Source organism: Scyliorhinus torazame, chromosome 3 (genome assembly GCF_047496885.1).
Source record: "Scyliorhinus torazame isolate Kashiwa2021f chromosome 3, sScyTor2.1, whole genome shotgun sequence".
Classification (NCBI taxonomy): Eukaryota; Metazoa; Chordata; class Chondrichthyes; order Carcharhiniformes; family Scyliorhinidae; genus Scyliorhinus; species Scyliorhinus torazame.
In genome coordinates, this window is record NC_092709.1 from 46824265 (window position 1) to 46968443 (window position 144179).

Below are 144179 nucleotides of genomic sequence, written 5' to 3' on the forward strand. Positions count from 1 at the left end.
TCCACACAGTCACCTGAGGCCGGAATTGAACCCATGTCCCTGGTGCTGTGTGGCAGCAGTGCTAACCACTGTGCCACCCTTAAGTGCTCAGAAGGTTCACCAGACTGATTTCTGGCATAATGGGATTGTCCTAGGAGGAAAAATTGTGCAGACTGGACCTACTTCTCTAGAGTTTAGAAGAATGAGCGGTAATCTCACTGAAACATACAAAGTTCTTACAGGGCTCACTATGATAGATGCGGGAAGGATGGTCCCTGGAACCAGGGGAGACAGTATCAGAAAAAAGGTAGGCCATTTACAACGGAGATGAAGAATTTCTTCACTCAAGAGGGTAGTGCATCTTTGGAATTCTCTACCCCAGCGGGCTCTGTAGGCTCAGTCCTCAAGTATGCTCAAGACAGAGATTGATAGATTTCTAGATAGTAAAGATATCAAGGGAAATGGGGATAGTGCTTAAAAATGGTATTGAGGAAGATCATCAGCCATGGTCTAAATTAAATAGCGGTGTGGACTTGAGGGGCCGAATGGCCTACTCCTATTTTTGTATCCGTGTGTCATCAGATGGACCACAGTGCTCACTGAATTGCTCCAAAAATATAGAAACACTTAATTTCAATAGAGTGGATGATTGTATGTAGTTTGTCCCATTGTGTGTAATTCTCTCTCGGCCTATATGTTCCACATTTATGGACTGCCCTTCTCTCTGACCAGTGGTTTCCCCCTCTTTGTTCCAGGGCAAACTTGTGGTTCCCCCCTCTTTGTTCCAGGATGTATCGATGGTTTACACATTCCATCTAAAATTCTTTGTTTGTAACTTGTTTCTTGGTTTATAGACAAAGAATTACAGGTGGAAAGATGAAACCATCGCTATATGCCATACAATCATCCACTCTATTGAAAGAAAACGCATATTTAAAATGAAGAGTCAAACAAATATGCTCTTTACAATTAAAACCCAATTGCTTTTAGGCATCTGATGAAAACAAAGCATCAACAAATTAACCAGCCCTACACAGTACTTTTAACCGCTGTTTTAATTTTTCTGTACATCGTTCCTTTCATTTTGAAGGTCAAGCCAATATCCCTATGAATCCTTTCAAAAAAAAGGGAAAATATCCAATTTAAAACAGCAACTTCGGTTTGAAAACAAAGATTTTAGAAGTTGCATTTGTACTGTCTCTAGTATAAAAATGAAATTTCCAGGAATGGTTTCAGTAACAAAGATACACTGGTTAACATATAAAGTTACAAGGAATTACTAGTTACAAACAATTAATAAACAAACATAATTGAACTGGTTTATAAAGCAGCATGGAATCAAAGTGCAGATGCTCCAGTTTTCTAGCGAGTATGTTTTAAATTAAATCTTAAATTCAATAATACACAATGAAACATGGGGCGAGGAGGGGGTAATTCACCTAAATATTCATTATAATTTACAATACAAGGAGATACAGTACATTGGACAATTCTTCTGAAACTACTGTACACTCAGTTGACTAAATGTTATATTTGTCTATATGGTAGGTTTATGGGAGATTACTTCATGTAATCTGTCGACGAAACAGCAGCAACTTCCTCATCCTGAGATTGTACAGATCTCATAGTCATTTGCTGAGGTGATTGGCTTTCCCATCATTCTAATATTCTTGGCATTTGTAATCCTGGGCATCACTACCCCAGTTTTCTCAAAGTATCTCACCAAAGCATTCTCAGTTAGAAAGGAGGCTAAAAACTGCTCAAAGGTGATAGCCCAATCTTTGTCAGTGCTGCTACTCCTGGGAAGAGGGGTCTCATTGTTGTTACGCACAAGCACTGTGTCTTCGGTGATGTCCTCACACTGCAGCTTATCATCGTCATTAGAGCCAGCACTCAGAACAGAGTACGAGGACATTGAAGTATCATCTTTAGTTTCATCATCTGAAATCAACATTGCTGAAGACACCGCATTGTCTTTTGGCGAACTGTCATCCAGTTTAATATCTTGTAGCTCACTGGAAGCTAGTTTCTCATCCTCCATTCCATTGGGGATCGAACAGAAAGAATCCCCCTGTCCGTAATGCAATGGTTGGTTCTCCTTTTTTGGATGCACACTGTTGTTATGGTCATGACTTCCACCTGGTTCCTGTACTGCCTGACTAATGAATTGCTTTCCTACTTCACCAATTTCCAAAAGTAAACTGGTTACAGCTGCAGTGGAATGGTACAATTCTTGCTCATTTGCATCTTCACTGAACATGTTGTACAGGGTTCTGCACAGTTCAATAAATTGTTCCTGCAAAGGATTTGGAATAAAGATGCATTTTTCATCAGTAATTTTGAAAATATTGACATGTAGGTACTAGTTTTGATATCAAAGGACTGATACCTACTTGATTCAGTTTGGGCAGATCTTTTATACTCTCTAACTTAGACTCCCTTTCTTGTGCCCACATCCTGATGTAATGTCGATAATCATGTGGGTTTGGTCGCTTCTCAACTGCAACAAGTCAAATCCAAAGTCAACAAAACATATGGCTAGAAAATTATGATTAAAAAAATGTTCACAACAATAATTTAGCAATTAAAATCAATATCCTTGTGCAAATTATAAGTATATTAATGACTCAATATTATTTCATGATGTGGAGATGCCGGCGTTGGACTGGGGTGAGCACAGTACGAAGTTTTACAACACGAGGTTAAAGTCCAACAGGTTTGTTTCGATGTCACTAGCTTTCGGAGCGCTGCTCCTTCCTCAGGTGAATGAAGAGGTCTGTTCCAGAAACACACATATGAACATCTTGCCAAGGTCATCCCCACACCCCCACTACTTGCCTTCAAACAACCGCGCAACCTCAAACGAACCATTGTTTGCAGCAAACTACCCAGTCTTCAGAACAGTGACCTCGACACCACACAACCCTGTCATGGCAATCTCTGCAAGACGTGCCAGATCATCGACATGGATACCACTATTACACGTGAGAACACCACCCACGAGGTACGCGGTACATACTCGTGCGACTCGGCCAACGTTGTCTACCTCATACGCTGCAGGAAAGGATGTCCCGAAGCATGGTACATTGGCGATACCATGCAGACGCTGCGACAACGAATGAACGGACATCGCACAACAATCACCAGGCAGGAATGTTCCCTTCCAGTCGGGGAACACTTCAGCAGTCAAGGGCATTCAGCCTCTGATCTCCGGGTAAGCGTTCTCCAAGGCGGCCTTCAGGACCCGCGACAACGCAGAATCGCCGAGCAGAAACTTATAGCCAAGTTCCGCACACGAGTGCGGCCTCAACCGGGACCTGGGATTCATGTCGCATTACATTCATCCCCCACCATCTGGCCTGCGAAATCCTACCAACTGTCCTGGCTTGGTACAATTCACACCTCTTTAACCTGGGGTTACCCCATCTCTGGATCTGTAAAGATTTAATCACCTGCTAATGCTCGCATTCCAAGCATTGTTTGGCATCTTTGAATTTGTCTATATATGTGTCTCTGGAACAGACCTCTTCATTCACCTGAGGAAGGAGCAGCGCTCCGAAAGCTAGTGACATCGAAACAAACCTGTTGGACTTTAACCTAGTGTTGTAAGACTTCAATATTATTTCAACTATTTAAAATCAGCTTGTGAAGCATGAAGTTATATAATCTGTCTACCTTTTTCATTCCGCAGGTTTACAGTGACAAAGCCATCTTCAGTTTCATGTTTTGCCCTTGAGTCGACATCTGTAACAACTAAGAATAAGTAATTGTTACCAATTCAGTTAATCAGATATGGTCAAACTGCTATTTAGCTTTTGAAAATCCAAATTTACTTCCCATTCACTCGCGAGTTACATTCTCAGATACAAACTCACACTTATTAAACACGAGTTGCCTTTCATAACACCAGGCTGCCCCTGCTTAATCATATTACAATTTTCTGTGCCCTGTTACCACGCCCTTTAATGGATTTTCCTGCTGACTGATGTTATGTGCCAAATGGCCTCTGGTATTCTGCCTCCCCTCTCCCTACTTTCTTGAATAGTAGAGTTACATTTGCTTTCTTCTAATCCACTGGGACTGTGCTCACTGAGAACATTTCATTGCGAATTTTGGATGATCACAACTTGAGCAACCACGATCACTGTAGCCATCTCTTTTAGAACCTTAGGATACAAGTCATCAAGTCAATGGAACGTCAGTTTTCAATTACATTATTTTCTCCAGTACATTTTATGAGCCAAGATTAATAACTTCAAGTTCGTAATTCCCATTACATTCTTGGTTCCCCTTGTATCTTCGACTGTAAAGACAGACTAAAAATATTTATCATCTCTGCCATTGCCTTAATCTCCATTATAACTACTCCTGGGTCAGTGTGTAAGGGACTCATTTATTTTCATTATGCTCTTCCTTTTTACATTCTAATAGAAGCTTTCACATCCTGTTTTTGTATTTCAGGCTACTTTACTCCCCTACCCTATTTTCTCTCAGCTTTTTAGTCATCACTGCTCGTTTCTAAAACTCTTCCAATCCTCAGACTTACTACTCCTCTTAGCAATATGGGCAGCACGGTAACACAGTGGTTAGCACTGTGGCTTCACAGCGCCAGGGATCCGGGCTCGATTCCCGGCTTGGGTCACTGTCTGTGCGGAGTCTGCACGTTCGCCCTGTGTCTGCGTGGATTTTCTCCAGGTGTTCCGGTTTCCTCCCACAAGTCCCGAAAGACATGCTTGTTAAGCGAATAGGACATTTTGAATTCCCCCTCGTTGTCCCCGAACAGGCGCCGGAGTGTGGCAACTAGGGAATTTTCACAGTAACTTCATTGCAGTGTTAATGTAAGCCTACTTGTGACACTAATAAAGATTGTTATTATTAGAAGCCTCTTAATAATAATCTTTATTAGTGTCACAAGTTTGAAAGATTTGCTAGAACACTGGTCCCAGCCCAGTTTAACTGGAGCGCATCCCAATGGAACGTAGTAGATGCTGGGTCGAAGTTTTCATTGGATGGGGAGTCCAGGACAGAGGTCAGAGTCTCAGAATAAGACACTCATTTAGAACTGAGATGAGAAATTTCTTCACTCAAATCTTGAAATTCTCTTCCTCAGACAGCTAGGATGCTCATTTGATGAGTATATTCATGGCAGAAATCGACAAGATTTTTGAATGCTAAGGGAATCAAGAAATATGGAGTTAATGCAGGTGGGTGGGGCTTTACTGAAAACTCTTGTGTGATATAAAAGAAAAAAAATCCTGCATACTGCTATGCCAATCTGTCAGCTTGATTAGTGCTTTGGCGACAGGTTCCTAAATCGATTACAAACATTGTAAACGCTTGACAGAAAACATATCCATTCAAAACATGTGTCCAGTGTTAATAAAAACTGAAGAGGCTGGAAATGCCCAGATCTAGCAGTATCTGTGAAGAGGGAAACAGAATCAACATTTCAGGTTGGCAACCCTTTATTAGACTGAAGTGTCAACTCCATTTACTTCTCACTTCATAGATGTTGCTAGATCTGAGTATTTCCAATATTTACTGTTTTATTTCAGATTTCCAGCATCGACAACACTTTGCACAAGACCAGAGTTGTTTCAGTGTCAGTAGAAACATAGGAATTAGGAGCAGAAGTAAGCAATTCAACTCTTTGAGCCTGCTCATTCAATCAAATCAAAGCTGATCTCTTCCTGGTCTCAAATCCACTTCCCTACCTGTTGCCCAGATTACTTTAACCTATTTTTAAAATCAAAAATATATCTATCTCTTTCTTGAAACCATTTAATGGCTCAGATTCCACCTCACTGTGGGGAAGCGAGTTCCACAAATTCACCACCCTCTGCGAGAGGTAGTTCCTCCTCATCTCAGTTCAAAATCTACCGCCTCTCGACCTACATCCATGACCACCCGATCTAAATTTCCCCATGAGGGGGGACATTTGATTTACGTTTACTTTATCAATCCCATTTAGTATTTTATATATCTCGATCAGATCTCGTCTCATTTTTCTGAACTCCAGCGAGTGTAAAACCACTCCTCGTACGTCAACCCTTTCCCTCCCCGGAATCAATCTGGTGAACCTCCTCTGAACTGCCTCCAATGCCACCACATCCTTCCTCAAATAAGGAAACCAACACCCTCTACAACTGCTGCAACACTTCTCTACTTTTATACTCCAGTAGGTGATGAGAAAAATTACTTCTCTGCTGCTGCCCCAGAAAATCACCTTGCACCCCAACTATAATCTGCATATAGATTGGGCAAGTCAAATTAGTATAATAGAGGAAGAATTTCTGTGTGTGTATGGGATGGTTTTCTGGATTCAAAGAAGATGCATACAAATTAGCAAGAAAAAGCAATAGACCTTGAGTAGAGATGACCAGGGAGAACCAGTGAATGTGGTTTATTTAGACTTTCAGAAGGCTACCAACAAGATCTCACATAGCAAATTACTCTGTAAAGTTAAAGTGTATGGAATTGCGGGTAGTGTCTTGAGATGGCTAGAAAGCCGGTTAGCAGACAGGAAGCAAAAGGTTGCAATAACTGGGTCTTTTTATAATTGGCAGGCAGTGAATAATGGGATACCACAGGGATCTGTGCAAGGACCCAAACTGTACACATTATATATTAATGATTTAGACGAGGGAGCCAAATGTATTATCTCCAAATTTGCAGATGATACAAAGTTCGGTGGGAGGGTGAGGCTGTGAGGAGGACGCAGAGATGCTTCGGCCGGATTTGGACAGGCTGAATGAGTGGGCATTTGGATGGCAGATGCAGTATAATGTGGATAAATGTGAGGTTATCCACTTCAGTAGCAAAAATAGAAAGACAGATTATTATTTGAATGTGTGTAAATTGTGGAAGGCTGATACTCAGTGCGACCTTGGTGTCTTCATGCATCAGTCACTGAAAGCAAGCATGCAGGTACAGCAGGAAGCAGAGAAGGTAAAGGTATATTGGCCTTCATAGCCAAGAGGAATAGGGATGTTTCACTGCAATTGTATAGGGCATCGGTCAGGCCACATCTGGAGTATGGTGTGCAGTTTTGGTGTCCTTCTCGGAGGAAGGATGTTCTTGCTACGGAGGGAGTGCAGCAAAGGTTTACCAGGCTGATTTCTGGAATGGAGGGACTGTCACATGAGGAGAGACCAAGTTGGTTAGGATTATATTCATTGGAGTTTAGAAGAGTAAGAGGAGTTCTCATAGAAACTTAGAAAATTCTAACAGAATTAGACAGGGTAGATTCAGGAAGAATGTTCCTGATGGTTGGGGAATCCAGAACTAGGGGGTCATATTTGAGGATAAGGGGTAAACCTTTTAGGACTGAGTGAGGAGAAATTTCTTCACCCAGAGGGCGGTGAATCTGTGGAATTCACTATCACAGAAAGTAGTTGAGGCCAAAATGTTGTGTAATTTGGAGTTAGGTATCGCTCTTGGGGCTAAAGGGATCAAGAGAAAGCGGGATCATGGTATTTAATTTGATGATCAGCCATGATCATAATGAATGGCGGAGCAGGTCCAAAGGACTGAATGGCCTCCTACTGCTTATATTTTCTATATTTTATGTTTCTATGGATAATGGTATTACTGATGACAATTGGATGGCATGCTGTTTTGTAATCATAGGAGAATCAAACATTATAAAAAAGTATTATTTTGCTGCTAAAGTGGCACATGTCTAAGACTACAAACTCTAGTTACTGTAAGTCTACACATACCTGAAGTGCATTAGGGTGCAGTTGAAAAAGGGCGCCACACCCAAAACATTACCCTGTCTGTTCTCTTTGCATGTGATGGCTATAATTTGCTTTTACTTTACTTGGTCAACTTCACAATTGTGCTCAACAGAAATGGGATTAAATTAGTACCTGGTATTAGAAAATAGGGTTTGGTTAGATCAGTTACTACTTCAGTTTCTCAGTTTTATAAGCTACAGACTTGAAGCGAGTGGCTTAAAAATATCCCCAAACAACTGCGACAAATGCATTATTCCCTTTGATTCTTGCACATTGTCTTTAGCCCATTCTAGATGGTGAGAATTGACATCCTGTATTGTGAGATTGCACAGTTCTGTTTCAGCAGAAAGGTGTATTCCATAAATCAAATAGAGCCCTCAACTCATCTAATATCCATAACAGTTGTTATGTGGATCTTAATATGTAATCTCTCATCTTGATTTATAAATCTTAGAAATATTTAATTAAAAATGAACACAAAACTTACCCTGTACAGTTTCAGGTGTTATATCTTCAAAAAAGTATTGTGTAGCTTCAAATGCAGAATCAGGGTCCTCTTGTTCATTGAAAAATTGTTCTATGAACATAAATGAATAAACAGAATAATTATTTGCAATTATTCTCAAAAGATTTTTAAAAGGAACCTTTCAGACCTACAAGTTCCCTTTGCAACAAGTAGAATACGGATTGATTCCCTATTTATTGCATGCAGGAATCATAGAACCATAGAATCCCTACAGTGCAGAAGACCATTTGGCCCATCAAATCTGCACAGACTCTCTGAAAGAGCACCCTACCCAGACCCACACCCTCACTCTATCCCTGTAACCCAGTAACGCCACCTAACCTTTTAGAATCTAAGGGGCAATTTAGCATGGCCAATCCACCTAACCTGTACATCTTCGGACTGTAGGAGGAAATTGGAGCACCCGGAGGACACCCATGCAGACACAGGGAGAAAGTGCAGACTCCAGACAGTCACCCGAGGTCGGAATTGGACTAGGGTGCTTGGCGCTGTGAGACAGCAGTGCTAATTACTGTGCCACCGTGTCCCCTCGAAAGGAACTTCCTTTCCTATTTACAAGGGGGCAGGTTGAATGCTAAACCACTTTCTGGCTCTCACCAAGTTCCCAACACGTCCACAGAAATTTCAGGAAGAAGGCCTCAAATTGTCTTGTCGCAGATGGATCTGCATATTTTTCATGTAAATAATTTTGTTTAATTTCTTTCTAATTTACTGATGGCATTTCTGCTTCCACAAGCTTTATGCAAATGTCAATTTTCTCTAAAATATTATTTATTGGGATTAGCGATTGCAAGAAGACTTGTTCACGCTGATCTACTGAGGGGAACAGGACGCATGCCAAGCAAGTGTTCTCCTCCTGGTTACCATACACTGTACCTGCAAGTGGGCAAACATAGCTCACTTTGGTAGGGATGGTAGGGAACCCTCTTCTCATAGGAAGCCATGCCAGTAGATTTCTGATGTGATGACTATGACATATCAATGCCTAGCTAGCCTTTGTACTTGACAGTTTGAGAAGTACCCAAATGGCACCATGTTATGTGCTACGTGGCACTGTGCAAAAGAAGCCATGTCGGGATGATCAACAGTTGGCACTGCATATGACTCTGCCGGTTGAGATGCTCCCAGCATTTCTTGGTGCCTAAGAAACCCACCTATGAATGAATGCAGGAACCTGGGTTAGGTTGATATCAAATTGTCTCGTGCTATAAGGATGCCCGTGCTTACTATGCAGTATACTTATTGCACACGCAAAGACAATAAGGATCAGTAGAAACAACTTACTTTGAGCATGTTGTAGTGCTGACCTATGGAATGATGCTTTGCAATTGCAGAGGCACCTTTATTTACACTTATTTCATGCGGCACCAGCTGATGGGCATCAGCGACCACAGAAGAGGTTGAGTTATCATTTTGCACTGTAACTTTCAAGCCCAAAATTCTCATTCAAAGTGAAAGTGAATTCAGTGATAATGGAAAATAGGAGGTAAAATATAAAATGGCCAAAATATGAATATACACGAGCCCATCATGCAAATTGAAGATTTTTGTTACTGTAATTTGAAATTTTCTTCCTCATTGTTGCATCCTAATTTGATGGTTAGTTTTTTCCTTCTCTGTGCAGACTTTCTATGCTGAAACCGCAAATTCAGGTGACATCAGGTAAAAGACCAGTCAGTAATAACTTCTTTATGGATTAGCATTTTATCGACACAGCAGTAAAACAAGAAAGATTTTAGAACAACTTTATTTACGTCACCAAGGAAAAATTATTGTAATATGAATATGTTGTTAAGAAAATGAATGTGTTCTACTCAAACTGTATTCGAGTAACTACCTCAATGGAACATGATTGCAAAACATAAAATGTGGGACCTTACCAGGAAGTACATGTATTTTATACAGCAGTTTCAATTTTTCTATAAGATCGGCGTGGCACATTGTACCTATGAAAACAAATTACAGAATCTGCTTAAAAGGTCTGAAAAGATTATGTACCTTGGAAAAATACACACTATAATCACTGTCCAGCTCAGTTTTTGGATTTTCCCCATTTGATTTGAGGCCTTTTTGTAGTCATAACCATTACAATAAAATTAAGAAACACTGGTCTTCAATAAAACGCTACAGTTAAATAAAAATATGATAGATGTATTATTAGTACAATCCATGTAAAGTTTTATTATATCAAGAACATAGGTTAATTTTCATAAATCATTGGAAGAAATCACTTTGAATCAAGCACAAGAGTAACAGCAGGTATAATAATTGACCTTGAGAATGTAGGATAAGTCTATTTGGGCAGAACAAGATATAAAAGTTGTAATTAAGTGGTTTGTGTGCATTAAAAAAAAGCTTTAGCGCATTTGAATTGGCGACATGCTATTCCCAGTTCTATGCCGATAGGAGTGCAAGTAAACAAAATTGATAATTATCAGATATGTTCACCATGACAATGTCCATAGCCATTCCTGAACATCAAGCTCATGGGGGCTGACCTCCCTCAAGGTGATGTTCAACTACATTGTACACTGTAGGAGGTTGGCATAACAAACAATGATCAATCATAGGTATAGTTTCATTTATTGATTTGATTTTTTATTTAAATTGTTAATGTGAAAATATCAACAGGATCCTCTATATTTTTCTCATTTTTTTTTGATCTAATAAGTTGAATATTCAACTAGTAGGTACTACATAAATCTTTCCCATTTGCCTATTAAAGATTCAACACAATGTACCAAAGAGGAGCTTTATACAAATTGTGAATAGAAAATGATAATTTTTTACTTACATAATCCTGTAACAAATTCTTTGAAGTTTATTAAAGAATCTCCATTCTCATCTAGTAGTCGGAATAAACGTGCAGCTAATATATCTGAATGTGCACCACATGACCAGGGAAAAAGTAGTGCAAACAATCCTTTGAATTGTTCAAAGTCAATACGATACTGTTCAAGATAAGGCAGACTAGGGTCATGGCGCTCTGTAGCATTACTGTTTCCACCCCAGTAACAACTGGTGAGATGTTCAGCCTAAATATGATAAAATGAAAAAGGTTAGCACATTAACAATTGTCAAGTGGTGAATATAAAAGAAAATGAAACAGTATTTACATTGCATTATGAAAATTATTCAAAATAACTCCAAACAATACGTTTCAAAATAATTTTTTTTGTGGTGAACACAAGAGCAAGTGTCACAGAAAAGGCTGGAAACGTACAGCTGATTTGGCAGAGAGAGCAGAGCTAAAATTTCAGGTCAGTGATCCTTCGTCAGAACTGATGAAATGTTATTAAGCTGAAATTTCAACCCCTTTTCTCTCCCCACAGATGCTGCCAGATCTACCTAATTTTTCCAGCATTGTCTGTTTTTATTTTAAATTTGAGAGGTTGCAAAGGTTATATTTGTCAAAAGATCTGTGGTTAGTTTTAAGAAAGATGCCGAACTGCAAATTTCAGAGTTTACTGTTCAGACATTAGAGAAGCGGCAATGGTAAATGCAGCCATGAACTTTTCGAACGGCGGAGCGGGCGCAGAGACTGAATTGGCCTACATCTGCTTCTATCTCATATATTCTTAAAGTCTGCCATCATCATCCTGGTCCTCAAACAACCCATCTCCAACCTATTTCTTCTCCAAACTGAAATGCTGCATCTCAAATTCATAGAATCTCTACAGTGCAGGAGGCCATTCGGCCATCAAGTCTGCACTGATCCTTCGAATGAGTATCCACCTTGCCCTACCCCCCCGCAATCCCAATACCTAACCTGCACATCCCTGACATTAAAGGGCAATTTAGCATGGACAATCCACCTAACATCTTTGGACTGTGGGAGGAAACCGGAGCACCCAGAGGAAACCCACGCAGACACAGGGAGAATGTACAAACTCCACACAGATGGTCACCTGAAGCCGGAATTGAACCTGGATCCCTGGCGCTGAGAAGCAGCAATGCTAACCACTGTGTGACTGTGCCCCCCAATTTGTGCCCATCTTTTTTGGAACTCAAACGTTTCAATCTGTCCAATCAGGATTCCCTGTTATACTACCAAAAGAGCTCTTATCAACGTCATAAGTGACATCCCATGTGACTGTGACAAAGGAATAAACTCTCTCTTCTCATCGTTTTTGGCCAGAATGCAGCCTTTGACATGGATTATCGCATCAAACCCCTTCCACATCCCTGCACTGTCATCTGATGGAGTGGAACTGCATTTGTAAGGTTCAATTCTCCAAGAGCTCTGAAGAGGAGTCATATGGACTTGAAACATTAACTCTTGTTACTCTCTCCATAGATGCTGCCAGACCTGATGGTTTTTCCAACATTTTGTTTTCATTTCAAATTTCCAGCATCTGCAATATTTTGCTTTTATATTATTGCTTCCATTCTCCAAGACTCTACTGCCTTTGCTTTACACCAAGTCCTATGTCACCCTTTCCCCCAGTCTTGCTCACGGGGTTCCTGTTAAGCAATATCTCAATTATAAATCTCATGCTCATATTCAAACCACACGTGACTCACCCTTCCCTATCTCTGCAAGCCAAGATTTCTGTATTATCTAACCCTGGCCACTTGAGCATTCCTGATTGTAATTGCTCCACCATGGAGTCATAAGAGATTTTACAGCATGGAAAGAGGCCCTTTGCCCCTTCATGTCCACGCCGGCCACCAAGCACTTACCTATGGTGTGAAGAGAAAATAAGCAGTGGTTGCTTAGGTACAGAAGCCTTGTAAGGTAGAGAAGCTTTTAAGTTTTAGTTTAGCTAATTTGATTGAGTTAGGTAGTGAGAGATGGCAGCTCGCATAGTTTAGCCAGAAACAGTTGGTTTTATAAGGCTAAAGAGGGAACATCTCCCTTAGCCTTGCTAGAGGAAAAACCATGCTATAGAGTAATCGTTAAGAAAACAGATGCCAAAATATAAGAGAAGTTTATAAGAATTCTGGAGTTAATGGAACAGAGGAAACTGTGAACCAGAACAGATACTGTTCAGTAAAGTTGCAGTGTTGAAAAGGCATTGGATCGTGTGAGGCCAGAAAGATATCTATAGTAGTGCCAAAGTTTGTGAGAAATTACTGTAGTTTTGGAGACATTATTTGAAATAATTGTGGAATCAGTGGCTAGACCAAAGGAAACCTGAAGGGAGAGGTGTAAAACCTGAAAGCAAAACCTTGATGGAAACTGCACAGGAAAAGCATAATTTAAAAGAATAGTTAACGGTGTGACTTTTGAAAGCATGTGGAAGCCGCAGTTCAGTGAGACAGGTGGCTCGCTGGATAAGAATCACCTGTGAGGATTTGGAGGAGAAATCCACAGACATTCACGTGGGTTCAGAGAGGTGTGTCTTACCACAGTCATCTTGTCCGCTTAAAAAGGACTTTTGACGTGGCAGCAAGGTGGTGCAGTGGTTAGCACTGCCGCATCACAGCACTGAGGACACTGGTTCGATCCCAGTCTGACAGTGTGGAGTTTGCACATTCTCCCTGTTTGCCTGGGTCTGACCCCCACAACCCAAAGATGTGCAGGGTAGGTGGATTGGCCACGCTAAATTGCCCCTTAATTGGGAAAAAGAGTTGGGTATTTTAAATTTATTAAAAACAAAAAAAAAGGACTTGTGTGTTGACACTATTGTAGCCTTAAGATGTACTTTGTAGTCCATATTGATCTTAAAATCTGTGTGTAATTGTTAAGCTCATGGAAGTAAAGGACTATTGCATCATAATCCAATTTCTTTAATCAGTTTTTTTGTTGTTAAAACTAATTAGCGGTCCTGTGACTTTATTCCTCCATGTTTTATAGAAAAAAGTAAACGTTTTTTGAACCAGAGTTCCATTCTGGGATCTTCCTGTCCAATTATAACACCAACTGGGATCATAATTGAAAGCATTTCCATCTGTATATGCTGGTGGTTAAGGAACAATTTCAAGTGAAATTGCTCAAAAATGTTTCCTCAATGTATGGCTGCCCAGGAGGACAATGTATTTCACATCATCTTCTCGTCAATAGAGACATCTGGAAAATATTCCTACCTGACCACATTCCACACAAGGATTACTTGGAGTAGACCAAGAATGGTCTACTCCAAGTACTAGTAGTAACCATTTTAATGACTACGGAAGTTGGTAGTAATTTAATTACTGCTTTTCTTCACCTATTAACAACTGTATATTGGCATCTTGGGGGCACCAACATTTGAACATCACTAAAAGAAACATTTAATGTACCAGGAATTGTAAAAGTACCATGAAATGAATGCAATTGAGTTCATCTATGGACTCTAATTTAACAGCCACCTGATCTGGCTGGGATGCTCCTGTCCAGTTACCTCATTACGAGGAACAGAATACAAAATTTACCGAAATATCAGTGATACCTGGAGTGATGAATGTTGACTATCCCTCCTTCACTAAATTGCTGACAGAAACAGACTCTTGTCAGGCCAGTACATGGTTTTGGGGCCATGAAATGATGCCATTGCTGGAGCATTTTATCAGTTTAGTATTAATTATTAGTTTTGTGTTAAAAATGGGCTGAAATCCTTTTTCGGATCCACTCATTTGCATTCCGGGTATGAAGCAAGGACCCACCCTGTCAACAAAAACCGCTACTAACACCAAACAAACAGACCTTTCCTCACGTGAGTCAAGTAAGGGCGAGGGGATTGGGGAATCTGGCACATAATACTCAGCCAATAAGTGCTGCAGTTCTGGCAGCATCCAAAGCAGCCAATCAAGGAGCAATGGTTGGGATCAGGAATTAGCAGAACACCAAGAGTTGGATTATGTACAATTGAAACCGAAGCAAAGAACTATGTAAAGCGGAAGGCAAAGCTTGAAAAAAACATTTCAAAAAGATGTTACATCTTTGACAAAAGGTGTAAACGTCTCATCCTTGGATGGGCTATCAGAGGAATTCTGGTACCCACACAAAGTCATGAAGTGCAGAACATACGCTCAAGTGAAAACACAATGTAGAAATAGCTAACTCTTTTCCAAAAGAGGATACTTATAAATCTAGTTGGCATTCGCACCAAGGGTTAAAGAGATACTAATAGATTGGGGTGATTAATTGCTGCAGCGTAATGCTTGATGTGCCACTGTGGCAGGGTATTGTCTGTGAATAGCTGCAAGCCAAGGTTGAACACTGAATACGAGGGGCAAATAAGATAAATGTTCTGGAATTCTAAGGGACCTATTATATGGAAATGGAAGTCCAGTAAAATTTTATGTGTGCTGTGAATGGAGCATGTTTGATAGGCACAGCAACAGGAAGCTTGTATTTCGATTGCACCTTTAAAGGTTATAAAATGCTCCAAGGCCCTTCACAGGGTACTTATAAAACAAAATTTGACACCAAGCCACATACAGCGATACAAGGGCGGATGTTGAAAAGGTTTGGTCAAAGAGGTCGGTCTTAAGGAGCATTCTAAAAAGAGGAAAAAGAGGTAGAGGGGGAATTCCTGAGTTTAAAAGGTCTGGGTAGGTAACCATGGTGGAGCAATTAAAATTGGGGCCAACAATAGATCCTTAGAGGACACCAGATTGAGGCCAACAATAGATCCTTTGGGGACACCAGATGTAACAGCATGGGAAGGAAAAGGTAGACCATTACAGGCGGCACTCTGGATACAACTAAATAAGATAGAGAAGAATGGAACGAGAGTCAATGTTGAACTATAAGCAGAGCTGTGCTGTGGATTGGAAAATAAACTGAGACAGGTCATGTTCATTTGAAATCTTTAACCAGTTGCTTCTACTTCTAACTTCTCTGACCTGAATTCAATTTCAGATCCCAGAGATTGGAAAGAATGATTTAAACCGGATCTATGATAACTTTTATATGAAGTGAATGGTACCCATAAAATCAAGAGTAGTTGTAAAATTGCAACGTTGGTACAAGGAAGGGAAGTGAAACAGCTCGATAATATTTGTACATTGGACCATAATAGTTTCTGCAACATGGGGATCCTGCTGGGTGCTCTGAATTTACACTGTTTACATTGCAAGATGGAGTTTGAGCATCAGCAACAGTACCAAATTATCCACACATCTGCAAGACGATGCCTGCAGTTATTCAAAAGACTGTCCAATTATTTCTAGCCAAAGGTTTCATCCTGGCGGAATTCTGCACAACTAAGCAAGTTACTTAAAAAAACATTTTAGTATTGCACAAACGACTTCACAAGATCAGTTTCATGACCTGAATAAAGCAGCAACAGTTATGTGGCTCGTCTCGGAAGGAAGAAAAATGAAGTGAAATCATTCAGGCAATGGTGTTTGTGCCTTTGTAGGTATACACTGCCTCAGGTATACTAAACTAACAGTTATTGTTAAACACTTCCATTTTATGTAAAAGGGTACTAGATGGAGTTCATCTGCACATTTAGTCTTGCACAGAATATTATGAATTATGATAATAGCTCATGGAAAAGCAGTTCACAAGCTAATTTAGCAAAAAAAAGCACCACTGACATCAGAAACTGATTTACCTTAAAAAGGACATATAGTTCTTCCAGTTCATCTATAGTGAATGATGTGTCTGTTACAATAGCTCGAACCTAGATGTTATAAAGAAAATTAAAAATAAAGGATACATTTAGAGTAAAGAGCAAATACATTTTGTACTTGATTTGGAATTTAAATAAGTACTCAAAAAATGTGAAACAATTGCGAACATTTTCATAACTGCACTCACAACATTACGCTTTGTGGTGTCTTCAAGAGTCTGGATCACTCGTAGTCGCTGCTTAAAGCGCATCTGCTCGATCACATCTGCTCTGATACTACCAAATTTCTGAAAAGATTAAACATGCACTGAATATACTGTAGACTATTAATACATCTAAAATAACCCTTTCTAATGGTCTATGGAAACTACGTTTCATCAAAAGAGAAATTAGATCTACTTCCTATACTTTTTAAAGCACAGACAACAGGCCCATTTGCAATCAATCAGTTGTGAGCACCTCACTAACTGTGATGGAACAACAATTTCTATAAAGAATAAAGCAACACATGAGGCTGTATTGATACATAGAAACCTTATTTTGCCTAAATTTCTTTAAACCTACAAAAGGTTAAAACAGTATAACATCTTGCATTTTAAAGAACGTCATTAAGTTTCATGACTTTATGTTGCAAAGCACGGAGATCTTTGGTGGAGATCAGAGGTTATTGGACTTCATCCTTTCCCTTGTGCTGCATGAAATTCGTTTCACCAATTCATGACTCAAGAAAACAAAGCATAATATACCTCTCCACTTTTGGGGAGTTTTCAGTTATTTTCTCTGTCTTTAACTTTGTCATATTATTGCACATATTCTCTGAAGCTCCCCTCCAAGCCTTTCAGCAAAGAAGTGATTTCTGAATCAGTCATCAGTCATCTCTTCACAAAGGTTGTGCACAACAACATAAGGCATAATATTCTTATTCTGCTCACGGTTCACTTTCTCTCCATTTGTTACAGAAGTTTGGTCAACGAATACATTAGAACAGGCTTGCCCAAAGTAAGGCCAGGGCCACATGCAGCCCACAACGCCCCTCTATGCAGCCCCAGACACTAATTTTCAAATTCCTGGTCAAACATGTGAGTTTCAATCGAAGATTATTCTTGGAGCTGCTCCTCCAATTACTGTTCGTTCCTGCTTTTGTTTCTGATAGGTGGACTAGTGAGCCTATCAGCAGCAAGTGAGAGAGTGAACTAGTGCTCGATTGGAGAATCAGCGAACACTGCAGTGGTGAGTGTGATGAGGGCTAAAGCAAAGCAAGGGCTGTAAATTCAAGATTGCTCATATAATTTTCTGCTATTTTCCAAATGTGACACTAGAGTTGAACATTTGTGATTCAACACAAGACTACAGACTACAGCACAAACATACTTTCCATGCATTTCCCTTTCAAATTGTATACATGTTCCTTCAGCCACTAGGACCCTTTTAAAAAAATACCTGATAGATGATATCTAGAATGGTGCAATATGATGCATTTTCATTTTAGAAAGCTTGATGAAATAGCACCAAGTGTGAGACTGGGAAACTGCTTGAACTGAGTCAATAATGCAGTCAAGATGAAATTAAATACAAAATGCTAACAAAATGGTTATACAGTAGGGTATTGGGCAGAGTGGAAAAGTTGTCTCCTTAATGAATGATTTGAAATGTTTTGGGTTGTTTTCCTAGAATTCCCTTTTAAACCATTTTCCACTCTTGCATAAATCTTTTACAGATACATATAAAATACACTCTGCTCAAAGCTGTAATAATAAAATAGAAGTCAAGATAATAAATTAGAGTTAACTTCCTGCTAGGCCAAACAAACAAAATCACTTCCTACTAGACATCACAACAACGATTTGTATTCCAAATCCTCCTCTTTCTATAATTATGCATGTGCATTGTCAGAGATGCTTCACAGTGGAGATCTCCATTTCAGTAAGCACAGGTGGCATAGTGACAAACCTGCCATTTTGCTATGTAGGGCCCAATGATCTTCAGCTGCTTCATCAATAACCTTGCTTCCAGCACAAGGTCAGAATTGGAATGTTCATTGATGATTGCACAATGTTCAGCATCATTTGCGACTCCTTAGATGCTGAAGCAGTCCATGACCAAGTGCAGCAAGACCTGGACAATATCCGGTCTTGGGCTGACATATAGAACATTACAGCGCTGTACAGGCCCTTCGGCCCTCGATTGTGGCAAATAACATTCACATCACATCAGTACCAGGCAGTGACCATCTTTAACAAGAGATAATCTAACCACGGCCCCTTGACAATCAATGGCATTATCATCACTGAATCCTCCACTATCAACACCCTGGGAATTACCATTGACCTGAAACTAAACTGGATTAGCCATATAAATACTGTGGCTACAAGAGCAGCTCACCTCCTGATCCCCCCAACCTGTCTACCATCTACATCACACAAGGGAAGGTAGCGGCATCAGTGGGAGGTGGTGCGTAGAGGTATTACTCGTGATCCAGAGACTCAGGGATCAAGTCCCACCACAGCAGATGGTGAAATTTTAATTCCAATTCAACATCTAAATGATGACCATGAAACCATTGTTGATTGTCATAAAATCCCATACTATGGCCTTTAGGGAAGGAAATCTGCCATTCCTCCCTGGTGTGGCCGATATGTGACTCCAGATCCACAGCAATGTGGTTGACTCTTTAAATACTCTCTGAAATGGTCTAGCAAGCCACTCAGTTCAAGGGCAATTAGGGATGGGCAACAAATGCTGGTCCAGCCGGCGACATCCACATCCCGTGAATGAATTTTTTTAAAAATCAAGAATGTGATGGAATACTCTCCACTTGCCTGGATAAGTACAGCCCCAACAACACTCAAGATGCTTGACACCATCCAGAACAAAACAGCCTGCTTGATTGACACCCTATCCACAAACATTCACTCCCTCTAGATTCTAGAAGGAGCAGACACATGGGAACATAAGCACCTGGAGGTTCCCTTTCAATCCTTTCACCACCCGATTTGGAAATATATTGCTAGGTTATGTTGCTAGGTTGAAGTTCTGGAACCCGGTCCCCAAAACCACTATGGGGGTACCTACACCACATGGACTGCAAGGTCCAAGAAAGCAGCTCACCATCATCTTCTCAGGGACAACTAAGGATGGGTGATAAATGCTGGTCTCGCTGGCAATCCTCACATTCCATTAATTAATTAATTTTGGTTGGACATCATTTGCAGGCATCACTGGCAATGCTGAACAAAGGGATTAACATTTATGGAGGCTTTCTAGATCACAGGGGACATATCCTGAAATACTGCACAAGAAAAATACAATACACAGACAGCCTGTTAATCTTTAAAAATTAATGGATGAAAAGGTTGCATGGGTCGATAACTGGGGCGCATTATCCTCCCTGCTCAATATTTTGATATATACCTCCAGCATTTAATCTTCCGAATGAGGTGAATAAAAATGTAAAATGACATCTTAAGTGTTAAAGGTGCAAGACTACATAAATCCACTGTAGTGGTTACCTAGCTTCAGAAGAGGCATTGCTGTCAGGTCTAGGGAAGCTTAATTTTGAAAATTGAAAGACATGTTGCTCTGCAATATTAAAACCTTGCAGGTTATCAAAAATATTTTGACGATAGATTTTTACAACACACCTTTGAGCATGTTTAGACTTCAGCCAAAGAGATTTTCAATTTAATAAACTAAGGTCAGAATACTGAGGGTACCATGAGCGGCGGCCTCGCCACATGTGGCATTCTCACTACTGGTAAAATACACAAAATGGTGGGAGGAGGCCCATAAGTGTCCATTAATTGGCTACACTGGGCCTCAATTGGCCCAGGAGCTGGTGGGCACCTGATTCCCCTGCGGCAAGTAAAATCCCAGTGGAGCTTGGTAATCAACAGGCATAGTGCCCCAACCATGCCACCCAGTTTTACATCCAAACACCCCAACCTGCTAAGGGTTGGAAGGGGACTAAAATTCTACCCAATACTTCCACAGTATTCTAATATCTTGCACTTTCAACGCAATCTGCTTATTTTAACAATCTTGGACATTGAACATACGATACAAATAAAATGCAGAATATTAGCAGTGGACAAGATAAAATGGCATGCCAAAACTCAATATTTTAGGCCCAGATGACGAAATCTGGGAAATTACATAAAGACATACATGACAACATACAAAACTTAGTTAAACAAAACTACATGACGTGCATTGCATTTTACTTCCAATAGTGACTAACAGATTTGCGCAAGAGAACACTTTGCTAAATTCAAATACTACCAGAATGATTACCTACCATGAAACTGGCTGCAATTTCAGGGTGTCTAAAATGTTTTAATTGCGAATCACTGTAGTCTCCAATAAAAGTCTAGACTTCAGGAATTCTAAGCATACACAAAACAGCATGCCATTCATCCCTCAGCAGCAGCTAGATATAGACTACAGTATCTATTACCACAGCATAATGAGGCATGTACTAAGTCATGTAAAGAGACTGACCTGCCAAAATGGATTCTAAATGTGTATTGATTTTTTGAATATAAATGTTTGATAAATTAACTCTGACCATTCTTGTAATTTTAATCATGGAAAAACGTGAAAAGGTCCCTCAGGGGATCTGGTGTGAATATGGTTATTACATTATTCACTAATTCAAGCGCATCTCACTAACATTTCTCAGTAAAGGAAACCAATGAGGAAGCTAGAACACCAATTATCAAATGTAAGTTTCCTCTGCAGGTTATCAATAATGAGATTGTTAGAAAACCCAGTTTTAAATTTTTAAAAATGACATGATTGGACTGATGCCACAGGATAAGTTTTGAAATGCTGTTTCGGCATACAGTGTGGGCAGCACGATAGCACAGTGGCTAGCACTGTGGCTTCACAGCACCAGGATCCCAGGTTCGATTCCCCGCTGGGTCACTGTCTGTGTGGTCTGCACGTTCTCCCAGTGTCTGCATGTGTTTCCTCCAGGTGCTCTTGGTTTCCTCCCACAGTCCAAAGACGTGCAGGTTAGGTGGGTTGGCCATGCTAAATTGCCCTTAGTGTCCAAAAAGGTTTGGAGGGGTTATTGGGTTAAGGAGATAGGGTGGAAGTGAGGGCTTAAGTGGGTCGATGAAGACTCGATGGGCCAAATGGCCTCTTTCTGCACTGATTTTTAAGTGACTTAAATAGCAGTTCCTAAGATGGCTTTACATCTACAAAACTATTCGTCATTTGCAAAGTTATCACAATGGAGCCAGGCTGCTTAGAAACTTAAACAGGCATTAATGATCCATCTCCTGAACCATTGACAAAACATTCAGACATAACCTGTATACTGACTGGGGTGTGGACCAAGCCATCTGGTGCGATCACTTTGGACAATGGACCTTTGCTGTGAAGGGGACATCCCAGTCAAGTAATCTCATTACTTCAAACACAGATCTGAAACAAGGGCTCCCTAGCTTGCTGTAACTATATTTGAAAACTAGCCAGTTATGAATGGACGTCATGTTATAAGCAGGTGTTTTAAGAAATTGCATTTCCAGGTCAGTGTGCAGATAGACCATGGCTAAAACTTTCCGGCCGTTCACATTGATGGGATCTTATGGCCCCGCTGATGGCGTACTCCCACTGTGGGTTTCACGGCAGCAATGTGATGCATTCAATGCGAATTCCGTTGACAACGGAGGGACCAGAAGATCACTGACGGTCAATGGTGGGCTGCCTCCATCGCCATAAAACAAGTGACGGGTCACGTGGAAAATCCCACCCCATGTGTGGGTAACAGCAAGATGACTTGTGACCCTTTCTCTCTCCAGACATTCTGCAAGTGTGTCCTGTCTGTTTTCTGATAAGTCAAGCATGGCAGGCAGTGTCTTTCACATAAATTCAGCTAACTGTCTCCAGAGGAGGAGACAGAAATCATCCATCAACATTTTAATTGGTCTTAAGGAAGAATCTGGAAAGCTCACAGAACCCAGCCTGAATCTGTGCAAGTCACCTATCTATAGGATCTGTATATTATTGACTTTGATTTGGGACTCTTAAAACATTTACCTACCACCCCTCATTGTAACTTACTTTAGTGTGAGGTGAGAGTGTAAATCTCTTAAATCCATGCATCTGAGCATGTTGAAGCATTTATTATTTTTACATATCGATGTTAACCACAATGAATATACATCTTTTTCTTTTAAAATTTACCAGACAACCAGTCTGTGTGCATCTTTTAGTCACAGCACTTTAACAGTTAAACGCTCACTGAATTTGAAATTCTTTTAAAATACCTGTTGCGGTCAACTGAGTGGTGGAGAGGGGAACAATTGTACCACTTGTCACCTCGCCGTAACAATACTGTCAATAGAAATGATTTAGTGTAACCCATTATTTAGACAAAACTGAAATGGGCATGTTCTCACATAAGAATCCCTTTACTGATGACCTTATTTCAATCAACCTCCCCATTGCTGGTGTGTTGTCAAACTGCACATTCGATATCCAGACCTGAAGGAGCCACAATTCCTTCCAATTAAACATCGGAAATACAAAAGTTATCTTTGGCACTGTCACAGATTAAGTCCCTTGCTCCCAATTATCAAGCCATTGACTCATGCTGAACCACTGTTTGGAACCGTAGGATTTTATTTCTATGACCTCTAATCTGAGCTCAAATACTTTCCATCACGGAGGTGACCTGCCTACTTGTACCTCTATCACTGAAAATCGCTGCCCCTGTCGCGGTTTCTCTGTGATTAAACGCATCTATGCTTTTGCTACCTAATATTCCATTGGATTACTGGTCAGCCTCTTGCTTGCCACCTTCGATGAGTTCATTATAATTTTCCCAAGTTCCATTCATACATCACTGGAGTGCACCTGGACTAGAATCATAGAATCTACAGTGCAGAAGGAGGCCATTCAGCCCATCGAGTCTGCACCGGCTCTTGGAAAGAGCACCCTACCCAAGGTCAACACCTCCACCCTATCCCCATAACCCAGTAACCCCACCCAACACTAAGGGCAATTTTGGACACTAAGGGCAATTTATCATGGCCAATCCATCTAACCTGCACATCTTCTGGACCGTGGGAGGAAACCGGAGCACCCGGAGGAAACCCACGCACACACGGGGAGGACGTGCAGACTCCGCACAGACAGCGACCCAAGCCGGAACCGAACCCGGGACCCTGGAGCTGCGAAGCAACCGCGCTATCCACAATGCTACCGTGCCGCCCCTAAAACCCTTAAAAAAGTTCTAAAACAAAAATTATGAATACAGTATTAATCTTTTTAACTTCACAGAGAACAAAGAGAACAGCTTACAATTACTCCTTAACACTACTACTCAATTCCCCATTAAACAACAAAAGAACCATACAGCTCTGAATCCATCTTCAATGAGAATAGCTTAGATTAATACGTGCTTTATGAAACAAATTTGGGTCTGGTTAGAACCTCTTCAGACTCTGACTACCACGCTTCCACTTTACAATTCTCAGCCTGTTTAACTCACAGCTTGGCCTCACTGGTCATAACTTTAAATCAAGATGGAGGTGGCCCTCGGAAACAAGGTATCCGACCTAGGCCTTTTGTGGGACGCTCTGTTGCATTTTTCAGCCATCCATTAACTAACCCCAAGAGCTACTGGCAGCCCAGCAGTGCCACCGAGCAATAGCCACTGCTGGGATTGTGACTGGAAGCCGAGAATGTTATGGGAGCTGGCTGCCCACTCAACCAGCTATGCTTAGTTTGGGGCTGTTTGGACATTCTCCTGTGGGGGGAGGATGCCTCAAATGAAACTATTGCTGCCAGTGCGCCCCAAGGGCCATAGAATGCCTAATACGAGGGTGCAGCCGCCATGGTTCACAAAGTGGTTTCCCCACATGGTGGAGAGTCCACTCACCACTTGCAAAATCCCAGTAGTAGCCAGATGATCCTTCGCTGGTCAGCTAAAGGATTAGATTGGCCTCCGAACTTCCCCCCCCCCCCCAACGGCCATCCCCTCTGCTGGTAAAATTCCATGGCTGTGGGAAGACGACAGATACTTTGCCCTCATTTTACGCACCCTTCCCTGTCCCCAAGCCTGTCTTAAGGGCAGTCTCCCTCTGCCATACAACTGTCCAAGAACTCTGGCCCCTTGCATGCCCCTCACTTTCTTTCTTCCATCATTGGTGGCCATGCCTTCAGTTATCTGAAGCTCTAGAATTATTTTTAAACCTTTCCACCCCCTCTTCTCCTTTCAGCAGTTCTTTATAAGCAACCTCTTTGATCAAGATTTTAGTTACCTATCCAGTACCTCCTTCTTTGCCGCATGATCAAATCTCTCTGATTTTGTACCCTGGAAACACCCAGGAATATTTTCCAATGTTGTTGCTACTGCTATGATGTGCTATTGGGTATACAAAGTTGAACCACATTCATGTACTACCTTTCATGACCTCAGGACATCCCAAAGTACAACAGTCCATTTGATACAGTAATATTTCACAAAACAATAATGAAAAAATCAGTTAATTTGTTTTGGTGATGCTTATTGAGGGATGAAAATTGGTTGGCACATTGTCTTCATCCAAAAAGTCTGGTCTTGCCCAAAACATTAAGTGTCACTCAATCTTGTACATCCACCATAGGTAGATGCTTTGATTAGCATCTCATTTGAAAGATGGCACTTTCACCATTGCATCAGTCCTTTGGTATTGCAACAGAGTTGATTAAACTCAAGCAGTACTTGGATGCAAACATTGTTCCTTACATCTTAATCTTCCAATCTGTATTAGGTTCTCTGAACTCAGGTTAGCAGTATGTATCCCTGTGGTAAGAGAGAAAGCATTCTGCATCTGGCATATGGGAAATTTTAATTGTGAATTTTCAGAAGTTTGGTTTGGAGATTGTTAAATATGGCTTTCCAAATAGTCAGATATACAGCAATTAAAAATCAAAGATGATAAATCTGGGGTGGCAGGGGCTTAAAATCCCATTTAATGAGGGGGCATGGTGATACAGTGGTTAGCACTGCTGCCTCACAGCTCCAGGGTCCCGTGTTCAATTCCGGCCTCGGGTGACTGTCTGTGTGGAGTTGCCACTTTCTCCCAGTGTCTGCGTGGGTTTCCTCCGGGTGCTCCGGTTTCCTCCCAACAGTCCAAAGATGTGGTTAGGTGGATTGGCCATGCTAAATTGCCCCTTAGTGTCCAAAAAGGTTAGCTGGGGTTACTAGGTTATGGGGATATGGTGGAGGCATGGGCTTAAGTAGGGTGCTCTTTCCAAGGGCCGGTAAGGCTCGATGGGCCAAATGGCCTCCTTCTGCACTGTAAATTCTATGATTCTATGAATGGCCTGATTTATGTTAAACAGAAACCTAGACATTATATCCTCTTAATTAACTGAAATGTTCTTCAACTGTTTGTGCACCACAAAATTAGTGAGAAATGGACATAACAAAAAGTACAGGGGATTAGGCTTTTATATCAGAAGCAATTAATTCTAGTTGGGCAGTTTTTAGTCCTGTGAGCCAGTTCAGCATTCCAGAGCTGTATAGCCGAGATGAGGACGGAATTTATATTAAATTACTTCTATCAATCCTTCATTCCTGGCTCATCAAACTGTCTAAATTATAGATTTATGATTTTCACAAGGAATGGCCAGTGTCTTTTAGGCAAAACACAGATAAATATTTGAAGTTTCAGAACTAGGGAGAAAAATAAGGAAGTGGGATCAGTTTTGGGTTGCCTTAGTAAAAAGATAGAACAGACCAAATGGGCTGAATGGCTTCCTTCTCTGCGATAAATTTCTATGATAAATGTTTACATGTTTTTTTAGTTTCAGTTGTACGTTTCCGGTATGCTGCCATTTAATTTGGTGATTTGTATCATAAGGATGGTAAAGGATTTTACAACACACCCTCAGCTTACTGCTACGTAAAAACACAACCGAGACATAATATTCTCAGTATGTTGCAACAAAGTTTCACTTCACTGTAACAGATATTAATCACATGAATTGTACCCCTTAAATTTTTTATATTATTTTACATTGGCACCAAAAGCAACATAAGGGAACGTTGTGGGCAATTGCCTGTTTTCTATACTTGCTTCCATCCTTAAGTCAACAATGGAGTGAAAGAACTGAACTTAAAAATTTGAGTAAGCTGGGCGATTAAAGAACATGATCAATAGTGGCCAATGAATCATCTAGCCTATCCACAATTCAGTATAAGTGTGATTATAAAACCTTTATAAAGGTTTTAATTATTTTCTCTTTTTTCTGAACTTGGATCATCTTCCTCTCTGAATGTGTTTGAGTGCAATTAGACATCAATAACATTTAAATTCTCAACCACCAGAGACTGATTTACCCAAAGCAGATTTCACATTAGGCACCAGTAAATACACGGTTACTTACATCATATGAGCCCCTGATTAATTTGAAGATATCAACTTCAGGGTAAGGATCTCCATCGTCACTGAGAAGAGAATGAAGATGAGGAATGGGTGGCAATGTGCTGTCCTTGTTCGTCACACTGTCCAAGTATCTAAGTGGGCCAAAAGAGTTCATGCTGTGAAACCTTTAAATTTAATATAATGCGATTATGCCAATCTAAACAGGGGAGATGCATTTCTGTTTCCATGACAATTAACTATCACAGTTTATCTAATAAGGACAGTTTCCTGAAGCTAAAATTTCAATTTCTTGCAACCTTCTCTTATTTAAATACCAATTGATTTTTCTTCTGATGTTTCAGACCTTACAGTGCATGCAGTAATTCATCGTCACATCATGAAAAGCTTAACTGATAATTAGTATACATGCAAGGTTAGTCAATGCATGTCACATGAATATTAATGCAGATTGAAATTACAACAACAGAGCCTAAACAATGTACGACTTCTACCATCATTTGGAATTATTTGGTACAATTCTTTCTTTTGTCAGGTCAAATTGAGCCGCAAGAATTAAAGTGAGTTATTAGACGTGGGGATTAAAGATTATTGAAATATATCCAATTTGCTACCTAACCCACAATAAATGCTGGAATCACATTTTTGAAATGTTATTTACCTACTTTATTGCAGAATTGTTACAAAAACTGATAATAAACAAAAAAGGGCAAATAAAACTAACTCACTTTCCAAGTATAGTCATGGCCTCGCCATCATCCTTACAATTCAACAACTTGTCAATATTAGCATCCAGCACAGCAAGAGCGAGTTGAAAGATCACTTTAATTCCCTCAAAGAAGAAGCAGTCCACGACAACAACGGCACTTTCAAAAGGCATTACACTGAGGAAAAGAGTAAGGAACCAGGAGAGCGAGATGGTGGATATAACGCCCAAATATGGCATACAGTCATAAAGCTGCGGCACATAATCCCTGGTAAGCTCCTCAAATACACCTTGATCCACCAATGCTCCTACAGAAAGTAGCAATAGAACAACATTAAATGTTCAGAATAACTGGTTAGGTTCACACTACAAAGAAAAATAGATAACAGAATACATTTTACAGATTTTTGAATTGATATAACTTTATGGACTATCTCAGGAGATTACATGCTTCAGAGTGGAGAATGAATGTATACATCGCCATGTATAGGGTGTCAAACTTTATTAGACAGGCTAGATAAGCCTTTTCCTGTCCTGATACTTTTCAATGTAAGGAGAAGGATAAACAACAAAAATATATCGAAAAAATAACTATCGTCCTTCTTGAATGTCTAATTCAATTAGTGTATTTGTAAATAGTATGGACATACCAACAAGGAGCAGGAGGAGTAGGCCATTTAGCCCCTCGAGCCTGTTCAGCCATTTAAGGAAAATATACTTTAAAAAAGATGATAAAAGCCACCAAATGAAAATTATGCTCGAACAAAAATTAGAAGTTGGCAAATCTCAGCGATAATTCATTATATATTTAAAAAATATATAAATGGATCAACATTTTATGATGTGCATCTGATAAAAAGACTGCAATCAGGCAATTCTTCAACAGTATGAAGGTGAGTTTTCAACTAACAGCAACCGGTTTTCAATGTGAAATAGAAGTTTACACGTACAAAGCAAAACCATTTTTTTCAGGTAGCGCCTTCCATGTACATACTGCCTATTAGCAACTAGTGGTGAACAGCCGAACAAATGATCTTCAAAATGGACTTCTGAAGGCCACTCTAGAAAACGGCTAGAGATTTTGTAGAGGAATTTTTATGGGTTCAGGATTGCCCCTGCTGCAGCCAGGTGTCAGTGGCTGGGTAGCCCACTAAGCTCAGATTTTAGGGAGGAAAAGTTGAAGAACAAGAAACTTCAGAGAGTCGTGAACACAGCCCAGTCCATCACACAAACCTGCCTCCCATCCATCGAGTCCATCTACACCTCCCGCTGCCTGGGGAAAGCAGGCAGCATTAATCAAAGACCCCTCCCACCCAGTTTACTAATTCTTCCAGCTTCTTCCATCGGGCAGGAGATACAAAAGTCTGAGAACACGGACGAACAGACTCAAAAACCACTTCTTCCCCGCTGTTACCAGACTCCTAAACGATCCACTTATGGATTGATCTCAATAACACTACACCCCTGTATGCTCCAACCGATGCCGGTGTTATGTAGTTACAATGTGTACCTTGTATTGCCCTATTATGTATTTTATTTTATTTCCTTTTCTTTTCATGTACTTAATGATCTGCTGACCTGCAGGCAGAAAAATGCTTTTCACTGTACCTTGGTACACGTGACAATAAACAAATCCAATCCAATCCAAAACCACCTCACTTATAGCAGGTCAACTATGCAAGAACAAAACAAGTGCTTGTTGAGGTTGCTATAAAGTTGCATTCACAACTTTCCAATTCCTGCCCAGTGTTAGGGGAACATTTTCAAGGGCAATAATGTAAAAATCTCATGGCATAACCATACACTCACTGCAGATTAGATTAGGGATGCAATCTAATAGCCGTGTTGCACCCAAACGGGAGTGCAACGCAGCCGTTAGATGCCTCCTGCAATCTTCCCGACAGCAAGGCATCGCGATCAGGTTTAAAACCCATTTAGGCGTGCTGACCCAGGATCTATCGAGCTCCCAACATCTAACGGCCTCCCCAGGTAGACTCCAACTGGGCGCCATTCAGTACTAATCCACATAAACATGGGCCAAGCGGAACGGCACCCCGGGGGGCGGGGGGTCTCCCGGCCGATTAGAGGCCCATAGGTGGTCAGGAACAGGGCAGGGGTCCCCTGGCCCTCCCCCTTGAACTTGGCACCACCAGGCTGACACCTTGACATCCCAGGTGGCACTGCCAAACTGGCAGGAGCATGCAGTGCCAGGATGCCCAGGCCACAGTCTTGGCATGAGGGGGGCCCATGCCCATGAAAAGGGGAGGGGCCCAAAAAGGGGGTGGGGAGGCAATGCTCATGTTCATGGGGGGTGACACTGCCCATGGGTAGAGGTGTGGGGGACCTTCAAGCCCACTTAGAGATCAGGGCACCCTTTCAAAATAGTGGCTCACTCTCGGAGGTGCTGGTCTAGGCCAGCAGGTTCAGCTCCCCAGTGATGAAAATAATTCTGCCCAGTGAGGAACTCCTGAGGGCCCTGAAAAGTGACTAAGTGGAGCCAGATAGAGGTTGGGTACTCGCTGACAGAGCTGGGAGAAACTCAGCAAAACAATTACAAGTGACACTTGAGGCGCAATTTACCACCTTGAGCCGGAAAAGCAGCTCTCCGCGGCGCAGCGTGGCCAATAAAAGGCGTAGACCTCACTCCCGGGATCTACCCGGCTCACGGGTTCCACCGCGATCTCGCAAGAAGTTGGATTGGATTGGATTTGTTTCTTGTCACGTGTACGAGGTACAGTGAAAAGTATTTTTCTGCGAGCAACTCAACAGATCATTAAATACATGGGAAGAAAAGGGAAGAAAAGAAAATACATAATAGGGTAACACAAGGTGTACAATGTAACTACATAAGCACCGGCATCGGATGCAGCATACAGGGTTTAGTGTTAATGAGGTCAGTCCATAAGAGGGTCATTTAGGAGTCTGGTAACAGCAGGAAGAAGCTGTTTTTAAGTCTGTTCGTGCGTGTTCTCAGACTTCTGTATCTCCTGCCCGATGGAAGAAGTTGGAAGAGTAAGTAAGCCGGGTGGGAGGGGTCTTTGATTGTGCTGCCCGCTTTCCCCAGGCAGTGGCAGGTGTAGATGGAGTCAATGGATGGGAGGCAGGTTCGTGTGATGGACTGGGTGGTGTTCACGACTCTGAAGTTTCTTGCAGTCCTGGGCCGAGCAGTTGCCATACCAGGCTGTGATGCAGCCAGATAGGATGCTGTCTATGTTGCATCTGTAAAAGTTGGTAAGAGTTAATGTGGACATGCCAAATTTCCTTAGTTTCCTGAGGAAGTATAGGCGCTGTTGTGCTATCTTGGTGGTAGTGTCGACGTGGGTGGACCAGGACAGATTTTTGGAGATGTGCACCCCTAGGAATTTGAAACAGCTAACCATCCCACCTCGGCTCCGTTGATGCTGACAGGGGTGTGTACTGTACTTTGCTTCCTGAAGTCAATGACCAGCTCTTCAGTTTTGCAGGCATTGAGGGAGAGATTGTTGTTGCTGCACCACTCCACCAGGTTCTCAATCTCCCTCCTGTATTCCGACTCGTCGTTATTCGAGATCCGGCCCACAGTCGGATCGGCAGCAAACCTATAGATGGAGTTGGAACCAAATTTTGCCATGCAGTCGTGTGTACAGGGAGTAGAGTAGGGGGCTAAGTACGCAGCCTTGCGAGCCGGTATTGAGGAGGTGTTGTTGTTCATTCTTACTGATTGTGGTCTGTTGGTCAGAAAATCGAGGATCCAGTTGCAGAGTGGGGAGCCAAGTCCTAGGTTTTGGAGCTTTGATATGAGCTTGGCTGGGATTATGGTGTTAAAGGCAGAGCTGTAGTCAATAAATAGGAGTCTGATACAGGAGTCCTTGTTGTCAAGATGCTCTAGGGATGAGTGTAGGGCCAGGGAAATGGCATCTGCTGTGGACTGGTTGCGACGGTATGCGAATTGCAATGCATGAAGGTATTCTGGGAGTATGGAGGTGATGCGCTTCATGATCAACCTCTCGAAGCACTTCATTACGACGGAAGTCAGGGCCACCGGACAGTAGTGATTGAGGCACATTGCCTGGTTCTTCTTTGACACCGGTATGATGGTGGTCTTCTTGAAGCAGGTGGGGACCTCGGAGTGGAGTAGGGACAGGTTAACGATGTCCGCGAACACCTCTGCCAGCTGGTCCGCGCAGGCTCTGAGTGCACAACCAAGGATCCCGTCCGGGTTCGCCGCCTTCCGAGGGTTCACTTTCAGGAAGGTGGATCGGACTTTGGAAGCTGTGATGGTGGGTATGGATGGGTTATGGGCTGCCGGGGCACTCGACAGCGGATTGTTGGTTACCTGCTCGAACCGAGCATAGAATGCATTGCGTTCATCGGGAAGGGGTGCGCTGCTGCTGGAGATACTGCTCGGCTTCATTTTGTAGCCCGTTATGTTGTTTCGGCCTTGCCACAATCTCCGAGAGTCTGTCTGTGACTCTAGCTTGGCTTGATATTCTCTCTTGGCATCTCGGATGGCTTTGCGGAGGTTGTACCTGGATTTCTTGTATAGGTCAGGGTCGTGTGACTTGAACGCCTCAGATCTCTCCTTCAGTAGGGTGTCAATCTCGCGATTGAGCCATGGTTTCTGGTTGGGGAACATACGTACTGCTTTCTTTGGCACGCAGTCGTCCACACATTTACTGATGAAGTCTGTGACGGTGGTGACATACGCATTTAAGTTGGTCGCTGAGTTCTTAAATATGGATCAGTCCACTGTCTCTAAGCAGTCACGCAAGAGCTCTTCTGTTTCCTCGGACCAGCACTGCATAACCTTCTTAGCTGGATTCTCCCGCTTGAGTTTCTGCTTGTATGCCGGGAGAAGGAGCACCGTCTCAGGTCTGATTTCTCAAAATGTGGTCGGGGAATGGAACGGTAGGCGCCCTTGAATTTTAAGTAGCAGGGGTCAAGAGTGTTGTCGCCCCAGGTGGTACAGGAGATGTGCTGGTGGAATTTTGGCAGTACACTCTTGAGGTTGGCCTTGTTGAAGTCTCCGGCCACGATGAACAAGGCCTCCGGGTGTTCTGTTTTGTAGTTGTTTATAACTGTGTACAGTTCGTCCAGGGCCTTCCTCACTTCTGCCTGGGGTGGGCTGTAGATCGCTGTGATAATGGCTGAAGTGAACTCACGAGGAAGATAGTATGGCCTGCACTTCACAGTCAGGTATTCCACGTCCGGGGAGCAGTAGGTCGCCAGGGTCACCACATCCAAGCACCAGGAGTTGATGAGGAGGCAAACCCCTCCACCCTTTGCTTTGCCTGATGACGCTGTCCGATCCGCCCGGTGAATTGAGAATCCTTCAGGTTGTATGGCACAGTCCGGTGAGGAGGGGGTGAGCCATGTCTCTGTGAAACAGAGCACACAGCAGTCTCTTACTTCCCTCTGAGAGGTAAATCTGGCGTTAAGTTCATCCAGCTTGTTTTTGATCACTTGGACGTTTGCCAGGGGTATGCTGGGGAGAAGGGTCTTGAAACCGCGCTGCTTCAGTCTAACCTGTAGACCACCGCGTTTCCCTCGCTTCCTCGGTCGGCAGCTGCGGCTGGATGATCCTGGGATCCAATGGGAGAAGTCTGACCTTGTGGAAGGTAGATGGTTGCGTCTGGTGGAGTCCAGGGTGCAAATCCTGCCCATTGTGGGTGGAATCATGTTTTGGCAAATCTGCATATTAGAGCGAGACAGTAAGTGTCACTCTAATGTGAAGATTCCGGAGGTACTTGAGACTTTGGGATTCATCCCCTTCACCTCGGAGACCTCAGCGAGCGCCGTTCAGCACTGGTCCCCGCAAATGGGGACCAGGCGGAAAGGCACCTGTGGGGCTGGAGGCTCCCAGCTGCATGCCCTTTGGGCAGGGTGGCCTGGCACGGCAGATGCCACCTGGGCACCCTGGGTGACAGCCGGGCACTGCCAAGGTGTCCAGGTGGCATTGTCATGTGGCATGGGCACTGCCAGGGTTCCAGATTGGCACTGCCAAGCTGACATTTGTGCACATGCGTGATCGGACTAGGGGTGTCCTGCATGGGTGTTTGGGGGGGGGGGGGGGGGGTTCGGGGGTCGCTTTGGGGGCCTCAGATATCGGAATGGCATTTGAACATTTTATTTGGAAAGTAATGCTCATTTTAAACCTAATAAAAAAGGTGTCAAATACTGCCAGAGTCTCAATCAAAAATACTTGAATCCTTTTATCACCCCCTAATCTTATCCAAATAAACAGGTATTGAAAATCACAAAAAAAAACTTCAGCCTCAAATGATTATTATAGCCTCAAATGATTACCAAAACTAACCATCCCCAACTTTGCAACTGGGTAAATATTGTCTAAAGGTCTCAGTCCATTAGCCAGTCTTGGAGCTCAGCTAAAAATTCATAAGGAGGCCATTTGGCAACCGTATGAAACAGCAGGTTAAATAGATGGCCAGACATCTGTCTTACCAGATGAACTCATTATGAATGGTTAGCTGAACTCCAAAAATGGTGAATGGGCATAGCAGTTTAGGTATTCTTACACTGTTCCAAACGGGGCATACTAATTTTGTTTGTTTCACAGCTTTATGAGATGGCAATCTATTATTTTTTCTTTGATATGGGGTGGAACATTGTGCCTCCATTGTGACATGTTTGTTGGTGGGTGGAATTAATCAGGCAGAAGGGTGGCAGGTTGGAACCACACTGATAGCAGTCCTACTACCAATTGAAGTTGTTATTCATCCAGCAGCAGGCAGTGGGATTTTGCCATGCTGGGAGCAGAACAAGGAAATCTGTCGTGTCATGGTGCGGTCCCTCATTGACACACAAGTGACTGAACGAGGGACCTGGCATATCAGGGAAGTGGAGGGCAGCAAGGAGAGCCATCACCCACCCTTGCTGCTCACCCTCTCCCCGCAACACCCATGCTGTCACTCAAATGTGCCTATTCCTCCTCGATCAGAGACCTCCGGTGGGTGACCCAGTTTGAAACTTCTCTGCAGGAGTTCCTCAGGGTAGTGTCTTAGGTCCAACAGCTGCTTCACCAATTATTGTACCATTATGACTGCTCAGACATTGCAGCCGCCTGCATCCATAGAGCTGATATGTGGCAAGTAACATTCACAAAACAAATATATTTTTCTCATTTTTACAACATTATAATGCAACAATGCCAGTCATAAGTGATGCAAATACTTTGGATTCTCGCTCTATGCTGGGTGTTGATAAACATTGCTTAAAAAGAGCCACCTGAACAATTTGACAGAGAAAAAAAATGGGCTCCTTGATTTATAAATCAGTTCTAAATTAACAAAATTTAACACAAATAATTGCATTTTCTGCCATCAAGATTCAAGTTTAGCAGTTTCAATAACCAAGCAACACTTACCAACTACTCTAGTGTTATAGTAGTCCGGCAGCATCCGCTCACAGAGTGCAACTAGCAACCAGAAAGCTTCCTCCTCTTTTGCATATAATAACAGTACTGAAGTGACAATGTTCATTGCCTATATTTTAGATAAAGACATTATTTAGCAAGAAGTTGTACAATTATTGTGTGTCAAAATCCAATTAAGATACTTTTTATATTAGTTGTGAAACAATTAAAAAGTTATTCAACATCAGTGTTTGCCTATATTAAAGGATGTTAAATAATTTTCCTACTATGCCTTATTGAAGTTTTCATAATTCAGTGCCTTAATCAAATGTCCTCTTAAAAGTTCTTAATTGTGAGAAAAGAGTCCCAGTGTCTCACCTTTCCTAAAAACGTAATCCTCCCATCCCTAGTATTATTTAGTAAATCCCTTCAACACTGACCTGGATTCTCCGCCGCCCACAGTGGGGTCCCCGTGAACGGTGTACCGGCCTCCACCCAGATGACCAGTCACATATGAGTTGTTAATACTTTACAGACTGTCACCCCTCCCACTGGCCACATGTCCATTCTCCTGCAGGATCTCCATCAGACAGGGCCAGCCCATTCCCTCCCCCCCTCCCCCTCCCCCTCTCACCCTCACCCGTCCGTCCGTCCATCTAAGGGGCCACCGATCCCCTGAGATCGCATTAGATCTTGCGAGGCGTGGGGCGCCAGGTAGATCCCAGAAGACGGATCTCCCGGCCGCATTGCCGTTAGGGTAGTTGGTAGATCACGCCCAGAAATTCCAGATTCCCACTATATTTTTTCTGATGAACTTCCTGACATCACTCCTGAACACTCAAAGATGATTGATGAGGGTAGGCCAGTGGATTTAGTCTACATGGACTTCAGCAAGGCCTTTGACAAGGTCCCTCATGGCAGACTGGTACAGAAGGTGAAGTTGCACGGCATCAGAGGTGAGCTGGCAAAATGGATACAGGACTGGCTCGGTCATAGAAGACAGAGGGTAACAGCTGAAGGGTGCGTTTCTGAATGGAGGGCTGTGACTACTGCGTTCCTCAGGGATCAGTGTTGGGACCTTTGCGGTTTGTGATATATAGTAAATGGCAGAACCCTTAAGAGTACTGATGGGCAAAGGGATCGGGTATACAGGTACACATGTCACTGAAAGTGGCAACACAGGTGGAGAAGGTAGTCAAGAAGGCATACGGCATGCGTGCCTTCACGGGCTGGGGCATTGCTTTTAAAAATTGGCAAGTCATGTTGCAATTTTATAGAACCTTAGTTAGACCACACTTGGAATATAGTGTTCAATTCTGGTCGCCACATTACCAGAAAGATGTGGAGGCTTTAGCGAGGGTACAGAAAAGGTTTACCAGGATGTTGCCGAATATAGAGGTCATTAGCTAGGAGGAGAGGTTGGAGAAACTTGGTTTGTTCTCACCGGAACGACAGAGGTTGAGGGGCGACCTGTTAGAACTCTACATTAAAAAAATTTTTTTTTAGAGTAGCCAATTATTTATTTTTTTCCAATTAAGGGGCAATTTAGCTTGGCCAATCCACCTAACCTGCACATCTTTTGGGTTGTGGGGGTGAAACCCACACAGACATGGGGAGAATGTGCAAACTCCACACGGATAATGACCCAGGGCTGGGATTCGAACCCGGGTCCTCAGTGCTGCAGTCCCAGTGCTAACCACTGTGCCACATGCCACCCTAGAACCCTACAACTATTGAGGGAATATTTATTTTGTTCCAATTCAAAATTTTTGCTAATCTTTTTATATCTCACAACAAACGTATTTAAACACCAGGAGCGCAATCTTCTGGCCACGCTGCGCCGGAAAGGCATCTCGCTGCGGCGCACCGTGGCCAGTGAAAGCCGGGGGACACCACTCCCGGGATCCACCCGGCTCGCAACGCCTCGCAAGATTCAACGCAATCCCGTGAGACGGTGCAAGGAGAATCCCGCCCACAATGGCCTGGATCACATTTTGGCAAATCTGTATATTAGAGCAAGGCAGTAAGCCTTACTCTAATGTGCAGATTTCCAAGGTACCGGAGGCTTTGGAATTCAATATCTTTGCCTCGGGCAAGCACGTTTAGCACTGGTCCCCACAAACAGGGACCAGTTGGAATGGCACTCGTGGGGGTCTCCAAAGGGATCGGAGGCCCCCAGCTGCATGCATTTGGGCAGGGTCAGCCTGCCAGTGCCACCTGGGTCCTGGCACTGCCAAAGTGCCCAAGTGGCACTGCTGGCTGGTGGGGCACTGCGAAGGTGCCAAGATGGCATTTTTTGTGCACTCGCGATTGGGCCGGGATTGTCCGAGGGGGGGTGGGGGTATCCTCCCAGGTTGCGTTCGATTTGGGGGAGGTCGTTTTTTTTTTTTTGTGGGCCTTGGAGATTGGGACACCATTAAAAATGGCGTCCCGATTTCTTGCTACAACGGGGATTTCCACCGAGCGGAGCACCCTGTTGTAAACAATGGGGCTATGTGCGGCCTCGGCCGCGCGTTTCCCGTTTAGGTCCCTTATTCAAGAGTAGTGTTGAATAGCCACGTCACACGGGATCAGAGGTGAGGTAGTAAGATAGATACAGAACTGGCTCGGTCACAAAAGGCAAAGGGTAGCAGTAGAAGGGTGTTTTTCTGAATGAAAGGTTGTGACTAGTGGTGTTCCACAGGGATCTGTGCTGGGGTCTCTGTTGTTTCTTTTATACATAAACGATTTGGAGGAAAATGTAGCTGGTCTGATTCGTAAGTTTGCGGATGACACCAAGGTTGGTGGAGTGGCAGAGAGTGTTGAGGATTGTCAGAGGATACAGCAGGACATGGATAGGTTGGAGACTTGGGCAGAGAAATGGCAAACGGAGTTTAATCCAGACAAATATGAGGTAATGCGTTTTGGTAGGTCTAACATAAGAGGGGAAATATACCGTAAATGGCAAAGCTCTTAGGAATATAGAAAGTCAGAGAGATCTGGACATGCAGGTCCACAGATCTATGAAAGTGGCAACACAAGTAGACAAGGTAGTCAAGAAAGCATATGGAATGCTTGCCTTCATTGGATGGGGCATCGAGTATAAAAACTGGCAAGTCATGCTACAGTTGTATAGAACCTTGGTAAGGCCCCAATTGGAATATTGCACATAATTCTCGTCGTCACGCTACCTAAAGCATGTGGAGGCTTTGGCGAGGGTGCAGAGATTTACCAGGATGTTGCCTGGTCTGGATGGTGTTAGCTGTATGGAGAGGCTGAATAGACTCAGACTGTTTTCATTAATACACGGCAGCACGGTAGCCTTGTGGATAGCACAAATGCTTCACAGCTCCAGGGTCCCAGGTTCGATTCCGGCTTGGGTCACGGTCTGTGCGGAGTCTGCACGTCCTCCCCGTGTGTGCGTGGGTTTCTTCCGGGTGCTCCGGTTTCCTCCCACAGTCCAAAGATGTGCAGGTTAGGTGGATTGGCCATGATAAATTGCCCTTAGTGTTGGGTGGGGTCACTGGGTTATGGGGATAGGGTGGGGGTGTTGACTTTGGGTGGGGTGCTCCTTCCAAGAGCCGGTGCAGACTCCTTCTGCACTGTAAATTCTATGATAATCTATGACAACGGAGGTTGAGGGGTGACCTGATAGAGGTCTGCAAGATTATGAGGGTCATGGATAGAGTGGATGGGCAGGCACTCTTTCCCAGGGTGGAGGGGTCAGTCACCAGGGGGCATAGGTTTAAGGTCCGTGGGACAAAATTTAGAGGAGATGTGCGAGGCAGGTTTTTTTACGCAGAGGGTGGTGAGTGCCTGGAACGTGTTGCCAGGGGAGGTTGTGGAAGCAGATACATTAACGGCGTTTAAAAGGAATCTTGATGGGTATAGAGGGATACAGCACAAGAAAGTTCTGAGGGTTTGGCCAAGATTGGCATCATGACCGGTACAGGCTTCGAGGGCCGAAGGGCTTGTTTCTGTGCTGTATTGTTCTTTGTTCTTTTGTTGTTCTCGGCACTGCGAGTGCTGGGAAACACGCGGCTAAACCCGCTTGCTAGGGAATTTTGTTTCCTTTTGGGAAGATCGCGCCCCAGGATTCTAATTAGATTTAACACACCGTTGACTTTTTGAATTGTTTTGCAAGTTCAAGCGCATCACGACTGCACTGCAATACTATTTACCTGGCAATATCCTATGTTAGGATTTCGGAAAGCATAGGCAGTGAGTACCCTGCGCAGAGCACCAATTCCCATCTCATTCTGAAATGCTGGATGCTCAGGAAGTGAGCGGTGTAAATCCCGCTCTATTTCTTCTGTGGCAAGGTTATACTTTCCAATGGATTTTTCCACCAAATCAGAATAATATCCAGGATGGGTGGCCATCTCGTTAATGGCACCTGAAGGCAAAAAAGTGATTTTAAATTTCAAAAAATGAGCAGCATTCTTTATTTCATCTCATGATATTTCCAACCTCAATGCTAGGCTCTAATGTCTTCCTCTTAATCTGGCCATTAAACAGTAAGAATGGAGGAGGAAAATTGAAAAAGGAAAGACAAGAGAACTCAAGACTCTGCACATTTTCTATTTGAGATACAATGCACAAATGCTGTCAATTCTTTGTTAAATATGGTCAATTTAAAGTCAATTTTTTTGTTGGTCCATAAGCAAAACCAACCTCTCCTTAATTAAGGAGATTACTCCCCTTTGAAGTGAAATGGGTAACTTCTACCAAAGAAATTCTCCACAATAACCTATTCCACCAAGGTGGTGCTGTCTGTCTCCCTTGGAACTGGCATGCTGTGCTCTTACAATGGGCTATATATAGCATCTCATCCACTGAGACTTACCAGATTTGAATGAGGCTACAATATGATCGAATTCAGTTCATTGAGTCAAACTCATTATTTTAAATATAAATTCCAATCAATATAAAATCCATACAGTTGCTTTAGAATTAGATTTTAAATTCTGCCTTGCTTATGTAAACAATGAAATGCTCATAAAAATTGTATAACAGGTTGAAAATCCCTTATCCGAAATGATTGGGGTCAACTGTGTATCGGATCTGAATTTTCGTGTGTTGGGAACTGCGCACATGCGACGCACTCGGGAAAAAAAGTGCGGATTTGGCAATTTTTCAGTTTACGGAATTTCAGTTAAGGGATGCTCAGGATATCAAATTGTTGGAATAAAAATATAAAAAGACTGCAACAAAATAAGCACTAAATAATGCAGACTTTTCTATTTAATGAAAATCTATTTTAATAAGTAAGCTTTAAGGTATTTTCAGAAAAAAAAAACCACACACCTGAAAACAGTAGCCAAAGCTCCCCCCTCATGCTTTCAGGAATGCCTTTCAATACAAGTTCCTGGGTCTTCGCTGTGCGATACATGCAGACTCCACGGCCATATTCAGCAAAGTGGATTTGCCAGGACTGTTCCTTCATTAGTTCCTTTGCCTAATTGTCAAATACAATGTAATAAATCAATAATATACCAAATTCTGGATTCTATGATTTAAAATTGCATATATTCACTTTCTGAAGTTTGGTTTTTCATTTACGAATTACATCAATATCAAAAAGACATAACTAACACTCCAATATCATAGCTGCATTTTAAAGTAATTGAAATAAATAAAAGAGCGAGAGGGTAGCCAGGGAGAGGGTTGGCCCACTCGAGGACAGGGGAGGGAGTCAATGTGCGGAGCCAGAGAAAATGGGTGGGGTATTAAATGAGCACTTTGCATCAGTATTCACCAAAGAGAAGGACTTGGTGAATGATGAGTCTGAGGAAGGGAGTGTAGGTAATTTGGGTCGACATCAAAAAGGAGGTGTAGGGGGTCTTGAAAAACATTAAGGTAGACAAGTACCCCAGGCCTGATGGGGTATACCCCAGAATACGGAGAGAGGCAAGGGAGGAAATTGCTGGAGCCTTGAGAGTAATCTTTGTATCCTAACTGGCTACAGGGGGGGGGTCCCAGAGTCGACAAGATTATGAGGGGCATGGACAGAGTGGATAGTCAGAAGCTTTTTCACAGGGTGGAAGAGCTCATTACTAGGGGGCATATGTTTAAGGTGCGAGAAGCCAGGTTTAAAGGAGATGTACGAGGCAAGTTTTTCACACGGAGGGAGGTGGGAGCCTGGAACTCGCTGCCGGGGGAAGTAGTGGAAAGAGCTACGATAGTGACCTTTAAGGGTATCTTGACAAATACACAAATAGGATGGGAATAGAGGACTATGGCCCACGGCGGGATAGGCGGGTTTAGTTCTGACGGGCAGCATGGTGGGTGCAGGCTTGGAGGGCTGAGGGCTTGGTGCTGTGCTGCAATTTTCTTAGTTCTTTGAAAGTAATATTTATTGCAGTAATGCATAAATTAGTTGTACAACCCTTGTATATCCCTCTCCCAGCATTTTTCTTTAAAGGCACCTTGCTGTGACTAACCAAGCACATGGTTCACAAGCTAAAAGTAATATCAGGGATAACTGTGCAGTCCGATTTCGAAGTTGAAATTTCAATCTTGTAGAAGACGGCACAGTATAGTGCTGTTCCAGATGCCAGACTGTACCACAATGAGCTCGGAGTTAGATGCACTGTCATGATAGAGACACAGAAAAAGTGGAGGCATGCCTCTTGCAGCTACGTTTGAGGAGTGGGGGGGGGGGGGGGGCGTTGGTGCTTTAGTTGGGGATTGTGTAGATGTTTGAAATGAAATGTGGGGGAAAAGTTATGTTTCTTCTCTAGAGTTAGCTGCGTGTTTTTCAACCAAGTTTTCGCTTGTGTCCAATTACTTGTGTACAATGCTCTATTACTTCATTCATTATTGTGCAGCAGATAGAGCATATCCAAAAAAGATTTTGGTGAGTTCTACTGGTGAAGTATGCATCAAAACAACAACGATACAAATCATAATTATTGATTATATTTTTATGAAGGGCAAATTGTGTTCGACGAATTTGCTGGAGTTCTTCAAAGATTTAACAGGCTTACTGGATAATAGGGATCCTGTAGATGTAGCAGATCTGGTCTTACAGAAGGATTTGATGAGGGGTCACACAAAAAGTTAATACACAAGGTAAGATCACATGGAGTTAGGGGCAATTTATTAGCTTGGCTGGAGAACTGGCTAACCGACAGAAAAGAGTGCTGAGATAAATGGGTCTTTTTCTGGTTGGCAAGATGTAACTGCCACAGGGTTCGTGCTCAGGGCCCCAACTATTTACAATCTATGTTAATGATCTGGATGCAGGGATATATGAAAATGAAATGAAAATCGCTTATTGTCACAAGTAGGCTTCAAATGAAGTTACTGTGAAAAGCCCCTAGTCGCCACATTCTGGCGCCTGTTCGGGGAGGCTGGTACGGGAATTGAACCGTGCTGCTGGCCTGCCTTGGTCTGCTTTCCAAAGCCAGCGATTTAGCGCTGTGCTAAACAGATGACACTAAAATAGGTGGATATAAGTTGCAATGAGGAAATAAGAAATTTACAAATGTATATGGATAGGTTAAATGTGGGCCAAAATTTGGTAGATGGAGCTTAACATGGATAAATGTGAGGTTATCCATTTTAGTTGGAAAAATAGAAAGGCGACTTATTATCAAAATGGAGAGAAACTTCAGAGTGCGTCACTGCAGAGGGATGTGGATGTTCTCATGCAATAATCACAGAAAACTAGTATGCAGGTACTTGGAGTACTAAGTACAGTTTTGGTCCCCTAATTTGATGAGGGATATAGCTGCATTGGAGGCAATTCCGAGGAGGTTCACTAGATTGCAGCACGGTAGCATTGTGGATTAGGGGCAGCACGGTAGCATTGTGGATAGCACAATTGCTTCACAGCTCCAGGGTCACAGGTTCGATTCCGGCTTGGGTCACTGTCTGTGCGCAGTCTGCACATCCTCCCCGTGTGTGCGTGGGTTTCCTCCGGGTGCTCCGGTTTCCTCCCACAGTCCAAAGATGTGCAGGTTAGGTGGATTGGCCATGATAAATTGCCCTTGGTGTCCTAAATTGCCCTTAGTGTTGGGTGGGGTTACTGGGTTATGGGGATAGGGTGGAGGTGTTGGCCTTGTGTAGGGTGCTCTTTCCAAGAGCCGGTGCAGACTCGATGGGCTGAATGGCCTCCTCCTGCACTGTAAATTCTATGATAATCTATCTATGATATGATTCTAGAGATGAGGGGTTTGTTTTATAAAGAGAGATTGAGCAGTTTAAGCCTATACTCTCTCGAATTTAGAAGAATGAGGTATACAAGGTGATAAAAGGTATTAACAAAATGGATGTAGAGTGGATGTTTCCTCTTGTGGGGTAATCTATAATGGGAGGTCATAGTTTTAGGATAAGGGGTAGCAGTAGCAAATACTTCCATCAAAGGGTCCTGAATCTGTGGTATTCACTACCCACTGCGGTGGATGCTGGATCATTGAATACATTTGGAAATAGACAGATTATTAATAGGCAATGGGTTGAAGGGTTATGGAGAACCGACAGGAAAGTGAACTGGAGGCTGAAATGAGATAAGCCATGCTCGTATTGAATGGCGGAGCAGGCTGGAGGGGCAGAATTGATTAATCCTGCTCCTTGTCCTCATCTTAAATGTGCGTGTTAATAAAGGCTATTTAATTACATGAATACATCAATAAGGAATATGTACCACTTTAGGATTGAATTCTTCGGGTGATCTGCGACGGTACATTGTCATGAGTGTTTGCGTGGCTATTGGAACACTATTTCCATTTAGATTGAACTGTCGCTCTCCATCTGTGTCAGAGGTAGAACTGAGACTTCTCTGTGGACTACCAGAAACAACACTGTTTTGTCTGGAAAATACCTAGAAGATAGATAGTTCAATAGTAAATCATGATGCCCGGATAAGCCTTTAATGCTATGAAAGCATCCAATAATCAATGAACATATCCAATAATACACGTTACTTTAAAACAAACCTTTTAATGAAACAGTGAACTTGACTGTTTCAATATTTTATTGCAAACAAGAGCTCCTCTCCTGGAAGACATATGGCAAAACCTGGAGATATTTAGAGACGAAAATTTCTCTTGGCTTTCTCCTATGCTTAAATAAAACATCAACCTCAATTATCACGATCTATCAGAATTTTTTTCATCTATCAGGTAATTTTACTGCACAAATCAAAACATTTATCCAATAAGTCTAAATTACCAGTTTAACTATTATATTATTCACAGCAAAAGTAAAGTCGCCATTGTCCCAGATGACTATAGGAGGCTTTCCTCTTTGAGGTGGGGGGGGGGGGGGGGGGGGGGGGGGGAGGAGGAGCTGACTGGTGGTGATTTAACCGGAGGACCACCACACCTCAGTTGAGGGGCAAGATTAAGAAGATGTGCCTTCATGAACAATAATAACCCTTATTAATGTCACAAGTAGGCTTACATTAACACTGCAATGAAGTTACTGTGAAAATTGCCTAGTTGCCACACTCCAGCGCCTGTTCGGATACACTGAGGGAGAATTCAGAATGCCAAATCAACTAACTTGTGTGAGGAAACTGGAGCACCCGGAGGAAGCCCATGCAGACACGGGAGAATGTGTAGACTCCGCACAGACAGTGACCCAAGCCGGGAATAATCTCCGCCTTTACGGGAATTGAACCCGGAGCTAAATCAGCCCCCATTATTCACAGTACTGCAAAAGGCATTGGCAGAAAGCAGTGTGGTTTTACTATAATCAATAATATTCAGTTAATAATTAACAAAGTGCTCCCTTCACCTTGTCCAACAACATGGCCCAAGGCCAAATTCAATGGAGCAGCATCTATTCAGAATTGTTCTTTTTCTTGCACTTAGAAATACTTTAGGGCCCGAATTTCACAGAGAATGAGGAGGTAAAGAACATTACCAATATTATGAAGTCTTACAACACCAGGTTAAAGTCCAAAAGGTTTGTTTGGCGTCACTAGCTTTCGGAGCGCAATTCCTTCATCAGGTGAGTCACATCTCCACATCATCACACCAATATTATGGAGTAAATTGGACAGTGACTTTCAGAATACACAGATGCACTGCTAAAGCAGGGAAATATGGAGCAAGCACTGAGTTACCATGCTCCTCCACAGGTTGCACTATAATTGCAGTTTGCTGAGAAACCGGGCAATAAAACCCATGTAAGAGAGTGTGAAGTTGCAATAATTCCCAATGCTCCAAGCATTCTGGTGAAAGTACAATTTTAACAGCGTGATCAGTAAAAATTGCTGCCAACCTCTCAAGCCCTGGAAATGTAAAATCCCACAAGTGTGAAGTCACATCACGATTAGTTAATATTGGAGATATATTCAAATTCATTTTTTTTTTTTTACTCTGATCTCTCTCTAAACCCCATCTTTTTCCCCAATCTTTATTTTGTTTGCTGGTCGTGATTTATTTTGAATTTACAATTCTTAGATTAAGCTCTGTATGTCTCAGTGAAAATTCTTGTCTTTTTGGTTGACTAGCATTGTCTTTACTTATTCTGCTCACAAATCACCTGTAAAGGCCCTAGAGTTGAATCAGATGTCTGGTGACAGGATGTTTCTGCTCAAAGGCCTTCCAAAACTCTGAACACCTCACAGCATTTTCTTTTCTGACACTGATTGCAATAACCAGGGGGCACAAATTTAAGGTAATGGGCAGGAGATTTAGAGGGGATTGGAGGAAAAACCTTTTCACCCAGAGGGTGGTGGGAATCTGGAACTCACTGCCTGAAAGGGTGGTAGAGGTGGGAACCCTCAACATTTAAAAAGCAATTAGATGAGCACTTGAAAGGCTATAGCATACAAGGCTACAGACCCAACTGCTGGAAAATGGGATTAGGACAGATAGGTGCTTGATGGCCGGGGCAGTCATGATAGGCCAAAGTACTCTTTCTGTGCTGTAAAACCTTTATGACGATGGATTATGATCATCAGAAAGAGAATTCCAATCTATTTCTCAGCTGAAGCCTTGTAGCTACCAAGAATTTGAATTTCTGGAAAATACTAAGATGCATTTCATTTAAAGCATTTAGTCATCAAAAATGAGGTGATCAGAGAGTGTCTTATCATCTTAAACTGGCTTCCAAAATAGGAAATAGATTAGAAAGCAGTCTATCGTGCTCATTGCAACAGCCAGTGCTAATTTATTTCTTAAAGTACCCAATTCTTTTCTTTCCAAATAAGGGGCAATTTAATGTGGCCAATCAACCTACCCTGCACATCTTTGGGTGTGGGGATGAGACCCACGTAGGCACAGGGAGAATATGCAAACTCCACAGGGACAGTGTCCCGAGGCCGGGATCAAACCCGGGTCCTCGGTGCCATGAGGCAGCATTGCTAACCACTGCGCCATCGTGCCGCCCTACAACCAGAGCTAAATTTCTGAAGAATTTGGGAAACCAGAATGTGTTTGTAAACATAAAAAATACAACTGGCTAGGAATGCAAAGAAAAGTGTTTACCAGCTTCCTTTTCTTACTTTAGCATAATATACAATATTTTCTAAACTGTCATATTCCATCTTTGAACAAGCTGAAGTACCAAGTAATTTTTCTTTATAAAACCTGGTTGTGATTTTTTTTTTTGTTTTGTAAAATCTATAATCTTTCAATTTATAACTTCAGATTATATAACTTGACTATTTTAATTGATTTTCCAATATAAGGTAGCAGTAAATAGTAATAGCTTGGTAATGTGGTCATTTTTAATGCTGTTTAATTGAAGAAATATTTTAAGCACATTTCATATCACGGTTGATGTACTACTATTCAATATTACCTATACTTCGATAATCATAATGTAAAACAAGCATACTTTTGTACAAATAAATAAATTAGTTTAAAATGCAGTGGAAAAGTTTGAGAAATTGTGAATTGTCCAGACTGATTCAAATATTATTGATTTAATATTATTCCATCTTCTCAATATACTTCAGACAGCAAGGAATTTTAATGGTTCAGAATTTGCATTATAATGTACTCAACTAGATTTTGTTTAAACCCGATTTTCAGAATTTTCTGTTCCACATACCTCATCATCAGAATTGTGACTTCCTACAATTTCTTTATCAAAGCAAATTTTTGATGTTGTTTGCTGCAGAAAGTCAGAAATTCTTTGCACCAGGAAGTCTCGATCCTTAAGATTGGCAAAAAAGAAAGTCATCCTGTTCTTGGTACTGATAGATAATGGGCTTGGAAGCACACTTGAGCTGTCTGCTTTCTCCACTATTGCTACCTAAGGAAAAAAATAGGTACATATCTTTCAAAGTACAATTTGGTTTTCACTCATCAACAAGTTCAAATCTTAATTATTAATCCACCATGGTACCACATAGCAGATGAAGAATGTTGCTCCTCAGTGAGCTATTGGACTGTAGCATGATAATAACGATTCTGCTATTTCCATTTGCGGATCCTGTAGATCCACTTTTTGTTTCTCTACTTGCTCCATTACCATTTCCTTTTACCTTATACCATCAAACGTTTCACCATTTCTCCTCTCCTGCCTTCCACTCCAACAGAAGCCCTCTTTCCCAATTTCCACTTAAAGCCAGTTACAACTCTAACTTTAAATTAAAGCAAATTACTGCGCTTACAGGAATCTGTAACAAAAACACAGAATGTTAGAAATATTCAGGAGGTCCGGCAGCATCCACATGGAGAGAAAACAAAGTTAACATTTTGGGCACGATTCTCCAAAAATGGAACAAAGTCCCAAAGCGAGCGCGTTTAGTGGCGCTTGCAGTGCCGAGAAACACATGGCTATTCAATGCGATTCTCGTCGTATAAGGGGCCTGCATGGAGAAGGAGTGGCAGAGGCCGCACGCAGCCCTATTTTGTATAGTGGGGAGCTCCGGCAAGTGGAGCTCTCCATTGTGGCGAGAGATCGGGACACCATTTTAAGACATTAAGAGGCCCATTAAGCAATCCCCAATCTCCCCCCCCCCCCCCCCCCTCTCCCAAGCACAATCGCACTATGGGAGGGACCCTAGCCCCCCCAACACCCACGCAGGTCCCCCCAGCCTTATCACGTTCATGCATAAAATGCCAGCTTGGCACCTTGTCAATGCCAACCTGGCAGTGCGCATGCCAGTGTTACCTGGGCAGTGCCAGGCTGGCACTGCCAAGGTGCCCAAAGGACATGTACTTGGGGGATTTTGATTCCCTTGGAGACCCCCACGAGTGCCATTCAATGTGGTCTCCATTCGTGGGGCTCGTCTGAGGTCTCTGAGGCAAGGGGAATGAATCCCAAAGCCTCAGGTACCCCAGGAATCTGCACATTAGAGTGAGGCTAGCTGTCTTGCTCTAATATACAGATTTGCCAAAACTTTGAATTTTGAGAGGCATTGCGAGCTAGTTAGATCCTGGGACCGGGGTCTCCTGGCTTTTATCAGCCACACTGCGCCACGGTGACCTGCTTTTCAGGTGCAACATGACCATTGGATTGTGCCCTTTGAGACAGTTTGACACTTTGTCAGAGCTAAAAGAAAGAGAAAATGTATTGTACCATATAAGAGGGGAGGGGGAGGTGGAAAAAGGGATTAAGATGGAGGAAAAAGGCACAGCTAAGTTGTTGAACACAATGTTGCGTATTTAATTGTAAGATGAGATGCTGCTCCTCCAGTTTGTTTTGGACTTCACTAGAGTATTGCAGCAGGCCAAGAATGGACATGTGGGTAAGAGAGTAAGGTGCTAAGTTGAAATGGCAAGCGACAGGAGGTTGGGGTCATGCTTGCAGGCTGAGTGAAGGAGTTCCACAAAGCAGTCACTCAGTCTGCATTTAGTCTTCCCAATATCGAACCAACATCTCCAGCCTTTTCCAGTTCCAATGGAAAGTCATTGACATAAAACATCAACTGCTTCTCTCTCCACAGATGCTGCCAGACCTTCGGAGTATTTCCAGCTATTTTTGCTTTTATAGCAGATTTCCGGTTTCCTCAGTATTTTGCTTTTGTTTTACCATATTAGTGCTTGGTTATGTCAGGAGGAATGAATTTTCGTTCCAATGCATACCACTGCCACTTGCAGTTATACTGCGCACAATGTGATATTTCCAGATGTTCTAGTTATATTGATACACCAAGAGTTTGTAATGTCAACTATGGGTCTGTTCATCTTGTGTATTTATTTTTATTTGGTCACACTGGCTTGTAATGCAGAACAAGGCAGCAGCATGGGTTCAATTCCTGTACCGGCCTACCCGAACAGGCGGCGGAATGTGGCGACTAGGGGCTTTTCATAGTAACTTCATTGAAGTCTACTTGTGACAATAAGCAATTTTCATTTCATTTCACTTCAGTTCTGAGCTCAACTGTTTTTAAAAAACTAATCAGACCTCAATGAATTGAGTACCTCTCTCAACTCCCACATTTGCACACCTTTTCACAATTAGAGAGAGACAGTTTGCATATTCCATAGCTAATCCCTTTCCCACATTCGTCACAAATGCAATTCAACTCAGTTATAATTTCACCCTGATTAACAGTCAATCAAATTTCCAGATGGAAGTTAATTACAGAGAAATTAAAGAAATTAAAAAGGCTCCCAATAGGAAGAACTTTCACTTGTCCACATAAATGTTAGGCCTCAGGAATCAACTGAAATTATAACTTCTTGAATTGATGGTCAAAACATGTCTTTGTTTAATATGTCCTGGGAGGACATTTTATAGTTATAAATATGTTGTAGCCACACATCTGATTTCTCTTTAAGGCTGAAAAATATTTAGGGATAAAAGAAGCCATTCTGCTCATCGCTCAAGGCTTGAGTAAACAAAGGAAGTTTGTTTGTGCATTGTTGAATCTGTTGTCAACAACAAGTTCTTTGACTGTCTTTGTCTGGTATTTCTTTTAACTCTCACTGTCTGATTTTTTTTAATTGCGAAAACAATTTGATACAAAATAAAGCAACTATGATTAAATTTGCATCTCAACAGAAACTCACTTAATAGGGAAAAGCTAAGAATTATTTATAGCAACACCATCTGATTAACCATCAGATTTTGTTACAAAACAAAATACACAAATGTATACACACTCATTGTCCAATGTGCAAAAAATATAGCCCCACTGGCATTTGACTTGATTTTCTACCCAGTATTGCAATTTTGCATTCAAGTCTCAAAAGCATGGAAATCACTTTCCCAATTTCTAAATCCACAAAAGCTTTTACCAGGCACAACTGTGATCCAAAAATCCTTTAAATTTTCCAACAGAAAAACAGTATAGGTAGTGATATTTGACACGCACCTCTCTCAGAGGAATAATAAGACTGCACAGGTTTTCCTCCTTACTGGTGAAGCAGATGTAATTAGTAGATACAAACATCTGACCCACGACATGCACTTTACTGAATGGTGTCCAAAGGGTGCAGTCTGTGTGCCCATCCAGGCGCTCATCTTTTGGAAGCCGGAATAAAGCCCTGTATCGCTCACTTTTTGCTCTAGCATCAAGGTCCCTTCAGTTTCAGAAAAATAAGAAGTTTCAGTAGAGGGTCTTGAACGTCAAAGTACATTATACTGTGCTTAATGAAATGAATTACAATAAAACCATCAAACATCTTCATTGGTTTCAGGCAGAATTATATAATAGACAAATTGGTTTCAGGCAGAATTATATAATAGACAAATATGAGAGCTCAATGAAACCGTTTTAATACAAATTGCCAATTTACTAACCGTTTTAATACAGAAACCTTTTGAGGAGACTTCTTCTTTAGTCTTGGAAGTGATCTGTCCTCTTCAAAGCCTTCATTATCAAGAAGCTGTCTCATGGCAATATTGGCTAGTTGCTCCATTAGTTTAAAGGTTTCGCCAATATTGAGGAAAACAGAAAAAATATGTTCACCGCACCTTGTGCTCACTTTGATCATTTCAGGAAAGAGCAATGTAGTATTCTTCTCTAGCTGGGTAATGTCTGCCCATCGGATCACCAACTTAGCTAGAAAAAGGGGAAACTTAAAATTGATTTTTGTATCAATGTGTCAAGAGAACAGCAAACAAATTATATTTCTTCTGCACAGAGGAAATAAGTCATATTTTTAAAATGTAATATTTCCAGAGGCATCATTTACTTACTTACACCTACACTTGTCATAATACAAAATGACAATGTTATATTCAAGTAGCTATTTAAGCCTTTGTGGAATAAAAACAAAACATTCATTAAAAGAGGATTCAACTTGATTTTGTAAATATTTGCAAATTAATTGAAGTTTCTGCAGAAGCCAGCAAATCGAAATTTAATTTTCCTGCCATAACCTATTTTCTTAACAATGATCCTGTTGCTATATTTTTAGCAAGTGGGCCTCTACGCATCCTGTTCTTTGTAGTAAGTTATTTTTCCACTTAGAAGGCTTACATAACTAAATGCATAGGTTTAACTGTTCCCAGAACAATTTTTACTATCAATCCTGCTCAAAAATTTAGTTTAATAGCCTTTTGCTAATTTTTATTTGGTTGAATTAAGAGATGTATTCAAAAAGTTGAGCATGGAGAGAACAAAATGAGGGAATTATCTGAGCTGTCACTATGGTGCTGCTGTAATAATTGGATAATGAGTCGTCTGCTAACAAGAGTATAAAATTGGGTCAGTTTAACTATTAATTTAGATCACAAAATGTGTAGCTTATTAACCCGAGTCAGTTACCAGCGACACTGTGGCACAGTGGTTAGCACTGCTGCCTCACGCGCTGAGAACTCTGGTTCAATCCAGGCCCCAGGTCACTGTCCATGTGGAGTTTGCATATTCTCCCAGTGTCTGTGGGTCTCACCCCCACAGCCCAAAGATGAATGGATGGATGGATTTGTTTATTGTCACGTGTACCAAGGTACAGTGAAAAGTATTTTTCTGTGAGCAGCTCATTCAGTACATGAAAAGAAAAGAAAATACATAAAAGGGCAACACAAGGTCCACAATGTAAATACATAGACACCGGCATCGGTTGAAGCATAGAGGACTGTAGTATTAAATTTCTTGCGGTCTTGAGCAGTTGCCATACCAGGCTGTGATGCAGTCAGATAGGACGCTTTCTATGGTGCATCTGTAAAAGTTGGTAAGAGTTGGTAACAAGATGTTCAGGTTAGGTGGATTGGCCATGCTAAATTGCCCCTTAATTGGAAACATTTTTCAAAAAACTTGAGTCGGTTACCTTTATATGGTTCATCAGTATTCTATGCTGGGTTGAGGGGGGTGGAGTTGATGGAGTGAAAAAAGCGAAGTCATTTTCATATTAAGCATTCAAAGTTGAAAAAAATATAAAAGTGCAAATTCCAATGATAGAGCTGAATTCTCTGCCTCACGCCACTGGTAGCAGAGTTACTGATGAGGCAGAGGATCCAGCTTTTGGGAAAACCGATAGCAGAATTGGGAATCGCTTCCTGATGCAATTCTGCTCCGGCGGGAGAACACACAAAGACTCTTGCCCAGAAAGTGAACTGGCTACTCCCTTTTCTAAATTGAAAATAAACAGTAAAATAATACTGCACCTTCTTTTCCCAGCAAAAATGAATAAAAACAGAGATGGTTGATGCTGAGATACATCCAACCCTGCCGTGGAACCCGACCCTTCCAATAACTGCAAGAGTAGTAGTTAACCAGCTTTTCTTCTTCAGGCATCCCAAATAGCTTACGAAACTTCAAAATAGCTTCCTTAAATTTATCTGTGTCATCATCCTCCTTTATATCATTATTTTTATTATATTCTGCAATTATACCCTAAAAACAAAGAAACATAAACAGTAAGTAAAATGCCATGTTATATTAAAAAATTATAAAGCCACAAAAATAAAAAAATCAATTATCTTTCCAAAGTGAAAAATGAATTAAAGAAAGTAAAAGAATGAAATGTATTTAATGCATCTGACAGTGACAAGTATTTTTTAAAAAAATCTCAATTCCCAAGTTGGGATATAGTATACGGCAATTGCGGTTCCAAAGAACATCCGTTCTTATCTGAATACACTTGTATTCTGCCTTCATTTTTTTGCTACATCATTCAATTATCAGTTCTTCTGTGAATTTATCTTTTAATTATGTTTCATGTATTTTACATTGGTTACCTGGATTTTACCCTTAACAAATGTAGTGATATCATTTTCATTCTCGAAGATTGAAAGTGTCTGGAGTAGATTGTGCTCTATCCATTCCCAGTGTTCAGTTATGTCCTTTCTTGAGCCACCTAAAGAAGCAATAGCATTACAAATATCAAGCAATCAATTTGCTATCTATTAAAATCAATATACAAATACTCTATCTTGGCCTTTCAAGGTATATCCAAGAAGCACCAAACATACAAAACCAACAACATACCTACCCTGAAAAGGATTTTGCTGATGGAAATAAAGACTGCTAATATCAGCCACAAATATTTCCTAAATTATTCTTTAAAATAGTTTGATCTAAGGTTGTTTATAGAAATAATAGCCAGTTTCAATTATTTTTCATTTGAATACGTTTTTAGGTCTCAACAGGCTGGACCTGCAGCCTACATATATGCACTGTATATTATAGATAACCATTAATATTTATATTCTTTTAATCATGTCATAAATATTTTAATGTAGAATCTACAACACTACTTTTTTTTTATTCATTTACAGGATGCAGGCGTCGCAGTTAGGCCAGCATTTATTGCCCATCCCCAGTTGCCCTTCAGAAAGTGGTGGTAAGTTGCCTTCTCGCAGCAGTCCTCGAGGTGTAGGTATACCCACTGTGCTATTAGGGAGGAAGTTCCAGAATTTTGCCACGGCGACAGTGAAGAAATAGCAATATATTTCCAAGTAAGGGTGGTGAGTGACTTGGAGGTATCTGCTGTGGTTGTCTTTCTAGATAGTAGTTGCCGTGGGTTTGGAAAGTGTTGTCTCAGGAACCCTGATGAGTTACTGCAGTGCATTTTGTAGCTGGTACACGGCTGCCAGTTCGTCGGTGGTGGAGGGTTTGAATGTTTGTGGAATGGGGAGCAATCAAGCTCAATTGACCTCCAAACATCACAACCATTTTCCTTTGTGTCAGGTAAGACTCCAAGCAGCGGAGAGTTTTCCCGCTAATTCCCACTGACCACAGTTTAGCTAAGGCTCCTTGATGCCATACTCGGTCAAATGCTGCCATGATATCAAGGGTAGTCACTCTCACCTCACTTCTGGCATTCAGTTATTTTGTCCATGTTCGAAACAAGGCTGTATCAAACCAAGGTTGTAATGAGGTCAGGACCCGAGTGAGCCTGACAGAATCCAAACTGAGCATCATCCATGAGCAAGTTATTGCTGAGTGAGTTCTGCTTGATAGCACTGCTGATGACTCCTTCCATCACTTTGATGATGGAGAGTATACGGTTAGGTCGGTATAAAATATTCTTATATACAAGGTGTTCATGGAAGAAAGGAGAGGAGTGGGGTAGGGTAATATGGCAGTATTGACTAAAGAGAATATTGCAGTGCAGGAGACAGAGGATATACTGGAGGAGTCAAGCACAGAACCTATTTGGTCGGAGTTTAAGAAAAAAAAGTTAGTTTCCAATAGGTCCCCAACCAGTAGGTCGAACAGAAGCTAAGCCGCAGAAAGGTGCATAAACAATAGTAATAATAGGGACTTCAATTATGATAATATAGACTGGATTATTAATAATGTAAAAGTCAAAGAGGCAGAAGAATTTCTGAAGTGTGCGCAAGAGAACTTTCTTGGTCAATATGTTTCCAGCACAGCAAATGAGGCATCAAATCAATCAGATTCTGGGGAATGAGGTAGATCAAGTATATCAAGTGTCAGTAAGATAATGTTTACAAACGATTGATCATAGTATCATATATTCTAAATTATAACAAGAGAATGTCCTGCAATGATTGTGTTCACACAGCAGCTACTCCAATGTATCCTGCCCCCCTCCCCTCAAAACCACTGGATCTATTTTTCATTTGCTCATTCTCATTTATGTATTAGACCTTGACAATATCATCTGCAGACAGGGGGTCAGACCTGACATCCAAGCCAGAATTTTATGTTGCTCGGGTAAGCCTGCACCCAGCCCAGAAGTGTGTGACATCGAGCAAAAAGACGTTGAATGCGCATCCCAATGTCATTGCGCACTCAATATGTTGGTCAGCAGACACACCCGAGAGTTAAAAGTGCCCACCAACAATGAAGCAGGCATGCTAGCCCATTAAGAGGTCAAACGTTTATAGGACTCATCCACTTTTATGGTGGCACCCTTTACTTTCTAGATTCTTTGATCCAGGGTGGGATGAACTGTCCGGGATGAAATAAAATTAAAAAGGTGCCGGAGATTTGTGTTTGAATGTGCTGCCCAGACCAACAGTGGATAACCTGCAGTCCGGGTGCAACATGTGGCCCATCTGGTTTCTGAGGCATCTTGTTGGCCGTTGCCCATGTACAGGGTTGCCACATTCTGCTGGTTTCCATCTGCATAGTTTTTTTTCCTACTGGTTAGACTAAAGTGAAAAGCATGTAAAGCAAGGGCACGTGAATGAAGCGTGTGCTGATTGCAGACAACATTGACTGTCCGAGCTGTATGCTCCCTCTGTGTCCAAAGTGTAAATATTTATTCATTTTGTTTTTACAATTTGAAGTTGATGATAGCTCTATTACTATTGATAAATGATTAAGCATTTTATATAACTAGTTATGAAATATATTCAATAGTTAACGAACATGCCCGATTTCAATCTTATGGCCCATTGAGACGTAAAAGAGTCACTCCTGCAGCCACTCACTAGTCTGGGTTGCTATCACTGGCCTAGAAACACTTTGTATAGTTTTTCTGTCACTATTTATTTGTCACAGGTCAGCAGCTCCCTGAGCCAGGTCTGCAGTGGCTGTCCCCCTGAGGGAGCACATTAGAAACACTAGAACACATGCTCTCTTTTCTCAGTGCCCACCATTGGCGTCATTCTCCGACCCCCCGCCGGGTTGGAGAATCGCCGGGGGCTGCCGTGAATCCCGCCCCCGCCGGTTGCTGAAGTCTCCGGTACCGGATATTCGGCGGGGGCGGGAATCGGGCCGCGCCGGTTGGCGGGCCCCCCCGCTGGGCCGAAGTCCCGCCGATAAATTGCCTGTTCCGCCGGCGTGGATTAAACCACCTTTTGAACGGCGGGCCAAGGCGGCGTGGGCGGGCTCCGGGGTCCTGGGGGGGGGGGGGGGGGGGGGGGGCGTGGGGCGATCTGGCCCCGGGGGGTGCCCCCACGGTGGCCTGGCCCGCGATCGGGGCTCACCGATCCGCGGGCGGGCCTGTGCCGTAGGGGCACTCTTTCCCTTCCACCTCCGCCACGGTCTCCACCATGGCGGAGGCGGAAGAGACTCCCTCCACTGCGCATGCGTGGGAAACTGTCAGCGGCCGCTGACCCTCCCGTGCATGCGCCGCCCGGGGATGTCATTTCCGCGCCAGCTGGCGGGGCAACAAAGGCCGTTTCCGCCAGCTGGCGGGGCGGAAATCCCTCCGGCGCCGGCCTAGCCCCTCAATGTTGGGGCTCGGCCCCCAAAGATGCGGAGCATTCCGCACCTTTGGAGCGGCGCGATGCCCGTCTGATTGGCGCCGTTTTTGGCGCCAGTCGGCGGACATCGCGCCGTTTCGGGAGAATTTCGCCCCATGTTCCTTACCTCCCCGGCAGGCATCCCGTTATTGGGCAGCCAGCATAAAATTGTGCTCTGGGAGGCAGACTGCGGCTTCCAGGCCCCTTGCGGGCCCACCGAGTGCACACGTCCGATGGCCAGGAAGTCCAGGCCCCAGCCTTGGGTGAGCTGCAATTTCCTCTTGCTAATTATACAGCAATTTGTTCTGGCTCCACCCAAACTCTTTATCTTTGCACCCCTGATTCCATACCCCTTTTCAAGCAAACAATCTGCCCAACTCGATCCATCAGCCGAGTTTCTGACCTCATGACTTCTCCATCAAAAAGCCCACTTACTACTGTCACAAAATCACCCTTCTTTGCTCTTGCCTCAGCCCATCTGCAGCTGAAACTCTCACCCCTATACCTTTATCATCACGCCTTCAGCTAGCTAGGTGTGGTGGTATGTATTAGGGGTAATACAGTACACCATGAATGCTGAGGAGGTATTGGAGGACAGATGCTGGGTCCCGATTGGATCTGCCGCCTACTGGGCTCCACCCAGATAGGCGGGGAATAAGAACCCCATTTACTCCCCGCAGCTGCATTCTGTGACTGAGCTGCTGGGGAACAGGTCTGCTCAATAAAGCCTCGATTGAAGTTCTCTACGTCTCGCCTCGTGTGTGATCGATGGTGCTACACTAGGCTCTACACTTTAATTCCCTCTCAAAAATGTTTCAATCACAGCCCGCCAACCCACAACTTGTCATCTCCCTCACCTCCATTAAAACAGTCCTTAGAACCAATTTCAGTGATCAAGCTTTTGGTCATGCCTCCCAATATTTCCATGTACGACTCGGTTTTATACATTTGAAATGCCTTGGAACCTTTTATTCATCTTAAATTTGCCGTTACTTGTCTTGAACCCAAGTCCCCTTGCGCTAATCTCACAATTTAAGTAGTTTGTTGGATTTACTTTTTCTATAACTTGGTATCAATGCCTCTCTGGTGCCTCTTCAAAATTGAATAGACGTTTTCTCCAATTCCTCTTCTCACTACTTAGGTTCTGCATTAGCGTTGTCACTCTGCTGTGCATTACCTCCAGTGCATGAATGTATCGCTGGTGTGTCAATAACCTGAAACGGCCACAGTATTCAATACTTAGTCTGACCAGAGCAATTGGATCATGGCAGCCTTCAATATGTATTGTTTTGGCTTTGTAGTTCAATTTTCCACTGGATTCGTTGATTGGTGCTCGCACAGTTATGCTTGTGGAGAATCATACCCATTAAGACTTCCAAGTTTCTTTTAACTTCATCCTTTACTATTCCAATACTACTCAAGAAGTAGGAGCCATGTCCATTTTTTCCCCTTCCTTGTTCAGTAGTTTACCCTTATTAGCATTAACATTCACTCGTCAAGTGTCCTGCCCACCTACATATATCATCACCCTACTGATTTTGTAATTTCTGAGCAGCCCCTTCCAATTCCATTTGGTATCATCTGCACATTCTGATCTTGTTCCTGCATACAAGTCATTGATTTTAAATTAGAATTAGAAATAAGTCTCACATCAATTGTGAAGACTCCACTGGAAGTAGCCTGCTCCAAACCTGACATAACCCCCATGAAATCAAATTCATATCCACTCCCAAATATTTTCCATGGAAGCTTACAGCTTTGAGCTTATTCAACTTGGCGAAATGTGTTTTTAGAAGTCAAAGTACACCACACTGTAGGGCATTCCACACTTCAGTTGGGTGCCACTTCCTCAAAGACGTCGAGATGGTTAGTTAAGCAGCTTCATCCTTTCTATTCCTCACATTTTCACATCGACTAGGTTATTTTTCCACTGTGCCTCTTCTTTCATTTCTGTCCCACTTTGAATATGGGTAGTATGTTGGGCGGCAGGGTGGTGCAGTGTTTAACACTGCTACCTACAGCACTGAGGACCCAGGTTTGACCCCGGCACCAGGTTACTGTCTGTGTGGAGTTTGCACATTCTCCCCATGTCTGCGTTGGTCTCACCCCCACAACCCAAAGATGTGCAGGTTAGATGGATTGGCCACGCTAAATTGCCCCTTAATGGGAAATACAACCAATTGGATACTCAATATATATTTTTTAAATGAATATGGGTAGCATGTTAACCGGTTCCCAAGTATCTCCAGTTTCCAGTGACTCTCTTATAGATATTGTCAATACAACAACCTGTATTTATATCGCAGAGAAATTGCTAAGACTTTACACAGAGCCATAATCAGAAAAACGGACTTCCAGCCAAAGCTGGAAATATAAGAAAGGGTGACCAAAAGGTTGGCCACAAAACTGAGTTGAAGGGTTTTTAAATAGCAAGGGGAAATCTTCCTCAAGTCTGATCATCCTGGGATAAACATTCTTAGAATTTATTTTTATTCGACCCCTTAGCCCAGTAATTTTTGAACACAGGGTCGCAACCCGCGAGTGGGTCGCGGGCGGGTGTCGGGAGAGTCGCGGGGCCATGCATCACAGCATTCCCAATTGTGGGGCCATGCATCGGCGTTCCCGATCGCGGGGCCATGAGTCGTGGCGACCCTAATCGCAGGAAGTAGTGCCCAACGGTGTGACTGACGTTTAAAAATACATGCTGCGACCGGCTTTCAGAATACCGGCCTTTCCGCACATGCTTGCCCCTCAGCAATGTGCAGGCCCGGAGCCCAGCAGGCAAAACGCCTCCTCCTGACGTCAGCGTGCTGACCCAAGATTTTAATTATTATTATTTTTTTTTTAAAATCGTTGCCGGAGTCTTCTGCCTGGGGTGGTGGCAGAGAGCAGGTCACGTGCCCTGTAGACTAATAGCGCGTATTCTGGATATGAGATTCCTCCATTTTGCAGCTGCCAGCAGCGCTGGGGTGAACTCCAGGGCCTCTGGTGAACAACCCATGAAGACGCTGAAAACAGGGAGGAACAAAGTAGCATAAAGATGACTTCTTGAGTTATTAATTGTGCCACTGCAAATCAGGATTCAAAGTTCATGCGTGTTATATGCAGGGAAGTAATGGCAACTGAAAGTCCAAAACCCCCAAAACTTCAAATACATTTTGAAGACTAAGCATGGCGAGTTAGAGGACAAACCTCTTCATTTTGTTCAACAGATGCAGTGAGATCATCAGCTGAAGTCATTATCAGAAATTTAACATTGAATAACAAAGCAAGTGAGATCATGAGGACCAGGCAGGCTCATCTGCAAATTAAAGGTAAGTGAAAATTGGTGGGTTGAGAAGTTCGGGCAACGTGGATCGCGAAGGTTGGCCGGTTGGTAAAAAAATGGGTCCCAAGCTAAAAGTTTGAAAAACAGTGCCTTAGTCTAATTAGAATCTTTTATTTATTTAGAACAGAAATCAGTACTTTAGTCTATAAACATTTATTCTGCAGGTTGTGTAACAATACTAGACAGTAGTGGAGCTCTATGCTTTCATGCATATTTCTACTTTACTCATGGCCACCAGATGCAGATTCACACTTTTTAGTAATGGTGCTTTCCTTGAAGCAACGGGTCTTTAATGGGGACTATAATCATTTGTTATATGGGGCTTTACATCACCTCCAAATAATCTAGTTCAGGCTGCAAGCAAATTATTTTCCAAGTACAATCCCATATATTTCCTTCAACAGTTGTCGTCCCCTGATTCTATTAAAACACTTTGGAAGAACAAAGAAAGGAAACTACAGAAATCCAGGATTAGGATTATGGAAGAGCCATTTCAAATTGCAGAGATTCTGTATGCAGCAACTCTCAGTGCTGTTAAACTTGGCTCATTTACATTATTGAAGGAAGATCAACATTTGAGAGAAAATCCATAACAATATCACTGCAGAAGCATCTTGCGGATGGTCAGATAAAAGGTGGCATATCGCATTAACACGGTGACTAGCAATCATTTATGTTTGCCACCATCAGTGCTGTACCACAGGTAACAAAGGAAACAAGGGGACGGAATTTTCCCATAATCTGACAGAGTGTTAGGTTCAGATTGAAAACCGGCATGCTTCTCTGTAGATGCACAGCTGAGTTTTCACTTTGGATTTTCTGGCCCTTGCACAGAGAATCTGAGGGTGTTGTTTGTGTCAACACTCTGGCAGGGCAGGCCAGACAGAGTCAGCAAAACCGGTTCCACAGAGATTGGGGCATCATTTTTTTTTTTTTTTTTTTTTAAAATAGTTTTTTTTCAAATTTTCAGTTTATTAGCATATAAAATATTCTACCAGATTCATACAATATACCAAAAAATATCCCCGCCACCCAACCCGTTCCCCCCCCAAATTAAAAAATATGAACAATTTTCCAGAATAACACCAGTGCAACCATTAATGTATAACAATTAACAGTATTCCAATCTTTTCATTCATCCCCCCCACAAGCCTCCCAAAAAACAACCAATCCTCAATGCCCTCCCTACACCCCCTACCATCTGATGATGACCAACTCTATGAAAATGAAAATAAGTGGCTGCCATCTGAGGTAGAATCCTTTAACTGACCCTCTCATTAGGCACTTGATTGGGTCATCATCTTTAACGGGCATCCCAATCTGCGCTGGAATTAAACTCCTTCCCCTCCCGGACACGGGGATCTCGCCTGCAAGCCCCCCCACCAACACGCAAGCATCGGGCCACATCCCTCACCGTCATCGGCCTACCCCCCTCATAGGCAACGGCCTGCTCCACAGGGATCGGGGCATCATCTTTAAAGGGCATCCCAATCTGCACTGGTATTAAACTCCTCCCCCACAGGCCCTCACCACCACACAAGCATCGGGCCACTTCCCTCACAGGCATTGGCCGCAACCCCCCCCAACACACCATCACACATAAAGGGAACCTTAATGGGGCTCCACAGAGGGGTGCACCCCTGGCAGTGCCAACCTGGTAACTGTAACCAGAGTAATTTTTCAATGGTACCTTTTACTTAATTTTCGCAATCAGCATCTAGGTTTTAAAATAAATACTGAAGTACCTCGTGTGCAGCAGTTTGAAATAAATTAAAAAGATAATTGAAACTTTCTGGGTGGAGTAAAAGCTCCCAAAATGGAGGACAATATTCCAAATTGCCCAAGGCTCAAGTTAATCTGCCAAAGACAGACTACAAAGCAAAATCACAAGAAACACATTGCTTAATTTGAAAACCACTTTTTCCATCAATTGGGTAATAGTTATTTTCAACATAAAATGTCCTGCACTGCATAAAATATCTTCTTTTCCAATAGAATCAGCTCATGACAAAGGTACACCCTATCAAAAGATGTACTGGATACGCAAAAAAAAAAAAAACTGCTGGAACATTCAAAAGAATTATTTTCTAAACTGTAGTAAAAACATCTTGGCTGGGCTGAATTCAAACTCGGGTCCTCAGAGGTGAAAGCTTTTTATAAGGTTTTTTAGAGCACACCAGGCATTAGCACTACATAAATGATTTATATTATTAACCCTAGCATTAGTACTACTAAAGTCTGAGCAGAAGTTAAATTATACCAAATATTGTTTCATTTCTGGTTTGAGACCCATAAAAACATTGTTACCTTTATTTTTAAGAAGAATCAAAATATTTGTGGGTAAGTTACACAAGAATGAACTGTTCTTTTAGAACTTACCACAGGCAATTGTCCAGTAGGCTAGGGAGTCAGGAGTCTGGTAAAGGATTCTGTATGGTGCAACTCGAGCACTGGAGTCCAACACAACATCAAGTGTTCCCACAAGCAAGCCTGCATTAAGTTCCAAAACAAAAATTATTATTGGAATAATTAGGTAACTAGATCCACAATTATAGTAATTATTTTTGACAGCTAAAGATAGTCAAAAGTGCAATATTACATGAAGTTAAACAAGTAGAGTTAGAATTTTGTCTAGTTTTTCATGACTACTCTGCAAATGAATAAAATGTTCTTGTATTATAGTTGCTGATGGAATTTATAACACCTGTGTGCAACTATCATTTAAGAAAGATTATTTTACAAGAAACCTTCAGTTTTGAGAACAGATTTTTCACAAGTTTACGAGTGGCATCGAAGTTGGCCCCATGGCAGCTTTCTGCATACACACACACACACACACACACACACAAGATTGGGAGCAGAAATCTCAACCATTGAGTTTGCAATGTTTCAATGTGATTCAGCAACAGGAAGGGGAAGCAATTGGACTCGAAATAGTAATTCTGTTTCTCGCTCTCCACAGATGCTGCCAGACCTGGTGTGTTTTTTCCAACACTTTATTTCAGATCGCCAACGTCCGGAGTATTTCACTTTCATTAGAACAAATCCCTACTTTCCAAAACTCAAAACAACAGATTCTACTGTTCTGCCAGATTCTGCCAGAGAAACTACTGACAACAGACAGATTTCTGTCCTTAGGGAGCACATAATGGGTTGGATTCTCCGATTTCCAGACTAAACCCTGACGCCGGCAATGGCCTTTTACGCCAGAAAAAACGGCACACAGCTGCACCGATTCCGGGACTGTTGGGGGGCTTGCAGCCACGTCAGGTAAAGCTCCTGGCTCCCACGCCAAAAACGGCTGGAGTGTGGCTGGGTCCGTGGCCGCATATGCACACGGTGGGGGCCTGTAGCGGCCGCGCCATGCAACATAAAGTGCCGGCTGCGCGCGGACCCGGCCTGCCAAATGATAACCCCCAGTAACCACCCTTGCCACCACTGGCCCACCTCCCAACAGTTCCCCCAGCTCTCGCGGAAGCCCCTCCGGCCAGCAGCACTGCCCCCACCCCCCAACTGTGGTGGCGCTGGACATGTCGGCAGCTGCCACACGGTGTCCACGAAAGAAAATACCATAGGTTTTCCGCGCCATCGGGAACTCGGCCCATCGGGGGCGGAGCATCGGGGGGGGGGGGGGAAACCTCAGGTGACTGTGGTGAGCCACGTATGGCTCTTGTATATACTCAAAGTTGTTCTATTATTACTATTGTCATCGACATCCACTATTGTATATACTTACTGCTGTTGCTGTTACTGTTCAATTGTTGGGTTGATGCTGCTGTTGGCTCCGCCCCCCTGAGGTATATAACCGACCGATCTGAGACAGGCTCTCAGTGTGGGAGAAGCTACAGGTTGGCACACATCTAGTTGATTAAAGCCACTGTTCTTTGGTACAAACTGTCTCGACTGAATTGATGGTCATCAATTTAATCAACTAGTTTTTTTTCCCCACAATGGACACCGCTCTGAAAACTGATAGTCTTAAACTCGACCCGCAGGCGCTGAAGCTACGGCTATCTTAGAGCATTGGCTCAGTTGCTTCAAGGCCTACCTCGACTCCTCAGCCGCCGTGGTCTCCCCCGGTACTCCAGCAGCGTCTCCTCAACGCCCGGGTGAGCCACAGGATTTTTCGACTAATCAGGGACGCGGCCTCGTACACGGAGGCAGTGGAGCTGCTCAAAGGACAGTTGGTGAGGCCAGTGAACGAGGTACTCGATCGACACCTCCTGACCACGCGGTGTCAGCGCCAGGGTGAGTCGCTGGCTGAATATCTGCGTGAACTGAGGGTACTCGTCCGGAGCTGTAACTGCCAGACGGTCACGGCAGTATAGCACGCAGAGCTGATGATCCAAGACACCCACGTGGCAGGAGTCAGATCCAGCTACATCCGGCAACGGCTTCTCGAGAAAGGGTCCCTCGACCTCGAGGAGACGGTGAAACTAGCTACCTCACTTGAAGTGGCCTTCCAGAGCATGGAGGCCTTTCCATCCGACCACCTCGGGGGCGTCGGAGGCGCAGCCATCACCCGACCCGGCCGTGCCCCATACCTGCACCGCGCGGCATGATGCCAGCTCCGGAGGGCTGTATTGTTACTTCTGCGGGCAGGTCCAGCACCCAGGTAGCGTTGCCCAGCTCGAAATGTGACCTGCAACAAGTGTGGCAAGAAAGGGCACTTTGCTAAGGTATGCCTGGCCCGACCTAAAGTCCAAAAATCAAAAGCCTGCCTGGCCCGGTCCAAGGCTCACAGACCCCGCCACGTGGCATCGTGCCTGCAGGACCTGCCCTCTTCTGACGCGGCGACCGCCTCGTGCTACCTGTGGGGGCAGCCATCTTGGTCGCCACCTTCGACGCCGCCCGCCATGTGCGACCGGTGGGGGCTGCCATTTTTGCTGACATCCTCGACGCCGCTCGCCACGTGAGTTGGGGCCATCCCGCCACTGCCGCTCCAGTCGACCGCAACTCGGCTCGATTCAGCTCAACCAGTTCCAGCCTAATCACCTTCAAAACTCCATGATGACCGTCCGACTCGATGGACAGGAGACGTCCTGTCATTTCGACTCCGGGAGCACAGATAGCTTCGTCCACCCGGATATGGTAAGGCACTGCTCCCTCCGGGTCCTCCCCGTCTCCCAAACCATCTCCCTTGCTTCCGGATCACTCTCCGTGCAGATCCGGGGGTATTGCATCACTAACCTTGCGATACAGGGCGTCGAGTACGCCGATTTCAAACTTCACGTCCTCCCCCATCTCTGCGCCCCGCTGCTACTAGGTTTAGACGTTCAATGCAACCTCTGAAGCCTGACCTTAAAATTCGGGGGACCCCTCTCCCCTCTCGTCGTCTGCAGCCTCATGACCCTGAAGGTCGCCCCTCCCCCGCTCTTTGCGAACCTCACCGCAGACTGCAAGCCCGTCGCCACCCGGAGCAGACGGTACAATGCTCAAGACAAGGCCTTCATCAGGTCAGAGGTCCAGCGGCTCCTGAAGGAAGGGATCATTGAGGCCAGTAACAGCCACTGCCGACTCTTGAGAAAACGTGATTAAATAGAGCCAAATTAAGGACCAACCAAAAGTTAGCAACATTTACTGACAACATCTGACGGGACTCGATTTAGAAGTAGCCTAACCACTCCGAGAGAACCCAAAATTTGAATTGAGAATCCAATTGGGAACAGAAAGAAAAACCACAAGCGCAAAACAGTACTGATCAAGCCTCTGAGATTCCGAAGTGTGTTAATGCATGCATACTAACAGGGATATAAGGTAAACCTGAGAGATTTTGTTACAAAAAACTGTCGGGAGTTTTGTAGGCCGGAAATTAGCGTAAGCCGTACCAGTGTTTACATCACCGCTTTATCACCCCCTGTTCCAAATTCGGTAGAGATCCTAGATAGAGAAAATGGCAATGAAGGCAATGGAACGCCTTATGAACCCCCAGGAATTCGAGGTCGCAGCGACCAGCAGTAGAGTAGGACAGTGTCCCTTTTGGGGAGAAGAGATCAGGAAATATCTCAAAGGGAAAGGATGGCCCCTTTGGAGTGAATTCTGTGATAATGAGGAAACAGGACCCGGGAGTTTAGGATATACTTGGTGGGAGAACCTGTCAGAGATCCACAAGAAGAGCTTGGGAAAAGCTCGCAAGCCAATGGCAATCGTGTCCTGTTTGGCACAATTGCGAGGCACAGAGGAGGTCGTTAGGACGCTCCGTAGAGAGGTAGAGGAGAGAGACAGAAGTAGTGAGGTAGACGTGAGTGAGGCAGAGAAAGAGAATCGAGATCTGAAAGAGCAGTTAGCAGCGAGGGACAGAGAGGTGGATGATGCCAAGAGGGCACATCAGTCTTGTCTCGCGCATTTGAACAGTTTTCAGACACAGTAAGGCCTACCAGGACATGCAACGTGTGGTCTTGGTAAGACAAGAAACAGAACAGCAAGTGAGAAATTGCCGAAACAGTGCAACAATTTAAAAGCAGCCCTACGAGCACTCCATACTTCCACAACGGAACAAAGGCAGAGCTCCGTAGACCATGCAAAGTGCCGGAAGCAAATTGCAGAATTGCAATCTCTGCTGTCCGTGCAAAATGGCTTTCAGAATACATTCAGACCCCAATTAGATCAAGAAAACGGGCCCGATTGGCAGGAATTGAACGAGACTGCCCATAGATATGTACATGGGACATGTACGTAGGAAACCCCCAGAAAAGGAAAGCGCCCCAACTGAACAGGCAGAACACACCCCCATGAATCATGTGACCACACACCGCAGGAGAAGGAGAAGCAGATTTCCTTTAAACAACTCCGTTAACCGTGACCCAATTACGGGATGCGTGTGGAAAAATTACACCGTTCCTTCCCACATCCGACCCACACCAATTTTTCGAGAAAGTCAGACAATAGGCAACCATGTACAGCCTGGACGAAAAGGAGCAAGTGAAGCTTTCAGTTTTAAGCCTCGACCCTTCAATCGTAGCAGCCCTTCCCGACCCACAGAATGTAGGAGGAGGCACACTCCAAGAGATGCACAGAGCAATCCTTGACGCGATCGGCTTTAACAGAGGAGACCCCGTAGAAGGCTTAAATAAGTGTAGGCAAAAGAAGACAGAGCACCCCACAGCGTTTGCTGGACGTTTGTGGATTCACTTTACCTCAGTTTTTGGAGAGTTAGCCCGCGCCCATTTGTCTCCATATAATATGGCCAAATGGACCCGAATTCTAGTTTCCCACGCCACAGAAGCAGGACGAAAAGCTTGCGCAATTCCCTCAGATGAGGCCACAATGACAAATGGGTTTTGAAGAGATTGTCCTGCGCTTGGGAACAATCAATTGCAGGCAAAACTGCATTTATAACACCAGATTAAGAATAGGTAGAAATGAACCCAGTTAAAGCACACCAGAACCCCGCATGGGTAAATGAGGGCAGGAACAGCCAACCCCAGGCCAAAGCTCAGGAATGTTATAATTGTGGACAGCTAGGACACTTTGCACGAGAGTGCAACACACCCCAGAAGCAGCAGAGAAACCAAGAGACAGGCAGCCTAAACAAGAATAGCGCAAAGCCGATCCATAGCGTTAGCACCTGTTCAGAGAGTACAGACATGAACGGCACCGATTGACGGTGTTCGGGCTCCCCAACTTGGGTCTGCGACACCCTTTGGGACAAGTCCGGTAGAACGGTAGTAGCAGGCAAAGTTCGGGGACAACCCGTAGAATTTCTTTGGGACACAGGAGGGTCCTGCACCACACTCAATTCCTCCACGATGTTCCAGCGAGACACGTGGCCCACAACAGACACCATTACACTCAGCGGCTTTACAGGCCATTTACAACAGGGACACATCACAGCCCCTATAGCAATACAGATAGGGAACATCACGACCAAGCACCCCGTAGTTTTAGTTGATCTGCCCCAGACAGCAGAACATATCATTGGGATCGATTTCATGAGCTCCCATAACCTTTCTTTCGACCCAATGAACAAGTGTGTATGGAAAATGGCAAAGGCAGCACGAGTCCCCGCCATGCTCACAGCAGGAGAATACGTAAATAGGATCAGCTCAGTAGGAGGCTTCTGGTTCGCCCTCGAGCCATTAGTATAGACAAACAGGTTAGGGCAGTCCTGCAGGAACACAAAGCAGCATTTGCACAGCACAAGGACGACTGTGGCAGTTTGGCTGGCTTTGTGAACATTACAGGTCCCGACCCTAAACCCCAGAAGCAGTACGGATTTCCCCAGGAAGCAGAGGGAGAAATCGCCTAAGTAATAGAGAGTTTGTTGGATCAAGGCATACTCCGATCAGTAGCCTCCACAAACAATGCATCGATTTGGCCCGTCAGGAAACCCAATGGATCATGGCGACTGACCATTGATTACCGGGAACTGAACAAAGTAACCCCAGCAGCAGCCCCCACCGTAGCCACGAGTCCCGAGACCATGCTCAAACAGGGACTCTAGTCAAAATTTTTTGATTTTGGACATTAATAACGGCTTTTGGTCCATTCCATTGGCTAAAGCGTGCCAGTACAAATTCGCCTTTACATTCCAAGGGCAACAATACACGTGGACGTGCCTTCCACAAGTCCCCCCTCCATTTTACACCGACAGCTGGCAAATGGATTAGCAAAATTTTCCCGCCCCGATTGTCTGGTCCAGTATATAGACGACTTGTTACTACAGACAGACACAAAGGGAGAGCACATTTTGCTTCTCGCCGAACACCTAGCACTCCTGAAAGAAATTGGTTGTAAAGTCAACCCCAAGAAGGCCAGATTCTGAAAGAAGAAGTGATTTACTTGGGAACAGTGATCACTCATGGTAAACGCGAGATCGAGCACAAGAGAATTGACTCGATCGTCAAATTGCCCCTTCCCCACAATGTCTCAGCCCTCCGGTAATTTTTAGGACTGGTTGGCTACTGCCGAAACCATATTGACGGTTTCGCCACTAAAGCAGCGCCCCTTTCCGAAACTCTCAAGCAGGCACCTTGGAAATGGCTTCCACAGCATACAGATGCCGTGGACGCTTTGAAAAGAGCACTCAGCACAGCCCCCGCACTACAGGTCCCAGATCCACATTCCCTGTACGCTATCGAGGTAGCAAGCAACGACTGAACCCTTTCGGCCGTGCTCCTCCAGGGACGTCACGACCAGTTACATATGCCTCATATGCCTATGCCTCACGCATGTTAGACCCCCTAGAGCAAGGATTTTCTGCCTGTGAAAGGCACCTGCTCGCTGTTTTTTGGGCAGTACAATACTTCGCCTACAATTCAGGACTCAACTCCATCACCATCCTCACAGAACACACACCGACACAGCTATTGTTAGACGGCCGACTTAAAGATGGCACAGTCAGCCAAATCCGCGCAGCCGGTTGGACCCTTCTTCACGGTAAAGAGAACCAAAACCCACACATTCCTTGCCGATAATCTGCAGTATGCAGGCACCCCTCACGAATGTGAGATCATCACCACAAAACAGGCCCATTCATTCCCAAAACACCCGCCAGGAAAAAGGTAGTACACCCCAGAGACCCCAGCCCACAGACATGTGCGCACCCCTAAGGATTTATGTGGATGGCTCCTCCACAGTGTTAAACGGAGAGAGAATTACCGGTAGCGGTATATACGTAGAGGACGCGCAGGGACGTGCCCTAGATGAAATTTCCTTGAAGTTGCCAGGACACTTAGGCTCGCAGGCAGCAGTAGACCACCCGGACTCGTTCCCGACCCCAGCAGACATCTACTCAGACAGCTTGTATGTCTGCAATAGTTTGACAGAGTTCCTACCACTCTGGGAAACAAGAGGATTTGTTTCCGCGGACAGTAAACCCCTACCCTCAGCCCCATTACTCCGCCATATCTTAGAGACAGCGAAGGATAGGAAATACGGCATAATTAAGGTTCGCAGTCATCACCGTTCTTCCCTCCCTGGTAACGTAAAAGCAGACGCCCTAGCGAAGGCAGGCTCCAGGCATGGTTATTTTTGGAACTCCCCCGAAAGCACCCCAGTACACACAGTTCAGGTCTCACAGGCAACATTCAGGATTTAGCTAAGGCCCAGAAAGAGGACGAGAAACTAAGGGAAGTTTTAAAGGGAACGTTCCCAGCCCCGTATGATAAGTTTAAAAACGCAATAACCACACACGACGGTGTGATTTTAAAGGATGACCTTTATATAGTTCCCAGCCAGGACAGGAACCAGATCATTTGTCAGTTCCATAACAATCATGGACACCAAGGAATTGAACCCACCCTCGCCCACCTCAGATCGCTTTGCTGGTGGCCTGATTTAAAAATCGATGTCACACACTACGTAGAGAATTGTTTAATCTGTGCCCAGAACAAACCGGACAGATATGCGAAAAAGGCTCAACTTAGCCATACCCGCCCCGTTAATGGACCCTGGACAAATCTCCAGATAGATTATATAGGACCCCTACACCTGTGCAGAAATGGTTACAAGTATGTGTTGGTGGTCATAGACACATTCACAAAATAGGTGGAAGCATTTCCGTCAAGAACTAATACGGCCAAGGCAACGGCTAAAATATTAACACACCACATCTTTACAATATGGGGCCTCCCAAGCAGTATAGAGTCCAACCAAGGCTCCCATTTCACCAGACGTGTAATGAAAAACGTCCTCACGATTTTCGGAATTAGACAAAAGTTCCATATCGCATACCACCCCCAGTCAAGTGGTATTGTAGAACAAATGAACAGGACATTGAAAGCCACCCTCAGGAAAATGGTACGGCAAAATAACAGCACCTAGTATTCAGTACTCCCATTTGCTTTGACGTTTTTATGAAACACAGTATCCACGTCCACAGGTTACACCCCCCACACCCTCATGACCGGACGCCCCATGAAAGGCACTGAGCATTTACTAAGACTGGATTTGGCCAGCCCCGCAGTTACAGCCCTCACGCATGAAAATGTGGTTAGACAACTAGTACAGAACATAAAAGCAGCCCAACTCGCAGTATACACACAGCAGTGAGACTTGGAACCAGGAAGAAACAGAGCAAGGCTTGTTTCGACAAAACAGTACACACCACTGAGTTTACAGTAGGGCAACAAGTTATGCTTTCCCTTTACAACCCCAGTTCATTCCTCTCCCCAAAATTTTCCGGACCGTACTCCATTTCGGACAAAGTCAGCCCCTCAGTATACAAAATAACCTATCCCAATGGTAAATCTGCGTGGTTTTATATAAACCAGCTCAAGGCTTATGGCTCACAGAATAACCACACACACCACATCCTGCTCGCAGCAGCAGACGATCACGCCCCGCCCACTGATGACATATTCCTACCCTCCCCCAACCACTCCAGCCCGTCCTCGGACACGACCCCCTGAGGCACGACTCCGCCTCTCCCTTCCCTCAACCAGCAGCGACAGCGACAGTGATGGCCACAGCACACAACGTTACGACTACACCCCTGCACCAGGCCCCACCACCAGTGAATCTGAGCATGATTCTACCGACCCATTTGAGATCACTTATATCAAAGTCCCTGACCCAGACCCACCGCCCGACGATTACGGATTGAAGCATAGTAACTCCAACCTCGACACACAGTTCTGGTACCAAAACAATTCGTTCAGGCTCATCCGGAATGATGAGATGGACCCCAATTCGCCCCAAGCAGCTTTAGCACGGTTACTACAGACAAGAGTTTGGCAGCCGGGAGAAGATGATGACTTAAGAGTCTGACTCCCACCAAACAAAAATCCCTTTGCGACCCTATTCGCTATTGAGCAGTGAGGTGTCCAGATGATGGAGAAAAAAGGAACCGATGGAGAGATACGGTGTCCTTTCAGATGGAACCTGCACCATGTTTGTTCGTTAGTGTTATCGTTAAGTGTTGTGTGTAAACTCGGAACGTTTTTTACGGCCCCACGTCACCATTCCTTTAACGCCCCCCCCCGCTGTTAATGGAACAAGTTTGTCCCAGACAATAGGTCAGAGGAACTAGTCTGTCGACAGAACCCGACTCATCGTTGCTCTCCTAATTCGAGAGGCAGCCCCCCACGACGACCACATTCTTACCCGTTCTTGCCGGTTGCTCAGGCAGTGGAGAAACGGCATTAATCCCTGCCCTGCCTGAGGACCCCCCCTCTGGTCAGCTATGCTCGGGTAGAGCACATACGGTATTGATCACCGTCCTACCACCGTCCTACCCGGGGATTCCACCCACTTCTTACCCGCCGCGGCCCATACGCACCCCATTTTGGCTCGTTATGTTCAAATTTCTTTTGTTTGATTTTGGCAACCCTTAGGTTGCTTCGCTATGCTATTTACATCCTCAAACACTGGGATGGTAAATCACACAGGCTGCGAGACGGCTCGCAGTACCGCAGTAATTTTCTTAGATGTCTTGTCCAAATATTCGTTTGTTTTTTTTAAATGGAGTCACAGATGGTGACCAATTATAAAGGGAAATTGGCAGTAAAAGGACAGACAGACAGACAGACATACGAGATCTTAAGCAAGATAATAACAGAAATTATACTCATGTTCACAGAACTCCAGAAACCCCAGAGGAAGACAAAGAAGAAGTCTGACAAAGATGAAGACAGCCTTCGTGTTCTCATGGATCTTAGCAGGATCCCTTCAGTTGCGCACGGACGCTACCCCCCTGACCCCTACCACACCAACCATAAATTACTCTCACCCCTGCAATACACGGAACCCCGAGATAACTAGCCCAGCAACAGCTAGCAATACCCCGACCTGGTGTGATACGTTTATCACCTGGTACTCACTCTCATATGTAGTCGAAGCACTTAGTGCTCGCGATACTTTGCAGTATCGTGCAAACGTTTAGAGTCAGGAAATGGAGAAACAGAGCATATCGCTCTCGCACCCCGGTGTACAGATTTAGGTCCCCCATTTTCGGATTTCACCAGGCCCCCGAACCCATTGGGACGGATTAATGAGCATCCATTTTGTTTAATGTATTCGATGGAATGAAGAGATGTAAACCGGTGTGTCTGACTGCCAGGCCAGAGAAATGTGTGTGCTGCTATGTTGTACAGTTTAAGATGTATAGATTATTTTTGGATTGTTTGTATTCTTGGATTGTTTAAATGAGGATAGTTTATTGAGACTAGTTAGAGGTTCCAGTTTTTTGATTTTTCTGTAATGCATGTATTAATGTCATAGCGCCCCGTAGAATCTTTTGATAATTAATGTATTTTAAATGGTTTAGGTAAAATTGTGTTGCATAGGATAGGAGGATGAAGACGCCACAGCAATGTGATCCTTCATGCTTCGCTTTGAGGATCACAAGGAGGGTGTAATCATCTGGGATGGCCACGTCCCGATTACAAAATGGACACCCGCAAAGACTGCAGGGAAAATTGGACAATGCTAAGAAACAAGCAGGTGCAAGCTCTGTCTGTTGATTAGAACCTTAAACTCTCAGACAGGACAGAAACTACCAGACAATTTACATACTAATGAGCCATCTCCGGGGACAAAAGGGAAACATTTAGATACACAATGTTAGGACAGACTCCCTAGCGCCAGAAGAAGCTAAGACAAAGCAGACTGACAGTCACCAGGACACGCCCAGCGATCAGGGAACCACCCCTCTATTGGAGGAAAATCGATACCGACGATTGGGAAAGACCCAATTAGTTGAGGCCAAGTTCAAGGCCCGCCCAAAAGAGCGCGAAGCCCTTTGCAATATAAGAGGTATCATCCAAGGGAGAATCTTCCTCCTTTGGCTCTCAGCAAAGAGAGAGACCAGCCTAGCAGCTACAGAAGACCAAGTAAGTTCCAAGTCAACACACGCTACGAGATAGACGCTCCTAGTTGCTACCCTGTAAACAGCTCAACCCAGCAGCCTCAGAACCAAGCAACGGCCATTGTTCCTCTGACTGAGTGGGCGCCAGAAGCAAAGTATAGGCCTTAGTAATAGTGGTAGCTTAGTTTGTAGAGTTTATGCACAAGTTAGCAACAGAACCCTGGAAAATACATTAACATATGTAACCTTAAAAATGAAACAAAAATATTTTAAAATAGAATTTTCACTTTTTAGATATTTTGAAATATGGGAGTACAAATTAAGCAAGGAATACTGACCCTGTATTGCATATGTGCATTCACGTTACCCAGAAAATAATCAAAGCAGAACATTGTAATACAAACTCAATGGAACATCTCAATGAACAGGATTAATTAAGGTGTAGAATACAGCAGGTGTAATAATCCACAGGAGGCAGGGGTACTGTCACTACACCACTATTTATTTGCAATAACTATATCCAAGAGCAACTCCAAACAGTGCTGTTAGCATTCCAGTCAACTTAAGACTGGTCACAAAGCCTACACAGGTGCTTATATGGGCCCCCTCAATGAGCTATCATTGAGGGAGTTCATACTCCAATTGGCCAACCAATAATGCCAATTGGAGGTCATTACAGCATGTGACAGATTAAACCTGTACAACATATTCAATCTGCTATGATAGTAAAACAAAGTATTAGTTGGAGAAAATATTTTGTACTTGATAATTCCTTTTTGTTCATTTTGTTCACAGGTTTGCCAATGCCTTTTTTAAAACCACTCATGCTGCTAATGCCAGGAATGTAAACGGTGTTGTTTCCCACCTAAGCTCTCCACTTGAAGCCAAATCTTTTCTTTATAAGAGCAATCAGTTCTCTCAATTGAAAACACCCTTTGGATGTTAACATGCAATGATGAAAAGACCAACCTTCATCCATTTCCAGAGTGCCAAACTTGGCCTCATTCTATGAAATATGTCATGTTACTTATTGAAACTGTGAAATTAGCCACTGATGCATCTGAAGTCTTCCTCAGCAACCCCAAGATGTTGGGCAAACAGTCTTTCCTTTACATAGAACATAGAACAATACAGCGCAGTACAGGCCCTTCGGCCCACGATGTTGCACCGAAACAAAAGCCATCTAACCTACACTATGCCATTATCATCCATATGTTTATCCAATAAACTTTTAAATGCCCTCAATGTTGGCGAGTTCACTACTGTAGCAGGTAGGGCATTCCACGGCCTCACTACTCTTTGCGTAAAGAACCTACCTCAGACCTCTGTCCTATATCTATTACCCCTCAGTTTAAAGTTATGTCCCCCCGTGCCAGCCATATCCATCCGCGGGAGAAGGCTTTAACATGAGGTGTTTCCTTTAACATGAGCAAAGTCGGTGAGGATGTGTTTCTCCTAATTTGTGTCAGTCATTTTATTCATTCTTCTCAAAATTACAGCATTAGCTCTTCACTTGCTTCATCTATCATTGGCTCCATGCTAGAAGATTCTCAAATCATTTTCTTTTAATTTAAAAGTACCCAATTATTTTTTTTCTAATTAAGGAGCAAATTTAGTGTGTCCAATCCACCTTCCAAGAGCAGCTCCAAACAGTGCTGCTAGCATTCCAGTCAACTTCAGACTAGTTCACAAAGCCTACACAGGTGCTTATATGGGCCCCCTCAATGAGCTATCATTGAGGGAGCTCATACTCCAATTGGCTAACCAATAATGCCAATTGGAGGTCATTACACCCCCCCCCCCCCCCCCAAGGTCCAAGGAATTCCTGCCAGCTGGCATTCCTTTGAGCTTCTTCCTGCTCATGTCCGGGTCTGTCACCTCTGTGTCATCCGCCGGGTCGTTCTCCGACATGGGTGGGGTGTACCTTATAGGTGCCCGTCTTTTCCTTGACGACCTCCTTGGAAGTGGTTCTTTCTCCTCCTCGGGGAGAGGTGTCGCGGCGGCCTTGTCGAACGTGCCCATCTCGGACTCTGATGACTGGGTCTGGCGAAATTGCTCGGGGCTGGGGTGTGGGTATCTTTTCCGTCTGGGCTATCCCCGCTTGAGGCGGTCTTGCTTCGCCTGCCTCCATGTGTGGTTCCACTGCCCTTATTTGGTCTAGGTGTTTCTTCAGCACCTTACCTCCTATCGAAACTTCATAGGATATGGGCCCTGTTTGGGACTCTACCGTGCCTTTGACCCACGTTGGTCCATTCCCATAATTCTTGACCCAAACTGGTGCCCCCACCTGGAAATGTCTCTGCTGCCGACTATCATCATGCCCCCTGCATTGGACCTCCTGTTGTTTCTCCACTTTCCCTGTTAAATTTGGGAAAAGGAGACTCAAGCCTCGTTTGCAGCCGCCTTCCCATTAAGAGTTCAGCTGGCGGTATGCCCGTTGTGGAATGCGGTGTCATCCTGTAATCAAACAGCCAGTGGGAGAGCTGTGTGTCCATTGACGCTGCCGGCTGCTTCTTGAGTCCCGCTTTTAGTGTCTGGACCGCTCTCTCTGCCAGGCCGTTGGACGGTAAGGGGCTGTTTTGATGTGGCAGGCTCAGTTTCCCTTTAGGAATTTTCCAAATTCCCCACTTGTGAATGCCGTATCGTTGTCCGACACCAATACATCCGGAAGTCCATGTGTTGCAAACGAGGCCCTGAGCTTCTCAACTGTCGATGCTGTGCTTGACGCGTTTACCCGGTGGATGTCCAACCATTTGGAGTGGGTGTCCACTATCACCAAAAACATTCGAGCCCATGAAAGGGCCGGCGTGGTCAATTTGCAGACGGGTCCACGGTCTGCCTGGCCATTCCCAGGGGTGCAATGACGCTGGTGGCACTCTTTGCCCCTGTTGGCACTCCTGGCACCGTGTACGTACCAAGGCTGCTATGTCTATGTCCAATCCTGGCCACCAAACGTAGCTTCGAGCTAGCATCTTCTATTTAGACACCCCTGGGTGTCCGTGATGTAACTCGGTTAAGATTGCCCGACGGCCCTGAGCTGGGACTATTACCCGGGCTCCCCATAATAGGATACCGTTTTCTATGGTTATTTGGTCCCTTCTGCTCCAGTATGGGTGCATCTGGGGCTCCACTGGTCTCTCCAGTTCCCCTGTTAGCAGTAAATGCTTCATCTTGGTTAAAACTGGGTCTTTTTGCGTCCGCAACCGAATATGTTGTGCATCCACTGGTAGGGTGTCCAAAAGATTTAGCGTCATTACTGTCGCCTCTACTTTCGGTATTAGCGGCGGGGTGTCTGGGAGGGGAAGTCTGCTCAAAGTATCTGCATTTGCTACTCGCATTTCCGGTCTGTGCTACAGAACGTATCTATACGCCGCCAGTAGCAACGCCCAGCGTTGGATTCTAGCTGATGCAATCGGGGGTATTGACTAGTCTTCTTTTAATAACCCTAATTACGGCTTATGGTCCGTCACTATGGTGAATTTCCGCCCGTACAGATACTGGTGAATTTTTTTTTTTTTTACTGCAAATATCACCGCCAGTCCTTCCTTCTCGATTTGGGCGTACTTTCTCTCAGCCATCGCCAAGGTCCTCGAAGCATAGGCTATTGGCTGTTCTTCCCCATTCCTTCCTCTATGGGCTAAGACGGCTCCTACCCCGTAAGGTGATGCGTCACATGTGACCACCAACTCCTTCCTTGGGTCATAATGCTCTAGGACATTTTCGGATGACAGCTGTTCCTAAATGTCCCTAAATGCTCGGTTTTGGCGGGCAGACCATTTCCATTCTTGTCCCTTTTTTAGTAGCTGGTGGAGGGGTTCTAGGATGGATGCCCTATTTTCAATAAATTTGCCATAATAGGTTACCAACCCTAGAAATGATCGTAGTTCCTGGAACGTGGTGGGAGCTGGGGCTTCTTTTATTGCCCTTACTCTGTCTTCCAATGGGTGTAAGCCCGACTCGTCTACTTTATATCCCAGGTACGTCACTTGTGGGGCCAGAAAAACACATTTTTCTCTTTTCAGCCGTACGCCTGCCTTTGCGAAACGCCTGAGCACTTCCTCCAGGTTCCTTAAGTGTTCCCTGTTTGTCCTACCCGTGATTAAGTCATCGTCCAAATAAATCGCCACCTGTGGTAGTCCCTGCAGAATATTTTCTATCGTGCGCTGGAATATAGCGCAGGCTGATGACACTCTGAAAGGTAGCCTAGTATAACGAAAAAGTCCCTTCAGGGTGTTGATCGTAGCGAACTTCTGGGAGTCCTTGTCCAGTTTTAACTGCAGGTAGGCGTGGTTCATGTCCAGTTTCGTGAACAAAAGCCCACCTGCCAATTTGGCATATAGGTAGTCTATTTTCGGGATCGGGTATTTGTCCAGCAGTGCGTATTTGTTTACCGTCTGTTTGAAATCTCCACAGAGATGTATCGAGCTGTCTGGCTTCAAAATTGGTACCACCGGCGCTGCCCATTCCAAGAACTGTACTGGTCTGATAATGCCGTCGCGCCGTAACCTTTCTATTTCGACATCTACTTTCTTCCTTAATGCAAAAGGTACCGGCCTGGCCTTACAAAGTTTTGGAAGGGCTTCTGGGTCCACGTGCAAAGTTGCTTTGGTGCCTATAATTTCCCCCAAACCTTCCAGTTCCATCCTATTAAGTTCGGTCCGGAGCCCTCTACTATCGTCAACGGTAATCTGAGCAATTGTTTGTCATATTCCACGGGTACCTGAGTCGTGCTAGAATTTCCAGGGGTTCCCCGTGTAGGTTTTAAGTTTTGTCAATGTTTTTGTTAGGGTTAGTGGCTGGAGTCCATCTTTGATTTTTTAAAATGCTGCCACTCCCATTACTGATACAGCCCCACCCGTGTCTATTTCCATTATTGTCGGCCGACCGTTTACCCGTGGGGTAATCTTAATAGGTTCTGCTTTCTTTGTCGCAATATTATATAACTGTTCCCCTTCGGAGGAGGATGGGGCGTCTAGGTTGTGTACTTCCCTGCGTCCCCACCTGCTATTCCTCTTTTGCCACCTCCTTCTCAGGTTTCTGTCGCTGTTACCCCACTCTGTCTGGTGCCAGAAATGGTCCTCCTCTGTTGGGGGAGCCTCAGCCGGTAGTTCCCTCTGTCTCCAGTTAGTCCTAGCAGACTTGGGGGCAGTTCTGGATTTTTCCTTGGGCCTCTATTCCTCAGGCTTTTCCTGAGGGCAGCTATCTGGTAGCTGGACCCGTTGTGGTAGTCCCTCTCCCAGGTATCTACCTCCATTGGCGTGCCCTGTAGTTCCTGTGCCCCACTTGCTGCCTTTTCTAGGGACAGTGCAAGCTGTAACGCCCGCCTGCAGTCTACCTGCGTTTTCGCCAACAGGCGCTTCTGTATTGTGAGGTCATTTATACCACACATTAACCGGTCCCGAAGCATTTCATTTAGCGTCGGGCCAAAATCACATTTTTCCACCAGCCTTCTCAGGCAGGTCAAGAAATTTGTGACTGACTCTCTGTCTTCCCACTTAGTTGTGTAGAATCTGTACCTACGCAAAATGAGGGGTGGTTTTGGGTCATAGTGCTCTTCCACCAATTTTGTTAATTCTTGGAAAGGTATCGTGTCCGGCGTATCGGGATAAGTTAGACTACGTATAATGGCGAAGGCTGAGAGTCTGCACGCTGACAGCAGGATAACCCGTTTCCTTTCGTCTGACATTATCTCATTGGCCTGGAAGAAGTAACACATTCTCTCCACATACTGGGACCAGTCCTCAATCGTCGGGTCGAATGCATCTAACTTCCCAAAAAACAGCATTTTTGAAATAGCAAGGCTTACCCTCCGAGTGCGGCAGCTGGTCTCCGCAAGGTTCTTTGTTTACCTCGTTGCCACTGTAATAATCCACAGGAGGCAGGGGTACTGTCACTACACCAGTATTTATTTGCAATAACTATATCCAAGAGCAGCTCCAAACAGTGCTGTTAGCATTCCAGTCAACTTAAGACTGGTTCACAAAGTCTACACAGGTGCTTATATGGGCCCCCTCAATGAGCTATCATTGAGGGAGTTCATACTCCAATTGGCCAACCAATAATGCCAATTGGAGGTCATTACAGCATGTGACAGATTAAACCTGTACAACATATTCAATCTGCTATGATAGTAAAACAAAGTATTAGTCGGAGAAAATATTTTGTACTTGATAATTCCTTTTTGTTCATTTTGTTCATAGGTTTGCCAATGCCTTTTTTTTTTAAACCACTCATGCTGCTAATGCCAGGAATGTAAACGGTGTTGTTTCCCACCTAAGCTCTCCACTTGAAGCCAAATCTTTTCTTTATAAGAGCAATCAGTTCTCTCAATTGAAAACACCCTTTGGATGTTAACATGCAATGAAGAAAAGACCAACCTTCATCCATTTCCAGAGTGCCAAACTTGGCCTCATTCTATGAAATATGTCATGTTACTTATTGAAACTGTGAAATTAGCCACTGATGCATCTGAAGTCTTCCTCAGCAACCCCAAGATGTTGGGCAAACAGTCTTTCCTTTAACATGAGGTGTTTCCTTTAACATGAGCAAAGTCGGTGAGGATGTGTTTCTCCTAATTTGTGTCAGTCATTTTATTCATACTTCTCAAAATTACAGCATTAGCTCTTCACTTGCTTCATCTATCATTGGCTCCATGCTAGAAGATTCTCAAATCATTTTCTTTTAATTTAAAAGTACCCAATTATTTTTTTTCTAATTAAGGAGCAAATTTAGTGTGTCCAATCCACCTTCTCTGCACATCTTTGGGTTGTGAGGGTAAGACCGATGCAGTGCAAACCCCTCGCGGACAGTGACCTGGGGCCAGGATTGAACCCAGATCTTCCGTGCTGTGATGCATCAGTGCTAACCACTGCGCCAGCGTGCCATCATGATTCTTAATTCATTATAAGCTCCCTAAAAACTGATAACTTTTTAAAGAGAAAGGAATTCCCACGGTGCCAATGGAAAGAAAACTGCTGGACAAGATTTCACTTTTTAAACTTTTGCTGTAACAAACCATCTAAAATAAACATAATTCAAACGTTAATTAACAGGCAAAGGACATTTCAGACAAAGAGGTTAAATTTCACATCTTTTAATAGTTGATACAAAGATATACCTCTCGTGGTTACAAACACTTGCAGTGTTTCCTGCACAAATGTGGATCCATTGGCAATCTCTGACTTTCCAACACCGTCCCTGTTTTGTACGATCTCTCTCCTGCCATCCAATTGTTTCAATCCTTAAATCACATTCACCATCAGCCGTCCCCCATCTAAAGTCTCCAAACAAGATGCATGTCTACAAACCCTCTCTCACTCAGGGCATGACAGTCCTGGTGGCACAGAATCCCAGATACTCTCTTCTGATGAGTTTATGGCAACACTGAAACAGTAGAAAATGCATCTTGTCCAATTCACAATCACTTGCCCTTCCTGGCATCAGTTCTCTGCACTTTTCAACTATATAACACACATAGTAACAGCCTCTGCTTTATTCACAGAGACCTGCTTCAACACCAAGATCTGTTTGAAGACTGATAAACTGGAAACTGTTCCATTCAGAAAGAACCCTGCTTGTTTTCTCTTTGCACAAATTTTCAGTGTGTTCTGAATTACCCAATTCAAGACACAGACTGACCCAACCACGCTGCAATTAGTTTTCTATTTACCTTTTGCTTCTTAGCTGTTCACCCTTTGCAGCCTGAAATCACATGGGCATTTCTTGGAAACTAGTGATGTTATAATCAGGAAGCCATTTAACCCTCTTTCAGAATACTACCCAGTTTACCCTGGCGTAAAAGAAGACATTGTGCAAAAAGGAAATATAAACTTTCCCAAGAGAATACGGATCACTATATATGGCACACTATATTTCATAGCAATTTTAATTTTTGTCTTGATAGCACTGGAACTCTGAATACTAAATTCTGTTTTCTTAATTTCTTTCCTTCCCTCAAACCTAGTGCAATGTCAAAGTGTGCCCTTTTACCTTCTCTCTTCTCATCGTCTAAGGCCCCAAACATGCCTTCCAAATGACAGCGATTTACTTGTATATCTTTCAATTTAGTATACCGTATATACTACTCACAATTTTGCCCCCTCTATATAGGGAAACAAAACAGACTGGGTGACCACTTTCTGGAACACCTCCATTCAGTCTGCAAGCAAGACCCTGAGCTTCCAGATGCTTGCCATTTTAATTCACACTTGTTTCTGTCTTCGGCCTGCTGCAGTGTTCTAATGAAGCTCAGCACAAGTTTGAGGAACAGCACCTCATCTTCCAATTATGCACATAACAGCCATCAAGACTCAATATTATTATGTTGAGCAATTTCAGACCAGGAATTCTGTCCACCCTTTTGATTTTGTTTCTGTCACATGCCAGTTTGAATCTTGTTATTCTGGCATTGTCATTCACTGTGGAAAGTAGTTTTTTCTCTTTACCACAACCATTTACCACTTGATTTGCCTTTTGTTCCGTGACATCTTTGTGATTTAATCTCTCCTGCCCTCTAACCAATCCCAGACCTTCGCTGATGTTCTCCACTCCCCACTTCAATGGGATAAAATCCATCACATTTCTCCTCTACTTCAGTTCTGAAGAACCAATAGTCAACTCAAAATGTTAACACTTACTATCCATAGATGGTGTGCGAAGAGAAACAGAAACAAAATTATCCATGGAGACTGTCAGACTTGCCGAGTATTTTCAGCACTTTGTTTTTGTGCCACACTTGAGACAAATCATGTACGGACTAGTCTGTTAACTGCTATTGACAAGATTTGCACTAATATCCTGGAAAATAATAAAGTGGTACAAAATGCCAAATCTAGCCAAATACTACACCAAGTTAATAAAACAAGGTCAAAATAATGCAGTTACAAAAATGCTGGTACATCAACATGTTAAAGTTAAATCCAAATAATTTGATATGCAAGGTATGCTAAAATGCATTAATATATTTACTTTAAGCAAGGTTGATACAAGGTTGTCTTATATTTTCGCAAGGACTACCTTAAAAAGCACATTTTGTATTTCCCAAATGATGTTAGCTCCTTCAAAACCAAAGAAGCTTAGCAGCATTTGTTACCATTACAATCTAAAGAATTGAGGATCTGAATACATTGGTTTATGGCTGACCATTGTAGAGTTGAGGTATTAATAGTTCTTAACCCATTCGTTGGTATTACCTTCCTAGAATTGTACCACTGTCCTTTGGAATGTTAATGCAACCAGCGATATTGACGAGATTCAAATTCTCCAGTAGATTATTTATCCAAAGATTTATTGTAAAAATAATGGAATATAGTCTCAGGGACCAATGCTCATTGTTGCTACTCTTATGCATTTTATCCTTTCCAGTGTGGAAGTACTGGCCAACTCTATGACAACATATACAGACCTAGCAGTGATGCAGCATCTGGTGCCTAGGTGTGTCAGCTACTATTGCAGCACCATAGAAGGCTGAAGGGGAATCATGACTCAGATCGTGAGATAGATCTTTGTTGTCATGCAGGCTCAGCTTGCTGCCATTAAGACTGTGGATACCAGCACTCCATGTAGGCTCTTGCAGCAGTCCAGCAATCTCTACTCCTCCAGATTATTAGGATTGCTGAGGCATTGGGGTGCAGGTGGGATGGGTAGAGGGTGTGGTGGGTTTTTGGGTTAGGGCCTTCAGGCAGAAGTTGCCATGCTAGCAAGAAATGCTTGTGAATGGAAGTGAAATGGGGGGGGGGGAAGAAGAGAACGGGACCTGCCGTGGTTAGCCAGTGTGGGAGTGGGGAGGTGACATAGCACTTATGGAAGGTGAGTTTGGTCATGGACAGGGTGGGGGCCATCTTGGTGGGTCCGATTCAGAGTAGGGATGCGCCCCCCCCCCCCCCCCCCGCCAACCCCAACCCCCCCCCGCCAACCCCAACCCCCCCCCGCCAACCCCAACCCCCCCACGGCCTCCCCGTGTCTGCATGGGTTTCCTCCAGGTGCTTTGTTTTCCTTCCACAGTCCAAGAATGCGCAGGTTAGGTGAATTGGCCACATTAAATTGTTCCTTAGTGTCCAAAGGGGTTATTATGGGATAGTGTGGCGAGTAGGCCTAGGTAGGGTTCTCTTTCAGAGGGTCAGTGCCAACACGATGGGCCAAATGGCCACCTTCTGCACTGCAGGGATTCTATGGCATGGAATGTCTGTGGGCTAACTCGGCCGGTTAAACAATCCCGGGTGTTTGCACACTTGAAAGGTTTGAGAGCAGAGGTGATTTTCCTGCAGGAGACACACCTCCGGTGAAAGAGCAGGAGATCAGGCGAGGTCGAGGAAGGGGTGGGTGGGGCAAGTGTTCCACTCGGGGATTGACTCGAAGCCGGGGAGGGTTGCCATACTGTTGAACAAGAAAATAGGGGTGGGTGGCGGGGGGCTGTGATACTGAGTGGGGACCTGGTGGTGTTGGTGAATGTGTATGCGCCTAATTGGGAGAATGCCGGATTCATGATGTGGCTATTAGTGGCGATCCCGGATTTGGACTCTCACCAGCTGATTATGGGGGAATTTTAATTGTGTTTTGGAATAAAGGGTGGACAGGTTGAGCCCCAATTCAATGGGGAGGTCGAGAATGGCACGAGAACTGGGAGGGTTTATGGAGAGGATGGGATTGGTGGATCCATGGAGGTTTGGACACCCAGGAGAGAGGGAGTACACCTTCTCGCAATGTATTCCTGGATTGACATTTTTCTGGTGAGCCAGGCAGTATTGGGTGTGGAAGATGCGGAATATGCGGGAAGAGTGATTTCGGACTGTGCTCCGCACTATCTAAATGTGAGATAACGAGGCTGGGGTGGAGGTAGGATTTGGGACTTTTGGCCGTAACAAGTTCTGTGGGAAGGTGGCAGTGGCAATTAGGAATTATGTGGAGCTTAATAAGAATGGGGCGGTGTCGGCAGCCACGTTTTGGGAGGCCTTGGAAGGCGGTGGTCCAGGGGGAAATTATTTTGCTCAAGGCCCATAAGGACAGGATGGGGAGTGAGGAGCATCGGCGACTGTTGGACGAGGTAGTTGAGGTGGATAGGAGGTACTCTGTGGCCCCCATAAACAAGTTGTCGACAGAAAGAAAGAAATTACAGGGGCAATTTGATCGGTTGAAGACGGGAAGGGCAGTGGGTCAGCTGCGGAGGGTGCAGTATGAGTATGGGAGAAGGCGAGTCGCATGCTGGCCTCCCAGTTGCGGTTCAGACAGCAGCAAGGAAATCCTTTAGGTGAAGGGGGAGGAGGGGGACATGGTGTCAGATCTGGAGAGGATAAATGAGATGTTCATGGCCCTTTTGGGCATGTTTAATGAAGTGGTGGAAAAGGGAAAGAATCATAGAATCACTACCATGCAAAAGGAGGCCATTGGCCCATCAGGTCTGCCCGTCAATCGGTATTTTGGGCTGCCCAGGAGTATGAGTGTCCATGGTTCCTCCTATTGTTCACGTTGGTGACTGAGCCCTTGACGATGGCACTTCAGGCCTCGGGTGAGTGGCGGGGGATTGAGTGGGGGGCAGGGAGCACCGGGTGTCGTTGTATGCCGATGACCTGTAGCTGTTCGTAACAGACCCGTTAGAAAGCATGGGCAGAATTATGGGCTTACAAGAGAGGTCTGGGGTATTTTTGTGTTATATATTGAATGTAGGGAAAAGGTAGGTAATATTGTTGAATGCAGTGGGGCGGAGGGTGAATCGAAGGCCACTGTCATTTAAGGTGGTAAGGGAGCAGTTCCGGTACCTGAGGTTTCAGGTAACGCACAAGTGGGCCACAATGCATAGGTGGACATTGACGAGGTTGGTGGAGGAGGTTAAAGGGGACCTTAAAAGGTGTGATGTGCTCCACCCAACATTGGCTGGGAAGATGCAGATGGTGAAGATGAACATACTGCCAAGATTCCAGTTTGTGTTTCAGTCCTTCCAGATTTTCCTCCCCAAGGCCTTTTTACTGAAGGTAGATATGTTAATATCAGAATTTGTGTGGGCAGGGAAGGTGCCGAGGGTGAAGAGGGCTTTGTTGCAAAGGCAGGAACGGGGTCCTGAATTTGTTGCATTAGTATTGGGCAACGAATGTGGAGAAGGTGAGACGATGATGGGAGGGGGCAGACTGGGTCGGCTTACAGGAGGGTCTTGCGAGGGTACAAGCCTGAGGACACTGGTAACAGCCCCGCTGCCATTCACTCCGAGGAAGTATATAAGGAGTTGTCTATAAAAGTTTGGAACCAGCTGAGGTGGGAGCTATAAAATAAATGGCAGAACCATCAGGAGCATTGACACACAAATCTGGGCGTGCAGGTCCACAGATCCTTAAAAGTGACAGCACAGGTGGAAATGGTGGTAAAGAAAACATATGGCATGCTTCCCTGCATAGGACAGGGTATCGAGTAAATTATGTTACAGTTATATAGAACGTAAAAGTATTGGAATACGGTGTCCAATTCTGGTCACCACACTACCAGAAGGACATGGAGGCTTTGGAGAGAGTCCAGAAAATGTTTGCCAGGATGTTGCCTGGTATGGAGGGTACTAGCGAAGAGCGATTGAATAAACTAGGATTGTTCTCTCTAGAGAGACGGAGGCTATGGGGCGACCTGATAGAAGTATATAAAATTATGTCGAGAAAATAGGGTGGACAGTTGGAGGCTTTTCCCCAGGGCGGAAATGACAATTACAAGGGGGCACAAGTTCAAGGTGAGGGGGGAAAATAGGTTTAGTGGAGATGTGCAGGGGAAGTTTTTTTTTTATACACAGAGGGTGGTGGTAGCCTAGAATGCACTGCCAAGTGAGGTGGTTGAGGCAGTTGGTCTAGATAGGACACGTGATCGGCGCAGGATTGGAGGGCCGAAGGGCCTGTTCCTATGCTGTATTGTTCCTTGTTCTTGAGGAGGCACTTTAAACTGGGTCACATGGTGGTGATGGCTCCACTGTGTGAGAATCATAGGTTTATGTCGGGGTGGGGGGGTCGGGAAGGAGATGAATGGATGTTTAGATGGAGGGAGGAGGGGTTGGTGCGGGTTAGGTCCATGTTTGCAGAGCAGAGGCTTGCTGGATTAGAGGTGCTGCGGAGAGGTTTGAGCTACCAAGGGGGAGTGAGTTTTAGATATTGGCAGGTGCAGGACTTTGCACGCAAGGATCTGACTTTGTTCCCTCAGGTACCGGAGAATACGCTTTTGGAGAAAACGTTGCTCCTGGATAAGGGGGGAGGTGGTAGGATTGGGGAAATATATGGGTGGTTGGGAGAGCAGAGTATGGCCTTAGTGAAAATGATCAAGCGGAAATGGGAGGAGGAATTGGGAAGGGAGACAGGATTGGGGCTTTGGTGTGAAGTAACATGACGAGTGAATTCAACCTCCTCCTGCACAAGGATGAGTCTTATACAATTGAAAGTGGTGCATAGGGTCCACAGGACTCGGGTCAGATGAGTGTTTTTTTTCCAGGGGTAGCAGAAGGGTGCGAGGGGGCCGGCAAACCATGCCCATATGTTCTGGGGTGTGAGGAGTGGAGAACTTTTGAGAGGCGGTGTTCAGGAACTATTGAGAATTGTAGGGATTGAGGTGAAACCAGGCCCTATGGTGGCGATCTTTGCAGTGTCAGATGTGCTGGAGCTGCTGGAAGGGAAGGGGATCAAATTGGAGATCAGCCATGCTGCTGGGGCCTGCACCATGATTGGGAGCTTTGTCTGAGTTTCTCAGGTTGGAGAAAATCAAATTTGTCCTAAGGGGGTCAGAGGAGGGCTTTGAAGTACAGTGGAGGCCATTCATGGCTATATATGAGGAGCTGTTTGTCACGGAGAGGGGGAGTAAATGGGGGGGGGGGGGGGGTGAATTGTAGAAACAGTATACTCTGTTGGATGTTAAGGTTGTGTTATATTGAATGTATTTGGAATAAAATATGATTTTTTAAAAAAAGGATTGCTGAGGCATCGGCCTGGGGAGTGGCAGGTGCTCCATGTCTGGAAACCTGATGTCCTCTCAGCAAGACAGCATTAGTGCTTAGGATAGCACTACTGCTCCCACCACTGCCACTCAAACAGTGCTTCCGCAGTTATCTTTTAGCCACCCAGCCCAAGTGCTGCAGCCTATGCAAAGATGGTGCAGTCCAAAGTTCTGCCCTCTAGGCCCAGAGTTACTGGTGGTCATCCTGTAGGCCATCTGCAGTCTGCGTGAAATTCAGCAGCCTACCACAACGCCTACAGCATGGCTGATGGAAGTGCGACTAGGCCAGAAAAAACAGATGCCAAGGGAAGGGTGAATAGTTTAATTTAGCATGTATTATCAGAAATAGTGTAGGATAACATTTTGGGGATTTAGAAAAGAGAATGCCATGATAGGCATATCACAAGGTTGGGAACCTTGAGAATTTTGGAAGCATCTATGATGTGGGGTTTACATTTTAAGGGAACTGGAGTCTGAGTCGCTGTTCATGGACTGCTCATCAAGAGTTACGAGGTCTTGGATGCCTATTCATTTCAACTTTCCAGGCGTGTTTGATGGCAAGAGCTACACCCACACGAGTGCACAATTGCAGAAAACACAGCACATCACCAGCAATTTGAACTGCTGGTGAACTCCCCAGAGTAGCCCAGGCAGCGGAACCATTGTTTCAGAAAACCAGTGATTTGATCCATAACATTCTTGGTCGCAGTGTGGCTTGCATTTCAGACATGCTGGGCATGCATGGTAAGACAATGGAGAGGAATTGAGGTATAGAACAGGTATAGAACAGATTGCCCTCGTCACCAAGCAACCACCCTCTGGTCCATAGTGGTGACCAAAATATTGTCATGGTTGAGACGTGAAAGAAAATATATATATTATTGGTCAACTGGACTAACGCCATTTTTTGTGCTTTTCAAAGTGGACAATTGCTGAGCTGACTGATGTCTCTGCTGGTCCGTTTCAAAGTTAACAATGACTAATTTCAAATGTCTGGAATGTGACACTCCTGACCTAGCATAAACATTCCAACCCAGCCAACACAACAGCTCACAATGGTTTTGACAAGAGGGCTTCATTTAGTTACTTAAGGCCTCCAAGAAAAAAAGGGATCCGGACTCCAATTCAACACCTAATTCCAGTCACCCTTTGTTCAACGCTATAGAGGTACCTCACATGACCTTCCACAAGCTGGACTGTAATATTACCTGGCGGAACTGAAGTCAGGCAGTTATTGTTTGACCTCCTACGTGACCAGAATTCCAGTCAACAGCCTGTGCTGTCTACCACCAAGCCGCTGGCAGCAGAAAGAACTCGGGCCTTCACCAAACCTGCAAACTGCAGGAACCTTGGAATTCGTATCTCCAGACTAACTCACTCCACGTGCATTTTCCCACCATGGAAGTCTCATGCTGGAAAGGTGGATCCCTCTACAATTAGTGAGCCTCCCCTCAGGAGGAACATTCCAGTTGACGTCTGATTCTGGGCACATGTAAAACCTACACTTGTCTTTTATTGTGCTCATGCCCTGACCCTTCTCCCTTTGTTCCTTAACCCCCATTTATTGTGAGAGTGCAAAAGGGGTGGGTGTTGCGAAACCCTTCTCCTGCGCATGCGTGTGCACATAAAAATAAACCAATCCTTTACATTTCATCTTACTTCTGTGAAAGTTATTAATAGGTGATTGGAACCTTCCAAATCTAAAGGTTGGGGAAAATATCCCACCATTTATAAAGGGGAAGCCAGAATTTTAAAAAAACACCGTGCGGGATTCTCCAGCAGCCAGCCATATGTTTCTTGGCTCTGCACCGTATGCTGACAGCAGGGAATCTTATCTTCCTGCCGATTGTCAATGGGATTTTCCATTGGAACCACCCAGGCCACCGGGAAGGGGGGGTGCCAACGGAAAAATTGAATCGCTCGCAAAAAAACAAGAATTCCAGCCACTTTCTGCTTAAGGACAAGTAGTGAACTCAGCAATCAGGGCAGTTTAAATTGCCCCCTTCCTGTCTGTGACAATATAATGGGTACTGCTAACTGCTGCTGTTCTGTGCATGGTTGCATACCTACCTCAATTTCAAACAATGGTAGAACTTGAGTGCTATCCAGTTCCCCATCAAAATAGGACCTGTAAAGCCATCTGCATTGGTGTCGAAGGCTCCATGCATCACTGGGAATCCCACTAGCCTGGTAAAATCATTTACCCACTCCTCCTCCTCCTCTCCTGGCATACAGGATCTCAAAGCCAACATCTTACATTTTGCATTCATAAGAACATAAGAACTAGGAGCAGGAGTAGGCCACCTGGCCCCTCGAGCCTGCTCCACCATTCAATGAGATCATGGCTGATCTTTTGTGGACTCAGCTTCACTTTCCGGCCCGAACACCATAACCCTTAATCCCTTTATTCTTCAAAAAACTATCTATCTTTATCTTAAAAACATTTAATGAAGGAGCCTCTACTGTTTCACTGGGCAAGGAATTCCATAGATTCACAACCCTTTGGGTGAAGAAGTTCCTCCTAAACTCAGTCCTAAATCTACTTCCCCTTATTTTGAGGCTATGCCCCCTAGTTCTGCTTTCACCCGCCAGTGGAAAGAACCTGCCCGCATCTATCCTATCTATTCCCTTCATAATCTTATATGTTTGTATAAGATCCACCCTCATCCTTCTAAATTCCAACGAATACAGTCCCAGTCTACTCAACCTCTCCTCGTAATCCAACCCCTTCAGCTCTGGGATTAACCTAGTGAATCTCCTCTGCACACCCTCCAGTGCCAGTACGTCCTTTCTCAAGTAAGGAGACCAAAACTGAACACAATACTCCAGGTGTGGCCTCACTAACACCTTATACAATTGCAGCATAACCTCCCTAGTCTTAAACTCCATCCCTCTAGCAACGAAGGACAAAATTCCATTTGCCTTCTTAATCACCTGTTGCACCTGTAAACCAACTTTTTGCAACTCATGCACTAGCACACCCAGGTCTCTCTGCACAGCAGCATGTTTTAATATTTTGTCATTTAAATAATAATCCCTTTTGCTGTTATTCCTACCAAAATGGATAACCTCACATTTGTCAACATTGTATTCCATCTGCCAGACCCTCACCCATTCACTTAGCCTATCCAAATCCCTCTGCAGACTTCCAGTATCCTCTGCACTTTTTGCTTTACCACTTATCTTAGTGTCGTCTGCAAACTTGGACACATTACCCTTGGTCCCCAACTCCAAATCATCTATGTAAATTGTGAACAGTTGTGGGCCCAACACTGATCTCTGAGGGACACCACTAGCTACTGATTGCCAACCAGAGAAACACCTATTAATCCCCACTCTTTGCTTTCTATTAATTAACCAATCCTCTATCCATGCTACTACTTTCCCCTTAATGCCATGCATCTTTATCTTATGCAGCAACCTTTTGTGTGGCACCTTGTCAAAGGCTTTCTGGAAATCCAGATATACCACATCCATTGGCTCCCCGTTATCTACCGCACTGTTAATGTCCTCAAAAAATTCCACTAAATTAGTTAGGCACGACCTGCCCTTTATGAACCCATGCTGCGTCTGCCCAATGGGACAATTTCCATCCAGATGCCTCGCTATTTCTTCCTTGATGATAGATTCCAGCATCTTCCCTACTACCGAAGTTAAGCTCACTGGCCTATAATTACCCGCTTTCTGCCTACCTCCTTTTTTAAACAGTGGTGTCACGTTTGCAAATTTCCAATCCGCCGGGACCACCCCAGAGTCTAGTGAATTTTGGTAAATTATCACTAATGCATTTGCAATTTCCCTAGCCATCTCTTTTAACACTCTGGGATGCATTCCATCAGGTCCAGGAGACTTGTCTACCTTTAGCCCCATTAGCTTGCCCATCACTACCTCCTTGGTGATAACAATCCTCTCAAGGTCCTCACCTGTCATAGCCTCATTTCCATCAGTCACTGGCATGTTATTTGTGTCTTCCACTGTGAAGACCGACCCAAAAAACCTGTTCAGTTCCACAGCCATTTCCTCATCTCTCATTATTAAATCTCCCTTCTCGTCCTCTAAAGGACCAATATTTACCTTAGCCACTCTTTTTTGTTTTATATATTTGTAGAAACTTTTACTATCTGTTTTTATATTCTTAGCAAGTTTACTCTCATAATCTATCTTACTCTTCTTTATAGCTTTTTAGTAGCTTTCTGTTGCCCCCTAAAGATTTCCCAGTCCTCTAGTCTCCCACTGATCTTTGCTACTTTGTATGTTTTTTCCTTCAATTTGATACTCTCCCTTATTTCCTTAGATATCCACGGTCTATTTTCCCTCTTTTTACCATCCTTCCTTTTTGTTGGTATAAACCTTTGCTGAGCACTGTGAAAAATCACTTGGAAGGTTCTCCACTGTTCCTCAACTGTTTCACCATAAAGTCTTTGCTCCCAGTCTACCTTAGCTAGTTCTTCGCTCATCCCATTGTACTCTCCTTTGTTTAAGCACAAAACACTAGTGCTTGATTTTACCTTCTCACCCTCCATCTGTATTTTAAATTCCACCGTATTGTGATCGCTCCTTCCGAGAGGATCCCTAACTATGAGATCCTGAATCAATCCTGAATCATTACACAGGACCAGATCTAGGACCACTTGTTCCCTCGTAGGTTCCATTACATACTGTTCATAGAATTTACAGAGCAGAAGGAGGCCATTCAGCCCATCGAGTCTGCACCGGCTCTTGGAAAGAGCACCCTACCCAAGGTCAACACCGCCACCCTTTCCCCATAACCCAGTAACCCCACCCAACACTAAGGGCAATTTTGGACACTAAGGGCAATTTATCATGGCGAATCCACCTAACCCGCACATCTTTGGACTGTGGGAGGAAACCGGAGCACCCGGAGGAAACCCACGCACACACGGGGAGGATGTGCAGACTCCGCACAGACAGTGACCCAAGCCACAATCGAACCTGGGACCCTGGAGCTGTGAAGCAATTGTGCTATCCACAAGGCTACCGTGCTGTTCTAGGAAATTATTGTGGATACATTCTATAAACTCCTCCTCGAGGCTGCCTTGACCGACCTGGTTAAACCAATCGACATGTAGATTAAAGTCCCCCATGATAACTGCTGTACCATTTCTACATGCATCAGGTATTTCTTTGTTTATTGCCTGCCCCACCATAATGTTACTATTTGGTGGCCTATAGACTACTCATATCAGTGACTTTTTTACCTTACTATTCCTGATTTCCACCCAAATGGATTCAACCTTATCCTCCATAGCACCGATGTCATCCCTTACTGTTGCCCGGATGTCATCCTTAAATAACAGAGCTACACCACCTCCCTTACCATCCACTCTGTCCTTCCGAATAGTTTGATACCCTCGGATATTTAACTCCCAGTTGTGACCATCCTTTAACCATGTTTCAGTAATGGCCACTAAATCATAGTAATTCACGATGATTTGCGCCATCAACTCATTTACCTTATTCAGAATACTACGAGCATTCAGGCAAAGTACACTTATGTTGGCTTTTTTACCTCTGTTCTGAATCTTAACACCTCGATCAGTAACCTCTCCCAAGTTATATTTCCTCTTAACCTTTCTCCTAATTTTCCTTGTCGTTGAACCCATATCTTCATGTAACAACCTGCCACGTTGCTTACCATTAATGTTTTCACTTCCCATTTTATTCCTTTTAGTATTCCTGGTCCTATTCACTGAGCTCCCCTCAGTCAATGTACCTTGTATTGTCGCCCTTTTTGATTTTTGACTATGGCTTCTCTGCCTTACACTTTCCCCCTTACTGCCTTTTGTTTCTGTCCCTGTTTTACTACCTTCCAACTTCCTGCATCGGTTCCCATCCCCCTGCCACATTAGTTTAAACTCTCCCCAACAGCTCTAGCAAACAACCCCCAGGACATCGGTTCCAGTCCTGCCCAGGTGCAGACCGTCTGGTTTGTACTGGTCCCACCTCCCCCAGAACCGGTTCCAATGTCCCAGGAATTTGAATCCCTCCCTCTTGCACCATCTCTCAAGCCACGCATTCATCCTATCTATCCTGATATTCCTACTCTGACTAGCTCGTGGCACTGGTAGCAATCCTGAGATTACTACCTTTGAGGTCCTACTTTTTAGTTTAACTGCTAACTCCCTAAATTCAGTTTGTAGGACCTCGTCCTGTTTTTTACCTATATCGTTGGTGCCTATGTGCACCACGACAGCTGGCTGTTCACCCCCCCCCCCCTAGAATGTCCTGCAGCCGCTCTGAGACATCCTTGGCCCTTGCACCAGGGAGGCAACATACCATCCTGGAGTCTCGATTGCGTCCGCAGAACCGTCTGTCTATTCCCCTTACAACTGAGTCCCCTATCACCAAAGCCCTGCCATTCTTCTTCCTGCTCAGCTGCGCAGCAGAGCCAGCCACGGTGCCATGAACCTGGCTGCTGTTGCCTTCCCCTGGTGAGCCATCTCCCTCAACAGTATCCAAAGCAGTATATCTGTTTTGCAGGGAGATGACCGCAGAGGACATCTGCACTGCCTTCCTACTCTTGCTCTGTCTTTTGGTCACCCATTTTCTATCTTCCTCAGTACCTTTCACCTGTGGTGTGACCAACTCGCTAAACGTGCTATCCACGACGTCCTCAGCATCGCGGATGCTCCAAACTGAGTCCATCCGCAGCTCCAGAGCCGTCAAGCGGTCTAACAGGAGCTGCAACTGGACACACTTCTTGCACATGAAGGAGCCAGGGACAGTGGACGTGTCCCTGAGCTCCCACATCGCACACGAGGAGCATGACACGGGTCTGAGATCTCCTGCCATGTCTTAAACCTTCGGTTAACTTCAACAATTACAATTTCCCCCTCAAAAATAAATAAAAAATAAATAAACAACGCAGAAAAAAATAAATAAATATACCAATGAAAAGAAAAAGAAAACAGAAACACTACTTACCAGTCACTTACCAGGGATAGAAAGCACTTCTTCCCCACCCAGCTTCCAATTCCCACCTAGATTCAAATTCCCAAACTCACTCTTGGTTCTGTCTCACTCTGGCTGTCTCTTCTCTGGCTCACTGGGAGAACGTGATATGCAATGTGCCTGTTCCAACCTGGAAGGATCCTCTGGCATAGAAATCAATGGCCATGGTGATTTTCACTGCTATGAGCAGTGCTATCCACACCCTGTTTTTCAGCTGTAGGTCTGGTTGCAGAAGATGACAGTGACCACCTCCTTGGTGAGTAGTTTCTTCAGACGCTGCAACTGGCTGAGGCAGAGATAAGAGAAAAGCTCCCGCCTTCTTCTGTGCTCTAACCAGTCTATGATCCTTGTAGAGCCCTCCTCCTCCCTCTAAACACTGCTTCTCCTCTCTGCTACCTGTGCTCCTGCGGAATTGAACTAAAGAAAATAGCATTAGACTGGGATGACCAGTTAGAATAGTGCATTATGGACATTAATTCGGGTTGCAGGGAGTGAACAAAGAGATGGGCAAAGCATGGCGAGAGGGGGAGGGGTGACTATAGGGACTGGCTCTTTGCACAAAGGATGCCACAAAGGATGCTGGGAGGCAAAGGCCCAGAGGAAGGAAAGGAATGTGTAATGAGCCTATCAGAATCAGTGGCAGTTAGATTATATGACCAGGTCAAGGAAAGGGCCTATCGGAATCTTGTATTCGTGTATGTGGAACTTGATACTGCATGAATGTAAACTAAAGACCACATGTGTTGCCTCCCTTTTGTCTCACTCGCTCTGGGAGTTTCAAGAGACAGGGACCATGTCGATTTTCCTCTGTCTCATAGTCTGATGAAGTTTAATCACTCGCACATGGTCAGGTAAAGTCGTCTCAATGAAATCAACGGTCAGTCTGGCAGATTAGAAAACTAATTTCAATCGATATAGTACGATTGAGGGCTATTTAACTGAGGGAATTCGAGGGGACAATTCAGTTAGGGCTGAGGGAATGTGCCTCAGAATTCATTTTGCATGTTAAAAATTAAAATTGGTTGTATTGAATTACACTTTAATTCGGTTAAGTTCTTTAACGGGTTGAGGAAATGTTACAGACAATTCAGCTAAGACCACTGAAGGAATGTTCTGGAGACAATTCAATGCCGCACAATTAGAATTGGATTTTGTTAGGGGGAGATATGTCTTATGAGTGAAAAAGTTGGGAGATGAATGGCCACTAGGGAGAACCAGAGACTTGGAAAATTCAGAACCGTATTGGAAAAGAGGAGATTTCAGGAATGTTAAATTTACTTTACAGTTTTGAAGGAAAAAAACGTGCAAATTCAAAGTTTATTGTCTAGTTGGTTGAAATGAATAAAAGTATAATGATTTGAATTCCTTTTGTTTGAGTGGAGATCTCGGTGGATCAGAGGCAACGGCCTCGCCAGATGTCAACTTACAAGCCCAATTAGATGACATCATAGCACAATACCACAGCGTCTTCGAAGGTATGGGTACACTACCTTACCGATACAAGATACTGCTGAAGCCGAATGCTACACCTGTGGTTCATGCACCGTGTCGGGTGCCAGCACCCCTCAAGGACCGCCTCAAGCTGCAGCTGCAAGACCTCCAGGACCAGGGCGTCATTTCTAAGGTCACTGAATCCATGGACTGGGTTAGCTCCATGGTCTGTGTCAAGAAACCGTCAGGGGAACTTCGCATTTGCATCGACCCCAAAAGATTTGAACCAGAACATCATGAGGGAACACTACCCTATACCTAAACGAGAAGAGCTCACCAGCGAAATGGCTCACGCCAAGCTTTTCACCAAGCTGGATGCCTCCAAGGGGTTTTGGCAAATACAGCTGGATGCGTCCAGTCGAAAGTTGTGTACATTTAACACCCTGTTTGGTCGCTACTGTTACAACCGGATGCCATTTGGCATCCGTAAAATAAGGGCCCATGGTATTCGAGGCAAGGTACTAAAATGGATTGACGATTGGCTGTCAGGCAGAAGGCAGAGAGTTGGGAGTTCAGGCCGTAAAAGAAATAGCCTTTGACCCGAGGTGCCAAATGCGAGTTGGAGATAATGATCAAAGAGTTAGAATAGCACGGAATCATTCAAGAAGTCACATATGCATCGCCGAATAGTCCACTTCAGGTAGTTAGCAAGCCTGCTGGTACATTTAGAATGGTAATGAATTACAAAGCATTAAATAAGGTTACAAAAAGAAAACGAGAAGGAAAAACGGTATTTAATAAATCCACAAACTAATTGGAGATGATGATCAGGGGGACACATGTTGAAAGAGTGACCAAAATTATTAAAACACTTAATGCAGCAGGGTTTAAGATAGGGTTAAAGAAATGCCAGATTGGCAGGAGCGAAGTCGACTATCTAGAGTATTCAGTGTCAAGGGCAGGTGGGGAAGCCAGTGTTGGGATGAGAGAGAAAGCTGCTAGAATTGCAGCGCCCGTTTCACGAAGCGGAGGTAAACAAATCATGGGAATTTTTGGGGTATTTGAGACTAGTAGTGGAAGACTTTGGTCTTTATGCTAGACCCATTTATGAAACTTTAAAAGGGGATTTTAGGTGGACCAGTGAAGAACAAAGAAAATTACAGCACAGGAACAGGCCCCTCCCAGCCTGCGCCGATCCAGATCCTTTATCTAAACCTGTCACCTATTTTCCAAGGATCTACTTCTCTCTGTTCCCCACTGTTCATATGTCTGTCTAGATGCATCTTAAATGATGCTATCGTGCCTGCCTCTACCACCTCCGCTGGCAAAGTGTTCCAGGCACCCACCACCCTCTGCGTAAAAACTTTCCACGCACATCTCCCTTAAACTTTCCCCCTCTCACCTTGAAATCATGACCCCTTGTAATTGACCCCCACTCTTGGAAAAAGTTTGTTGCTATCCACCCTGTCCATATCTCTTGAGATTTGTCCTACTTTCCTAATATTGCTCGAAAGCTTCATCAGTTTTAAGTCGCCTAGATCTTATGTAGGCTTCCTTTTTCATCTTGGCTAGATTCACAATTCCACCCGTCATCCATGGTTCACTAATCTTGCCATTTCTATCCCTGATTTTCTCAGGGACATGTCTGTCCTGCACTCTAATAAACCTTTCCTTAAAAGACTCCCACATTTCAAATGTGGATTTACCCTTAAACAGCTGCTCTCAATCCACATTCCATAGCTTCTGCTGAAGAGGAGGCTGGACCAGTTAAAAACAGCTGTAGCAACATCCGGGCCATTAGAGGAGAGACATGAAGAGGACGATTTGAGCATTAAATTTGATTTGTACGCAAATGGATATGGTATGGTGCTTGTTAATCATAGTCCTCAGACATCTATCAAACATTGACAGGAAATTGGTCAAGGGCTGAACAAAAGTTTTCGGACATTGCAAAATGTTTGGCAGCAATAACAAAAAGGATAGCAGAGATTGAAACTTTATCAGCTGGAAAGAAAATTTATGTCACAAATGAATTTTTAGAATTGACAAGAGTTGACCAAGAGACAGGGTTGCCAGCAAGGTGCGAATACAGCTCGATGGGAAAGATGGGAAACCATTCTTTTAAACCCTGCCTTAATGTTTATTCATAACATTAAAAAGGGACAGAAACTTGATAAATCAGTTAGCAGAACAGAGTTGGTAAATGCTTGGGTGGTACATACGGATGGTAGTAAAGTTAAGGAGGACGAGGGGCAAGTCAGGGGGGGCATCCATTTTTTAAAAAAAATTCAGGAAAGAAAATGGTGGAGAAACAGGGAGTAAAGAAACAGGGAGTAGCATAGACACCGATGGAAGAATGGTCACTAGATATGCAGGCCCTCTTTTTCCTAGGAGCAGCAAAAGTAATTTATACTTTTTCATCAAATCTGATAGCAGCACGGGGGATGTTGAATTAGAGAATCAGTGGCATCTGGAGCAAAGGAATTGTATCAGAACTGAAACATCCGACCCAATTAAATGATAAAAGAGGGATTATTATAATCCATAGGCAACCTAGTGGCAGCAAACGAAGAAACATAATTAGTAAGGAATTGAGAATATGGGATGATGGGTCACGGGCTGTTATTAATGGACCCCAGTTTAAAATGATTCATTGTCGACATAATGAAACATCGTGTCAAGGATGTGGCACGTTATGTAGCCCAGTAGTTTGGACAGGGAGTAATTATATGAAACCTAGGAGAATGGCAGATATAGCATTCCTGGCTCCCAGGGAAATTTGGGGAATTCAGTTGCCATGATGGTTTTGTGAAACATCAGGCAACACTGATGATCGAAGTTTGTGACCACATGATAGCTTTTGACAATGGGATGGTGTGATAATGATAAATTGTAAATACTGCAGAGAAAACCAAGCTGACGACAGAGTGATTGGGAAAGGATGTCCAGGATTGTGAAGAAGTGATAAACTTTTGGTACCAATTAGTGAGGGAGTACGTAGTTTAAGAGATGTATCACTGCAATGATGTTGTGCCACAGGATAGATCATATCCCCAAACCGCTCGAACAAGGGAAAAAGAATGTTTGGTTGTGAGTGGCAGGGGGTAACTGCACTTACTAGTATAATGGAATCAGTGGAGCGGGATGCTAGGGAATTGAAACCTGTTAGCAGCATCAATAGGACAGATGATAAGGTGAAAATGTCATGATTGGAAACTACTTTCATAAAAATCCGGTCATAATCTAAATTAAAGGAATGAAAGTACATGCAGTAGCAATATCCGACATGTATCAGGGAAAGTTTCGACCCGCTTGGATAACTGAGTTAGTAAAAGAGGAGTTTGAAATTCTTCGAGTCTCACTCGGGGGTGCAACGATAGGAGGAGGAGGCTTAACGGGCCTTAATCGTATGATGTTTGACAAGGTCCCTCATGGTAGACTAGTACTAAAGGTGAAGTCACACGGGATCAGGGGTGAGCTGGCAAGGTGGATACAGAACTGGCTAGGTCATAGAAGGCAGAGAGTAGCAATGGAAGGATGCTTTTCTAATTGGAGGGCTGTGACCAGTGGTGTTCCACAGGGATCAGTGCTGGGACCTTTGCTGTTTGTAGTATATACAAATGATTTGGAGGAAAATGTAACTGGTCTGATTAGTAAGTTTGCAGACGACACAAAGGTTGGTGGAATTGCGGATAGCGATGAGGACTGTCAGAGGATACAGCAGGATTTAGATTGTTTGGAGACTTGAGCGGAGAGATGGCAGATGGAGTTTAATCCGGACAAATGTGAGGTAATGCATTTTGGAAGGTCTAATGCAGGTAGGGAATATACAGTGAATGGTAGAACCCTCAAGAGTATTGAAAGTCAAAGAGATCTATGAGTACAGGTCCACAGGTCACTGAAAGGGGCAACACAGATGGAGAAGGTAGTCAAGAAGGCATACGGCATGCTTGCCTTCATTGTCCGGGGCATTGAGTATAAGAATTGGCAAGTCATGTTGCAGCTGTATAGAACATTAGTTAGGCCACACTTGGAGTATAGTGTTCAATTCTGGTCGCCACACTACCAGAAGGATGTGGAGGCTTTAGAGAGGGTGCAGGAGAGATTTACCAGAATGTTGCCTGGTATGGAGGACATTAGCTATGAGGAGCGGTTGAATAAACTCGGTTTGTTCTCACTGGAACGAAGGAGGTTGAGGGGCGACCTGATAGAGGTCTACAAAATTATGAGGGGCATAGACAGAGTGGATAGTCAGAGGCTTTTCCCCGGGGTAGAGGGGTCAATTACTAGGGGGCATAGGTTTAAGGTGAAAGGGGCAAGGTTTAGAGTAGATGTACGAGGCAAGTTTTTTTACGCAGAGGGTAGTGGGTGCCTGGAACTCGCTACCGGAGGAGGTGGTGGAAGCAGGGACGCTAGTGACATTTAAGGGGCATCTTGACAAATACATGAATAGGATGGGAATAGAGGGATACGGACCCAGGAAGTGTAGAAGATTGTAGTTTAGTCGGGCAGCATGGTCGGCACGGGCTTGGAGGGCCGAAGGGCCTGCTCCTGTGCTGTACATTTCTTTGTTCTTTGATGTACGTCAAGGATGAGAAAAAAATAGGGAATTAAATGGAAATCCGGAAGTCCTGGAGAGGGCACTTCTGGAACATCCAATCAAGAATATAAAGAAACAAATTCCCTTTGACCTGTTCATTTGGTTTTCAGATGAAGCAAAAATAACAGACGAAGAACGAGAACTACACTCCAGAGAAGAATGTTTTAGACAGTATGGGGGGGGAAACTAATAATACAGTTGGCTACATATTTGAGGGAATTAAATGACAAAGCCCAGAAGGAAAACCTTACGGGTTAGAAACAAATCAAAATATCAAATTATTCCTCAATAGTGAAACCTCCGGTCAGACATCTCGAACTGCATGTTAGCTGATGGATGATCTGTGGTCTCCACGGGGTGTGTACTACGCGGTGGAGTTATTCAGGGTCTTGGCAGACGGCAGCGGCTGACGAGGAACCCCCGCATTTTAAATGACAATAGTTTAGGAATTTTGGCAGCTTGATGCCACAGCGGCAAATTTGTAACCAATGCAGCAAACAATATTGCATTGCAGAGTGTAATAGTTATTACGGACAAAATGTCCTGTAAGTTGTTAGGGACTGTTATGTATGGATTCAATTGGGTTGTAACCCCAAAAGTTGACTGTATTGAATGTGCAAGTGGTGTTATTGCAAAGTAGAAAAACAAACAAACAAATAATGGCAAGCTATTTGAAATAAACTAAAGGAATTTCTAAATCCGAACTCAGCCTTTTGATTGAGACCAGACGGGACAGAAAGAACTCATTTCATCACTCCAAAGCCCTGTCATGCTGCAGTCCAAGGAGAACTATAGACAGGCTTCCTATTGACCGGCCTTCAAACTCTTCTGGCCTCCACGGCAAAGTCTAACACCACACCTTTCGGAGTCCAACTTTTCTAAACTCCAAGAACATAAAACACAATACTTCCACTCACTCTGCAGTAGTAGCAAAAGAAAGTCAAAAGCACCTCATTCCAAAGTCCCAAACTGATGCCTCTTAATAGTACTGGTGGGAGGGGGTCCCTCATGTAAATGCTTGCTCAGTTGCATCTATTTAAGGCTGGGCAATAACAAGATCTGCAAGATACAAAATGACGTGTCAGGTCAGATCAGATGCTTTTTGACATCATCTTCTCATTCTGCATGTTTCCTGCACACACACACACACACACACGCGGCACACTTGTACTGGTGCCCTTACAAGCATTGTGTGCCACACTGGAACAGAATTCATCTGCCATTTGAACTTCAACGATAACAGTGCCAGCTCCAGCAGTACTAGAGCCACCTTTTGCAGCCATAATATCATAACAGGGCACTGGTAACTCTAGTGTTATGAATTCAATTCACCAAGGACTTTCTGTAATGCAACATTCTTATCCTGGTCTTATCCTGCCCACTGAGCCTCAAGTCTATTCCACCATTCAATGAAATCATGGCAAATAAAGCCTTGGCTCCATAACCCTTACTATCCTTGGCTAACAAAATTAACAAAATTAATTGGGCGAATAAGTTCTGGGAGAGAGTTCCACACTTCAATTGCTCCTCGTCTGAAGAGATGGTTCTAAACGTCTCACATAAATGACTTGGCTCCAATTTTATGGTTAGGAACCCTTCCCTACCAACAGAAAAGGTTTCTATTTACCCTATTACTTCCTTTGAAAGTCCTAAAAACCTCAATCAAGTCATGCATTAACTTTCTATATGCAGGGAATACAAGGATAGCTTATGTAATTTATCCTCAATCTAAGCCTTGAAGCCTGATAACATTCTGATTAATCTATGCTGCACCGCTTCCTTTATAGAATCATCGAATGATTTCAAGAGACGCTGGACTCTAAGAGCTTTCCCAGTGTCATTGTAGAATATTGATCCTGTCAAATAGTCGATTGACTTGGCCATAGAGCCAGCTATTCTACTAAGAAATCCCTTAGAAATAGATCAGGTCCAATCTCAGTTTTCAGCATATGCTTCTGGCAACCATTTCTTTTTAACCTAATCAGGAATGTTCTGAACTTCAAATTGTGTATGTTGCAGCAGGCTTCAATCTCTGCAGGATAAAAATGATTTTACTGTAGGAACAATTCCGAAAGATCTTGAACAAGATGAGAGTTTCATTTCAGGGCAACAGAAAATTTTGAAACTTAGCATTAAAAATGTCCTAAAGGCTTATGGTACAGCAGAATGCAAGGCAATATTTCTGGGGAACAGCTTTAAAGATGCGGAATGCAATAGAGGTATGCAATGTCAAACATTCCAGTGGTTAAGATGCTCTTATGTGTGCATCTTTTCTCAACTGAAGAACTTATCTCCATGTAAAAATCAAAAAGTATATGGAAAAGCTGTCCAACTCCATAAGTACTGTTATAAAAATTTTAAACTCTGTACACCTGCATAATTTGGAGTCAAGAGTACAACTGAACAGGTGATCTGAAAGAATACAAATGCATAACTTTAGCATTCATATTGACTGGAGACAAGTGCCACTGTTAAAAGGTGAGCTAGAAAGTGACTCTGGGGCTCCATTTACAAGTTGTGACAGCTGAGTCATACATAACATTCTGAATGAAAATTGTACAACTACTAAGACTCAAAAATGTGAAAAATCTCAATCTTATAAATTGTGGATGGAGAGATAAAGACAGAACAGGTCTGACTGAATCTGTGGAGAGAGACAGTTAACATTTCAGGTTGACGACCTTTCATCAGATCTGATGAAAGACATAGATCTGATAGGTTAACTCTGTTTTTCTCTCTCTCCACAGATACTGTACTACTGAGTATTTCCGGCACTTTTTGGCTTTATATTAGATTTCCAACATCTGCAGTACTTTGCTTTTGTATAAGTAGAGGTAGAATTTATTTAATTTGAGCAAGCTGGGTATTAAATCAGTAACAATGTTAGGACAAATGGGGTAAATTGTCATGTCCACTTGGGCATAAATCTGGCAAAGCGGATCATCCATTCACAAGAGAACCAGCCCAATTTTAATTTAACCAAATTCAACAGGGTGAAAATTGAGCAAATTCTACAGCAGACAGCTGATCCACCCCATCGTCCAGGTGACGATGAAGAGAATGTGTCCCAAAATCATTTTAAAACAGTGCCAAGCGAGATGCTGTCTGGATAGTAGGAAAAACACCCTGCTTTCACAATGGTGAAAATGAAACTGTTATTTTTAGCTTGGAGTCAATTTTTCAACTGCCTCAAGTATAAAGCATAAGTTTTGTATAGGTTGGGCAGATGAAGTTAACGCCTGTCAAATTCAATGAATTGTATCTTTATTTAGAGAAATCTCTATTAATTAAAAAAGTTCCAAACCAGAGATCCTACCACACTCCTCTGCACATCGCATCTCAGGGGTCTTTGAGCTACACAGCTAATATGTCAATTCTATAGCACATGAAGGCAACTAAAAGCTACATCTCAATTTCAGAATCCATCTAAAAATGATTTCACAATTTATGCACATTTCATATACATACACGCATGAATTAGGTGCACCAGGCCATTCTGCCTCTCAAACATGCTCCACGATTTGAAAGATCCAAGCTTGTCTGATTATGGCCTAAACTCTATTTTCCTCTCCACCCTCTATACCTTTTGACTCCCTGGTCAATCAATGATCTATATAACTCAGCCTTGAAAATATTCAACGACACCACCTCCACTGCTCTCTGGGGAAGAGAATTCCACAGGCTAACAAACCCAGAGAAAAAAAAGTATCTTCATCTCATCTTAAATGAGAGATCCCTTATTTTTAAACTGTGTACCCTAGTTCCAGTATCTCTCATAAGGGAAACATCTGCTCAGCTAGCACCCTATCAAGTTCCCTCAAGTTACCTCTCATCCTTCTAAACTCCAATGGGTACAGGCTCAAACTTTCCTCGTAAGGTAACCCCTTCATCCCAGGAATCAGTCAGATTAATCTTCTATGAACCATTTCTAATGCAATTATATCCTTCCTTAAGGAGACCAAAACTGCACACAGTACTCCAAATGTGGTCTTACCACTACTCTGTACAACTGTAGCAAAACGTTCTTACTTTCCTAATGACTTGCTGTACCTGCATACGTTCGGTAATGCAGATTCCCAAAGTACTGAGGCCTTGGGATTCAATCCCTTCGCCTCAGAGACCTCAGGCGAGCGCCGTTCTGCACTGGTCCACACAAATAGGGACCAGACAGAACAGCACTTGTGGGAGTCTCAATGGAGATCAGAGGCCCCCAGCTGCATGCCCTTTGGGCAGGGTGGTGTCCTGGCACTGTTGATGCCACCTGGGCAGCCTGGCAGTGCCAGCTGGGTGCCAGCCTACCCACTGTAAAAAATGAGGCTATGTGCGGCCTCGGCAGCATGTTTCCCGTTCAAGCCCCTTATTCAACGCAAGTCATAGTCATGTGCTTCTTGGCACTGCAAGTGCCAGGAAACACGTGGCTAAGCGCGCTCTTGAGGGGACATTGTTCCCTTTTGGGAGAATTGCGCCCATAATGCTAAACCTTCAAACTCACAAAACTTAATCAGGATAATGACAAGAAATGCAAGCAATTAATGACAACTTTCCTGGCATCCAAAGCCAAATTGTCAAAGGGAGTACAAATAGTTTGCATATATAGTTTGGACATCCTGACGCAAAATATCCACTGACCAAGCATGCAGCATACCCTGATGTGGAGTGCTTTCTTTGGATTGTCTCAAAAGCAAGTTACAGTCAATACAATGAATTTGGCTCCTCTCAAACTGCAGGATCAATTATGTCATGAAAGTAGCATAGAGAGAGGGAGACCCAAGGTGGTAGATTTCTGCTGTGGTGAAAGGTTTATTCTTACTTTAAAACAGAAAGAAAACATATTACACATTGTTTAGATTTTACATATATTGTACTTCCTGCTCAATGTCAATAAACTTGAAAATGTGTAGTGCCTTTATGTAAACAAAAGAACTATTTATTAACTTGTTGAAAATATTGTTCATTTTACAGACTTATAGAGGCTAGCTTCAATGATGCAGAGTTCAAAGATGTTTGGTCTGGAGCAGCTCCATTGATTTTCACTGACAGCTCACAGCTGACCCAGAGCTGTCAGACCTCAGACAAACAATGCCTGCCTCCAGGAGTTTAATTAAAAACCATCTATAAAATTAGCCCTTTCTTTTTTAATGTGTTTACCAGGGAGAGAGCAGGCGGAGTTTTACTTTGCATCTGGCCATACTATGCCTGAACTGGTGCTGACAAGAGATATCAGAAGCAAGAGATGCCAATCATCAGCAGGTGCATCACATATTTAAATATATTCTCCAAAACGTTCCTATTTTGTTTCCGAATTACTTACAATAGGAGATAAAGTCTTATTCAAGATTTTTTCTCAATCCTCTATCATGAAACATTGTGTTAACATAAAACAATCTTTCTGCATTTTAATAACATTATAAAATGCTATGAAGAAAAATAAAAATTAAAACGGGATGCGCGATTGCTCTAGCTTTATAACCATCGTCTCCGAGACCGAAATAGCTTTGGTCACATGACAAGTTTGCACAGGAAGCAAAGCTTTTGCATGGAAGCCCTTGGGATGAGAACCTGCAGTAGAGAAGAGTCTTACAGTCTGTAATAAAGCTATACTTAAATGCCAATGAAAAACGCAGTACTATCAATAGCCTGTATATGGCTTAATAGGTAGCACTGAACCCCCTTAATTTTTAATTCTTAGAAATTGAGTTCCATTGCTAAAAAAAATAAACAAAATAACTCCGTGAAACAGAAGTGATTTGGTGAAATGAGCGACAATTGTCTTACTGATGACACACTGAACGCATGATAGCGCCAATATCTCGTAGAGGGACTTTGGGGAGTGTAACTAAATTGTTTGTACTACGTTTGTTTCCAGCGGATTGAACTGTACTACTGTAAAAAGATAAGTGACCTGTTTCCGTTTGAGAAAACTGATCAAAGGAAAAATTCTTGAGACCATTTATCCGATTATTTCCCACATTTAAATACAATTTACAGTCGTCATTTAAATGACCATTTACAGTAGTTCTCCCGATTATTGCCCACATTTAAATGCCATTCAATGAAAACCAAAATATGGACAGTTTACTAGTTATTGAGCAGAGTGATTAGATAATTACAGTATCTGATTGGGCAATGACATTGATCATATCATCTCCCACCCCGGGAACTAAAAGAAGTCTTGTGTGACTTACAATAAAAGAATCGCAACTGCAGGTGCCTCGTTACTGCGATGCTGCAAACTTGACATTTAGTTGTGTGCATCGGTACCTGAGTCAACCTCATGTCGCCGAGTCAACAACAATAAAAAAGGGGTGAAAGGTGCGTGCAAAGAGCCAGACGGCCGGCCGCATTATGTTTATACATCCTGTTCCTCGCAGGCAAATCACAGCAACTGAGGATGAACAAAAACACAGCACTCAACTGGAACACGTTTGCGCTGTGGGCTTGGCAATCAATTACAACACACACAAACACACACAGGTAGGTGGGGGGGGTTCAGCTGTGTCCCTTACCAGCCAGCCCTCCGCCCCCTTCTCCATGCCCCTTTCTCCTCTGCAGCACGAAGTACGGGTTGGCTCTCTCCGTCACCCACAGCGCGTTGGCCAGCAGCACTTCTTCAGGATTGACCCACATCTTCCCCCCCGCCCCCCCCCGGTCGTCGCCAGAGGCGGGGCAGCCGGATAAATCTCGGCGGCGGCTGGCGGAAAACAGGCCGAGCTGGAGCTTCGCGTGACCGGACTGACTATCCCAGCAGCCAGAGCCGCAGCATCGCCGACAGCAGCCACCTTCGCACGACGAGAGAGAAGAGGGTGAGGGGCGGGATCCGTCCCTCGCCTTGAATAAACACAACTCCTCCTCCTCCCGATTAAAACATATCAGTCGCCGGCGTCAAATAGATAGGAGGCATTCAGCGACAAAAGGCGCCGTCGTCCGCAGCCGCCCTTTAGATATAAACACCTTGCTGGCCGGCCCTCACCCACCACAACCACCAACACCGCCGATTCAAACACCCGGCAGCAGCGTTGTGCAGTCAGAATCGTGTTATTGTCGCGTCATAACGTCAACGTTAAACGCCTCGATGCGAGCGGCCGGGGATTGAAAGCTGGCGGCTGTTGGAACGGGGGAAATGTGGCGCGAGCCCCCCCCCCCCCCGGGCTGGCTAAACGGGCCGCTCTCGCGCGGCGACCGTTGCTGCTGTGTCGTTGTTGTTGTGGCTGCTGCCGTAAAGGAGCCGCCCGCTGATTCACCCTCTTCGCCCAGCCAGAATGTCAACAGTGACGGCTCTCCCGGCACGTTGCCTTATCAGTCAGCACCACCCCACTGACTTCTCAGCATTGCGTCTTACAACAGCCGGACCACCCTCTCCCCCCCTTCCCCGTCTGCTATTGTTCTTCAAAGTTCCTGTTTCCCCGCTGGCGAACCGCCTCCCCGATCAACCCAGTTCCGCCGAGGCAAAATAAGAAACTGCTGCAAATGGTGTGAAGATCCTGGAAGGGAACAGAATCCAGGATACAGGGGGAAAATGCACTGTAAGGTCCTGCCAGCATCTGAATGGAGACAAGGGGTGCGATTCTCCAGCCTTGCTGCGTTCTCGCTCGAGCGAAACGAGGCGGGGGAATAGCGGGAGAGGCCGAAAGCGAGAACCGCACAGGCGCCAAACAGTTTGCGATGCAATCGCCCCACTTCCCCCCGCAAAATCAGGATCTCGATGTAGCGTGACCACTTAAGCCATTTTTCCATACAATTACGAGCCACCCCCTATGACACGCCAACGTCCTCCTTTCAGTGGCATCCCCAGCAAGTGCTCAAACTAGCGGCGATTAATACTTTTAAAAATCGTGAACCTGGCGGTATGGCTTCAGTGGGGAGCCGAGAGGCGAGCAACCATCTATGCTCATAGGCAAAGAGCCCAGGGGTGCTGGGCTTGCCACCCCAGTGCTCGGCAGGGGGTGGGGACACTTGGCTGGGGGTGGGGGATGCTCCGCAGGAGTGGCCCGCCATGGGAGTGCTGGGTGGGGGTGGGGGTGGGGGGGGGGAGGGACCACATGTGGCACTAGCATGCCAACCCCTGGATCATGTGTACCCATTCTGGAGGCAACCCTTGTTTCTGCCCCATAACCCCCATTGACTGCCAAGGCCTCTGGCCGTGCGGCTGAAGGCTATTGCTAATAGGGAATTGGCAGTCGTGGTTGAGCACTTCACACAACCTAAGTGGATTCCCATGGGTGGGCGGGCCATGTAACCTGCGCAGTTCATTGCCTAGCGTCGCAATCACACATTGATGCCTGAACACAGGTAGCCTACACCACACGCAGCGGCCAACATCCAAACACCCAGGTGATGGGGCATAGCTCCGGGGACATGTCCATGGGCGGAGGGTGGGTGAGTGCAACGGGAGGAGGTGATACCTGGACAGATGGGCCAAGGGTTCAGAGGTCGGCCCGTATTGCAGAAGAAAGTGACAGAGGCATCATACTAGTTGTGCACAAAGTTTATTGTGTGTAACAATTCCCCACTCTACGGATGGTGCTGCCCCCCCCCCCCCCCCGACTCCCAACTCTCCCCATACCTACCCTTCCCCCAGTGCCCTCAGTGATCCTTGATGTGCTTGGCCATCCTAGCTCTACCACTACATCTATGTGTGTCACCAGGATGCACGTGCCGTGTCCTTCGATGCCCCTGGCCGGCGTCATCTGGGGCTGGAGAGCCCTGGCTCACTTGTCGGCAGCACATGCACAACTGTGCCGCCCTATCCTGTGTGCTGACTTCGAGACACGGCCTGATCAGAGGGCTGGAACTCGGAGGAGCTGGTGGCCACCGTCGCCACTCTATTGGACAGGTCTGGGTTGGCACCCAGCACCCCCTCCTCCTGCTAGGTGCCCGCAGGCCCCTGGGGTTCACCTTGGGATGGAGGGGCAGTTGGTTTAAGCCCCGTCTGCCCCTGCATCATCTGGCTCTGCGAGCCCTGGCGGTTGCCCATGGTCTGCTGCATCATGTCAACGCCCTCGGCGATGCTCCTCGGTGATTGGGCTATGCTCTGCAGCACCTCAGCAATGCCCACCTGAGAACGGAACATGTCTCGCAGAACCTCATTAAGGTCAGCCTGGTACTGGGTGACATCCCCCAGCAAGTCGGACATTCTGCCAAGACCCTCAGCCACGGCTGTCACCGACTGCGCAATGCCTTGGACACCACTAATGGTGCCAACGTCATGTACCAGGCCCGTAGACTCTTGGGCACTTCCGAGCGGCTATGGACCTGCTGGAGTGTCGCTGACATCTCCCTCTGAATGTCATGGCCGCTCCTTATCGTCTCCATCAGCTCTGGAATGACCTGTTCCACAGGCTCAGGATCATGCTGGGTCCTGGGATCCAGCAGACCTCTGATAGCTGTCTCGCCTGGAGGTTCCTACCTCCACCTGATGTCTCGGATCGTGTTTTCCGGGTCCTTAGGAGGGAGGGGGAGCAGCCCCAAGTCGTGGTCCACATTAGCACCAACGACATAGGTAGGAAAGGGGACAAGGATGTCAGGCAGGCTTTCAGGGAGCTAGGATGGAAGCTCAGAACTAGAACAAACAGAGTTGTTATCTCTGGGTTGTTGCCCGTGCCACGTGATAGTGAGATGAGGAATAGGGAGAGAGAGCATTTAAACACGTGGCTACAGGGATGGTGCAGGCGGGAGGGATTCAGATTTTTGGATAACTGGGGCTCTTTCTGGGGAAGGTGGGACCTCTACAGACAGGATGGTCTACATCTGAACCTGAGGGGCACAAATATCCTGGGGGGGAGATTTGTTAGTGCTCTTTGGGGGGGTTTAAACTAATGCAGCAGGGGCATGGGAACCTGGATTGTAGTTTTAGGGTAAGGGAGAATGAGAGTATAGAGGTCAGGAGCACAGATTTGACGTCGCAGGAGGGGGCCAGTGTTCAGGTAGGTGGTTTGAAGTGTGTCTACTTCAATGCCAGGAGTATACGAAACAAGGTAGGGGAACTGGCAGCGTGGGTTGGTACCTGGGACTTCGATGTTGTGGCCATTTCGGAGACATGGATAGAGCAGGGACAGGAATGGATGTTGCAGGTTCCGGGGTTTAGGTGTTTTAGTAAGCTCAGAGAAGGAGGCAAAAGAGGGGGAGGTGTGGCGCTGCTAGTCAAGAGCAGTATTACGGTGGCGGAGAGGATGCTAGATGGGGACTCTTCTTCCGAGGTAGTATGGGCTGAAGTTAGAAACAGGAGAGGAGAGGTCACCCTGTTGGGAGTTTTTTATAGGCCTCCTAATAGTTCTAGGGATGTAGAGGAAAGGATGGCGAAGATGATTCTGGATATGAGCGAAAGTAACAGGGTAGTTATTATGGGAGACTTTAACTTTCCAAATATTGACTGGAAAAGATATAGTTCGAGTACAATAGATGGGTCGTTTTTTGTACAGTGTGTGCAGGAGGGTTTCCTGAAACAATATGTTGACAGGCCAACAAGAGGCGAGGCCACGTTGGATTTGGTTTTGGGTAATGAACCAGGCCAGGTGTTGGATTTGGAGGTAGGAGAGCACTTTGGGGACAGTGACCACAATTCGGTGACGTTTACGTTAATGATGGAAAGGGATAAGTATACACCGCAGGGCAAGAGTTATAGCTGGGGGAAGGGCAATTATGATGCCATTAGACGTGACTTGGGGGGGATAAGGTGGAGAAGTAGGCTGCAAGTGTTGGGCACACTGGATAAGTGGGGCTTGTTCAAGGATCAGCTACTGCGTGTTCTTGATAAGTATGTACCGGTCAGACAGGGAGGAAGGCGTCGAGCGAGGGAACCGTGGTTTACCAAGGAAGTGGAATCTCTTGTTAAGAGGAAGAAGGAGGCCTATGGGAAGATGAAGTGTGAAGTTTCGGTTGGGGCGATGGATAGTTACAAGGTAGCGAGGAAGGATCTAAAGAGAGAGCTAAGACGAGCAAGGAGGGGACATGAGAAGTATTTGGCAGGAAGGATCAAGGAAAACCCAAAAGCTTTCTATAGGTATGTCAGGAATAAGCGAATGACTAGGGAAAGAGTAGGACCAGTCAAGGACAGGGATGGGAAATTGTGTGTGGAGTCTGAAGAGATAGGCGAGATACTAAATGAATATTTTTCGTCAGTATTCACTCAAGAAAAAGGTAATGTTGTGGAGGAGAATGCTGAGCCCCAGGCTAATAGAATAGATGGCATTGAGGTACGTAGGGAAGAGATGTTGGCAATTCTGGACAGGCTGAAAATAGATAAGTCCCCGGGACCTGATGGGATTTATCCTAGGATTCTCTGGGAGGCCAGGGAAGAGATTGCTGGACCTTTGGCTTTGATTTTTATGTCATCATTGGCTACAGGAATAGTGCCAGAGGACTGGAGGACAGCAAATGTGGTCCCTTTGTTCAAAAAGGGGAGCAGAGACAACCCCGGCAACTATAGACCGGTGAGCCTCACGTCTGTAGTGGGTAAAGTCTTGGAGGGGATAATTTATAATCATCTAGATAGGAATAATATGATCAGGGATAGTCAGCATGGCTTTGTGAAGGGTAGGTCATGCCTCACAAACCTTATTGAGTTCTTTGAGAAGGTGACTGAACAGGTAGACGAGGGTAGAGTTGATGTGGTGTATATGGATTTCAGCAAAGCGTTTGATAAGGTTCCCCACGGTAGGCTATTGCAAAAAATACGGAGGCTGGGGATTGAGGGTGATTTAGAGATGTGGATCAGAAATTGGCTAGCTGAAAGAAGACAGAGGGTGGTGGTTGATGGGAAATGTTCAGAATGGAGTACAGTCACAAGTGGAGTACCACAAGGATCTGTTCTGGGGCCGTTGCTGTTTGTCATTTTTATCAATGACCTAGAGGAAGGCGCAGAAGGGTGGGTGAGTAAATTTGCAGACGATACTAAAGTCGGTGGTGTTGTCGATAGTGTGGAAGGATGTAGCAGGTTACAGAGGGATATAGATAAGCTGCAGAGCTGGGCTGAGAGGTGGCAAATGGAGTTTAATGTAGAGAAGTGTGAGGTGATTCACTTTGGAAGGAATAACAGGAATGCGGAATATTTGGCTAATGGTAAAGTTCTTGAAAGTGTGGATGAGCAGAGGGATCTAGGTGTCCATGTACATAGATCCCTGAAAGTTGCCACCCAGGTTGATAGGGTTGTGAAGAAGGCCTATGGAGTGTTGGCCTTTATTGGTAGAGGGATTGAGTTCCGGAGTCGGGAGGTCATGTTGCAGCTGTACAGAACTCTGGTACGGCCGCATTTGGAGTATTGCGTACAGTTCTGGTCACCGCATTATAGGAAGGACGTGGAGGCTTTGGAGCGGGTGCAGAGGAGATTTACCAGGATGTTGCCTGGTATGGAGGGAAAATTTTATGAGGAAAGGCTGATGGACTTGAGGTTGTTTTCGTTGGAGAGAAGAAGGTTAAGAGGAGACTTAATAGAGGCATACAAAATGATCAGGGGGTTGGATAGGGTGGACAGTGAGAGCCTTCTCCCGCGGATGGATATGGCTGGCACGAGGGGACATAACTTTAAACTGAGGGGTAATAGATATAGGACAGAGGTCAGAGGTAGGTTCTTTACGCAAAGAGTAGTGAGGCCGTGGAATGCCCTACCTGCTACAGTAGTGAACTCGCCAACATTGAGGGCATTTAAAAGTTTATTGGATAAACATATGGATGATAATGGCATAGTGTAGGTTAGATGGCTTTTGTTTTGGTGCAACATCGTGGGCCGAAGGGCCTGTACTGCGCTGTATTGTTCTATGTTCTATGTTCTAAGTGTGGTAGTCACCAGATTGTGCCCCAGAAGTCTGACCACTAACGGTTCCCATCGAGGTGTATTACTGGTGGAGTGTGGGGATGACAGCTGTGACGCCTCGATCATGGCGCCCTCAGAGCTCTCCTCCGAGGTGTCCTCCTGGGAGGCTGGAGAGGGACCACGGTAGTGAAACCGGCACCATCTGTGGCAGAATGTTCATGTCAGTGGAAGGGATGGGTGAGTCAGTAAGGCAATAAGAACTCATATTTGACAGGTCCTTTGGCTGGGGCCCGTTGGTTTCTCACCTCTTCAGAGACACAGAGAGGACATTGTTAGCCACACATGTGGTTTGCAGTGGTGGGGGGGTGTGCAGGATGTGAATGAAGGGTTGGGGGTTGAAGGTAGGGGGTATGGAGGACAGGTTCGGGGGGTTAAAGGGAGGGAGGTGAAGGGAGGGTTGAGGATCGCATGAAGAGTTGGGGGGACCCTCATGTGGCGGCGGAAAGATCGGGGGGGTGGGTGCGTTGGTGTATCTTTTTTCGGCACTGGATGCCAATCCTGGTCACACTCCTGGCGCTCACAGCCACCGCCACCTCTTCCCAGGCAGCATTGGCTGCCCTATGGCAGACCCTCTGGGACCCTCAGGGGAACAGGACATCCCTCCTGGCCTTCACTGCGTCTAGGAGCCTCCCCAGATCTGCATCCCTAAATCTTGGGGCTGGTCCCCTGGGCGCCATTGTTGCGAGCTGGCTGGGGTTGGCTGAGAAAGTGCTGCTTAAGTGCTGCTCAGGTTGGGTCACAAAACCAGTTGGCAGAACCTACCCTCAAGAGTTTACAATTGCCTATGTGGATTAAATACCTTTGTAATGCGAATCATGCACGGCTTTAGAAGGAAACATGATGATCAAGTGGCCCTTCAGCATTTTTCATCCTCCAGCCTTTGGTCATGTTGAGTTGGTTTTTCAGGCAATGTGTACAGGATTTTAAAAAAACAGAAAATACTGAACAATCTCAGCAGGTCTGACAGCATCCGTGGAGAGAAAAGGGAGCGAACATTTCAAGTCTCGATATCTCTTTGTCAAAGCTGATTTGTTCAAGTGACTGACTGACTGCAATACATGTAAAGATGCCTGTTTAAGTCACAATTCAATGTCAACTATCACGTTCAGCCTCATTAAAATTGTTAATAAAAAAATTATCAAGTTCATTTTCCGTGGTTAAAAATGCTAGCACAAAATGCTATAACGAAACGGAAGTGCAGTTGATGTAGTCTACAAGGACTTCAGTAAGGCTTTTTAAAAGATATTTTATTCCAAACATATTCAACATAATAACACAACCTTAACATCCAACAGAGTATAAAATTTGTACATTTTTGTCCCATTTACTCTCCCTCCAGCCCCCCCCCCCACCCCCTGGACAAACAGCTCCTCAAATATAGCCATAGACGGCCTTCACTGTACCTTGAAGCCCTCCTCCGACCCCTTACGGCAAATTAAATCCGTCGCCGGGCAATCAGAGAGGCGAAGGCCACGACATCATCCCCTTTCCCTGCGGGAAGTGCACCAAACTCCAGCTCCTCAGAGACTCCTTAGGGAACTGGAGCTGGATGAACTTCGGATCATCCGGGAGGCAGAGGGGGTGATAGAGAAGAGTTACAGGGAGGTAGCCACACCCAAGGTACAGGAAAAGAGTAGCTGGGTTACAGTCAGGGGAAGGAAAATGAAGGGGCAGACAGTGCAGAGATCCCTCGTGACCGTTCCCTTCAAAACAAGCATACCATTTTGGATGCTGTTGGGGGGGTTGACCTACCGGGGGAAGGCCCTAGCGGCCAGGTGTCTCTGGCACTGAGCCTGGTTCTGTGGCTCAGAAGGGAAGGGGGAGAATAGAAAAGCAATAGTGAAAGGAGACTCAATGGTTAGGGGAATGGATAGGAGATTCTGTGGTCGCGAACGAGACTCCCGGAAGGTATGTTGCCTACCGGGTGCCAGGGCCAGGGATGTCTCGGATCGAGTCTACAGGATTCCTAAGGGGGAGGGGGAGCAACCAGAAGTCATGGTGCACATAGGCACCAACGACATAGGTAAAAAAAGGGATGAGGATCTAAAAAGGAAGCGAAAGAGCAGGACAAGCAGAGTAGTGATCTCAGGATTGCTACCGGTGCCACATGCAAGTGAGGCAAGGAACAGAGAGCGAGTGCAGCTGAACACACGGCGACAGGGCTGGTGCAGGAGGGAAGGCTTCAGATATGTGGATCATTGGGATATTTTCTAGGGAAGGTGGGACCTGTACATGAAGAACGGATTGCACCTAAACTGGAGGGGCACCAATATCCTGGGTGGGAGGTTTGCTCGAGCTCTTTGGGAGGGTTTAAACTAGTTTGCCAGGGGGATGGAAACCAGAGCTATAGATCAGAGGATAGGGTAGCAGTTGAACAGGCAGAAATAGTATGCAGCAAGTCTGTGAGTAAGGATAGACAGTTGATAGGACAAAGTATCACTCAGTGCAATGGGCTAAAGTGTGTCTGTTTCAATGCAAGGAGTGTCGGGAATAATGGAGCATGGATCATGTTATAACCTGCCTGCTTACCATTGGCTGGGGTCTAATGACAATCCCACAATCCTGTGGGAGTATGAGCTTCCCCAATGAGAGGGGTGGAGAAATCATTAGCAGACTCCCTGTATAAATAAAGCTGGCCAGTTTGGAACCAGCAGGAAGGAGTAAGCAGCAAGCGAGGTTGCTGCTGTTGTGTATATATGTTATTGCAAATAAATGGTATTTCTTTGTATCCTTGAAACCCGAGCTGGATTCTGTGTGGCCCTCACAAAACTGGCGATGAGGGTTAAAGTGAATAGCTGTCTACACTGCTGAAGCCTCCTCCCTGGATTTTTGTTGGATACAGGTTGGAAGTTGTTTTCTATTACACCATGCCTCTGTACGGACGTTTGGATGTTTTTGATGCTGCACTGGAAAGCTGGAACCAGTATGCACAATGGATGCGTTACTATTTCCGGGCAAACAATATCACCGAAAACGAGTGCCAGGTGGTCATATTGCTCACCGCCTGCGGCCCGCATACGTTTGGGGTGATTAGGAGCCTTACGTACCCAGCTGCGCCAGACACCAAAACGTTTGATGAACTTGTGAATTTAGTGGGGCAGCATTTTAACCCAACCCCATCCACGATAGTCCAACGTTACTGGTTTAATACCGCTGAGAGGACCCCAGGAGAATTCCTTGCTGACTTTCTATCTAGGCTACACAGGATTGCAGAGTACTGTGACTATGGTGAGACCTTGTCAGAAATGTTACACGACCGTTTGGTTTGCGGTATTAACAATGCAGCCACCCAGAGAAAGTTGTTAGCTCAGCCAACATTGACTTTTCAACAGGTATTCAAATAGTATTGTCCCAAGAGAGCGCAGAACGAGGAGTGCAGGAGGTACAGGGAATGGAAGTGCATGCCTTGGGGCGCAACCCCTTCTGTCTGAAAACGTCCCCCCGCACTCCTGCGGTACCTTGGGTGAGATGACGTCCAGATCGACGCCAGTGGCCGTCGGACATTCCTCCCCAAAGGGAGCCTTCTCCAGAACCAATGGATGAGGAGCCATGTCTGTGTCAGACTTGTAGGTGCCGACCCCGTCGCGGACGCCGGTCCTGGGGGCGTGCCGTCATTCCGACCGAAACTGGGACCAGTCCAGGGGCCATACCTTCCATGCGAATGAACCTGCGGCGTGGAGATGGTGGACGACTGCCTGCAGCTGCATTGTGTGGCCCCCATTAAGGTGACAGTACGGGTCAATGGTCACCCGCTTGAGATGGAGTTGGACACTGGCGCAGCGGTCTCCGTGATCGCCCAGAGGACATTTGACCGCATCAAGCAGGGTATACAGAGCCTTACATTAACCGACAGACAGGCCAGGTTGCCCACGTACACGGGGGAACCATTGGACATTGCAGGAACTACGATGATCCCTGTTGTTTATGGACGCCAGGAGGGGCGTTTCCCACTTATTGTGGTGCGCGGCCATGGGCCCAGCCTGTTGGGTCGGGACTGGTTGCGCCATTTGCGCTTGCAGTAGCAGCACATCCTCCAAACTGTTTCTGGAGGGTTGAATGAGGTTCTAGGACGATACCCAGATGTATTCCAGCCCGGTTTGGGGAAAATAAATGGGGCCGTAGCCCATATCCAAGTTGAACCAGGAGCCACGCCGCGCTATTTCCGGGCGTGCCCTGTGCCTCATGCCTTGCTCGAGAAGGTAGAAGGGGAGCTCACTCGTTTGGAAACTTTGGGTATTATCAGGCCCGTCCGTTTCGCTGACTGGGCAGCACCAATTGTACCCGTAATGAAGCCAGATGCCACAGTTCGCTTGTGTGGCGACTATAAACTTACAGTGAATACGGCTTCCCGACTCGACCGATATCCAATGCCTCGCATAGAGGATTTCTACACAAAGCTTGCAGGTGGACTCTCGTTCATAAAATTAGATATGAGTCACGCCTACCTACAGTTGGAGCTGGACCCTGCCTCCCAACCATATGTAACAATTAATACACACCGGGGCCTGTATGAATATACACGTTTGCCCTTTGGAGTATCCTTTGCCTGCGCTATTTTTCAACGCGTTATGGAGGGCATTTTGAGAGGTTTACCGCGTGTCGCTGTCTACTTAGATGCCGTTTTGATCACAGGGACGCCGGAGCAGGAACATTTGGATAATCTGGAGGCTGGCCTTAAGACGCTTTTCGGAGGCTGCAGTCTGTTTACGTCGCACAACTCTCAGGCAAAGGAAATAGTCTACCTGGGTTATCGGGTAGACCGCGAAGGTTTGCACCCCGTCGCAGAGAAGGTGCGCGCGATTCAACAGGCCCCCACCTCGACTGACACTTCGCTTATTCGTTCATTTCTCGGCCTCGTAAACTATTACGGGAAGTTCCTCCCCAATCTGGCAACTACGCTGGCCCCGTTGCATCTTCTGCTAAAGAAAAATCACACCTAGGTTTGGGGTCAGCCGCAAGAAACCGCTTTCCAGCAGGTAAAACAACAATTGTCGTTGTCTGGGTTACTAACCCACTATGATCCTGGAAAGCCTTTGCTAGTCACAGTGATGCATCCCTGTATGGTATTGGGGCCGTCCTGTCCCACAAGATGGAGAACGGGGCCGAGCGGCCGATAGCTTTCGCCTCCCGCACATTGACTGCAGCGGAAAAAAAGTATGCGCAGATCGAGAAGGAGGGCCTGGCAGTGGTCTTTGCGGTGAAACGTTTCCACCAGTACGTGTATGGCCGCCACTTCACTATCGTGACTCCTCATAAGCCGCTGCTGGGACTTTTCAGAGAGGATAAGCCAATTCTGCCCAATGCTTCCGTATGGATCCAGCGCTGGGCTTTGTTGCTCGCTGCATACGAGTATTCTCTGGACCACAAACCAGGAATGCAGATAGCGAATGCTGATGCACTGAGCCGATTGCCTTTATCGACCGGCCCCATGTCAACCCCCACGACCGGTGAGGTGGTTGCAACCCTAAATTTTATGGACACCTTGCCTGTCACGGCATCACAGATCCGCGAGTGGACCCAGGCGGAGCCAGTCCTGTCAAAGGTTCGACACATAGTCCTGTATGGTGGGCAGCATAGACAGCTCCCAGGTGAGTTGCGGGCATTTTCCTCCAAGCTGTCAGAATTCAGCGTGGAAGACTGCATCCTCTTGTGGGGGATGTGTGTGATTGTCCCGGAAAAAGGACAGGAGCTGATACTAAGAGACTTCCACAATGGGCATCCAGGTGTGACCCAAATGAAAATGTTGGCCCGGAGTTATGTTTGGTGGCTAGGCCTCGACGCCGACATTGAGAAGGTGGCCCAAAACTGCTCCATTTGTCAGGAGCATCAGAAGCTTCCGCCGGCCGCACCCCTACATCACTGGGAATGGCCAGGTCGGCCTTGAGCGCGCTTGCATGCGGATTTTGCCGGCCCTTTTCAAGGATCCGTGTTCCTTTTATTAATCGATGCCCAGTCTAAATGGCTAGAGGTGCATAAGATGCTAGGCACAACATCCTGCACAACAATTGAGAAGATGCGTTTGTCTTTTAGTACACATGGCCTCCCCGAGGTGCTGGTCACGGATAACGGCACTCCATTTACCAATGAAGAGTTTGCGAGGTTCATGAAGATGAACGGCATACGCCATATCCGCACTGCCCTTTACCACCCGGCTTCAAATGGGTTAGCGGAGCACGCAGTGCAGACATTAAAGCGAGGCCTAAAGAAGCAGTCTTCCGGGTCAATGGACACGAGACTGGCTCGCTTTTTGTTTTGGTATAGGACCACCCCCCATGCGGTGACTGGGGTAGCTCCCGCAGAACTCCTAATGGGCCGGAGACTTCGCACCCGAAGTATTGTTTTCCTGGACATTGGCGCAAAAGTACGCCACACACAAGAACGGCAGGGACAGGGTTTTTCTCGGCATCGGCCGATTCGGCAGTTTGCGCCCGGTGACACAGTGTTTGTTCGCTATTTTGCTGGTGGTGCCCAGTGGGTCCCTGGCGTAATCTTTCGCCAAACGGGCCCTATATCTTACCAGGTGCAAGCCCAGGGTCGTCTCCAGCGCAAACATGTAGACCACGTTCGGTCCAGAAGACTATCCCTTCCAAAGATTCCCCGCCCCCGGAGCTCATTTCTACAGCCGCAGAGACAATGGAAAGTAGTCCTCTCAATCTTCCTCTGGTGCCTCACTCAAAGTTGCGCAGGTCATTACAGAACCGCGCGGAGATAGAGACGCTGAGATGACAGAGGCAGCAGACTCAGACTCTGAGATGGAGACACAGGACACATCAGAGGGGGAATCCTCGGGCCGAGGATGTACAACCGTTACGCCGTTCATCACGGAAGCGCTGGTCTCCGTCTCGTTACACGCCGCCCGATTCAGCGCCTCGTGCAAATGGTGTCCGGCCTGCGGCAAAACGAGTCCGACTCCCTCCTTCGCCAGAGTCTTCGGTGGATTCCTTTGACTTTGGGGGGGAGGGATGTTATAACCTGCCTGCTTACCATTGGCTGGGGACTAATGACAATCCCACAATCCTGTGGGAGTATGAGCTTCCCCAATGAGGGGGCGCGGAGAAATCATTAGCAGACTCCCTGTATAAATAAAGCTGGCCAGTTTGGAACCAGCAGGAAGGAGTAAGCACCAAGTGAGGTTGTTGCTGTTGTGTGTATATAATGTTATTTCTTTGTATCCTTGAAACTCGTGCTGGATTCTTCGTGGCCCTCACAAAAGATCAGTACTTGGAACTACGATGTTGTGGCCATTACGGAGACATGGATTTCACAGGGCCAGGAATGGTTGTTAGATGTTCCAGGGTTTAGATGTGTTCAGAAGAATAGGGAAGCAGGTAAATGAGGAGGGGGAGTGGCACTGTTAATTAGGGAGTGCACCACAGCTGCAGAAAAGGAAGTAGTTGGGGAGGGTTTGTCTACTGAGTCAGTCTGGGTGGAAGTCCGAAACAATAAAGGAGCAGGCACTTTATTAGAAGTTTTCTACAGACCCACCCCCAATAGCAGCAGAGAGATAGAGGAACAGATTGGGTGGCAGATCTTGGAAAAGTGCAGAAGTAACAGAGTTGTTGTCATGGGTGACTTCAACTTTCCTAATATTGACTGGAACCTCCTTGGTGCAAATGGTTTGGATAGAGCAGATTTTGTCAGGTGTGTACAGGAAGGATTCCTGACTCCATATGTAGATAGGCCGACTAGGGGGGAGGCCGTATTGGACTTGGTGCTTGGCAATGAACCAGGCCAGGTGTCAGATGTCTTGGTGGGAGAGCATTTCGGCGACAGTGACCACAACTCCTTGACCTTTACCATAGTCATGGAGAGGGATAGGAACAGACAGTATGGGAAGGTATTTAATTGTGTAGGGGAAATTATACTGCCATTAGACAGGAGCTGAGGAGCATAAAGTGGGAACAATTGTTCTTGGGGAAATGCACAACAGTAATGTGGGTTGTTTAAGGAGCACTTGCTGCAAGTGCTGACAGGTTTTGTCCCACTGAGACGAGGAAGGAATGATAAGGTGAAGGAGCCTTGGATGACAAGAGAAGTGGAGCTTCATCAGACGTCTGTGGTGAGCAAAATATTGGAAAGGATTCTGAGAGATAGGATTTATGATTATTTAGAAAAACATAGCTTGATTAAAGATAGTCAGCATGGCTTTGTGAGGGGCAGGTGATGCCTCACAAGCCTCATTGAATTCTTTGAGGATGTGGTGAGACACATTGATGAAGGTCGGGCAGTGAATGTGGTGTATATGGATTTCAGTAAGGCATTTGAGAAGGTTCCCCATGGTAGGCTCATTCAGAAAGGTAGGGGGCATGGGATACAGGGAAATTTGGCTGTCTGGATACAGACTTGGCTGGCCAAAAGAAGACAGCGAGTGGTAGTGGATGGAAAGTATTCCGCCTGGAGGTCGGTGGCCAGTGGTGTCCCGCAAGGATCTGTTCTGGGACCTCTGCTCTTTGTAGTATTTATAAATGACTTGGATGAGGAAGCTGTAGCCATCTGGGATGGCCACTTACAATCAGGAACAGGGACTGTCGCAAAGCATAACGGGAAAAATGGACAATGTAAGGTTCAGGCAGGCTCAGAGCCTGAATGTATATTTGTGAGCGAGGAATCCAGACAGTATCAAAACCCCCAACCGAATAGCATTTTGATAGCCCATCTCCGTCAGACAAAGGACTGATACTTGAGCGATCGATACAATCCCAGACATTTTGGTACCACTCCCTGTACCCAGGAAGCGTAAACAACAGGGTCAATGACCGCTTAGGACATGCTCAGCCATCAAGGCACCCGCCCCTTTATTGGTTCGAATCGAACACAGTGATCAAGAATTACCCAATTAGTGGGGTCCAAACTGAAGGTCAGGCCAAAAGAGCGCGAAAACCCCCAAGGATAAAAAGAGCGACCACCATGTGTTCGGCCTCTCTTGGACCTGGCGCTCTGGCAACGTCTACTTCCAAGTGCAGCACCATCAGAAGCAAGTTCAACGGATGAGCCCAGCTGAGCAGCAGTTACTTCTCCAGACCCGATAGACCCAGACTCGAACAACGGCCACTGTTCCTCTGACCTAAGCCGGATGCCTGAAGTTAAGTGCAGGTTGTCATAGTTGATTGGTGTAGTTTAACTAGTAATGTTTATGTTGCATGATTAATTGTGTGTGTAAATAAAGTACCCTTGATCTTGAACTAACCAACTGGTGTTTGGCTCTTTGATCGATATCCGGTTGAACCTTGTGGTGGTATCATTTGCTACCTGGTGACTCTGAGCAATATAACATTGATATCTAAAGAAAGAAGGGCAACCTCACTGACCGCCATATTTACAGTAGTTAAAAAACGCAACAGTTATTGGCGGCATCTGATGGGACCCGACCCAGAAGAGACCGTGTCACTCCGAGAGAAACCACAAAACGGTTGAATTAGAAATCCAAATTGGCAAAGTAAAAGAAACCACAAGTGAGACCAGTATCGATCAAACCTCCAGATTCGGAAGTGTGTAATTTGCATGCGTACTAACAAGGGAGACAAGGTGATGCACTATCAATTACCACAAAGACAAGAATAGCGGAATAATCGAGGCTTTATTGAGCAAGATGTTGTGCCTCCTGTAGCTGGAACCAGAATGGCTGCAGCACAGAAGAGCACACACATTTATACGCCACCTACTGGGCGGAGCCAGCAGGCAGGGATTTACCCATGTACCTCTGATATCCGGGCAGTGCCGTAGTACATAAAATTTACTGCTAGTGGTGACTACCACATTCACCCCCTGTTTATAAAAAAAAAAGAGTCCGGCGGGGGTGGTGGAAAAAAGTACGTCTGTTGGGGGCCTTGACCCTCCTCTGCGATTGCCCCAGTCCTGGTGGTGATGTGGGGGCTGACCTGGTCACCTGCAACTCTAGGAGTGTGTTGTCCTCGTCTTTGTCACCCCTGAGTGGAACCAGTGGGAGGACGGATCCTGCTGGAGTGGGGGCTGTGGTGAGGTTCGCTGGGGGGAGGGTGAGTGGTGCAAGGGTGAATGAGGCAACCGGGAGGGGGGAGCGGTGTCAGGTCGGGGGTGGGGATACAGCGGGTGTCAGGTTCCGGAGGGAGATGGTGTGTTGGCACCCGTCGGGGTGTGCCACGTAGGCGTACTGCGGGTTAGCATGTAAAAGGTGGACTTTTTCGACTAAGGGGTCTGACTTATGGGTCCGCACATGCTTCCAGAGGAGGAGGGGTCCAGGAACTGTCAGACATGTTGGGAGCGAGACCCCGGAGGTGGACTTCCTGGGGAAGGCAAACACACGTTCATCAGGGGTCTCCTTTGTCACAGTGGAGAGGAGCGAACGGATGGAGTGGAGCGCATCGGGGTGGACCTCCTGCCAGCTGGAGACCAGGAGACTTTTAGACCGCAGGGCCAGCAGGATGGCCTTCCAGACCGTCCCGTTCTCCCCCTCCACCTGCCCGTTTCCCCGGGGGTTGTAGCTGGTTGTCCTGCTCGAGGCGATGCCCTTGCTGAGCAGGAACTGATGCAGCTCATCACTCATGAAAGAGGATCCCCGATCGCTGTGAATGTAGGTGGGGAAACCGAACAGAGGGAAGATGCTGTGAAGGGCTTTGATTACCGTGGCAGAAGTCATATCGGAGCATGGGATGGCGAAAGGGAACCGGGAGTACTCATCAATCACGTTCAGAAAGTACATGTTGCGGTCGGTGGAGGGAAGGGGCCCTTTGAAGTCCACGCTGAGGCATTCAAAGGGGCGGGAGGCCTTCACCAGGTGCGCTCGATCTGGCCGGTAGAAGTGCGGCTTGCACTCTGCGCAGACTTTGCAGTCTCTAGTGACGGTCCTGACCTCAATGGAGTAGGGCAGGTTACGAGCCTTGACAAAATGGAAGAACCGGGTGACCCCCGGATGGCAGAGGTCATAGTGGAGAGCCCGGAGTCGGTCCACTTGTGTGTTGGCACATACACTGCGGGATAGGGCATCAGGGGGCTTGTTGAGCTTCCCTGGGCGATACAAGATCTCGTAATTATAGGCGGAGAGCTCGATCCTCCACCTCAAGATTTTGTCATTTTTGATCTTGCCCCGCTGTGTATTATTAAACATAAAGGCAACCGACCATTGGTCAGTGAGGCGAGTGAATCTCCTGCTGGCCAGGTAATGCCTCTAATGTCGCACAGCTTCCACAATGGTTTGGGCCTCCTTTTCGACAGAGGAGTGCCGAATTTCAGAGGCATGGAGGGTGCGGGAAAAAAAGGCCACGGGCCTGCCCGCCTGGTTGAGGGTGGCGGCCAGAGCTACGTCCGATGCATTGCTTTCCACCTGAAAGGGGAGGGACTCGTCAACCGCGTGCATCGTGGCCTTGGCGACGTCTGCCTTGATGTGGTTGAAGGCCTGGTGGGCCTCCGTCGCCAGGGGGAAAACTGTGGACTGAATGAGTGGGCGGGCCTTATCTGCATAATTAGGGACCCCCTGGGCCTAGTAGGAGAAAACCCCAGGCATTGTTTCAGGGCCTTGGGGCAGTGGGGGAGAGGGAGTTTTTTGTTTTGAACTATTTACAGTACTCGTAAGAGGGAAAAAGGGAAAAAAAATTCTCGTTAAAGTCCACAACATTCTAGTGTTACACCGATGCCACAAGCCAGTCGGGCAGTCTGGTCGTCCTTGTCGATCGCCTCAGCCCCGGTGGTGGTGGTGCTTGTTCCAGTGTTGTCGTCTCCGGGAGCTTTACGGTTTCTGCTTCAGCTTCACTTCTGGTCGGACCTGGGAGGAGGACCGATCCTCCCGGGAAGGGGGCGGTCGCGGGGTGCGCCAGTGGCAGGGAGGGGGTGATTGGTGTCGGGGGGGGTGTGCGTGTTGCCGGCGGGCTTCAGATCTCGCAGGGAGACCGTGTCCTGTCGGCCGTCGGGGTACTCCACGTAGGCGTACTGCGGGTTCGCGTGGAGGAGGTGAACCCTCTCGACCAACGGGTCCGACTTGTGCGCCCACACATGTTTCCGGAGCAAGATGGGTCCTGGGGCCGCCAGCCGGGTCGGCAGCGACGTTCCAGAGGAGGACTTCCTGCGGAAGACAAGGAGGCGCTCATGAGGCGTTTGGTTAGTGGTGGTACACAGTAGTGACCGGATGGAGTGGAGGGCGTCCGGGAGGACCTCCTGCCACCGTGAAACTGGGAGATCCCTGGACCGTAGGGCCAGTAGGACGGTCTTCCAGACCGTGCCGTTCTCCCTCTCTACTTGCCCGTTCCCCCGGGGGTTGTAGCTGGTCGTCCTGCTCGAGGCTATACCCTTGCTGAGCAGGAACTGGCGCAGCTCGTCACTCATGAAGGAGGACCCCCTGTCGCTATGGACGTATGCGGGGCAACCGAACAGTGTGAATATGGTGTTAAGGGCTTTAATGACTGTGGCCGCTGTCATGTCAGGGCAGGGGATGGCGAAGGGGAAACGGGAGTACTCGTCCACCACGTTCAGGAAGTATGTGTTGCGGTCGGTGGAGGGGAGGGGCCCTTTGAAATCCAGACTGAGGCGTTCAAAGGGACGGGAGGCCTTGATCAGGTGCACACTATCCGGCCTGAAAAAATGTGGTTTGCACTCGGCGCAGATGTGGCAGTTCCTTGTGACTGTACGGACCTCCTCCACGGACTAGGGGAGGTTGCGGGACTTTATAAAATGGTAGAACCGAGTGACCCCCGGGTGGCAGAGGTCCTCGTGGAGGGTTTGGAGACGGTTAATTTGTGCGTTGGCACATGTGCCGCGGGATAGGGCATCGGACGGCTCGTTCAGCTTTCCGGGACGGTACAAGATCTCATAGTTGAAGGTGGAGAGTTCGATCCTCCACCTTAAGATCTTGTCATTTTTAATTTTGACCCGCTGTGCATTATCGAACATGAAAGCAACTGACTGTTGGTCAGTGAGGAGAGTGAATCTCCTGCCGGCCAGGTAATGCCTCCAATGTCGCACAGCTTCCACTATGGCTTGGGCTTCCTTTTCCACTGAGGAGTGGCGGATTTCTGAGGCGTGGAGGGTTCGGGAGAAAAAGGCCACGGGTCTGCCCGCTTGGTTAAGGGTGGCCGCTAGAGCTACATCGGAGGCGTCGCTCTCGACCTGGAAGGGGAGGGACTCGTCGATGGCGCGCATCGTGGCCTTTGCGATATCCGCTTTGATGCGGCTGAAGGCCTGGCAAGCCTCTGTCGACAGAGGGAAGGTCGTGGTCTGTATTAGGGGGCGGGCCTTGTCTGCGTACTGGGGGACCCACTGGGCGTAATATGAAAAGAACCCCAGGCAGCGTTTTAGGGCTTTTGAGCAGTGAGGGAGGGGAAATTCCATGAGGGGGCGCATACGTTCGGGGTCGGGGCCTATTATCCCATTGCGCACTACATATCCCAAGATGGCTAGCCGGTTTGTGCTAAAAACTTCAAGGCTTTAGCGGTCTGGAGGAACTTTTGGAGGTTGGCGTCGTGGTCCTGCTGATCGTGGCCGCTGATGGTTACATTGTCGAGATACGGGAACGTGGCCTGCAACCCGTGTTGATCAACCATTCGGTCCATCTCTCGTTGGAAGACCGAGACCCCGTTTGTGACGCCAAATGGGACCCTTAGGAAGTGGTATAATCGCCCGTCTGCCTCGAAGGCTGTGTACTTGCGGTCACTTGGGCGGATGGGGAGCTGATGGTAGGCGGACTTGAGGTCCACGGTGGAGAAGACCTTATATTGGGCAATCCGATTGACCATGTCGGATATGCGGGGAAGAGGGTACGCATCTAGCTGTGTGTCCCTGTTGATGGTCTGGCTATAGTCTATGACCATCCTTTGTTTCTCCCCTGTCTTTACTACTACCACCTGTGCTCTCCAGGGACTATTGCTGGCCTGGATTATGCCTTCCTTCAGTAGCCGCTGGACTTCGGACCGAATGAATGTCCGGTCCTGGGCGCTGTACCGTCTGCTCCTAGTGGCGACGGGTTTGCAATCCGGGGTGAGGTTTGCAAACAAGGATGGGGGCTCAACCTTGAGGGTTGCGAGGCCGCAGATAGTGAGTGGGGGTATTGGGCCGCCGAATTTGAAAGCTAGGCTCTGCAGATTGCACTGGAAGTCTAATCCCAGTAATGTGGGCGCGCAGAGTTGGGGAAGGACGTAGAGCCTGTAGTTTTTAAACTCCCTCCCTTGCACCGTTAGGGTCACTATGCAGAAGCCTTTGATCTGTACGGAGTGGGATCCTGCAGCTAGGGAAATCTTTTGCGCACTGGGACGGATAGTCAAAAAACAGCGTCTTACCGTGTCGGGGTGGATGAAGCTTTCTGTGCTCCCGGAATCGACCAGGCATGGTGTCTCGTTCCCCTTGATCAGCACCGTTGTTGTTGTCGTCTGGAGAGTCCGGGGCCGTGCTTGGTCCAGCGTCATTGAGGCCAGACGTGGTCGTAGTGCTTCAGCGTCTTCTTCAAACCCCGTGGAGCCGTCGATGCTGGGGTCCATTGTTGCCGTCCAAGATGACGGCGGGGGTGGACAAAATGGCCGCCCCCATGCGTCGCACAGGGCTGGGGCGTCCCAAGGTGGCGGCGCCCCTCCTCCCCTCGTGGTGGCCGGGACCCAAAATGGCGGTGCCTGCGGGTCGCACATGGGGCGCTGGGGGGGTTGGGGAGCGTTTGAAACGCGCAGGACTCCTTGTTCTCCGGGGACAGCGGTGGCCGGGACCCAAAAAGGCTGCGCCTGCGGGTCGTACATGGGGCGCTGGGGGGGGGGGGGGGGGGGTTGGGAGCGTTCGAAACGCGCAGGACTCCTTCTTCTCCAGGGACAGCGGCGACCTCCCAGGACCGGCACACAGCCGCGAAATGGCCCTTTTTCCCGCAGCTCTTGCAAATCGCTGCGCGGGCCGGGCAGCGCTTCCGGGGGTGTTTCGCCTAGCCGCAGAAATAGCAGCGGGCTCCCCCGGGACGACTTGGCGTCTGAACCGCGCAAGCCTGTGGGGTGGGGGGGGGGTTTGTCGCGACGGGGGTCCACGGAGCCCAAGGGGCTGCCGCGCGGTCGGGGCCGTACGCGCGGGCGTTTCGCGCGGCCACATCTAGTTAGGCTGCAAGGGCCCGTGCCTCAGAGTCCTAGCGACTCTTTTTCTAAAAGTCTTTGGCGGATTTGGGGAGAGTTCATACCAGCTACGAACGCATCGTGAATTAACATGTCCATGTGTTCAATCGCGTTTACCGGCGGGCAGCTGCAGGCCCGTCCCAAAATTAGCAGCGCGGTGTAGAATTCGTCTAGCGATTCTCCGGGACTTTGCCGTCTCGTTGCGAGTTGGTAGCGTGCGTAGATCTGGTTCACTGGGCGAACATAGATGCTCTTTAGTGCTGCGAACGCCGTCTGGAAATCCTCTGCGTCTTCTATGAGAGGGAAAATTTCCGGGCTTACCCTCGAGTGCAGGACCTGTAGTTTCTGGTCTTCTGTGACCCGGCCGGGGGCCGTTCGGAGGTATGCTTCGAAACAAGTCTGCCAGTGTTTAAAAACTGCTGCTGAGTTCACTATGTGGGGGCTGATCCTCAGGCATTCCGGGATGATCCTGAGCTCCATCGTCCTTTAAGCACGCTTAATAAATTGTAGCGCACAAAGACTCACGAGAGACGAATAGAGATGAAGTCGATGAGGCTTCATTAAGCGTGACTTGTTCCCCGCAGTTCAGCAACAGACTGGCCTGCGGGGGAGAACTCCTGGTTCTTATACTCCGCCTTCAGGGCGGAGCTAGAGATCAACAGCCAACCAGGACCCGGGATCTTTCAGCCAATGACATCATGGCTTCACAGTCCCACATGACCCCTAATGCATACTACCACAGCGTCGAGCTGTAGTCAATGACTATCCTGTGCTTCTCCACAGTCTTCACTACCACCATTTGCGCTCTCCAGGGGTTGTTGCTGGCCTCAATGACCCCTTCCCGCAGAAGCCGTTGGATCTTCGACCTGATGAAGGTCCTGTCCTGGGCACTGTACCATCTGCTCCTGGTGGCGACGGGTTTGCAATCTGGGGTGAGGTTCGCAAACAGGAAAGGTGGATCGACCTTCAGGGTCGTGAGGCCGCAGACGGTGAGGGGGGTAGGGGTCCACCAAATTTTAAATTTAGGCTTTGGAGATGGCACTGAAAATCCAGTTCGAGTAACAGGGCAGCGCAGAAGTGGGGGAGGACGTAGAGCCGGAAGTTGCTAAACTCTACGCCTTGGACGGTGAGGGTCGCGCTGCAGTACCCCCGGATTTCCACGGAATGGGATCCGGAGACCAGGGCGATTTTCTGGGTGACGGGGTGTGCCGGGAGGGAGCAGCGCCTTACCGTCATGGGGTGGATGAAGGTCTCTGTGCTCCCGGAGTCAAAAAGGCAGGTCGTCTCGTGGCCCATCGATCTTCACCGTCGTCGTCGCGGTCGCGAGGTTGCAGAGCCAGGACTGATCCAGGGTGATAGAGGCAATCTGCGCCAGATGCTGGGAGGTCCTGGGCTGGTCAGCGGTGGCGGAGGTAGTGGCAGGCGATGAAATACCAGACGAGCAGGAGTCCTGAGGCGCCGTCCAAAATGGCGCCGAAGCTGGCGGCGCCCACGGCGCGCACATGGCGGGCGGCATCAAAGATGGCGGCGCCCACGGGCCGCACGTGGCTTGCGGTGAGGAAGATGGCGGCGCCACGGGCCGCACGTGGCTTGCGAAGGGGAAAATGGCAGCCCCCTGCTTGGAAAGAGCACCCTACCCAAGGTCAACACCGCCACCCTATCCCCATAACCCAGCAACACCCCCCAACACTAAGGGCAATTTATCATGGCCAATCCACCTAACCTGCACATCTTTGGACTGTGGGAGGAAACCGGAGCACCCGGAGGAAACCCACGCACACACGGGGAGGATGTGCAAACTCCGCACAGACAGTGACCCAAGCTGGAATCGAACCTGGGACCCTGGAGCTGTGAAGCAATTGTGCTATCCACAAGGCTACCGTGCTGCCCCAAAACTGTGCTGTCAAGACAGGACAGTTGGTAGGATTTCGCAGGCCAGGTGATGGGGGATGAATGTAATGCGACATGAATCCCAGGTCCCGGTTGAGGCCGCACTCATGTGTGCGGAACTTGACTATAAGTTTCTGCTCGGCGATTCTGCGTTGTCGCGCGTCCTGAAGGCCGCCTTGGAGAACGCTTACCCGGAGATCAGAGGCTGAATGCCCTTGACTGCTGAAGTGTTCCCCGAATGTGAAAGGAACATTCCTGCCTGGTGATTGTCGCGCGATGTCCGTTCACAATTCACACCTTTTTAACCTGGGGTTACCCCATCTCTGGATCTGTAAAGATTTAATCACCTGCTAATGCTCGCATTCCAAGCATTGTCTGGCATCTTTGAATTTGTCTATATATATGTTTCTGGAACATACCTCTTCATTCACCTGAGGAAGGATCAGCGCTCCGAAAGCTAGTGATATCGAAACAAACCTGTTGGACTTTAACCTGGTGTTGTAAGACTTCTTACTGTGCTCACCCCAATCCAATGCCGGCATCTCCACCTCACAAAGACGAGACTAGTGGAATAATCGAGGCTTTATTGAGCAAGATGTTGTGCCTCCTGTAGCTGGAACCAGAATGGCAGCAGCACAGGAGAGCACACACATTTATACGCCGCCTACTGGGCTGAGCCAGCAGGCAGGGATTTACCCTTGTACCTCTAATATCCGGGCAGTGCCGTAATACATATAATATACTACCAGTGGTGACTACCACATTAGGTAACCTCGATAGATTTTGTTGCGTGAAACTTTCGGGAGTTGCGTAAACCGGAAAATAGCTTGAGCCATACCCGTGTTTGCACGACCGCTTTATTCCCCCTTGTCCCAAATGCCCGGTAGAAACAGATAATCGTAGGGATGGCAATGAAGGCAATGGAACGCCTTATGCATCCACAAGAGCCCGAGGTCGCAGCGACCAACAGAGCAGAACAGTGTCCCATATGGGAAGAAGAGATTAGGAAATACCTAAAGGGGAAAGGATGTCCCCTATGGTCGGAATTTTGTGCGAATGAGGAAACAGGTCCTGGCAGCACAGGACAGATTTGGTGGGACAGCCTGACCGAGATCCACAAGAAGAATTTGAGTAGAGTTCATAAGCTGATGGCAATCGTGTCCTGCTTTGCACAATTGCGAGGCACAGACGAGGTCGTGAGGACTCTCCATAGACAGCTTGAGGAGAAAGGGAGGAGTAGAGAGGGAAATGTTAGCGAGTGTGAGAGATTAAACGAGCAACTCCGAGAGCAGCTAGCGGCGAAGGACAAGGAGATGGCTGATGTCAAGAGGGCACACCAATCTTGTCTCGCCCACTTAAGCAGCTTTCAGATTCAATACAATAAGGCCTACCAGGACACACAACGTGCGGTGTTGGTAAGAGAGGAAATGGAGAACCAAGCAGAACAGTTGAGAAACCATTGTGAGGATTTAAAGGCAACCCTACGAGCAGTCCACAGTCCCACCACAGAACAGAGGCAGAGTTCAGTGGATGATGCCAAGTGCAGGCAGCAAATTGCAAGATTGCAATCACTGCTATCTGTCCAGAATGGGTTCAGAGATACCCTTGGCCCACAGTTAGATCAGGAAGATGGCCCCGATTGGCAGGAACTTAGTGAAACGGCCCAACGGTACGTGAATGAGACAGAGAATCAGAATAGAGCCCCCCAGGCCCAGAAAAGGAAAACACCCACACCACCGACTGCACAGGCAGCACCCAACCCAATGAATCCCATCACCACACTTCGTAGAGTAACAACAGAAGACCAACCCGATTTTGTGTACAGCACCCCACTAACCATCACCCAGTTCAGAGATGCCCGCGATGAAATTGAGACTTTTCGCCCCACGTCAGACCCACACCACTTTTTGGAACGAGTTAGGCACCAGACTGTCACGTACGGTCTGGACGAGCAGGAAGAGGTGAAGCTCATAGTGATGAGCCTTGACCCGTCAGTTAGTTCAGCCCTTTCCGACCCACAAAATGTAGGAGAAGGTAGCCTCCAAGATATGAAAACAGACATTTTAGACGCCATTGGCTACAATAGAGGAGATCCAGTAGAAGGACTCAACCGGTGCAGACAGAAAAAGGGAGAGCGTCCAACAGCATTTGCTGGACGCCTCTGGATCCACTTCACCGCAGTATTCGGTGATTTAGCCCGCGCCCATTTATAGGTAGACAATACGGCCAAATGGACCTGTATTCTAGTCTCCCACACCACGGAGGCAGGACAAAAGGCATGTGCCAATTACAACCCCTCAGACCCAGCACACAATGAAGTGTGGGTACTGAAGCGATTATTTCATAGAATTTTACAGTGCGGAAGGAGACCATTCGGCCCATCGAGTCTGCACCGACTCTTGGAAAGAGCACCTTACCCAAGGTCAACACCTCCACCCTATCCCCATAACCCAGTAACCCCACCCAACATTAACTGCAATTTTGGACACTAAGGGCAATTTATCATGGCCAATCCACCTAACCTGCACATCTTTGGACTGTGGGAGGAAACCGGAGCACCTGGAGGAAACCCACGCACACACGGGGAGGATGTGCAGACTCCGCACAGACAGTGACCCAAGCCGGAATCGAACCTGGGACCCTGGAGCTGTGAAGCAATTGTGCTACCCACAATGCTACCGTGCTGCCCAATCTAGAGCTTGGGAACAGTCCCTACAGAAAAAGACAGACCAAGAAAGAGTAGACGCGCAGAGAGAGCTGCGCCACGAGGGGCGGGACTGCTCTAGAGAACACTGGGCTTATTTTTCTTGTTCCCACGCCAGAAAGATGATGGCGGGAAGACAGGCGCAAGGTAGATGGGAGTTCCCCACACGGAGGGGTCAAGGAGAGAGCGGGAGAAGCCGGGGTCAGTTGAAGTCAGCTGACTTTCGGAAGCAATATGGGGGAAGTAATCATGCTAGATGGGGATCGAGGGGGGGAGGGATGGGGGGAGGGGGGGATGACTGGGTTGCTGCTGCAGAGATCAAGAAGGAACTGGTAAAAGAAAAGGTGGTCGGGGCGGGAATGCGCCGCCTGGGGAACGGGTGGGTGCGCGGAACCGGGACGTGGGACTGGCCTAGAGAGGGTGATGGCTAGTCGACAGGGGAGGTGGGCAGGCAGCCCCCCAGTTCGGCTGATCACGTGGAACGTGAGAGGCCTAAATGGGCCGATTAAAAGGGCCCGAGTGTTCGCGCACTTGAAAGGACTGAGGGCAGACGTGGCCATGCTTCAGGAGACGCACCTGAAGGTGGCGGACCAAGTTAGGTTAAGGAAAGGATGGGTGGGACAGGTGTTCCACTCAGGGCTGGATGCAAAGAACAGAGGGGTGGCCATACTGGTGGGGAAACGGGTGTCATCCGAGGCTAGGAACATTGTAGCAGACAGCGGTGGCAGATATGTGATGGTGAGTGGCAGACTGCAGGGAATGGAGGTCGTGTTGGTTAACGTATATGCCCCGAATTGGGATGATGCGGGATTTATGAAGCGGATGCTGGGACGTATCCCGGACCTGGAGGTAGGAAACCTGATAATGGGGGGGGACTTCAACACCGTGCTGGACCCAGGGTTAGATAGATCTAGATCTAGGACCGGAAGAAGGCCGGCAGCGGCCAAGGTGCTTAGGGGGTTTATGGACCAAATGGGGGGAGTGGATCCGTGGCGATTTGTTAGGCCGATGGCCAAAGAGTTCTCCTTCTTCTCCCATGTCCACAAGGTGTACTCCCGGATAGATTTCTTTGTTTTGGGAAGGTCACTGATTTCGAGGGTGGAAGGAACTGAGTACTCAGCTATAGCTGTTTCAGATCATGCCCCACACTGGGTGGACCTGGAATTAGGAGAGGAGAGGGAGCAGCGCCCACTCTGGCGATTGGATGTGGGATTATTGGTGGATGAGGGAGTCTGCGGAAGGGTGCGGGGATGTATCGAAAGGTACCTGGAGGCCAATGACGACGGGGAGGTCCGAGTGGGAGTAGTATGGGAAGCACTAAAGGCGGTGGTCAGAGGAGAGCTGATCTCCATCAGGGCCCACAAGGGGAAAACAGAGGCCAAGGAAAGGGAAAGACTACTGGGGGAGATTTTGAGGGTAGATAAAAAATATGTGGAGGCCCCGGATGAAGGACTATACATGGCGAGGCAACGACTCCAGACGGAGGGCAGAGGCACAGTGGAGGAAGGCACAGGGGATGAGATAGGAATATGGGGAAAAGGCGAGTCGCCTGTTGGCCCACCAGCTGCGAAAGAGGACAGCGGCGAGGGAGATAGGGGGAATTAGGGATGAAATGGGAGCCACGGTGCGGAGAGCAGGGAAGATAAACGAGGTGTTTAAGACCTTTTACGAGAGACTATCTAGGTCCCAACCCCCGGAGGGAAAAGAGGGGATGCGGCAGTTTTTGGACCAATTAAGGTTCCTGAGGGTGGAGGAGCAGGAGGTGGAAGGCCTGGGGGCGCCGATTGGGGTGGACGAGGTTACCAAGGGGCTGGGGAACATGCAGGCAGGGAAGGCCCCGGGACCAGATGGGTTCCCGGTGGAATTCTATAGAAAATATGTGGACTTGTTGGTCCCGCTGCTGGTAAGGACCTTTAACCAGGCCAGAGAAGGGGGGACCCTACCCCCGACAATGTCGGAGGCGACGATATCGCTAATCTTGAAGCGAGATAAAGATCCGCTCCAGTGCGGGTCCTATAGGCCTATCTCACTGCTAAATGTGGACGCCAAGTTGCTGGCAAAGGTGCTGGCAACGAGGATAGAGGAATGTGTCCCGGGGGTGGTGCACGAAGACCAGACAGGGTTCGTAAAGGGGAGACAATTAAATGTCAATGTGCGACGGCTATTAGGGGTGACAATGATGCCCCCAGCAGAGGGGGAGGCAGAGATAGTGGCGGCAATGGATGCAGAGAAGACATTTGATAGGGTGGAGTGGGAGTATCTATGGGAGGTGCTGTGGAGGTTCGGGTTCGGGGAGGGGTTTGTCAGCTGGGTTAAACTCCTATATGGGGCCCCAACGGCAAGTGTGGTCACAAATCGGCAAAGGTCGGAGTATTTTCGACTACACAGGGGAACAAGACAGGGGTGCCCGTTGTCCCCATTACTGTTCGGGCTGGCAATTGAACCACTGGCCATAGCGCTGAGAGACTCCAGAAAATGGAGAGGGGTGATTAGAGGGGGAGAGGAACACCGAGTGTCACTCTACGCGGATGACCTACTGCTGTATGTGACGGACCCAGTGGGGGTGATGACAGAGGGCATGCAGATATTGAGGGAGTTTGGAGATTTCTCGGGATATAGGCTTAACATGGGAAAGAGTGAGCTTTTTGTGATACACCCTGGGGACCAGAGTAGAGGGATAGATGGCCTACCGCTAAGGAGAGTGGAAAGAAACTTCCGATACCTGGGGATTCAGATAGCCAGGAGCTGGGGAACCTTACACGGACTCAATTTGACACGGCTGGTGGAACAAATGGAAGAGGATTTCAAAAGGTGGGACATGCAGCCGCTGTCACTGGCGGGCAGAGTGCAGGCAATTAAGATGATGGTCCTCCCGAGGTTCCTATTTCTGTTCCAATGTCTCCCTATACTGATCACTAAGGTCGTCTTTAAAAAAATAGATAGGAGCATCACGAGCTTCGTGTGGGCAGGGAAGGTCCCGAGGGTAAGGAGGGGGTTCCTACAACGTAGCAGAGACAGAGGGGGACTGGCATTGCCGAATTTGGGCGACTACTACTGGGCCGCCAACGTGGCGATGATTCGTAAACGGATGATAGAGGGAGAGGGAGCGGCGTGGAAAAGGTTGGAGATGAAGTCCTGCAAAGGGACGAGTTTAAAAGCGCTGGTGACGGCGCCACTGTCGCTCTCCCCAAAAAAATTTACCACGAACCCAGTGGTGGCGGCAACATTAAGTATCTGGGGGCAATGGAGGCGACAGGGGGGTGTGCTGGGAGCCTCGGTGTGGTCCCCGATCAGGAACAACCATAGTTTTGCCCCAGGGAGGCTGGACGGAGGATTCCAGAGCTGGCACCGGGTAGGAATCAGGAGAGTGGGAGATTTATTTATAGATGGGACGTTTGCGAGCTTGGGAGCGCTTGAGGAAAAGTATGAGCTGCCCCGGGGAAATTTCTTTAGATATATGCAGGTGAGAGCGTTCACGAGACAACTGATGAGGGAATTTCCGCTGCTCCCGACACAAGGGATCCAGGACAGGGTGCTTTCGGGGGTGTGGGTCGGGGAGGGCAAAGTGTCAGAGATATACCGGGAGATGAGAGAAGAGGGGGAGGAGCTGGTGGGCGAACTGAAGGGAAAATGGGAAGAAGAGCTCGGGGAGGAGATTGAGGAGGGTTTGTGGGCTGATGCCCTAAGCAGGGTAAATTCCTCTTCCTCGTGTGCCAGGCTTAGCCTGATCCAATTTAAGGTGCTGCATAGAGCACACATAACGGGAGCAAGGTTGAGCAGGTTCTTCGGAGTGGAGGACAAGTGTGGGAGGTGTGGGGGAAGCCCGGCGAACCACACACACATGTTTTGGTTGTGTCCGGCACTGGAGGGGTATTGGAGGGGCGTGACGGGAGTGAACTCGAAGGTGGTGAAGGTCCGGGTCAAGCCAGGCTGGGGGTTAGCTATATTTGGAGTAGCGGATGAGCTGGGAGTGCAGGAGGCGAAAGAGGCCGATGTTGTGGCCTTTGCGTCCCGAGCAGCCCGGCGTAGGATTTTACTCATGTGGAAGGAAGCAAAACCCCCAGACTGGAGGCCTGGATAAACGATATGGCGGGGTTCATAAAACTAGAGCGGATGAGGTTTGCGCTGAGAGGATCGGCTCAAGGGTTCACCTGACGGTGGCAACCATTCCTCGACTACCTAGCGGAACGTTAGGGGGAAGATAGATGGCCAGCAGCAGCAACCCGGGGGGGGGGGGGGTAAATTGTTTGTGTTATTGGAGGGGGAGAGGGAGTGGGGGGGAGGATTACTTTGTGTTATTTAGTTAGTTTACTATGTTAGTTAAACAATGTTATATAGCAGTTATCATGTTACCATTTTAGTTGATTTGTAAGAGAAAAAATTGTGTTTGAAAACTTTAATAAAATATATTTTTTTTAAAAAGAAAGAGTAGACGCCAACATAAATCCAGTAAGGGCACACCAAGACCCCGCATGGGTAAATAAAGGCAGAAGTAACACACAGCACCCTAAAGTGCAGGAATGCTACAATTGTGGACAGAAAGGACATTATGCATGAGAATGCCAAGCCCCCCCAAAACAGCAACAGAATCAGCCCACAAATACACCCCCCCCCCCTAGTAACAATGCCAGACCCATCCACAGCATTAGCGCCCAAGCAGATAATTTGGCCATGAATGGCACCGACTGACGGTGTTCGGACTCCCCAATTTGGGTCTGTGACACCCTTTGGGATAAGTCCAGAAGACCGGTAGTTGCAGGCAAAGTCTGGGGACACCCAGTAGAGTTCCTTTGGGACACAGGAGGGTCCCGAACCACGTTAAATTCCTCCACGATGTACCAGCGAGATATATGGCCCACTACAGACACCAGTACCCTTAGTGGCTTTACAGGTCACCTCCAGCAGGGACACATTACAGCCCCTGTGGATATCCAGATCGGCAACATTAACATGAAACAATCAGTCGTTTTGGTAGATTTACCCCAGACAGCAGAACACATCTTGGGAATAGAGTTTATGAGCTCACACAACCTTTCTTTCGACCCCGTAAATAAATGTGTGTGGAAAATGGCCAGAGCAGCATGAGCCCCCACGACTCTCACAGTAGGAGACTACGCTGCACACAGGATTTGCTCAGTGGGAGAGTACTGGTTTGATCCACAAACCATTACCACAGACAAAATAGTTAGAGAAGTCTTGAAAAGACATAAAGCATTGTTTGCCCAACACAAGTACGATTGCGGTAAGATCCCAGGAGTGGTCAACATTACAGGTCCCAACCCTAAGCCCCAGAAACAATATGGTTTTCCACAGCAAGACGAGGGAGAGATAGCCAAAGTAATCCAGAATTTATTGGACCAAGGAGTAATTCGGCCTGTAGCATCAACGAACAATGCCCCGATTTGGCCCGTATGAAAACCAGATGGTTTATGGCGACTGACCATTGATTATAGAGAATTAAACAAAGTGACTCCGTTAGCAGCCCCCACCGTTTCCACGAGTCCTGAAACCATGTTAAAACAGGCACTTCAGTCAAAAATTTTCATGGTTTTGTACATTAGCAATGGCTTTTGGTCCATACCACTGGACAAAACATGCCAGTACAAATTTGCGTTCACTTTCCAGGGACAGCAGTACACCTGGACGTGTCTTCCACAAGGCTTCCACAACTCCCCCTCCATTTTTCACAGGCAATTGGTGAACGGATTATCAAAATTTTCCCGACCTGAATGCCTCGTTCAGTATGTGGACGACTTGCTCCTACAGACTGACACCAAGGAAGAGCACGTTTCGCTTCTTTCGGAACTATTAGGACCCCTCAAAGAAATTGGATGCAAAATTAACCCCAAAAAAGCCCAAATCCTCCAGGAAAAAGTCACATATTTAGGTTATCACGCATGGTAAGCGTGAAATAGACCACAAACAGATAGATTTGATTGTAAAATTGCCCTTGCCCCAAAACGTTACAGCACTCCGGTCATTTTTAGGACTCGTCGGTTATTGTAGAAACCACATAAACGGTTTCGCCACAAAAGCAACCCCACTTTCCGAGCTCCTTAAGAAACAGGCCCCTGGAAATGGCTTCCACAGCACACGGATGCCGTAGACACATTGAAACGTGCTCTAAGCGCAGCCCCTCCTTTGCAGGCCTCAGATCCACACTCCCCATACGCGATAGAGGTAGCGACCACCGACCGAACCCTTTCGGCCGTACTCCTACAGGAAAGGCACGATCGTTTAGGACCCGTAGCCTATGCCTCACAAATTTTAGATCTAGTAGAGCAGGCATTTTCAGCCTGTGAAACACCTGCTCGCAGTTTTCTGGGCGGTACAGTACTTCTCATACATAACAGGATTCAACCCCGTAACCATTTTGACCGAGTACACCCCGACACAGCTTTTATTAGACGGTAGATTAAAAGACGGCACAGTAAACCAAATTCGAGCAGCGCGCTGGACCCTACTCCTACAAGAACAAACAAAGAACAAAGAACAAAGAAATGTACAGCACAGGAACAGGCCCTTCGGCCCTCCAAGCCCGTGCCGACCATACTGCCCGACTAAACTACAATCTTCTACACAAGGACGCGACATTACGGTAAAATGGACAAAGACCCACACGTTTCTGGCCGACAATTTACACGATGCAGGAACCCCACATGAGTGTGAGATCATTGCTCCCAAGCACAACATTTGTTCCCAAATTGGTACTGAAAAAGACAGGCATTCGACCACAGACGACCCAGCCCACAGACAAAGCTCTAAAAATTTATGTAGATGGCTCCTCCACAGTTCTTGATGGAAAAAGAATCACAGGATGTGGAATTTATGTAGAGGACGTGCAGGGACGCGCTTTAGAGGAAATCTCATTAAAGTTGCCTGGACACTTAGGTTCACAGATAGCCAAGTTAGCAGCCATCGCTTACATTGCCCAGCACCCAGATTTGTTTCCAACCCCAGCAGACATATATTCAGACAGTTTGTACGTCTGCAACAGCCTGACAGAATTCCTACCCCTGTGGCAATCTAGAGGATTTATATCCGCCGATGGAAAACCCCTACCCCCAGCGCCATTACTCAAACACATTCTCCAGACAGCGAAAGGTAGAAAATATGAGGGCGATACAATCCCAGACATTTCGGCACCACTCCCTGTACCCAGGAAGCGTAAACAACAGGGTCAATAACCGCTTAGGACATGCCCAGCCATCAAGGCAGCCGCCCCTTTATTGGTTCAAATCGAACACAGTGATCAAGAATTACCCAATTAGTGGGGTCCAAACTGAAGGATCGCCCAAAAGAGAACCCTCAAGAATAAAAAGAGAGACCACCATGTGTTCGGCCTCTCTTGGACCTGGCGATCCGGCAACATCTACTTCCAAGTGCAGCACCACCAGAAGCAAGTTCAAGTTCAATGCTCGCTACCAGACGGATGAGCCCAGCTGAGCAGCAGTTACTTCTCCAGACCCGATAGACCCAGACTCGAACAACGGCCACTGTTCCTCTGACCTAAGCCGGATGCCTGAAGTTAAGTACAGGTTGTCATAGTTGATAGGTGTAGTTTAACTAGTAATGTTTATGTTGCATGACTAATTGTGTGTAAATAAGGTACCCTTGATCTTGAACTAACTAACTGGTGTTTGGCTCTTTGATCGATATCAGGTTGAACCTTGTGGTGGTATCATTTGATACCTGGCGACTCTGAGCAATATAATATTGATATCTAAAGAAAGAAGGGCAACCTCACTGACCGCCATATTTACAGTAGGTTAAAAAGGCAACAAAGTGGAAGGGTGAGTTAGTAAGTTTGCCGATGACACAAAGGTTGGGGGAGTTGTAGATAGTGTTGAGGGTTGTTGCAGGTTACAACAGGACATTGACAGGATGCTGAGCTGGGCTGAGAAGTGGCAGATGGAGTTCAACCTTGATAAATGTGAAGTGATTAATTTTGGAAGGTCGAATTTGAATACTGAATACAGAGTTAAAGGCAGGATTCTTGGAAGTGTGGAAGAACTGAGGGATCTTGGGGTCCACGTACATAGATCCCTCAAAGTTGCCACCCAGGTTTATAGGGTTGTTAAAAAGGCGTATGGTGTGTTGGCTTTCATTAACGGGGGATTGAGTTTAAGAGCCATGAGATTTTGCCACAGCTTTATAAAACCCTAGTTAGACCACACTTGGAATATTGTGTCCAGTTCTGGTCACCTCATTATAGGAAGAATGTGGATTCTTTGGAGACGGTACAGAGGAGATTTACCAGGATGCTGCCTGGACTGGAGGGCATGTCTTATGAAGAAAGGTTGAGGGAGCTAGGGCTTTTCTCACTGGAGCGATGAAGGCAGAGAGGTGACTTGATAGAGGTTTTCAAGCTGATGAGAGGCATGGATAGAGTGGATAGCCAGAGACCTTTCCCCAGGGTGGAAATGGCTGTCATGAGGGGACATAATTTTAAGGTGATTGGAGGAAGGAATGGGGGAGGTGTCAGAGGTAGGTTCTTTACCAGAGAGTGGTGGGTGTGCGGAATGCACTGCCAGCAGAGGTGGTGGAGTCAGAGTCATTAGGGACATTTAAGCGACTCTTAGACAAGCACATAGACAGCAGTAAATTGAAGGGGTGTAGGTTAGGTTGATCTTAAATTAGGATAAATGGTCGGCATAACATCGTGGGCTGAAGGGCCTGTACTGTGCTGTACTGTTCTATGTTCCATGTTTCCCCTCCAGCATCCCCGGCATCTCCGACACCCTAAAGATCGCCACCATAGGGTCCGGCTTCATCTCAAGCCCTACAATCCTCCATAAGGTCCCGAACACCGCCTCCCAAAAGTTCTCCAACTCCTCACACTCCCAGAACATATGGGCATGATTCATCGGCCTCCTCCCAAACATCTCGCACCCATCCGTTTCCTCTGGAAAAAGCCCATTCATCCAGGCCCGAGTGAACTCTGTGCACCACCTTGATTTGTGTAAGAGTCATCCTTGCGCAGGAGGAGGTTGAATTCACTCGGCGCGTTACTTCACACCGAAGCCCCCATCCTATCTCCCTTCCCAACTCCCCTTTCCCACTTCCGCTTGATCCTATTCACTAAGGCGGTGCCCTGCTCTCTCAACCACCCATATACATCCCCAAACCTACCAACCCCCTCTCATCCGGGAGCAACATTTTCTCCAAAAGCGTATACTCCAGCACCTGAGGGAACGCAGGCAGCTCTTTGCGCACATGGTCCCACACCTGGCAATATCTAAACCCACTCCCCCTTGGTAGCTCGAACCTCACCCACATCTCCTCTAACCCAGCAAACATACCCTCTGCAAACATGTCCCTGACCTGTTGTAACCCCTCCTCCCTCCATCTCCTATGCATCCCATCCATTCCGCCTCCCCCACCCCTCCCCCAGCGTAAACCTCTGATTCCCCCACAGTGGAGTCACCACCGATATGTGACCCAGTTTAAAGTGCCTCCTCAGCTGGCTCAACATTTTTATAAACAATTCCACCACCTGACTTCTTGTAGAGTTCCACTTGGTGAATCATCAAAGTCCTCAGACTCAAACCCTTGCAAGATTCCTTCTCTAACCTGACCCAATCTGCCCCCTCCACCTCCCACCATTGTTTCACCTTCTCCACATTCATTGCCCAATTGTACTGCAGCAAATTTGGGAGCGCCAGCCCCCTTCCCACCTCTGCCTTTGCAACAGAGCCCTCTTCACACCCGGCACCTTTCCTGCCCACACAAATGACGAGATTAACAAATCTATCTTCCAAAAAAAGGCCTTGGAGAGGAGAATCATGAGGGACTGAAACACAAACAGGAATCTTGGCAGTATGTTCATCTTCGCCTCCTGCACCATCCCCGCCAATGTCAGATGTAGCGCATCCCACCTTAAGGTCACCCTTAACCTCCTCCACCAACCCCATCAAATTCCGCCCATTCATGTGTTACTTGAAACCCCAGGTACCGGAACCGCTCCCTTGCCACCCTAAATGGCAGTGCCCCCAGGTCCTCCCCCCGCCCCGCTGCATTCACCGGGAACACCTCGCTTTTCCTTACATTCAACGTATAGCCCGAAAGGCCCCAAACCTCTCCAGTAAGCCTATGATTCCGCCCATGCTTTCTTTATTTTTGAAAAATATTGTAATTCAAGTTTTCAGTATTTTAACATTTTTACAACACAAAACCTCAACCTCAACACCACTCTTCCCCCCCCCCCCCCACCCCCAAACAACTGAACCCCCACCCCTCGATGTCAACCATATCCCCAAAATGTAAGACAAACAAACTCCATCTCTGGTGGAAGCCCTCATCTGCCCCTCTTAGAACAAACTTCACCGCCTCCAAATATGGGAACTCCATTAGATCTCCCAGTCACACCAAAGCACATGCGGGGGAGAGAAGCTGACCCCCACCCCAACAGAACCTGCCTTTGAGCAATGAAGGAGACAAAGGCTAAAACATCTGAGAATATGGATCAAGCTACTGGATGTCAAACCGAGTTTTAGTTTGGATCTAGAATCAAGCTTGATGGGAAAATGAAATGTCAAAAAGAACTTTTTGGTCTAATGGAATTTATGTTATCTCTTATGTTTTTGAACCAGACAAATTGCAATAACGGCCTTGGGAATGGGTGCACTAGGCTTAAAGATAATTATAATTGAGGGGGCTGAATTATAATTGAGCTGAGAGCACAGATAGAAATGCGAGGGAGCTGCCCTCAGAAATGAACCAAAAATGTATAAATCCTGCTGTTAGATGTATTGACTTTGGCTTGCTGGTGTAACTCTCAAGAGATACAGTAGTTTTAGCCCCGGCCGAGAAATAAACATGTTAAAGTAACGAGGTGTTCAACTGATCATTTCATCTGGACTAGCTGCAAAAGAATCCTCACATCTACCCCCACACTCGTCTGCAGCTCCGGCAGGTCTGACACCCCAAATATGGCCTCCAGGGGACCCGGCTCCAAATCCATTTGCAGGACCTCAGACACGGTGCTGAAAAACGACCCCCAAAATTGCTCAAACTTCAGGCAGGACCAGAATATATGGACATGGTTGGCTGAACCATTCCAATGCCACTTGCCACTATC

General features: G+C 46.0%; 1 protein-coding gene across 2 annotated transcripts; it reads right to left on the bottom strand.

The window, feature by feature from the left end:
- Nucleotides 1-1016: 1016 nt before the first annotated feature.
- tbc1d9 (TBC1 domain family, member 9 (with GRAM domain)) lies at nucleotides 1017-107983 on the bottom strand. 2 transcript variants are annotated; one of them, XM_072495624.1, is made up of 21 exons: nucleotides 107160-107983; nucleotides 62336-62446; nucleotides 53206-53324; nucleotides 52633-52861; nucleotides 50824-51085; nucleotides 50396-50603; nucleotides 47179-47382; nucleotides 43817-43993; nucleotides 40474-40624; nucleotides 39348-39562; nucleotides 35200-35317; nucleotides 27859-28144; nucleotides 27135-27264; nucleotides 16940-17038; nucleotides 16734-16802; nucleotides 11039-11279; nucleotides 10125-10190; nucleotides 8206-8295; nucleotides 3655-3732; nucleotides 2373-2479; nucleotides 1017-2275 (listed from the first exon to the last, which is right to left on the bottom strand). In XM_072495624.1, the coding sequence occupies exons 1-21, from the start codon at nucleotides 107278-107280 to the stop codon at nucleotides 1580-1582; spliced, it is 3777 nt and encodes a 1258-aa protein (XP_072351725.1). In that variant the 5' UTR covers nucleotides 107281-107983; the 3' UTR covers nucleotides 1017-1579. The 2 variants fall into 2 exon arrangements, with proteins under 2 accessions (XP_072351725.1, XP_072351726.1); XM_072495625.1 differs by lacking the exon at nucleotides 107160-107983 and adding an exon at nucleotides 106839-107028.
- Between the last annotated feature and the right edge of the window lie 36196 nt (nucleotides 107984-144179).

Bases quoted from the DNA above. Each gene is read 5' to 3' on its own strand.
- tbc1d9 (XM_072495624.1), bottom strand. From the start codon at position 107,280: ATGTGGGTCAATCCTGAAGAAGTGCTGCTGGCCAACGCGCTGTGGGTG. The intron at 50,604-50,823 runs GTTAGTAAATTG...CTGAAACTGAAG, and splicing joins AAGGTTTCTGTATTAAAACG to GGACCTTGATGCTAGAGCAA. The intron at 8,296-10,124 runs GTAAGGTCCCAC...TTATGTTCATAG, and splicing joins TAAAATACATGTACTTCCTG to AACAATTTTTCAATGAACAA.